Source organism: Dama dama, chromosome 9, assembly GCF_033118175.1.
Source record: "Dama dama isolate Ldn47 chromosome 9, ASM3311817v1, whole genome shotgun sequence".
Classification (NCBI taxonomy): domain Eukaryota; kingdom Metazoa; phylum Chordata; class Mammalia; order Artiodactyla; family Cervidae; genus Dama; species Dama dama.
In genome coordinates, this window is record NC_083689.1 from 101557802 (window position 1) to 101701980 (window position 144179).

Here is a 144179-nt window from a genome sequence, read left to right on the forward strand (position 1 = left end):
ACATTCCATGATTATGACTTTAAAAAAGCAGAAAAAGTCTCTCATTTACACATACTATTAAGAAATATTCCTTTTCCAATTAGATTTTTCTGAACTTTTTAATAATACTTTTCCCCTTCTTACTGAGAACTGACCTCACAGTCATAGTCATTGATACTTTGGCAGACAAACAGTCACAAATTGATTAAAACTGCGTTTCCTCTCATTCTAGGGCACTTTCTCTCTTCATCACTGCTCTTTGTCTAAGATTTTTTCTGTAAAGATAACATTTTCACGTCTCATCTGCCAAACTAGTTAACTGAGCTCTAAAGGCAAATTTGTTTTGCTATTTATTGTGTTTTATTTAAAATTAAAAATTTTATATAAACCTGCATTAAAAATCTTCAATGCACTTTAGTTTTTAAGATTAATAGTGACAGAGTGGTGCCTTCACACTAGTATCAAAAATATGTTTTAATTCATGCTCCCATCTGGGATGATCTTAGAAAATACTGACATAAAGAACAGTATTCCTTTAATCAGCTCCATCCTCTTTCCCCATGTGTTTACTAGAGGTTAATTTTTTGGGTTTATATTTTACTTCAATATTTTTAATCATTTATTAAACTTTTCTTTTTGGCCTAGTACATATGTGGCATTTAGGAAAAATATCCCATGAATACATGAAAACTATATTGATTACACCACATAAAATATACATATGGTAGTTCTGCTTATTTACTAAATTACTTATGCCAAATTAATTACATAAAGATTATCTTGGTGCTTATTATATGGCAGGTTCTTATTTAAATTTTATCTACATGACCAGTAACAGATTCAATATTTTTTAGTCTCCAAATATAATTATCTCTATAAATTCTTTGTCTTGCTTATAGAAATTTTTGTCTTCTATATTTTTATTTTATATTATTCAACATTAAGATTTCTATTTGTTATTACATAATTATTGTTATTGCATTGCATTATTTGTTATCCATACTTTCCTTTAATTTTATTCTAGATGAATTCAGTTTACTGTCCTTTTCATTGTAATCTATTTTTTTTTTCAAGAAAGCTCTCTAGCTTGCAAATGCCAAGTTGTTGAATTACATTGGTCTTAAACTGTCAAATATGAAACTCTTTTACGATCAAGCAAAAAGGTCTGGACCACTTAGACTCTTTTAATTATACTGTAATTATATTGGGATCGATTTCCGTTTTCCTGTTTGATACTTTTCACTTCCCATATTGACACTTTGAGAATTTTTTTCTCATTGTATGCACTAGAATATACTTTTTGTCATTATTCACAAAGCAAACATTCTAGATTTCTTTAGGGACAATTTTAAAACACATAATAGACAAATATCTTAATAAGTTTTATATCTGTGATAATCTAATAGGGAAATGGCAACCCACTCTAGTGTTCTTGCCCGGGAAATCCCCTGACAGAGGAGCCTGGTGGGCTACAGTCCATAGGGTCACAAGAGTCAGACAGGACTTCGTGACTGAAGAACAACAATGAGAAAAATGACTTTAAATATAGTTTTTATTAAGGGTTACTATAAAGAAATGCCATGTCACATATTATTACAAAAATGTCAGGAGAAATATGGTGTTGAATTCAGGTTAACTAAATTTAAGACTGTGGTCTACATTATTGTTGATCTTTACCCTTAGAAAACAATTCCATTCAATAGCAAAAGACAAGAGCATTAGCACTGCAAAGAACCCGACCACCCCCTTGTGTTTACCATGGTTTTTGATGTGTAAGTTTATTTACCTCCTCATGAGGCTGGACAAAGATCTATTGCTTCATCTTGATTCTCTGTGTATGTCCTATTTCTCTCTCACAATGACTGCCGTATCCTTGTTACTGTTCTATCTTGATTAGGCAGCTGTGGCTAAATCACCTTAATTCTCACTTTCATCTTACACAAAGGAAATCAAAAGTGCTTTGAACTTTATTTCCAGCAGTTTATATCATTTACAGTCTCATGATGTAGATGGCTACCTTTTCCACAAGCCCAAACACTCTTTCCACTGTTAAAATTGAAAACAAACGAGACCAGCCTTGAAAATTCCCTGAGCAGACAAAACCAGTTTAGTCACATCAACGGAGCTCAACTTAGCTTATTTTGGCAAGGCTATCTTGAACTAGATCATTACTTGTTTGTGCCTCTGGATAATCGTAAGCAAAATTTAAACAGTTTCCTAAGATTGATAGGAGGTAGCCTCTAACCAATCCGCTATCATTTAAGATTCTAATATCACCACCAATCACTGTGAACAATCAAAGTCACAGCCTTCTCACTATAACAATACATCAGTTCGGTTCAGTTCAGTTCAGTTCAGTCGCTCAGTCGCGTCCGACTCTTTGCGACCTCACGAATCGCAGCACGCCAGGCCTCCCTGTCCATCACCAACCCCGGGAGTTCATTCAAACTCATGTCTATCGAGTCGGTAAATATATAGCTACTTTACAACAATATACCCTTGAGCCTCATTCCATTTTTTGGTTTGACTGTTCCTGGTTCACCAACTTACTTTCTGTGTGTGCAAAATAAGCTCTGATTAGTTACTACTTCATTGATTGGCTGGTTTTACTGCTGTTTTTCTCTGAACTTTGGACACCAGTCAGTCAGTTCAGTCACTCAGTCGTATCCGACTCTTTTCGACCCCATGAATCGCAGCACACCAGGCCTCCCTGTCCATCACCAACTCCCGGAATTTATTCAAACTCATGCCCATCGAGTCAGTGATGCCATCCAGCCATCTCATCCTCTGTGGTCCCCTTCTCCTCCTGCCCCCAATCACCTCCTCCCAAATTCATGCTTAAAAATGGAGCCCTAGGACTCCCACCTCTAACTACAGAGAATTACATTGTATCAGATCAACCTTCCTATGAGTAAAACATTCAACAACACCAAGGCCCTACTAGTGGCAGGCAAGCCTTTGCTGCTTAAGATATTTGTGGCTATGAAACTGAAAGTCACTCAACCGTATTGACTCTTTGTGACCCCGTGGACTATACAGTCCATGAACTTCTCCAGGCCAGAGGACAGGAGTGGGTAGCCTTTCTCTTCTCCAGGGGATCTTTCCAACCCAGGGATAGAACCCAGGTCTCCTGAATTGCAGTCAATTTCTTTAACAGCTGAGCCACCAGGCAAGCCCATTTGTAGCAGATTCATGTCCAAAATGCCCCCAGTTTTCCACTCTTCCCATTGGCACCCACCCCAGTTTGCATTTTGACTTTGTAGACCCTCCCAGTAAAATGTAGAATCAAGCCCCACACCCGTGGGTATACAGGTGGATTGGGAACTTGCTTTCAGCCAACAGAACACAACAGAAGGCCTGCGGCGCCAGGTCCCAGCCTGTTCCATAAGAACCTTCTGGACTTTCCTTCCGCGGGTGCCCACCGCTGCCCCCCGAACGTCTTCGGTGGAAAAGATGAGACGCAGGGACAACAGCTAAGGTATCCAGGCTCCCAGGCAACCAACCTCCGGAAGTACAACAGTCCGGTTACTCCTGACCGAGTTAAGATGAACCAGGAAACCCGGTTCAAACAAAAGAAGCCCTCCGCAGGGCCCAGCCTTAAATGGCGAGCCTCCAGAGGCCGTGCTAGCTGCAGGCTTTGTTACTCTCCGTTGCTAATTTGCAGCGTGGTTTACTGCGCAGCCGCCGTCGGTCTGCAGTGTGGCCTGTCTCTCCCCTGGCCTGGCCTGCCCCTGGGTGCCGCCCGCCGACTCGGAGCCTGCCGCCAGCCGGGAGAAGACCAGGAGCTCCGACAAGGAGCCGCCGCGAGGCCTTCGCCTCCCTTCCCCCCGCAGAAGCTGCACCACCCGGAGATGCTTTAATGCTGGAAATGGCCTCTGAGACAGCCACCCAGAAAGGGGAACGTTCTCAAGACGCCTTAGAGGAAACGGGAATATGCAGAAGGAAAACCGACAGATCAAAGAGAGAGGAAAGCATCATTGCAAGTCAAAAAAATAGAATTCTGTTCCTTAAAAGTCACCGCTTAAGATGGCATGATGTGCATTTGACTTGTTAAACAGCCTGTTACGGAACCAAAACACCTGTCACCACTATAAATGTCTTCCCAGTGTCGGTCTCATATTTAGCATTGCCTACTTACTTTCTCTAATAGGAAAACCATACCTTAGGTTGCAGTGAACAGCAGTCCTGGAGCAATCACAGGGATTTATCTCTAAGGATACAGGTTCCTCCCCTAAAGCTCACTTTCACAGCAGTAGATGATTCTGGTCCAGGGGAAGTGGCAAACTGAGGTGTTTAATCTGTTATCATCATCATTTGCTGTGAATTGAAATGAAAACCTATATTCACTCACTAAACCCAGCCTTCACTCACCTGTATAATCTCCCTGTCAAGGATAAGCCAATGGTCCACACCTGACACTGTTACCAACCAGGGTTCTTGGCCTCCTTAATCAATAAAAATTGATCAGAGGCCAGAAAAGAAATTCAGGCGAGGCTTTACTGGGGCGCCTGCTGCCTCAGGGGGAGCAAGAACAAGTGACAGGTTCCCTTGCTCACCGGCCCCCTGGGCAGGGGGAGGGGGTTTGGTTAGCTCGTTCTTCACTTGGGGTGAAGGTAGGAGTGAGCCCAGGGATCAGCAGGCAGGGTGGCTTAAGTGGTCTGTCCACCCCTTAGGTGGTGTTGCATGCAGGGTGCACGGGCAGCACCTTGCTTTTGTTCTCAACCCCTTGTTTTTGTTCCCAGGTCTTAAAAAGTGGCAGTTGGGCTCTTTTGATCTTTCAGTATCTTTTGTCCAGAATTCGCCCCAGCTGCACACGCATGCAGTTGTTTTTGTTGAGTCGCTTGAAGCGTCTGACGCTTTGGTGACCCCATGGGCTGTAGCCCCTCCAGGTTCCTCTGGCCCACGGGCTTCTCAGACAGGAGCACTGGAGTGGGTTGCCATTTCCTTCTCCGGGGGATCTTCTTGGAGGGAAGGCTCAAGCCTGCGTCTTCTGCATTGGCAGCCGGGTTCTTTACCACTGAGTCACCAGAAATTATAGTCCCTTATAATTTCTTTGTATCTTGTAGCTCCAGGACAGATCTTGTCCTGCAGCCAAGGGCTCCAGGTCCCAGCCTGTCTTAACACCACTCTGCTAGAACTGTTTCCATGGGTGTTTATCTAATAGACCCAGCTCCCTTCCACCCACCTCACTTCTACATGTCTCTTTCTTCCAACCAGGAAAAAAAAAAAAAAAAAAAGACTTGCATAATACCCTTACCTTCTAAACACATTTGGGTTTCTCTCAAAAGACACTTCCCAGCTTTAGCTTTCATTTCATGTCTTTCCAGTTCTGTAGGTTATTAAACAATGGCAGTGATGAGATTTTAGGGTTGTCCCCATCAAATAAAATAATGAAAAGAATCCCTAGATTTTAGGGTTTTGGCTTAAGCAAATCTATTTAATTAGGAAAGAAAACTGCTTTATTAAGAATGTAGTTTTCACCTTAACTTTAAAAGCACAATAATAGTTATCATCCCAGGCTGTGATTAAGCTGACCTTAGATTTGGTGGTATAGCTAGAAGAGGTTAGTATTTGAATGAATAGAAAAAGCCAATGTTTCATTTATCTGTGTCAGCTCATCAGAATTAGCTTTTTCATGCCCTTACTCTTAGAATCTACATAGTCGCCTTCCACCAGACTAGATACTAAACAGGCATGTCTTCCCTATCTTATGCCCTTTAGAAGCACTCAGGAGGTAGATTATTTTATCACCAGGACAAAATGTTACTGTCTAAAAGTTTAAAAAAGTCACTTCTGGTTAGTCAGCATAACCAAAAAATATGAAAAAGAAATCTTTCTTTTTAATATCCTGCAATAAACCTTGATGGAAAAGAATATAATAAAGAATATATATATATATATATATATGTATAACTGATTCTCTGTCATAAACCAGAAACTAACTCAACATTGTAAATCAACTATACTTCAATACAGGCTTCCCAGGTGGCATTAGTGGTAAAGAACCCATCTGCCAATGCTGCAGATATAGACGCAGGTTCGATTCCTGGATCAGGAAGATGCCCTGGAGGAGGGCATGGTGACCCACTCCAGTATCCTTGCCTGGAGAATCCCATGGACAGAGGAGCCTGGCAGGCTATGTCCATAGGGTCTCAAAGAGTCAGACATGACTGAAGTGACTTAGCACACACAGATGCATGCTTCAATATGAAATAACTAAGAACTCTTTCTTTTCTAAGAGCCTTGCCCAACAGTATGCTCATTGCTATGAAGCTGGCGGGGTGCCACTTTTCCGCTGGAGAGGAAGAGAAGAGACACACATGCTCGTGTTCGCATGCCACGAGGCAGGTCCCGGACAGGACCTTTCACCTGCCCAACTGTGGCGCGTTGCATCGGCCAGTGTTCCAAGTGCAGAGTTAACTGCCAGAGTCACTCCCGCCTGAGCTGAGGGCTGCCCTGTCTCCGTCACACAGATCTACTAAGAGCTCTGTGGTGATAAGGATGTGATGCTTTTTCTGGACTTTCTTTCCCTAGCACCTGCTTCAGTGGCTTCAGAAACTTGAAACTTTCAAGGACTAGTTCAAGATACTTTTCACTTCTTCCTTCCCTTAGCGCCATCCCATCTCTACTCCCCAACTTAGGTAAAACATTAGTAAAATAAGAATTAAACATCACCGGACTCCCATATACACATAAAAAAGAATGGCTTTAGAAGGGGTTCCTCAAACAGAGAGCAAATGATGAAAGAAAGAACCTTGGAGCTTCAGGAAAGGAAGGAAAGGAGAAAGACCGGAAAAATGGGTAACTGCAATAGACTTTCTTCTCAGGGGTTTTCTAGATCATACGTGACAACTAAGATAAAAATTTGAACACTGAGATACTCAAGACAGTGATGATGATACTTTAACGTGGGGAGGGGAGAGGTGTTTGATGGAAGTAAGTTTCCCATGGGTCTCTTGAAATGGTAGAGTGCTGATACCAGCGGACTCTGATAAGCTGTCCATGCAGACTGCAATGCTTGGAGTAACCACTAAGAAAGCAGTACAAACTATACACTCAAAAACACTACAAATAAGTCAAGGTAGAATTCTAAAACAGGTCCAGTTCACTCACAAGAAGACATGAGAAGAGTAGCCGAAGAAGAGGAAACGACACTCTGCAGGGCCCTCTGGTGTCCCCTGTTTCTTTGCTTACAGGGGACAGCCTTCTTTCAGCCTCCCTGAGCTCCACTGGGCAGATTCAAGCAGTCATTCATTAGTGAAGGGAGGGGATGTGAAACCAGGGAGAAACAGTCAAAGAGCAGCCATGGGGCAAGTTCCTGTTTCTCCATCAACAGATACAGGCAACAATATCTTTGAGCTATTTTGCTGATCCTGAAACCCCCTCCAGTTGGGAGAAGTTAACAAGAATGATGGTAAGCTGCCCTCAAGCATGTAGACCTCAGACCAGTTGGACCTAAAGGCTGATGATGCTGACTCCTCACCACCAACCCATCAGAAGAATGTCCACGAGCGCATCACGCCCCCTGTGAACAATTACTGTAAAACTTCTCACTACCTTCCCCAAGTTGGGACGCACACTTCTGAGGGCATTAACCTGCTCTGCTCCCTTTTGCCTGGCGAAATAATAAGCCTATCCTTTTCTACTTCGCCAGACTTCCCTGGTAGTTCAGACGGTAAAGCGTCTGCCTACAATGCAGGAGACCCAGGTTCAATCCCTGGGTCAGGAAGATCCTCTGGAGCAGGAAATGGCAACCCACTCCAGTACTCTTGCCTGGAAAATCCCATGGACAGAGGAGCCTGGTGGGCTACAGTCCATGGGGTTGCAAAGAGTCAGACACAGCTGAGCAACTTCAATTTCACTTTCTTTTTCTACTTCACCCAAAACTCTGTCTTAATTCAGCACTAGTGTACAAAGAAGCTGAGCTTTTGGCATCAGAAATAGAAGAAGAAAAAAACAAACAAATAAATGGCAAACTTAAACCCTAATATATCAAAAAATGTAAATGACTTAAATATACCAATTAAAATACAGAGATTGGCAGAGGACATTTAAAAAATAAAATAGACCCGTGACAAATACCATTAAGGTAACATCAACAGTAATGCTATCTTGATATGATGTTATGTAAATGCCAAATTACCTTGGTGGTATTTCTCCCCCCAGACCCATAACCAAGGTCTTATTTTGATTTTTTAAAAAATAAGCACATCCCAGTTGAGAAACATTCTACAAAATATTTGGCCAGTAATTCTCAAAACTTGAACTTTGTTAAAGTCATCAAAATAAGGAAATTCTGAGAAGATATCACAATCAAGAGGATCCCAAGGACACATGACTACTGGATGCTCTTGGCAAGAAAACATTACGAGAAAACTGAGGAAGTCTGAGTAAAACATAAATTTCAGTAAATAATAATGTTTCAATATTAGTTCATTAATCATGACAAATGCACCCTAATAGTTTAAAATAATAATAAGAAAGAGTGAGTGGAGGATCTATGGAAATTCTCTGGTTTGCTCAGATTTTTGTGCAAAACACAGTAAATCTAAAACTGTCCTAAAATTTAAAAATCATTTTTAAAAACTGAATAATCAAATGATGATCTCTTTAAATGACTGTCTTATACCCTTACTCCTTAATATTCTAGATCTGTTTTACCGCAGTCCTAAACTAAGCCTTGCTCCTGTTTCACTGCAGAGTGAAAGTCGCTCAGTCGTGTCCGACTCTTTGCGACCCCATGGACTATACAGACCATGGGATTCTCCAGGCCACAATACTGTATGGATAGCCTTTCCCTTCTCCAGGGGATCTTCCCAACCCAGGCATTGAACCCAGGTCTCCCACATTGTAGGCTGATTTTTTACCAGCTGAGCCACCAGGGAAGTCCTCACTGCAGCATGGTGTAATGCAAACCTCGTTGTAAACTTAAGCTTGATGTTGGGAAGGAACACTCTGCCAAAAATCTTCATGTAATATGTTTCACAGTACATTTGTACATAGTATCTCATTGTCAATATGTCCGTAAAGCCAAAATCAAGCCACGTGACATTCAGCCTCCCTTCTACGAGGCAACACGTTTATGGTTATTGAAGCTGAGTTCATATTAACAACCAAGCAAGTATGTGTCTCCTAGCTTCTCAAGGAACCCACTTTAAGGTGGAATGAAATCCATTAAGTGATAACTGATGTTAACCTCTTTGAATGGCTTTGTTGAATTTGTAACTGGGATAAATTTGAGAGGGATAATTGTCTTATGCATTGTCATGTCATTTGTGTCAGATCAGCAGACCATTTCTTCCTCTTCTTTGTAGTTTTAAAACCAACTGTACAAAGTGTGCTGGAGCTTAACTTTTCATTGCTAACAGGGATATAGACTGAGTTGAAGGTGTGGAGTTCATGACACATTTCACTACTCATTATGAAATACTTAATAGGATAATACCATTTTCAGTAACACACACTCAAGCAGCAATTCTCAAAAATGATTTTAGCAAAATCTCCTTCCTATTCTTTGAAATAAGCAATGGTTTTCATCTAAAATCATGTTTTTCAAGGCAGAATCAAAACCTCCAGGGACATCCAAGTTTTTGGCAAGGCACAGACCTCTGAGGCAGGCCTGTGTCTTGCATCTATTTTTTTCTCTTTCCATCATTTCTTTCTTTGGGAGAGGAATATAGGCCATGTTAAATGGAGTTGCTCCCTGATGGGTTTGCTGTTGCTGGAAAAGACCTTCTTCCTCTCAGGACGTGCAGTGTAAGAAAAGACAACCCCAGGAATATGTGAGACCAGGCCTCTCATCGAAGGAAAGCTGGCAGTCAGGGAAAAGAAGTGATGAGATGCAGAGAGAAGAACTCTGTTCGTCTACATTTTCTAATGCACACAATTCTGGGCAGGAATAACCTAAGACCATGAAAAACTGCAAAAAGAAACGTGAGAGGCTCTATGGGAGCCCAAGGATTGAAAACACAAATCATGAGGATCCACCAAAAAAACAAAGAAAAATATCATCAAATGAAAATGAACACTACTCTTCCATTTTGCATGCTGGCACGCGAAGTTGCTGCAGTCATGTCTGACTCTGTGGGACCCTATTTACTGCAGCCCGCCAGGCTCCTCTGTCCATGGGATTTTTCAGGCAAGAATGGAATGGCTTTCCATGTCCCCTTCCAGGGGATCTTCCCGACCCAGGGATTGAAACCGCATCTCTTATGTCTACCTGCATTGGCAGGAGGGTTCTTTACCACTAGTAACACCTGAGAAGCCCACTCTTCCATTTTATGGATGAGTTACTGATTGAAAACCTTTCATGGTCTTTACCACTATGTTACACTCTAAACAATAAAATCTGAATTCACCAGATAGGATTCTGGTTTTCTAAAGACATCTTCACTTTCCATAATAAATTAAGACTGAATTACTTTAACAGTGGAATATTCTTATACGTTGAATGATATAAAGCAAAATATAAATGGAAATAAAAAAGCAGAGACATTACTTTTCCAACAAGGTCCATCTGGTCAAGGCTATGGTTTTTCCAATGGTCATGTATGGATGTGAGAGTTGGACTGTGAAGAAAGCTGAGAGCCAAAAAAATTGATGCTTTTGAGCTGTGGTGTTGGAGGAGACTCTTGAGAGTCCCTTGGACTGCAAGGAGATCCAACCAGTCCATCCTGAAGGAGATAAGTCCTGGGTGTTCTTTGGAAGGGCTGATGCTGAAGCTGAAACTCCAATACTTTGGCCACCTCATGCAAAGAGTTGACTCATTGGAAAAGACCCTGATGGTGGGAGGGATTGGGGGCAGGAAGAGAAGGGGATGGCAGAGGATGAGACGGCTGGATGGCATCACTGACTCGATGGGCATGAGTTTGAGTAAACTCCGGGAGTTGGTGATGGACAGGGAGGCCTGGCGTGCTGGGGTCGCAAAGAGTCAGACACGACTGAGCGGCTGAACTGAACTGAACTGAAAGTACTTACTGGAAAAACGGCACCATACAGTGTTTTGCTACATGGAGGAGGATTTTAAGCAACTCCTTAAACAGAAATAACCTCAAGACGTGAGGTTAAGGTAGTTATAGTACTGAGAAATGGAAATATAGTCCTGAGAAATTTCCTGCCGTATCAAGTAAAGAATGTCCCAGTCATCAGAGATTGCAGCAACCCAATGTGAACTCCTGATCCTTAAGGGCACTCAGGAAGGAGAAGAACACCTGTGATCTAACAGCCTTCAAACTGTAGCCACTCTTATGCTGAGCCCAAAGGGAACTTAGGATGTGAACAAACAGGGAATACCAGCCCAGAAGAGCAGAGATACATACAAAACGAATAATGTTACTGAGTCCAGACTCTTGCATCTTCCCATATGTAGAACAGTGCTAAATTCCCTAACTTGGGATTTCTGGTTTACTTTAATTCAACCTAACATTTTGATGTTCAGAGTACTTGCCCTTTGTTGCAAAACTCCTGTATAACCTGGTTCCTCCCCTCATCTCCTCCAAGCAGTTCTCTCAGGATTACTTGAGATGCTGTCTCCTGGGCTTGAAATCCTAAAAATTCCCACTGAATAAAATATACCTCTCAACTATTAGGCTGTGAATATTTTTTAATTCACCAGTACACAGGGTAATAGCCACAGGGATGAGCTATTACAATAAGGAAATTCCCTCTCTTTAGTTTTTCGAGCAAAATATATACGAATTTTTCACAATGCTGGAGATACTGTTTTGTTATCTGCAATTCAGTTCTTCCCACATACTTTGGTTTTCAGTTTTATTTCTTTCATGCTGCTTGCCTCCCATTTTCTAGTCTATGGAAGTCAAGGAGAAATATATGAGAATTTAAATAATTTTAAATTAGTCATATCATTTAAGATTATCAGCTCAGTTCAGCCACTCAGTCGTGTCCAACTCTTTGCGACCGCATGGACTGCAGCATGCCAGGCTTCCCTTTAATTATAATTTAACTTCTAATTTAAGATTATAGGAGGAAATAAAGTCAAGAAAGAAAGTCAGAGTTGTTAGCTCATTGTCCTCAGGCCACATGTCTGGTAGGGACTGAGAGCAATCAGGATGTTCTCAAAAATTTTCCATTGATTTCCCCACCTCTGCCTGGGGCCAGGCATCAAGATGATTCACCTCAACAATCCAAAACCTCGAAGAGAGCTTTGAGCTTCTCAACTTGACTGTTTCCAGTGGAGAGACAGATCATTCAGGATAAACTGAAATGTGTAAAAGCATGAGAATGTAAGTAGATTAGATCAGAATCACTGGACTGAAGCAGTGACCTCACATATCAGAACTTTTCGTAAAATGAAGTTATTACATACTGGATATAATTGTGTGAAGCTATTCTTTATAGTGGGAAAGTTATCCAAAAAAAGTAGAAATTTATTTGTGAAATGTATAGATTGATGGCCACAATTCATACAAGCCTTGAAGTGACAGCCCACCATTGCATACATGTTATATTTAGGTCCAGAGGTCTTGTCTTCCAGAATGTAATTGGGTGAAGTATTATTTCTTCCATTCAACTCAACAACTTTAATCACTTATAACACAGAAAATTATTGTTGCATAGAATTTTGGTCTTAAATCCTACTCTGGTTGGTGGTAATACCCCCAAGTTTTTAATCTACAGTCACTGGGAAAGACTGCAAGACTATAGGGCATGAGTCAGCAAATGTTTTCTGTAAAAGTCCAGAGATTGAATATTTTAGGTTGGGGCCCTTTATCTTCTCTGCCACAGCCACTCAGCTCCGCCATTGAAGCATGCAGACAGACATAGACAACACATAAATGAACAAGAGCCATGGGCCAAAAAAACTTTCTTTACAAGACCAGGTAGCAGATGGACTTGGTCTAGGGCCATGGTTTGGATTTCTCTGCTCTAGGGAAGATTTGCATGGGGCCACGCTCAACCTGGCATGTCCGGAATCCTATGTCAGTATTGGCAGAGGGAAGCAGTCAGAGAGGCTAAGGTAGCCCCTTGTCTGGGAAGGGGCATCAGTTCAGTTCAGTCGCTCAGTCATGTCTGACTCTTTGCGACCCCATGGACTGCAGCACGCCAGGCCTCCCTGTCCATCACCAACTCCCGGAGTTTACTCAAACTCTCGCCCATCGAGTCAGTGATGCCATCCAACCATCTCATCCTTTGTCATCCCCTTCTCCTCCTGCCCCCAATCCCTTCCAGCATCCGGGTCTTTTCCAATGAGTCAACTCTTCACATGAGGTGACCAAAGTATTCATCAGGTTTGTTCCATCCTGATGCAGAGACTCGGGGGACCATCAGAAGCATGTGGGATTGGGATCAGAGAAAGCTAAGCATAGAAACTTCATGACTGGTGGCAAAATGTGGCAACCGTGAACCCCAATAGTAAGTTTCAGCACAACACCCTGCTAAATTAATTAAACAAGAAGCTGTTAGACTGAAGGGGCTCTAATGCCCTGACTGCAAACCAAATTCTAAGCCTAGACAGACAGGGAAGCCTGGCGTGCAGCAATCCATGTGGTCGAAAAGAGTCGGAGGCAACTGAGCAACTGAACGGAACTGATAAGTGCCTCAAGATTACAAAATTGAAACTTAAGGGCCACCAATCACAAACAGAAAATAGGCTTTAAGCTATAGATAATCAGTAATTTCCTTTCTTTGTGTTCACCTTTACAAAAACCTCTCCCCGAAATCCTATCAGTGGAACACTCCTAGCCACTTCTGGTTTGGAGCTGCCCAATTAAAATTGATTGTTACTCAAATAAAGTCCTGAAAATTTTCATTATGCCTCTGTTTATCTTTTAACAGCCGAAACATCCATGGATCAACCATGGATGCAAGGAATATATAGGACTAGTCACCCCACAAGAGACTAGAGAAAGTCAAAAGAAAAATGACTTAATTCCACAGAACTCGTCTCCTGAAATCACCATGAGGTCACATAAGCCCAACGTTGTGTGTATCAGAAGGCATCTTGGCAAACAACTGAAAATGATTAAAAAAAAAAATTTGAAATATCAATTCATCCCATAGAAAATGTTACCAGATTATATAAAGAAACTGTGGGAGAAGGCGAGGGTGGGATGATTTGAGAGAATAGCATTGAAACATGTATATTACCATATGTGAAATAAATCGCCAGTCCAGGTTGGATGCATGAGACAGGGTGATCAGGGCTGATGCACTGGGATGACCCTGAGGTATGGGATGGGGAGGGAGGTGGGAGGGGTGTTCAGGATGGCGGACACATATACACCCATGGCTGACTCATGTCAATGTATGGCAAAAACCACCACAATGTTGTAAAATAATTAGCCTCCAATTAAAATAAATAAATTAATTTTTTTTAAAAAGAAACTTTAAATTGCTGAATTTGAATGAATTTACTATAAGAGCTTCCCAGGTGGCGCTAGTGGTAAAGAATCTGGCTGCCAATGCAGGAAACAAAAGAGATGTGTGTTCGATCCCTGGGTCGGGAAGATCCCCTGGAGGAGGAAACAGCAACTCCCTCCAGTGTTCTTGCCTGGGAAATCCCATGGACAGAGGAGCCTGGTGAGCTACAGTCCATGGGGCCATAAGTGAAAGTGAAAATGTTAGTCACTCAGTCATGTCCGACTCGTTGTGACCCCATTGACTGTAGCCCTCCAGGCTCCTCTGTCCATGGAATTCTCCAGACAAGAATGCTGGAGTGGGTTATTATTTCCTCCTCCAGAGGATGTTCCTGGCCCAGGGATTGAACCTAGGTCTCCCACATTATGGGCAAGAGTCTTTACCAGCTTAGCCCCCAGGGAAGACCTATGGAGCCGTTAACAGCCAGATACAACTGAGCGACTGAGCCCACGGTACACACACACACACACACACACACACTGTTATTGTAAACTAGTGTAGTCAGGGAGGAGAGGGAGGACCCGAGACCTCTGTTCTACCCTGCCGTCTGAGAGGGTAACACCAGGAAGGCCAGAGGTCTCCAAACAGGGAAAGAGGCTGCAAGTGCCAGACAGTTTTATCTCTCTTAAGCGGCAGGAGGAAACAAACCAGCGATATTTTTTCTTCTCTTTACAAATTTAAAAGGAGGTTTCTCTTAAAATGCTGTGTTGCCTTGACACCTGGTTTCACCTGAAGCTAACTACTCTGAAACCTTGAGTTAACCAATACATTTCTTTTTCTCATGGAAATGTTGTCTTAAGCTATGACTCTATCTTCAAGTTGGTTCCGCCAAATGGCCCAACCTACTCACTCAGGTATTGTTCCCCTAATCTATGTAAAGGAAACTATCTGTTGGTAATCTGCCCTTCTACAAGATTCAAGTCAATCGTTTTATGGCCAGGGATGAATTATCTGGTGCCATTCTAAGTTTTATGACCTTCCTTTCTTTTCATTAACAGATTGTGAGTGACTATATAACAATAATGTATCCTGCCTGAGGACAGTCTTTGGATTAAACCCTCTGGCTAATTCTGTTATCTTAAAACATAAATTATGGGAGTAGGTCTGGTCTTTACAAGGGTGTATCCTGCCTGAGGACAATCTTTGGATTAAACCTTCTGGCCAACTCTGTTATCTTAAAATGTAAATTATGGGAGTAGGTCTGGTGAGGTCTTTACAACCTCCAGACATTCTTTGGATTCATTGGAGAGTATATAACTCCATTGCTAACACTAGCAAAGGGGATACTCTTTTGCCCCCTTCTGATGCCTATGTCAGAAGCTTTCTCTATCTCCTTTATACTTTAATAAAACTTTATTACACAAAAGCTCTGAGTGGTCCAGCCTCGTCTCTGGCCCCGGATTGAATTCGTCTCCTCCGGAGGCCAAGAATCCCACGTCTTATCGTCCAGCAACAACCTTTCACGTCAAGGCATTGAAAGGAAAGCCAGACAAATTATAGCAAGTAAAGAAACATTTTCAGTTGAGAGGATCAGTATCAAAAATAAATATTCAACCCTATTACACAATTTCACACAGGTATTTCTTATTCCTTGAAAATTTATTTTGTGAAAAAAGGACATTCATTCAATGCGTATCCTCAAAATTCTGCATCCTTCCTGTGTGTGTGTTTGTGTGTGTGTGTGTGTGCTCAGCCATGTCCGACTCTTTGCAACCCCATGGATTATAGTCCACCAGGCTCATCCATCCATGTGATTCTCCAGGCAAGAACACTGGAGTGGGTCGCCATTTCCTTCTCCAGAGGGTCTTCCTGACCCAGGGACTGAACCTGTGTCTCTTGCGTCTCCTGCATTGGCAAGCGGACACTTTACCACTGAGCCACCTGGGAAGCTCCCAAAATAGAAAAGTAATCCCTATGCAACTTTTCATAATTAGGTCAAAGACTGATCAAGGCTTAGACTCTGACAGAAGGAGAAAAATTGAACAAATAATGTGGCCCCACAGAAGAAGAAGAAAAAAAATATTCAAATAGCTTGATTTACTTTCAAGATTAGGGATCTGCTTCACTTTTAATCCTAGCTTCTCCATTCTAACTTTCCAATGATAAAATGCAAATTCAGGAATATTGGGAAGGTCAAAAGGATTTTTTAAGAACATGATTCTAATCAAAGCTAGACAATACATTAAACTGAAAGAGCAAGTTTGATTTGGCAAAGTAGCTTTTCCATTTGCAGGAGGCTGGTCCTTGCTTTAAGGACACTAGTGCGCTTCCTGCTGCACTAAGAAGGTGCTTGGTTTCTGCTTCAGATGAAGCAAGTCTGGTCCTTGTTCCTGACGGCTCTCCATGGCGTCTCTGTACCCCAGTGATGTTATGAAAGAAAGCACCAAGTCATATGATTCTAAGGCAATCTTTCTCTGGGCCCATCTGGTTATAGCTGATGTACTTCATATTGCTGTTTCTTTCAGGTTATGGGGGGAGGGGGAAGCCAAATGTTGCAAAATAGTCTAAATGATTTCCTATGTTCTTCTACTTATCCAGGGCTTCTGTTGGTATGCAGTAAGTTTTATAATGTATGCTATTATGTCTAAGTGTTGAAACTTGTTTCCTGAAACATGCATAGTTACAGAGCTGACCAGAACTATTATTTACTAGGTTTAAGACTGCCCCATAAAAGATACATTTTATGTGTGTTGTATGCAAGAAAGAGACAGCGAGGTCTTCATGTTACTATGCCAACATAGCTCTAGTGTGTTCATTCATTTCTTTTATAGTGGTGAGTTTGAATAACCGTTATTTAACCTTCTCAAATCTCCATTTCTTTATTTATTAAACCCATCCCAAAAGGTTGTCTGGACTAAGAAGTTAATGTACGTGAAGAACACTTGGTTTCAGGAACATAAGTGTTCTGAATTTTTCTAAACTTCACTGATTCATGAAGCAGCAGCTATGATATAAGTGACTTGAATCAATGCAGATATATATGATGCGTTCTCTACTCTAAATTTCTGAGGTACATTCATGACTAGGTCAGTAACAGAACTTGAAGCATGCAACCCCATGGACTGTAGCCCATCAGGCTCCTCCGTCCATGGGATTTTCCAGACAAGAGTACTGGAGTGGGGTGCCATTGCCTTCTCCAAATAAACTTAGCCCACAGTAGCACTCTGTATCTGACAATGATTTGTAAGGGGTCTCTTATGTACTTCCTGCCGGTGTTATGGGGACACTTTTTGCCCCGAGCTCGGAACTCTTTCAGCACTGACTGGCCAGCAATAGCATTGCTCTCTCCACACAGGAAGACCCCAGATCCCCTGGGCTGGGAGTCTGTGCAAGGCGCCGTCACTGATTTCCCCATGCTTCCCTTCTTTCCACTCGTGGTACTCCATCAACATTCCAGTCACCACCTGGCTTTCTTGCTTAGGAAAAGATTACTACCCGGCCATAGATGAGCTCTACAGAAAACAGCAAGCTCGTAATAAATATGTCCTGGAACAAAATGACCAGCAGACAACACCCTGATATGGGAAACCGAAGGATAGGGGGCCCACACACTGGATCTATGTGACAAGAAGTGCAATTTTTATGACCGAAGGCAGGAATTTTCACATCTTCTTTAGCAAGAATGGATCGTATGATCCAAGACATACATATGTTATGCTAGGACTATGAGGACACTTCCACATTTCACTTTCTGACAAACGTTTTGCAAATTTCTAATATTTCCATAAATCAGTAGCTGGGTATTTAAAATTGTGATTATGTAGTCTCTGCAAAATCAGATGAAAACTTCTTTAGGTGACTAACTTCAGGAGTTTCAAAGTATGCATATTTCATGCATTTTAGCTTCAGTTATAAGCGTTCAATCCCTGGGCACTTCCGGCCTGCTCCATACCTGAGTCAAACTTCCTCCATAACCAGCAAGGAAGACAGTAAACGGTGGGTAAGCTCCCCGAGCGGGTTGAAGGAAGGGGCTGGGTGCTGACTGTATCCTGGCACAGTAAGGTGGAATCTGTGACTTAAGATGGTTTGAATTTGTGTGATTTGAAGCAAATGATGGAATAAGTATGGTCAGAAAGAAGAGTATGTGTGGACTCTTAGCCCAGTTTTGATAGCAGCGGGTATGTGATGCTAATGGAACATTTGAAAATGTGTGGATGGGACTTGAGAATGATGTGGCTGAGTCTGATACAGCATAAACCAGAAGACACACTGGGGGCGGGGGGGGAATTCCCCGGCAGTCCACTGGTTAGGACTCCGTGCTGTCACTGCCCAGGGCCCAGGTTCGATCCCTGGTTGAAGAACTAAATATGCCAAATGCCGGGTGGCACAGCCAAAAAAAAAAATGTCTGGAACAAGAGAAAAGTTGGCATCTAGGAGGCAAGAAGAGCCACCCCCAGAAAAAAGAGCAAGATTCCAGATTGAGAAAGAATGAGATATTAATGAATTGGTATTAAACTTACAGTACTATGCCAGTTTTATGATTTTAGAATTTTTTATCTAAGATACTTTGCATCTGACATTAATTTGGAGATGTACTGAAAGTTTTGGTTCTGCAGTATTAAATTTCATTCAGCTCTGATGCAAGATGATCTGTAAGAGGAAGTGTACAGACTAATTTTTACAAAAGTAGACACTGCTTCCTGAGACTTCAGTTTTCAAACGCTGCTGAATAAATACTTCAACTTTCAGAAACCATACCCTCAGGAAAGCCTGAGAACAAATGTGAAAAACTGAAGTCAAAACTATGTTTTATTTTAGTTCATTCCAAGTGATTGCAAATTTGGTATTTTGTTGAAAGCTAGTTTGTAAATTTAGTTATTATATTCATTATCATATACTCCATAATAACAGAGTCATGTCGTCCAAATGACTTTCCCTTGTTTTGGTTTAATAAAAATGCTGTTCCAGTTGTTCCTACTGCAAAAACCGCCTGTATAACACTGCCTCTGCCAGGTCAACCACTATTGGAATTGCAAAGTTTGCTCTCCTGGCCAGGATCAAACTTCAAGTCCAAATGCATCGCATATCTGTGACTAGAAAACAGATGATGCAATCAAAGCATGTCAGAAAAGTACCAACAGAAGGAAAGAGAAACAAGACTAGGAGGTTCTTTCAGGGGGATTCTTTAGGCTTATTATCTCTCATGATAGTATCTTAACAGCATAATGAGCTGTTCTCTTCGTATTAGTTTAATGGAAAAGCTTCTGATATCTGGATATTACATGAACTCAGTGAAGATTTTACTAGATTCTAATTTTCTCACTCTTAGATAGCTTAAGGGTGCTTATCAGTAACAAAGAAAAATGATTACTTTGATTTTCAGAGTATGTTAAAGTCATACGCATTTCTTTTATTAACAAAGCTGCGGAACACATAACTCTAAGGCACACATTGGCTAAAATTTACCCCATGTGAATGAATCATGAAACTTGCCTTCCGCACAACTCCCTGATTATTTTCATGCCATAAGCTGCCAGTATTAGGTTTTCAATCAAATAAACTTAAAGTTGTGCCTGTAAGCATAAAAATGAAGTATTGTATTTCTGTGGACTTCTATTATTGTGGTCAAGAAGCTTTTTCAAAAGTCAGAATTTGACTATGAGAAAAAATGTGTGTGTGCGTGCACACGTGTGTGTGTGTGTGCGCGCGCGAGTGTGTGTGCAGTGCAAAAAAAAGCTTGGAGGTCTATTTAACCATTCCATAGCAAATGTATTTAAAACACATTAGTATAAATGCTAGAAAGCACTAAATTGGTATCTATACAAGATGGAAAAAACTTGGCAATGAACCAAGACTTTTTGCATCCCCTTGACTAAATTCTTTCCTTTTTAGCTGATTATTCTGGCATCCTGGGCAGACGTAGTGTATCTATTACAAATTTTTAGACAAATAACAAATTTCAGAAAAGCTTCCCTCCGTGTGTTTTCCTTTGAGATCCATCAGCCTCTGTGCATCTTTTTCATAATAACATGAGCGAGCAGAATGAAAAAGGATACACTGTAAAAGCTCTATCAAAGTTTAGGTAATTGTACTGAAGGAAAATTTTAGACCTTCCACTGAAAAACCCACAAAACTCTTTGTAAGTCCATGTTTTTGCAAAAATAATCCATTTTCTTGTATGAATCAAAAGGTTTTAAACTTTAATCTTTGTATAAATAATATACACAGAGAATTTGAAATGTCAAATAGCACTGTAAACTTAATAAAAACAAGTTTTGTGAAATGTCAGACAATGACAGAAGCTGTGTGATTTCAGTTACATGAGGAAAATAAAAAACAAAGGAACAGACATAACAAAATGGAGTCATAGATACAGAGAACAAATAGGAGTTTTGCCAGAGGGGAGGGAGCTGAGTGGAGGAGAGAAACAGATGAGGGAGATTAACTGCAATCTTCTAGTTACAAAATAAACAAATAATTGGCAGGAAAAAAATGCACAGTTAGGGAAGATAGTCAATAAGTTTCTAATATCTTTGTATGGTGACAGGTGATAGCTAGCCTTATCATGGTGATCATTTTAAAATATATAGAAATATCAAATCACTGTGTATAATAGGAATGAACACAGTGTTGTAGGTCAATTATACTCCAAAAACAAACAAGCAAACACACTCACAGAAAAAGAGATCAGATTTGTAGTTACCAAAGGCGTGGAGTGGTGGGAGGGGGAACTGGAGAAAGGTGGTCAAAAGGTACAAGTTGTAAGATATATCAGTTATAATTGGAATAAATACTAGGGATGTGATGTACAACAAGGTATATATAATCAACATACAGCTGCATGTTATATTTAAATATTAAGACAGAATTCTGAGTTCTCGACACAAAAATTTCTTTTCACATTTCTTTATTTCTGTTTCTATAAGAGATGATGCTTATTCACTAGAGTTAGTGTGATAATCATTTTATGATGTATGTAAGTCAAATCATTATGGAGACCCATCTATATTATGTTTATAAAAATGCTCTGAATTTGGCAAACACTGTCCTGCAAGAAAGTATCTCTCATGCTTTTTAAAAATTAGTATGTTCCTCCATGATTACTACTGGATGATTTTCAAATGCCATTGCTGCTGCTGCTGCTAAGTCGCTTCAGTCGTGTCTGACTCTGTGCGACCCCATAGACGGCAGCCCACCAGGCTCCCCTGTCCCTGGGATTCTCCAGGCAAGAACTAGTTCATCTTTAATCCATTGTAATCTCGTCCCCTGAATATTCTGCTTAAAATTTGTCATTCCTTAGAAATGTTTCTAAGATATCAATCTCAGGTCTATTAAGTTGGATGACGTGGTTTCAAAACTACTGAAAATAAAACGTTTTCTCTTCTTTTGATTTCCTTCATTTTCATGTTCTGAAATCACTTTATGTTCTGAAGTATCACATCTACCAGTTTAGGCTGTATTGTTTATCTCCAGGTACAAGTGTTTATCTCACAGTTACTGATAGACTCATCAAATTCATCTCTGATGTCTGATGCATCTTGTATTGCACTCAAACCCATTTAAAGATATTGACCTGTCATATTATTAATATTTTTATACTATGGAAAGAAAGTAAATTAATCATGATAGTCACATGTTAAAAGTCTGTAAGAGTGTTTTAAAAATCTAATGGGTTAGATCAAGAGAGACATTGACTTTGCCCATGACAAAGTAAAAAAATGGGGGGAAGTAGTGTAAGATTTGCTTTAGAGTTTTATAAAATAAAATAGACAAATGAATAAGTAAGAAAACTCTCTGTGAATGTGTGTGTGTGTGTGACTACACGTAGGAAAAAATTAGAAAGCCTAATGCACTCTCACAGCAGTTAATTAAGGGAGTTGAATCATGAGACGTGGGAAGATTGAGCAAAGAATGGTGAAGGGATGAAAAAATTATTTGATTTGTGTCAACAGTCACATAAAAATGTTATAATTTAAACTAATACAGAAAATACAAAGTATAGTCTCCTGAAAAGAAAATTCCAGGACCTTACTTGAACCTGGCATCACTGACACGATGGATATGAGTTTGAGTAAACTCTTGGAGTTGATGATGGACAGGGAGGCCTGGCGTGCTGTGGTCCATGGGGTCAGAAAGAGTCGGACACGACTGAGCGACTGAACTGAACTGAACTTGAACCTGGGTTCTGATGTCTTACATATTTTAATGCACAGGAAGATTTTTTTGTCATAATTTAACCATATTTCTTCTTTGCTAGTCATTAAAAAAAAATGACCCTTCTTCAATGAAGCTGTGGAAAGTATAATGAGATACTGAAATTTAGATACTGAATTGGACTGTTGGGCAAGCCACATACTCTGAGTTTGTTAAAACTATGTAATAATGTGAAACAATGGTCATCATACTCATCCTAGGTACAAACCTTGTACCTTTTCTGACAACTAATGTCATCCTTGTTAGACTCCCCTTTGTCTATAAAATGACTTTTTTTTAAAGAGTGTGATATCTCCCTTCTAACTTATAGAAGGTTGTGGTAATGTTATCTAACATATTAAAAAGTGAAAATGTCTGTGAGTATAAATCCATAATAATAACTTGCAATATTTGAATCAGGTCAAAAATGGCAGATTACACACTTTGCATCTAACTAAGCAAAGAGGAAAAATCTTAGTGAATATAATTAAAAACAAAATCTCCTCCCTACAAGAGGAGACGGAAGGAAGTTACCAGTTTGAGTTTTCCAAAGTAAGTGTTCTTAGAAAAGTGAGAGAAAAAATAAGTTTCCTTCCTTGTCCTTACAGAGAGTTGAGCAGCTGGTTTTCAATCTGTACTTGCTCATACACATCGTGATATCCCACAGCAAACTCACAAAGGCCCCATGGGATATGTCAAGTTGTTAGGAAAACACAGCGTACCTCAGTATCTGTTGTACTCTGTACAAACTGCTAGCTTGAGAAATTTAAAAAGTCTTAATATTTGATTGTACTCTATTCCTTTACATGATGACATATCTTTGCAAAGCTGGATTTTCAGCAGTCACTATTAAAAAGCAGAGACATCACTTTGCCCACAAAGGTCTGTACAGTCAAAGCTATGGTTTTTCCAGTAGTACAGATGTGAGAGCTGGACCATAAAGAAGGCTGAGCACCTAGAAATTGATGCTTTCAAACTGTGGTGCTGGAGAAGTCTCCTGAGAGTCCTTTGGATGGCAAGGAGATGAAACCAACCAATCCTAAAGGAAATCAACTATGAATATTCATTGGAAGGGCTGAAACTGAAGCTGAAGCCCAATACTTTGGCCACCTGATGCAAAGAGCTGACTCATCAGAAAAGACCCTGATGATGGGAAAGATTGAGGGCAGGAGAAGAAGGGGACGACAGAGGACGAGATGGTTGGATGGCATCACCCACTCAATGGACAAGAGTTTGAGCAAGCTCCAGGAGATGTGAAAGACAGGGAAGCCTGGCGTGCTGCAGTCTATGGGGTCCCAACGAGTCTGAAATGACTGAGCGACCTGACAACAACAACAATGATAATAAAACAAGCACCTGTGAAAATCAAAGTAGGAAAGGAAACAAGAATAGCAGTTTCCAATCCAATCCTAAGCTTTAAGATGTGCCCAATGGGTGCATACATTAGTAATTCTGGTTACTGAAGAATGAAATAAAAATATAATTTTTCTTTCAATTTACCTATGCTTTTTTTTTCAAATAACTATTTTTAAATATTTATTTATTTGACTGTGCCAGGTCTTAGTTGCAGCACATGGATCTTCAAGCTTCGCTGCAGCATGAGGGATCTTTAGTTGAAGCACATGAACTCTTAGTTGCAGCGTGTGGGATCTAGTTCCTTGACCAGGGACTGAACCCTTACATTTTGAGCATAGTGTCTTAGCTACTGGAACACCAAGGGTGTCTCCAAATAACTATTAAATTTATAGGAAATAAATATTTATTAAATTTTGGATCTGTCTAGTTAATCAACACAACTGTTAGCTGTTTCTCTGGATCTAGATGTGCCACGAAAAAATTACTGGGATGCTAAGTTTGTTGTGAGCCATGAAAGCTTGGGACCGTCTGGATCAGCACCCAATCTCTGCAAAACTACTGTGCTATATATATATATACATATAGGAGTACAGTGAAGCCACCTCAGTCTGTGCCTCTTCTCCTGAGACTCAAGTGTGTATTCGTTAAAATGGGAATAATTCTAAGACTATCTTTTTGCTTTTTTTTCAGTATCTTTTCCAGTAGTCATATATGGATGTGAAAGTTGAACTATAAAGAAAGCTGAGTGTGAAAGAACTGATGCTTTTGGACTGTGGTGTTGGAGAAGACTCTTGAGAGTCCCTTGGACTGCAAGGAGATCCAACCAGTCCATCCTAAAGGAGATCAGTCCTGGGTGTTCATTGGAGAGAATAATGTTGAAGCTGAAACTCTAATACTTTGGCCATCTGATGGGAAGAGTTGACTCATTTGAAAAGACCCTGATGCTAGGAAAGATTGAGGGCAGGAAGAGAAGGGGTTGACAGAGGATGAGATGGCCGGATGGCATCACTGACATGATGGACATGAGTTTGAGTAAACTCCAGGAGTTGGTGATGGACAGGGAAGCCTCGCGTGCTGCAGTCCATGGGGTCACAAAGAGTCGGACATGACTGAGCGACTGAACTGAACTGAACTGAACTGATCATTTTGTTTAGGACAGATAAGAAATGGCACCACATTTAAGTTTTGTTTCCCCTCCCTAATGACTAGGTTCACTGCTATCCTTTTATCTTCTTGTGTGTGTGAATTCTTTATATATATATATATATATATATATATATCCTCTTCTGTGGGGGAGGGGAGGACACTCTGCACCCACAGCATACAGGATCTTAGTTCCCCAAACAGGGATCAAACCCGTGCTTCATGCCATGGAAGATAGAGTCCTAACCACTGAACCACCAGGGAAGTGCCATTGTATCTTTTCCTAAGAATAATAAAGCATATTATTTACATTTATATGTGCATGAGAATGAATTAATTAAAAAATATATATATTTTCCACCAAAACACAGACATCTACCCAATAGAGTGTCTGACTTCCAAGGCCTAACAATTTGTTGAAAATTGAGAAAACAACCCTGCTTTGACAACCCATCATTTCATTACTTAAGTCATTATTAATGTGCACATCCAGCAGTGTTTTGATTGATAAAGAGGACATGACATTGGGAAAGTCCTGTCTTCAGCTCAATAAGCATAGCCCGTTGCATCTCTATTCCTCAAGGCTTCACGTGTACAGAATTGTATATCTGCAATGTAATTAATTATCTAAGTATTAAAGAAAACAGAAAAAGCAAAGAAACAAAGGCAAAAATAAAAAGCTAACAGTATACCACCAATGTGTCTCATGTTCTCTTATAAATACTGGATTCACGAACCATTGCCAAAGAAGGTCATTCATTTCAACTGGAATGAAACACAATAGCAATGTAATTTTCTTAATCTCCTGTATGGCTTTCCTTCCATGCGTTACATTTCCATCCCTCATTTCTTTTGTCTCATTTCATGTCTTCTATTATAGTGGCTTTAATATGCTTACTCCCCAATCTCTTATTGGCCCACATTCAAACCATTTTCTGTAAGTAATTAGCCATAGTGTGTCTGAGCCTGTGTTATCTCTGCCTGCTCTGCTCACAGCAGTCTTTTATGTGTAGTCTTCTCATATCAGAATTTTAAAGAGTCAGAATAGGATCAATGTCTGCTGAGGACATTATTCAGTTTCTAGCAACTAATTGCTCCATTCAACTCTGTGAGTAAAAACACAAATCCATTGACAGATGTATCATTTAATTAAAAAAAAACAAAAGGTTAAATTAGACTAGAATTTATGAAAGGTTATTACTATATTACAGAGTCCCTAAGTTCAAATACCAAGTGTTGAATTTAAAAAAGAGAAATACAATGTGAGAGCTGGGAGTAAAGTTTTATTTGGGGCAAAATAAAAAGACCTTGATGCTGGGAAAGATTGAAGGCAGAAGGAGAAGGGGACGATGGAGGATGAGATGGTTGAATGGCATCACCGACTCAAGGGACATGAATTTGGGTAAATTCCGAGAGTTGGTGATGGACAGGGAGGCCTGGCGTGCTGCAGTTCATGGGGTCACAAAGAGTCGGACACGGCTGAGTGTCTGAAGACTGAAGTGACTCCAGACTGAAGACTGCAGCCTGGAAGACAGCAGCTCAAGTAACTGAGGAACTGCTCTGAAGAGGTAGCAGGGGAAGGCCAGTTCATACGTGACTTTGGTGAAGGTGGGAGAACATGCAATCAAGCACGTTTAGTTTTTAGAAAGTTTCTGCTGGTCTCGTGAGGCCTCTGCTAGTCACGAGAAACAGTTTTCACCATGAAGGACTTTAGTGCTTTTCTAGATCTGAGGAGATACAAGAATTGGGCCCCAAAAACCAGCTCCTGAGAATACCTAACTACTTGGAAAACCCGTCCTGCCGGGTTTTCCCCCCAACCCTGAACAGAAGGCCACATTTCTGCTCTCCAATCTCAACTCCATTCAGGAGGCGTTGAAGGTCACCAACTGCAGGAGCAGACGATATAATCCTTGTAGAGGTAGACGGCAAGTGCCCATGGATGGCAAGTACCAATTTGTAGTTGGCACAAGCAACTGTAAAACACACTATATAAAATTGTGCTCAGACAGGGTTAAGGAAAATTGAAATAAGGTAAAAAAAAAAAAAAAAAAAAAGAATTTGCCTCCTTTTGACAAAGACAGCCTCAACATTTCCCTCAGCTTGACTGATCTTAAAAATTAAGCTTCTTCCTAATTCTAGGCCCTACCTTAGAACATTTGCTTTTAGAAAACCAGTTACTGTAAGTTCATTCTCTGCTCATTTAAGATGTAAACAATTTTCTTTCCTTGTTTAGTTTTTTGCCTATTATACAAACCAGGGTTGTCTTTCACAATGACTTGAGAGATTTGCCCTTAAAATATGTATTATCAAGGGAGATTCTATTCATAATGAGTTGAAGAGATGAGGTTGGTAGATAACTGTTAGAAAAGATCCCTTTCCCACTGAAATGGAAAAAAATGGATAAAAATATGGTACTATTCATCCCTCCTTCACCTATTTCTATGTAAGGATTGGAGCCTAACTTCAGTGGGTTCCTTGCTCTGAGTAGTAAAACTATCACACTCACGAAAAGACTAGAAAGTTTACTTTTCCTTTGGTAAAAGCCAGTTGGCAAACACAGATGGCCTACAGTCTCCGCCTCACCCCACCTCTTACAAACTACACCACCGTTTCCTTATGCAGAGCTGAGTTCATACTGAGTTTGGTGTCTCTCCTCTACTGCAGCAACCTTGAATAAAGTCTTCCTTCCTGGTTTAACTTTGCTAGAGAAATTTTTGCTTTGATACCCTAATACTGCTCCTGAATGCTCAGCTGGTAAAAAATCTGCCTGCAAATACGGGAGACCTGGTTTGACCCCTGGTTTGGGAAGATCTCCTGGAGAAGGGAACAGCTATCGACTCCAGTATTCTGGCCTGGAGAATTCCACCTGTTAAAATTATTTAAAAATATATTCAAAATTTTCAATTTTGCTTCATATTTTTTCCCCATCCCTGGCCAATCAGCTGAGTATTGTGGAGTTGGAAGAAAAGAATTCAAGAGAATAAGCATTTCCATTGATAATCTATATCAGCAAGGTAATTCACATTTCAGATTATGAAATTATCATATATTCATAAAAGAAATGCTTGAAAATAAAATTAGGAAGTTAAATTTACAATTTTACCATTCTTGATGGTTTAAAATTCTATTGTCTCTTCACAATAACATATATTATATGAAAAAAATAAAATTTATTCTAGATGTAGACATGGCATTTTATTTATTCTGCTTTCATATAGTATGACCCAATACATACTTATTGAAGAAACTTAAAACTGTTTCTAAACTTATCATATATTTATATGTTTCAATTCAGTTCAGTGGCTCAGTCGTGTCTGACTCTTTGCAACTCCATGGACTGCAGCACGTCAGGCCTCCCTGTCCATCACCAACTCCCAGAGTTTACTCAAACTCATGTCCATTGAGTCAGTGATGCCATCCAGCCATCTCATCCTCTGTCATTCCCTTCTCTTCCGACCTTCAATCTTTCCCAGCATAAGGGTCTTTTCAAATGAGTCAGCTCTTCGCATCAGGTGGCCAAAGTATTGGAGTTTCAGCTTCAGCATCAGTCCTTCCAATGAACACACAGGACTGATCTCCTTTAGGATGGACTGGTTGGATCTCCTTGCAGTCCAAGGGACTCTCAAGAGTCTTCTCCAACACCACAGTTCAAAAGCATCAATTCTTCGACGCTCAACTTTCTTCATGGTCCAACTCTCACATCCATATGTGACTACTGGAAAAACAAAAGCTTTGACTAGACGGACCTTTGTCAGCAATGTCTCTGCTTTTTAACATGCTGTCTAGGTTGGTCATAACTTTCCTGTCAAAGAGCAAGCGTCTTTTAATTTCATGGTTGCAGTCACCATCTGCAGTGATTTTAGAGCCCAAAAATGTCTCTGTTTCCACTGTTTCCCCATCTATTTGCCATGAAGGGATGGGACCAGATGCCATGATCTTAGTTTTCTGAATGTTGAGGTTTAAGCCAACTTTTTCATTCTCTTCTTTCACTTTCATCAAGAGGCCCTTTAGTTCTTCTTCAGTTTCTGCTGTAAGGGTGTTGTTACCTGCATTATCTGAGGTTATTGATATTTATATGTGTATTTCCTTGAAATTATAGTCATTGTATGCAATAGTGGTGAGTTTATAATCAATGGTAGAGATAGGGATTGTTTATGGATTTAGAATAGATGCTGAAGGGGTTAGAATGCAAAGGCAGAAGTTGTTTGGGGCTCAGCTGGATCCAGTCATTAATCAAAACAGAGAAAACCAGACAGGTAAGAAAAGTGGGCGGGGCAGGGAAGATGGTGAGGTGAGCTGCTGACCAAATGAGTTACCAATGCCTGTGACTTAGCCCAAGGGAGGTGTCCACTAAAATCCTAAATATTTAAAGAGTCATCAGGGCTGGACTTGGGCATTGGAAAGCATGAGGGAGAAAGATAATGTCCTGTAGAAGGAGAAACATGGAACTCTTTAAATGAAAAAAATGAAATGAAACAGAGAAAGATTAATATATTCCACAGAAGAGAGAGAAATTGAGCAATGCTTGAGAAAGAAGATCAGGGGGTTCAGAATGGGATGAAGTGATAGGTTAGTAGATAGGTAACTGCTAAAAAGAACCTCTTTTCCATTGAAATGGAATGAAAGACAGATAAACCATTAATTTATAAACACAGTATCAGTTCAGTTCAGTTCAGTCACTCAGTCATGCCTGACTCTTTGCGACCCCATGGACCACAGCACTCCAGGCCTCCCTGTCCATCACCAACTCCTGGAGTCTACCCAAACTCATGTCCATCGAGTCGGTGATGCCATCCAACCATCTCATCCTCTGTCATCCCCTTCTCCTCCTGCCCTCAATCTTTCCCAGCATCAGGGTCTTTTCAAATGAGTCAGCTCTTCACATCAGGTGGCCAAAGTGTTGGAGTTTCAGCTTCAGCATCAGTCCTTCCAATGAACACCCAGGACTGATCTCCTTTAGGATGGACTGGTTGGATCTCCTTGCAGTCCAAGGCATAAAGAGATGTAAACAGAAGCTGAGAACACTCCTGTTGAACAGCCTCTGTGGTCTCAGATAAAGAGTAAAGTACTGCCACCTGTGGAAAATGAGGTCGGGCTGGATAATCAGGGCTTCCAAGCGTCTGCTCGCTATGGAGACAGTGCTCACCGGACCAGCTGGGGCACAGGGCGCTGCGGCCCATTTGTGGCGGGCATCGCTCTGTGACATGACATCAGTCCGTCACCTTCCAAATCGCTGATAACAGCGGTCACTCCCCTGCGTGAGCTGCTGTGTCATCCCCATCGCGTGTTCTGGTAACAGTCTGAACACTGTCAGTCCGTCACCTTCCAAATCACTGATACAGCGGTCACTCCCCTGCGTGAGCTGCTGTGTCATCCCCATCGCGTGTTCTGGTAACAGTCTGAACACTGTATGCACCTACAGAGATTTATTGATCGTAAGCTCCAGCTGGGGACTAGGGGATGTGAGGGGAGGGGCTATTTTCCCATGTTACCAATGCTATGCTTGACTCCGAACTGCCCCCCACAAAACTCCTGGTAGTAAAATTGGATTGTATTTTAATATTATTGATTAAATACAGTTCAATTCACAAAAGTCCACAAGCCCCTAAAGATTAAATACAGACAGAAGGGCCTGTCTCTGGAGTTCCAAGCATTAAGTGTCAATAAATATTTCTGGAAGGTGAATATTTTGACTTTGTGTTTAAACCTTTAATTGCTTTACTTGCTAACCCTTAACACACTTATTTTATTTTGCCAATTAGATTCCAACCTTTTGAGGAGAGTAACTTTAGTCACAAAACTGCATAATAAAACCTCTATTGGCTTGAAAAGAAAACCTTGAGAGAGGCAGTTTTGTAAGAAAATGACATATAACATAAAGCATTTCTCAGCTAGCCAAAAAGGATTTGAGAATCATAAAAACAACTGAAATCTCCTTTTAATAGGAAGTATAAAGTAAGAGAGCATTTTATGTTCTCCTATCAGATTTGCTCTCATTTTCATTTAATTTTGAGGAGGTCTTATCAACACCGATGGGATGAAATGTCATCATAAAAGTAAAAAAAAAAAATGTTAATTTTAGCATGTACATAATGCATGCTGACCAATGCAAAGACAACTTAAACAAAATTCTGAAATTTTTTTTTATTTTGGGGTATTTTTTTCTGTTTTTAAAGGATAAAATTCTTTTTATGAAAGATAATTCAGATAGCTAGTTGGCATTTTAAAATAAAATATAGAGTAATAAGAAAAATTCACCCTTGGTCAGTACTTGGATAGAAAACTCATGAAATTAGAAATATGTGATATCCTATTTCTAACCAAGTAAAATCAACACAATGAAAACCATTCTGCTGCATTCACCAAATAATTCTTGTTAGTTATTAAATAGTTTCCTTTCTAATTGGAAACCTTTCCAATGATATGCAATGAGAAAATAATTATATAAAAATTATTAAAAGATAGGAAATGAAAAATTGCAAATGTAATTTTTACCAAAGAGCCAGAAATACTCTTCCATTAAGAAAAGATTTGAACTGTGGTATTGGAAAAGATTCGAGAGTCTGTTGGACTGCAAGGAGATCCAACCAGTCCATCCTAAAGGAGATCAGTCCTGGGAGTTCATTGGAAGGACTGATGTTGAAGCTGAAACTCCAATACTTTGGCCACCTGATGCGAAGAGCTGACTCATTGGAAAAGACCCTGATGCTAGGAAAGATTGAAGGCAGGAGGAGAATGGGATGACAGAGGATGAGATGGTTGGACAGCATCACCGACTCAATGGACATGAGTTTGAGCAAACTCCGGGAGATGGTGAAGGACAGGGAAGCCTGGCGTGCTGCAGTCCATGGGTTCACAGAGTTAAACAAAACTAAGCGACTGAACAGAACTGAAGAAAAGGTTCGGGGCTTCCCTGCTAGGCCAATAGTTAAGAATCTTCCTGCCAACACAGGGGACACAGGTTCAGTCACTCAGGAAGATCCCACAAGCCGCAGAGCAACTAAGCAACTGTTCAGTTGCTACTGCAGCCCCAGCACCCCAGAATCCATGCTCTGCAACTAAAGAAAGTCCCCTGGGCAGCAAGGAAGACACCACAGTCAAATTTTTTTAAAAATTCAAAATCAAAGCACTTTTACTGCAGTAGTCAGGTCAACACTACCACCTGCTGGTAAAAATACAAATTGCAAGCCTGGAAAGGATATGAAAGGGTTTAAATTAAACACTTTTTCTGGAAAGTGAAGTGAAAGTCACTCAGTCCAGTCTACTCTTCCCAACCCGATGGACTATACAGTCCATGGAATTTTCCCGGCCAGAATACTGGAGTTGGTAACAGTTCCCTTCTCCAGGGGATCTTCCCAAAGGATCTTCACAAGCCAGGGATTAAACCCGTCTCCCACATTCTTAACCCGCTGAGCCACCAGTGAAGCCCAAGAATACTGGAATGGGCAGTCTATCTCTTCTCCAGGGGATCTTCCCAACCCAAGAACAGAACCAGGGTCTCCTGCATTGCAGGTGAATTCTTTACCAGCTGAGCCACCAGGGAGACCAAATTATTTTCATGTCTGTGTGCCTGAAATTTGCTTATCAACAGTAACTTCATAAAAATTTTGGAGCCAAAACTTGATTCAAGTTCTAGCTCTGACCATTTATTAGCTTTTCGGCCTTGAAAACTTAATTTCCCTGGGTGTTAGCTGTCTCACATGTGAAACAGCAGAACTGTAGGGAGTATAAACCATATATATGTTCAGCTCATATTTTCAAGCAAGAGCAGCCTCATTTTCACTAGAATTACCTGATCTCTGCTATTTTTTTTAAAAAGTGTTTTCATGGCTAGTGTTATCCAGCAGGTTTTGCTGCTGATAATTTTCAGACCTTGAAATTCCTTCTCAAAGACCCATGATAATCATCATTACACCACTTACAGAAACAGAAAGCTAACAATAGACTGATTTAACCTAACCAAGGCAAAAGAGGGCTATACATTAAACAAGGAGAAGAGAGAGGAGAAGGGGAAAACATTCAGACACGTGTGAATCAGTGATTCAGTTTTTCCTTATCTTGGACAAGCTTCTGCTTATTTAACTTATATGCAGAGTACATCATGAGAAACGCTGGGCTGGAGGAAGCACAAGCTGGAATAAAGATTGCCAGGAGAAATATCAATAACCTCAGATATGCAGATGACACCACCCTTATGGCAGAAAGTGAAGAAGAACTAAAGAGCCTCTTGATGAAAGTGAAAGAGGAGTGAAAAAGTTGGCTTAAAGCTCAACATTCAGAAAAGTAAGATCATGGCATACAGTCCCGTCACTTCATGGAAAATTGATGGGGAAACAGTGGAAACAGTGGCAGACTTTATTTTGGGGGGCTCCAAAATCACTGCAGATGGTGACTGTAGTCATGAAGTTAAAAGATGCTTACTCCTTGGAAGGAAAGTTATGACCAACCTGGACAGCATATTAAAAAGCAGAGACATTACTTTGTCAACAAAGGTCCATCTGGTCAAGGCTATGGTTTTTCCAGTGGTCATGTATGGATGTGAGAGTTGGACTGTGAAGAAAACTGAGCATCAAAAAACTGATGCTTTTGAACTGTGGTGTTGGAGAAGACTCTTGAGAGTCCCTTGGACTGCAAGGAGATCCAGCCAGTCCATCCTAAAGGAGATCAGTCCTGGGTGTTCATTGGAAGGACTGATGCTGAAGCTGAAACTCCAGTACTTTGGCCACCTCATGTGAAGAGCTGACTCATTGGAAAAGACCCTGATGCTGGGAAAGACTGAGGGCAGGAGGAGAAGGGGACAACAGAGGATGAGATGGTTGGATGGCATCACCGACTCAATAGACATGAGTTTGGGTACACTCCAGGAGTTGGTGATGGACAGGGAGGTCTGGCGTGCTGGGGTTCATCGGGCTGCAAAGAGTCGGATACAACTGAGCAACTGAACTGAACTGAACTACTTTGTTGACAAGTAGCAGAGACCAGCCAGAGAGTACCCTGTCATTAAAAGCTATGTGTCCGTTTTTCCCAGATCCTTTGAAAGATCTCAGGAATAATGCTGAGAAGCACGCACCAGGGTGTCCTTGTTTTCTGACTGTCAGTGTCTCTAGAATTGCCACTTAGTTACGTCACATCTGCTCCATTTCACTCTGCCTATCAGAACATCTCATGTCTCCATCACCACACGATGCCATGCACTCAAGCCCATGACTCATGGGTCCCTCCACGAAACAGGCTGCAGGAGATGTGACACCTTATTTCTGAAGTACCTCGCTAATACAACAGAAGAAGGAACTCAGCAAGTGCCATCTCTAAGGTTTCATTTCTGAAAGGAGGCACCTTGGGAAAAATTGCAACACTGCTTTCCAACTTCCTAGCACCCTTTCTTCCTCAACTCACTGTCCTGCATCCCAGAGAACATGTGCTTCTGTATTTTCAGAAGCAAGCCCTGGCAATATCTCAACCCTCGAAATTACTCAATTATTCGTTCTCTCTCATTTGCTTTGAAACCAAACTTGAATTTTCTTGGAGATCAAAATTAGCAATAAGAAAACGCACTTAAGTCACTGATTACGAAATAAGATTCACACTCTTCCCCGATCTTCTTCAATGTGTTACTTTGTGATTATGAGTTCCCAGCCCTGATGTCACTTTAACAATCCCCTAGGCAATTTTTAACCAATTGAACTGGTCTGGGATGGGGCTTGAACGTTGTTAAATTTTAAAGTCCCACAGGTGACTTTAATTACAGTCATCTTGGTCAACAACTCAATCCAAACACTTGTTAATGAATTTTTAAAAGTTAAATATTTTCACAGGTTAAAATGAGGACACAAAAATAGTAAAATAATTTAAAAAGATGACACTCATGAAAATCAACCTTTTTATCCCACTGTTACCTTCAAATAACATTCTGCTCTAATCCCTTGAAAACATTCTTGGATAGATTCCATCATTATGTGGCCATTTTTGGTATCAGAAAGGTTCCACTTCCCTCTGGCCTTGAATTAGAACTGATTTTGGAAAAGAGTCCTACTAAGCAGAGTAGCTTCAGCATCAGTCCTTCCAGTGAACACCCAGGACTGATCTCCTTCAGGATGGACTGGTTGGATCTCCTTTAGTCCAAGGGACTCTCAAGAGTCAAAAACACCAATTCTTCAGCACGCCACTTTCTTCATAGTCCAACTCTCACATCCATACATGACCACTGGAAAAACCATAGCCTTAACTAGACAGACCTTGAAGGATTGACGCTGAAGCTGAAATCCCAATACTTTGGCCACCTCATGCGAAGAGCTGACTCATCTGAAAAGACCCTGATGCTGGGAAAGATTGAGGGCAGGAGGAGAAGGGGAGACAGAGGATGAGATGGTTGGATGGCATCACCGACTCAGTGGACATGGGTTTGGGTAAACTCCGGGAGTTGGTGATGGACAGGGAGGCCTGGAATGCTGCGGTTCATGGGGTCGCAAAGAGTTGGACACGACTGAGCGACTGAACTGAACTGAACCAAACTGATCTTTTTGTTTAGGACAGATAAGAAATGGCACCACATTTAAGTTTTGTTTCCCCTCCCTAATGACTAGGTTAAATTCCTCACTACAGACAGTCTCAAACTTAGGACGGTTCAACATAGTTTTTTCAAAACTTCGGATGGTGTGAAAGTGACGCTCGTTCAGTGGAAATTGTGCTGTACATTTTGTCTGTGGATCTTTTCCTGGGTCAGTGATGTGGGGCAGACATGCTCTCCACATGAACAGCAACTGGCAACTGCTCCCAGTCAGTCAGCTGGTCATGGAGGTAGACCACTGATACACTTACAATCATGCTAAAATACTAAAATGTTTTGACCCACTTCACCAGATCTGGTTCTGATTGCTTAGTTATTTTAGATCACTTACATGAAGTCCCAGTACTTTGGCCACCTGATGCAAACAGCTACCATGTTCATTGCAAAAGACCCTGATGCTGGGAAAGACTGAAGGCAAAAGGAGAAGGGGGTGACAGAGGATAAGGTGGTTGGATGGCATCACCGACTCAGTGGACATGGGTTTGGGTGGACTCCGGGAGATGACATGACTGAGCCAGACATGACTGAGCAACTGAAAAACAACAAATGTAACATATGTTAATGTTATTGTCTGGGGTACAAAAAGGCTAAGGGAACCTGAATGTGTTAAAGTGAAGGGAAAACATCATTACATCTCAAATTAATGACCAATGTGATTTCTTTAAAAGATATTGTACTGAGTATTTTGATAATCCATGATGAATTAAATATATAACCTTTTGCAGACACATTACTTTTGGTGTCAGATACTTCAAAACAAACCATCTGTAACACATATCCTTATTAAATCAATCCTATATATTCATCTGCTTTACATGGAAACTGTTGTGTGAAAGAATCTTAGTATGTATTTCATAATGAATGGCTTATACTGAATTAAATACATCCACTGAGACAGCAGAAATCACTGCATTAAATTACATTCTCAAGTTCAAAAGGACAGATTTTCCCTCTCCCAACCAACAAATGTGTGTGTGTATATATAAACAGAAATAAATCATATTTTAAAATCTGTGACTTTAATAAGATTAAACACTTAAATAAGTACAAACATATTGATATTTTAAAATATATAAATTTTACATAATTATTTATAATAAAGATTGAAAAAATAGAGCTAAAATTTTATTTGCATTTTCTTCCAATTTACACAGGTAAACAATTATACAGTTCTTCCATATGTAAAGGTTTTACATTTGTATTTCCTATAATTAAGAAAATTCAAATGTTAAATTTTAAGACATATATTCAATTATGTACAAAAAAAATCACCAAATTACAAACTTAAAAATCATTATAAATTGTGAAAAATACATATTATAAAAAATTATGTTCTAAAAGTAGCATAATACCAATTCATATAATCTAGGTAACTCCAAAAGAATAAACAATGTTTAAAAATTATAGTAGTGTCTATATTGCCCTAGCATAAGAGGAGGTATTCTTTGTAAATATGTATGTTATAAATGAGTCTGACTTCTTTTAAGTGCCAAAATTATTTTTAATCACTTTCATTAAAATTTTGTAAAAATGTTTATCATCTACTAAAATTGAGTATGCTGAACACAATGAAACCCTTGATAACTAAAAATCATTGTGAATGCCAATCATTTAGTGACTTATTCAACTGTTCCTGAGTGGCGTGATTTTTTTTCTCTTCTCTCAAGTGGCTTTAGACTAATATGTTTTATAGTTTTTGTTTCCACTCTATAAATGAGTTCTTGAGGATTTGCCGTTATTTTACGTCTAGAAAATGTTTCCACTCAACTCCCATCTTCCACATATAGGATTGCTGTTGTTTAGTCACTAAGTCGTGCCAGACTCTTTTGCGACGCCCTAGACTGAAGCCCACCAGGCTCCTCTGTCCATGGAATTTTCCAGGCAAGCATATTGGAGTGGGCTGCCATTTCCTTCTCCAGGGGATCTGCTCAACCCAGGGATCGAATCCATGTCTCCTGCATTGGCAGGCAGATTCGTTACCACTCAGCCACTGTGGAAGCCCCACACACAGGATATAGAAAGCCTAAACTCTCCCGTCAGCCTTGGCTCTAAGAAGCATTTAAAAAGTGTCTGAGTGGGGCTTCCCTGGTGACCCATAAAGAACCCGCCTCCCAATGCAGGCGACATGGGTTCCATCCCTGGTCCGGGAAGACCCTGCATGCTACGGAGCAACGAAGCCCGTCCACCACAACTGTTGAGCCTCTGCTCTAGAGCCTGGGTCTGCAGTATTTAAGTGCATGCAGGAGGCCATGCTCTACAAGAGAAGCTACCCCAGAGAAGCCTGAGTACTGCCACTGGAGAGGGGGCCCTGCCCCCAGCAACTAGGGAAGAGCCTCAGCAGCAGCGAAGACCCACACAGCCAAAATAAAAATAAGAATCTAAAATGTGTCTAGCTGGGTAGGAGGGAGACCGCTTCTGAACTAGGAGTATCACATGTTTGTTCCCCTGGCTACCTTGAACTGTCTCTTTGGTTGTTATGCATTTCCTGTTTCTCAAGCACCTGGGTTTTTGACCACCCATTCTGGCTTCAGCCTTTAGTGCTTACGTGTTCCTAGTTTAAGTAGATCTGTCTCTCTGATGGGTGACCCACAGCTCCTCCAATTCCCTAATATTCATGTGTGCTTGCTTGCCTCACTTCAAATTCATTCCTCCCTGCATCTCAATCTATAAAGCTACTCAATTCTTGAATCGCCTCTGGCCACCAATTACCACAAAATATAATTCTTCAAAACTCTGTGAATTACTAGTGCTTCTGATCCTGCTCTCCTATCAGGCCTTTACCCATTTCGTTACTCAATAAAACACTGATTGTAAACAGCTAACCTAGGAAAAAGCTGATAATGAGTCTTATTAAACCAGTAACCTTATTTTATGAAATTTCAAATGGGTATGAACTTCAACAATTTTCTTAATCAGTACAGCTCTTGACCAGGTAGAAGTTATTTTTATTGATGTATGTCCTCCACAATTCTGAGTACACAAAGTTGGCCAAAGTCTGAGCTGAAAAAAATGGAATTATAATGCTATATATGTGAAATACTTAATCTTTAAATAAACAGATCAGTTAAAAGTAGAGTTTAATGTTTTAACCAAACAATAATACATGCCTACGATAAGCAAAGCGCTACTTATGTGCTATAAGTAATGTACTAGGTGATCCGTTTTTCAAACAACAAAAGTTGAGCTACTGAGTATATAAACACTGATCATAGTTCATGAAGAAAGCTTTTCAAAGAAAATCAATAAAATGGACATAAGCCATTTTTTTTAAAAAAAGAAATCTTTTCCTATCTAATTGGCACTTTACTGAAGCTGGCACCTTCCTCTGGAAGACATGGAACTGAATAATACTATCACAGAATAATAAAAATGTTAAAAATCAGCAATATCAACAAATCACTTCCTGGAATTCTTGAGTTAAAGTGGAGATATGTGTATAGAGTGCCAATATTTCTGAATGCACTATGTACTGGGACACAAAAAAGATAATTAACCAACATTCTAAGAGTTCACTAACTGTCTATAATAAATCAAGGACAGACTAGTACATATAAATTTAAAAACAAATAATATTATTTAGATGGTTTTAAATTCATGTTCTTTCAATAACAGTTCTTGAAACTTAGAACTTAAACTAGATATATTTGAATTTTTACACCATGAATTTTCTAAAAAAGGCCAAACTACTGACAATGATAATTAAAATAAAACAAGTTGTAAGAGGGATAGAAATATCACTTTGGTTTTAAAATATAAACTGTTAACTAAACACTGGCTTTTTCTTTCTAGTAGTTTATTAGCTGGGGATTTCATCTATATATGTGTGTGTGTGTGTTTTGAGGCTTTTGATGAGCTTTGAAGGCACAGGTCTGTTTCTTATATTAAAACAAAAACAAATTAAGAGTCCATACATACACAGGAAACACATTTAATTATTAAAAAAACCAATTTCTAAAATATGATTGTCCATATTGGATAGTTAATGCTGCAGTGATACGCACTCTTACAAATGCAGGCCAATTTTCAATCTTTTCTTTTGCGGTTTCATCCGTCATTCCCTGCTCTGCTGAGATCACTTTCTAATGAAACCGTAGTCACAACTGCATTCTGATTTTGAAATGCCACATCTGTGACTGATGGTGGAGGTTTATACAAAAAGACTGCAAGTCCATTGAAGAAAACAGTGATAATTTTACAAATAACACCTAAATAGAAAAACAAAAATTAATCATGGATTTTCGGCTTTAATTATTACAAAAATTGATCCTCATCGAAAATTCTTCATGAATAGAATCTCACTACATAAAGAAACTTTCACTTTTGTGTAAAGAAAAGGAGTATACAGGCAATTAGTTTTATGTTTTTAATTTTTAAAACTTTAGTAAGAAAGGTGATAGTTTTCAACAGAACATTGTCTACAAGTCAAAGAATGAGTCTTATTTTTTCTAAACAATGAAAATATATAATAACTATTCTATTTTTGGCTATGATTGTACATTCTTCTGGAGAAGGGCATGGCACCCCATTCCACTATTCTTGTCTGGAGAATCCCATGGACAGAGGAACCTGGTGGGCTACAGTCCATGGGGTTGCAAAGAGTCAGACACAACTGAAGCGACTCAGCATAACATAACATACAGAGCATGTACATTCTTAACCAAGGAAAGACACTGACAGCTTACAATATCACTGAACGTGAATAATCAGTTGCAAAATTTTCATGTCCATGATGAAAAGTAATTCTAAAATTAAAAAAAGCGTCAGAGTTCTTAGGAGAAAGTCTCTTTGGGAATATATAATATTCAATACTTTAAAATTGTAATTAGCCTCCAACTAATAAAAATAAATAAAAAAAAATTTACCTTTAAGCATCAACTAAAAATACGAAACATTTAGATTCACGTCACAGGCTTCAATTTATTTTCAAAGAACTCTGAGAGTTCTTTGAAAGAATATCATCTTTCTTACCAAAGTTTTAAAATTTAAAAAGAGACTCTTTCTCTTTAAAGAAACTAGTTCTGGTCATAGTACATCTAAGTGCTAACTAAATATATTAAATGACCTCACATTGTAGTTTTTGCAGTAGCTAATTTGTAATAATCATTAATATCTGACTCAAACTGGGTATCTGAGAAACAGAAATACTCATTGAGCTAAGCATTTCTAGATTTAGATTAATTATAGGTACTATTATTATAATATTTTTGGAATATTTAAAGGTACATATGTTTCTGGTGAAGGAATTCTCATATTTATCACTGAGTAGGTAAAAGAAAAATTATCTACATTTTTGGTCCAAAAGTATAAACATAACCAATTAAATAAATTTTTAGACATAAAAATACACTGAATAAAAAAATGTTTCTTAACAGGTAAAAGTTATGGGAAGATTAATTTTGCCTATTTTAGTCAGTATTTACCATCTCATTGTTTTCCTAGATTTATGTATTTATTTCTTCAGTGGATAATTTATTATTCTGTCATTATAAATTCAGACAGCATACTCTGAATTTAAACACATGTAGGAGAAATAAGGGGCTGCCCTGGTAGCTCAGTTGGTAAAGAATCCACCTGCAATGCAGGAGACCCTGGTTCAATTCCTGGGCCGGGAAGTTCCCCTGGAGAATGGACAGGCTACCCATTCCAGTATTCATGGATTTCCCCGGTGGCTCAGACAGTAAACAATCTGCCTACAATGCAGGAGACCTGGGTTCAATCCCAGGGTTGGGAAAATCCCCTTGAGGAGGTCATGGCAACCCACTCCAGTATTCTTGCCTTGAGAATCCCCATGGACAGAAGAGCCTGGTGGGCTACAGTCCATGGGGTTGCAAAGAGTCGAACACAACTGAGCAACTAAGCACAACTTCTTAGGTTGTTTTTTAAATTTTCTAATTTTATCATACTCTTTCAAATTAGATGCATTGCTCTAGTTCCTTAATCTTAATTTCCATTGATTGCTTAACCAAGACTACAGAAGACAGACTACTGAAGGCAAAACGGGTTAAACGTCACGGCTAACCTGTTATATCATAAAAAGGTCTCTTACAGAGTACCTAGGAGCCAAGAATACATCCTGACCTAGGCTCTATGTGCTCTCCAAAGCGCAGGTGCTTAGATGACAGTCATTCCAGTTTCTCAGAACTCTCTTTTAGTCTTTTGTTATACTTTCCAAAAAAATTTGAGAAAAATTGTTCAAAGAAAATTATATAATATGTGATGCAATGACAGCTAAAATGTTACTCCCTTCTATCTTGGACTATGCCTCACACACTCTGGGTATGGCCTTTTAAAACATGCTTTGATAACTGATTTCTGCTTCCGGACGAAAGGACAGTCCAACTGCATGGACCAAACATGTCAAAACCTAAGTAAGTAACAATAAGATATTTTTTTCTCTTGTCATAATCCATTTACTGTAAAGTTATCAAGAAGTCACCACTTACTTATGGCCACTAGCATATAGGCCATCTTGACGTTATTGTAAACCCAGCAAGCTCCTTTATTCCCACATTCGTTAATATCCCAGAGAATACATGTACTGTCTATTGCACTGCCAAATATAATAGGCCCAGGAATGGTGCCTGAAAGAAATCACACGTGAAATACATGAGTGAAGATTAAAGTTTACAGTAACAGGGCTTTTTACATATATTTTTTACATAAATGGGAAATAGGTATTGATCTGTCTACAAATCAATCAGTTCATGTACAAGTGATAGGAATATAAACAAACAGATAAAACATTCTAAAATAATTATACATAATTATTATATATTTCTAGTCAATTCAAAAATTTATTTTAATAAACATCTTATAAATGTATTGGATTAATACATTAATAAGTATTAATGTATTGGATTAATATTTAGTTAAGGAAATATTTTTGTTCACTGCTTTTCTAATTTAATAAATGTCTTTGAAATTACCTATTATATTTTTTAAAAATCAAAATAAATATCTGATACATGGAATAAGTCTCCTAAACTTCAGCATATGTATTATGTGTGCATGTGCATGTAAACTAATATGGGTGTGAGTATACGTATATATACTGTATATACATGCATACACTGACAGGTATGTGCATGGGAGTGTACATGCACACACACATTCACACTAACATGTTGAGTTCACCATTAACTGTGTAACTATGGGCAAATCCCTGAATCTCTCAGGTCCGTAATTTATTCATCTAAAAAATGGGAAAATCAGTCTAGGGGATCTCTACCATTCCCTGCTTTTGGTTTTCATTTTTATAAACAATTGTAATATTATGTGTATAATATTATATGTAAAATTATACACACAAATAATTACGTGTAAGACATGTTTCTGTCTTATTATTCTTTCTATATCTGGAATCTTAAATTTTGGGGGGCTTAAGTTATTTCTTCCATCAATTTTTAACTAGACACAATATTTACAGTATAGTTTTTATTGAAACATACAAACTCATTATTTTTCACTGCTAATCCAAGAAGATTATGTCCCAAATGGAGTTGAATGCAGGGAGAAAAAAGGAATTACAATGGTTATAAATAAGATTTTATCATAATTTATGTTGGTAGTAGGTTTTATATGAATAAACAAAAAATTTATCTTTTACTGCGCTCTATTAGAAATGTGCTGGTGATCATATGTCATATCCTAAATAAATATAATATACTCTTTAGGGTTATACTTGCAACAGAATTGGAAACAACAGATAATCAATAAGATAGGTAAAAAGTAAAGTCCATATCTTTCTTTGTGATCTATAAATACTACATCTTGAATAATGGAAGATAGTTTTCTTCAATGACAGTTATGTAGTTGTCCACTGCAAATAAACTACTTGTTTTCTTGGCACATATTGTAAGTAAATAAATCAATAACAGTAAGGAATAAAAATAGTCAGTAGTTACCAATGCACTTAGAAAAACGACATACCTAATAATCGAAGCAACGTACACTGTATTCCCAATGCTAGAGATCGCTGCCTTTGATTAACACACCTGGAGATATTTAATGCATAGGAGACAAAAATTAGTTGTAGAGTATATTTACTCTTTGAGAAAATTCATTTTTATATGAGCTCAGCATTTCTAGATTAAAATAAACACTATATGCAGGAAGTAAACAATTATTTATAACAGCTTATATACAGTTCAACCTTTCTGGAACTGTAAGAGAAGAAAAATTTTATCCAAACTAAAACAGTACAAATAATACCAAAGAGAGTTAAATGAATTTTAACAAATATACAGAATATGTAGGAATAACACCAAACAAAAAGGAGAAAGGACATTCATTAACCAGACTATTTATTCTTGACTGTTTGACTATTCTGTGAGTTGCAAGTCACACGACTTAAGTTGCAAGCAAATAATTCTTCCTCTCTTACTAACTTTGAGACAGAAATTACACCTGTGAGTTACAGTTACAAATTAGAGTCAGTGTAAAACAGTTTCTGATTTGATTCCACAATAAATCTTTTCAGTAATAACTCCCAAATATGGATGAGACATGATGTTTTCACACAAGAGAGTTAGATAGGAGATAAAGGAGATCAAGCAGTCTTTAAAAAAGTAAATATGTAGATAAAAAGTGATGTAGATAAAATAGGTGTAATATTAAAACACTACTTAATGCTTTTAGACAAATCTCTAAAGTTTCCATTTGTCAAAAACTATGTGAAAAGGTAGTGACTGAGTATCAAGAAACAAAGACTGAAGAGGGAAAAAATATAGTTTGTTAGGAAATATAAAAGAAAGGCTGATGAGCTTATAAAACGGCGAACAGGAAACAAAAATAATAGGAAATATTTTTTATAGCTCAGATGATAAAGAATCCATGTCCCAATGCAGGAGACCTGGGTTTGATCCCTGGGTTGGGAAGATCCCCTGAAGAAGGGAAAGGCAACCCACTCCAGTATTCTTGCCTGGAAAATCCCATGGACAGAGGAGCCTGGGGGGCTACAGTCCGTGGGGTCGCAAAGAGAAGGTTCAAGACGGCGGGGATATATGTACACCTATGGCTGATTCATGTTGATGTTCGACAGAAAACAACAAAACTCTGTAAAGCAATTATCCTTCAATTAAAAAAGTAAATTAATTTAAAAAAAAAGAGTCGAACAAAACTGAATGACTCACACACACACGAAGAATGAAGAGGCAATGAAACCATGAAATACTGTGAAGAGCCGGGTGACAGGCAGCGTTTTTACTGTTTATAGGAAGGTTTACTATAACAGCACCTACTGTATAAGGCAGAATGCCCGTCATTCTGATTCTGACATGTGGAATGTATTCCCATTTCCATCATACTCAAATACAACCGATCATAACCCCAGCTTACAACTGAAGCCTCATTACAGGAGCAGAGAAAATAGCATTGAACAGATGTCAAGTAGGTAATGTTAAGGCACTTTCACAACCATAATCTCATTAAAGCCTCAAACATTTCGGGTTCAATGAGGTAGCGCTTCCAATGCCATAGAACTAATGATCTAGTAAGGGCTGAATTAGTACTGGAACCAACAGTCAATATAAACCCCAAATGCATCCCTGAGTCCATTTTCTTTTTCATTCAACATGTTGCCTTAGGGATGGCAAATTTCACAATGTAACACATACCTGAGGATGGACACAGTTATAGGAGTACCAGCCATGAAGGTAAAAACAATTGCAGCAAAGAAAATGCCAAGGAATGGGGGCAAGTTTTTACAATGACTTGAACACTTTCCAGCTTGAGCTTCAAGACTAACACTTGATGGAGTAGGTGTTACATCAATTTCCCCTTCAATACATGAACAGTTATAATATACCTAGAAATATCAGACATAAACATATAGAAAGTGCTTATCTTGAAAACATTTTATCATCTCAAATTAAGTGATTTCTAGACATGGCAAACACTCTTACACAATCTTAATTCATACACAACAAATAGTGATGAGAAACAGTAATAACCCGTAAGAAATTAAGCAAGTGAAAACAAGGGGCCATATTTACAAAGTAGAATGCTCTGTATTTGACTTTAGTGTCTATGATTTTAACTTGTAACCTGTTACTGATTCATATCTTATAAGACAAACTGACAAGAATATAACTATTAGATGATCTAGGGGGCTTCCCTGGTGGCTCAGATGGTAGAGAATCTGCCTGCAATGCTGGAGACCCAAATTCAATCCCTGCGTCAGGAAGATCCTCTGGAGAGGGAATGGCAACCCACTCCAGTATCCCTCCCTGGACAAGCCCACGGACAGAGGAGCCTGGTAGGCTACAGTCCATGGGGTCACAAAGAGTCAGACACGATGGAGTGCTCACTCACACACACACACACACACACACACACACACATTCTAGACTGCTTTCAATAGACCTATTCAATTGCTCAGTTTTCCTGCTAATTTTCTTCTTTTCCATTATTATGAAACAAAGAAAAGCATGCATTGTGACAATCTCACTATCTATGCTAGCTTGAAAGAACGAACACTTAATATAATTTTAACCATTGCCACAGTAAAATTAAATAATACATTACAAGAGCTTGGGAAAAAAATTACTGCTTTCAACTTAACTTTTTACTGTAATTTTCTGAATTATCTTACCAAAAACAAACTGTATCCCTCTAAAAATGACATATTTACCACAAACAAAAACCAGAAGTTATTACATTATCCTAAATGCTATTTTATATATAACAAATTAACTATTTAATATATGTATATATACATATAATAGCATGATATGTTGGAAAGTAACATGTTTTAAAAATCAAAAGTATTACCTTTGTAGGAAAATAATTCAGGTATATGAAAAGTGAGGCATAATCATTTTGCAAAGGCTTTTTACATCTCAACTGTATCCTCACTACAAATCTTCGTATATGTTTAAGGCCACAATAAAGTCAGCAGAGCTAGAGAAGTCAAAGTCAGTCAGTTCTTTTATTGCCCCAAAGGCCAGAAACCACTGGTACTGACTCAGGAAATCCAGACATGGAAGTGACATTCCTAAAATGACTTTATGGACTCAGCAACCAGATACACCAAATAATGAAATAATGGAGCCTTTAGAAATATTAAGAAGAAAAACTGAAAACAGTATTTTCTATCTTAATGAAATCTTACAACTCTCTTACATAAAAAAATATACAGTTCCTATAATATAGCTAACTGCTAGTCAACATCTGTTTCTGTCATTTAGACCACTGGTATGAAATATATTCTATTTCTGTGAACAAACGTGTACAATTCTTTATTACATTATTATCAATGCCTTTTGCCTATCTAAAATATTTCATTTAAAAAATCCAGTGAAAAAATGAGTTGTTACATGGATTAGCTGGGCATAAAAAAGCCAGGACAAATAGAAAATTTGGAAGTCAAACTAACTTGCTTTTCTAAAACAATCCCTAGAAGACAATTTACTGTTTAAAATGGTAATGATAATATTTGGTGACAAATACAAATATTGAATTAACCACATCAAAATGACCAATACCATTTCAGGTGTGCTCTAGGTACTAGAATTTTTTACTTATTTATTTATTCGTTTATTTTGGTTTCCTTGTGCAGGATATGATTTCTGTCTATACATTTTGATATGTGGATAAAACCCTTCCAACAATTTAATTCCTTGTCATAATCTTCTAACTGAAGTTAATCAGTAGCACTTACTGATATTCTTTTGATGATATTTAATATACAGGAAAAAGCTACCTACTTATCTGCTTCTCAAAGAAACAGTTTACCTTCTAGATAGTTCTGAATCTACGATATGTACCATGCTCACTTGTGGAATTTGATTCCTTATAACTGACACAAATACCTAATTTTTTCAACCTGTTTTGAAACTAAAGCCTCCCCAGATGTCCACAGATTTGAAGATATGATAACCCTCAGTTTTGGGGCTTTAAAAATCTTCCTGATGTCTTTCCTAAGTCTTTATAGTAACTTTATGGTAGTGATCTAATTAATTAGTTTTATTCCAAGGATTAAAACTGCACATGTCAATCAAGTCTATTAAATCTGCTATGATTTATCACATTTTTTTCTGCCACATTTTCAATATTCTTACACAACTATTTTTAAATCTAGTAAGCAAAATTTAAACTACTTTTAAATCTAGTAAGCTCCAGGAGTTGGTGATGGACAGGGAAGCCTGGCATGCTGCAGTTCATGGGGCTGCAAAGAGTCGGACACGACTGAGTGACTGAACTGAACTGAACTGAAGCTAGATAATACGAAAAAAAAAATGTTCACTCTTTCCCACATTCTGGTTGACCCCCAGCAGAAAAATGAAATCCTACATCTCTGCTGAGATAAATGTTCAATGTATTTATCACACACAAAATCCTTAGATATGTATACATATGCAAGACATATTTATGTGTGTGTATACATGAACATATAAATATGTATAACCACACACTCACACAGATATCCATGTTAGTTCTAAGAGAAATATGAAGTAATTTTGTGATCTTAAACTTATCTTTATGTAGGAAAAAAAAAGAATGCCATATCACCAATCCATATTTCAAATAACCAAGACTGTGCTGTTTTGTCATATAATTCTTATGTATCTTATTCATTGTAGTCTTTTATATATTTCCCTCAGACCTTTTCAAAGTTATCACATTATCTGTTAATATATAACATAACCTATTATGTACTACTAGTAATATGAATATTATTTTTCCCAAGGCTTTCAAATTTAATGAAGATAAAATTTTTAGATTGTAGATATAGTACAACAAAATTCTATGGGGTTTTTTAAAAACTATTTAATTGAATTTAAAATAAATCATATTTAGGTAAGTTAATATGCACTCTAATCCAGTACTAAAAGTAACTGTGCACTAGAGAATGGGTTAGTGATTGGTATTTTTTAATGCGTCCATTGTTTAGCAGTTAAAAGCAACCAATATTTATTCAGTTTTTATTATATACAATGTACTTAGTAAGAGTAAGAGAAGTTTCCTGACTTCAAGGGACATACAGTATAGTTGAAAAAAATAAAACAATGTAAAAAGCTAAATAATATTAGAGAAGTGATGTTTAAAGATATATGCCAGGAACTGCCACGATGGTAATTGAATCTGCGGCATAAAGAGTGGGAACGTTTGGGGCCTTGTTTGAAACTTAAGGCAAGAACAAGAAGGAATTTTAAGTGTATAAGGCATTACTGCTGACTGAAGGTGCAACGCCGTACAGCAGAGCTCTAGAACTGACTCATATTACTTGACTGAAGCTTTACGCCTGGCTTCTGAATGGAGGAGGCAGGCCAGGGAGAAGAGACGAGTCGCAGCGTAACTCTCCTAGAGGAATACAGAAGGGCATCCAGAAATACATAAACACACTGCCTCGTATGGTAGTAAAGGAGCAAACACAAGTTACCTTTGCATGTCTTTTGGAGATGGATTGTGTACAACCTGCATAGCAGGGAGAAAAATACTGGACTCCATTTCCTCCACAGACAGGATAGTAATACGATCGCAGGCAGTTACAATCAGCATTACAAGGAGCGGTCAAGTTTCCCAGTTCCCCTGTCCTGTCAACAAGAAATAAAAGATGAATAAATTATCTACGTCATAACTTTTAATGAACAGATCAGAAGCATTGCTATATCTTGCCATTCAGTCATTTATTCACTCACTTAATGCTTGTTTAATTAGTGAACAAATAAACAGAATGTCTGCCTTTTCACATAGAGCTTAACTTCATGTGGAAGAGACAGGCAGTAGAAACAACAGCTATATAATAGAATGTCAATGTTTTAAAAAACATAGGCAGAGTAAGCAAATAAAGCGGTTTTCTAATTTCTCATAGATAATTTTTTTTTTGGTGGGGGTTGGGGAGGGCTGGTTCTGGGGATTGTCAGACGTTCAGCAGCATCCCTGACCTCTACCCACTGGATGTCAGTAGCATCCCCGTAGCTATGACAACCAAACTGTCTCCAGACACTACTGTATTTCCCTAAAGTGAAAGACAATGAAGTCGCTCGGTCATGTTCAACTCTCCATGACCCCAGAGACTGTAGCCTGCCACACTCCTCTGTCCATGGGATTTTCCAGGCAAGAATATTGGAATGGGTTGCCATTTCCTTCTCCAGGATATTTCCCTAGGGTGTGGTTAAAATGTTAAACCTGGAAGGATGAATACAATTATAATGTTCACCACACTCACTTTATCAATGGGAAAACTGAGGCCTAGAGAAATTAATTTACTTAACTTTCTTTCTTACTTAACCATCTAATACTCCTGGTTCCCAGACTCACTGTTATTCCATCCTGCCTCTTGAGAGGAGGCAACCTCTTTTAAAATATAAAGGGTTACCCTTAGCAAAGATGGGCTTCCATGTGGCACAGTGATAAAGAATCCATCTGCAATGCAGGAGACACAAGAGACTACAGGTTTGATCCCTGGGTCGGGAAGATCCCCTGGAGTAGGAAATGGCAACCCACTCCAGTATTCTTGCCTGGGAAATTCCATGGACAGAGGAGCCTGGTGGGCTACAATCTGCGGGGTGGCTAAGAGTTGGACATGACTGAGCACACATGCATAGACAAAAGATATTTCTCCAATCCCTTATCTATTTATTCATTCAACGAACATATATTGAGCAAGTGCAAGCTGCTATCCCAGGAACTGGGACTACAGAGCCGATAAGGTGGTTGTCATCCTCAAAGATTCCCTAGCTCAGGAGAAGAGATGGACCAAATTCATACAATAATATGGTTATAGACTGTGGTTATAGATATCAACAAGATGCATTTTAGATACCTGCACCAAGGAATGATGCTTAAAACAAGCCACAGTTTACGTAACAGGGCTGAAGGGCTACTACTCGAGTCTTAAACAATGAGTCAGTTAGCTGGGTAAATGGGGAAGGAGAAAGGTACTTCAGAGAAGCTGATAAAAGGCATAAGGATGGAAAATAGCATTCTACATTCTATACGGAGAAATATGAATGACGTCTGAGGCAGAGAGTAATAGGAAATCTAGTTGGAAAATAGTCATGGATCAGATTACCGAGTGCCTCATGAGGCTTATTGAAAACAAAGGGCTTTAACTTATTTTGAAAAGGTAATCAAGTATATTTTAGATGGAAAAATATTGTTAAAAGTACATTTTAAAGAAATAACCCTAGAAGTTATACAAAGTTTCTAATTACAATATCCCAGGCAATAAGTTATGACAATGTGTAGTAGAACTGAAATAGAATACTGATGAAAGAAAACAGATTTGAGAAATACTTTGGATGTAGAATCAGTAATATTCAGTGTTTAGCTGACTGGAGACAGGAACCGAACAGAAGAGTCAAGAATGACTCCTAGTATCTAACCTGGCATTTTGGCAGAAAAGAACTAGTTTTGGGGAAAAGACAATGGGTGTGGTTTTATAAATGCATATTGAGATTAAGAGTCTCAAATTCGGTGAAGAAATTTGGTCTGGAGCCAGGTATCTTAATATCCATTTGCATATGGATGTAACTGAAGCTACGAGAATGATAAGATCAACCGTGTAAAGGTGGGAAGAATACAGAGGTCCTGGGAGTTCACGTATTTCATGAATACATAATGAGCTCCAATTATGTGCGAGACTTGAAGTGGTGGATATAGATCCAAAATAAATAAAGAGACAGAAATAAAGATAGAGAAAGAAAGGAAGGAAGGAAAAAGAATGGAAGTCAGGGTGGAATAAAATTCCCTGCAAACGTGAAGCAAAGTTTCTTGTGCTGGGGATGAAAGACATAAATGAGTGATCTGTCTATGAGAAGGTAGTGACTGCCGTACTGCAAAAGGAGACACTCACAGAGCAGGTGGGAACACGAAGCTCTCACGGGAGACAGGTTACAGAGGGGCTATAAAGCAGCAGGGAGGTGATCAGCGGGGATTCGAGGGAGAGGGTGAGCAGAGAGCCAGTTTTAAGTGACTCGTCCCCTGCTTGGAGCCTCTCCTCCAAATCCACTCCACCAGCTGCTGCGAGGTCTTCTCATCAAGCACGCTTCCACTCATGAGGTCGAGCGTTACAGTCTCTGCTCTCATCTAGTTCATACTATGTATGTAGAAATGAGGTGGCGGAAAAACCACTCCTGCAACTCTAGAAATGGTCTCTGCACAGTAACTTTGAAACTAAAATATTTTTATAATTCCCATATTATTGATAAATGATTACTAAGAACGTCAGAGTTTAAGACAGTCATGTAAACTACCATAGAAACAAAGAAATATAGAATGCATTCCTTATTATCAAGAATTAGTCACTGTAGCCTATATATTTGTAAAGGTTTATTTCATGAAGTAAAGGGAGAGCTATTATCAGGAAAATAGTCAAAGTTTGTTAAGTTTATTGATTTTTTTAAATTTTGAAATATATAAAATATTTTATTTTAAAAAATTGAATAAAATGTTTTTTAATATATTGAATGTACACAAAATATATTTTAAGTATTTTAAAAATACACGTGTGTGTTTATACATACATATATGTAGATATAAGAAACATGTTTAATCACAAATAGCTGAATTTAACCATTAATGCTTTATTTGAATCCAAGCTATTATTTTATAAATATGCTTCTACAAAAAGCAAAGATTTCCCTAAATTTATTGCAACTCCTTGATAGATATGCCTCTTAAAGGTGCTGTTTCAGATAAGCAATGAAGTTACAGCTTTAGGTCATAGAGGGAAAAAATATTGTGTGTACTTACTAAGTATAAAGTAAAATGCAAATCATCATAACCAATACTGATTACCAGAACAGACCCAAAGATCTTACAGATAGATTACCAAGGTGATTTAGGACAGTGGCAAATTTTAATAACTACTAGAGTTCTGGAAATATTCTCTGACAACTGAATTTAGTGTTGTACTCGTGTGTACTCAGTCGTGTCTGACTCTTTGAGATCCCAAGAACTGCAGCCCACCAGACTCCTCTGTCCATGGAATTTTCCAGGCAAGAAAATTACAGTGAGTTGCCCTTTCCTCCTCCAGGGGATCTTCCTGACCCAGGGATCAAAGCTGCATCTCTTGTGTCTCCTGCACTGGCAGGAGTATTCTTTATCACTGCACCACCTTGAAAGCCCAGTGTTGTGCTCATATCAAACATTTAATAACACATTTATCTGAAATATTATATTAAAAATATCCCCTGAAATAATCAGTATTACTGATCTTAAGCTTTGGATATACTGTTATATAGGACTTTGCATGAACCTAACAGTAAGCCTAATTCATTAATTCAGAGTTACAAAAGCTTTTTAATCACCTATGGTTCCACAGCAAAGGGCGAAGATTCTTGGCATCACTCTACTAGAAATCCTGCATCTTGACAACCTCTCTTTCTCCCACTCACGAAGGAGGTATTTCTTGAGCTTCCAAGTCTGTTCTATCCATATACTTTTTCTTATGAGTGAGTTTCTTGCATAAGTTCATTATGACTAAGTTGTCCATGACATGGACATTTTAATATGCAGAGAACAGAGGTAAGTTAAGAATGTAGGGCCACAGAGAAAAATGACCTGATGATGTCACACCTCTGTTGTGGCCTGGCTTTATTTCTATATTAGTACAATCTATACACACATTCACACACATCCCGTGTGTGTTAATGTATGTGTGGATGTGTGTACGGGTTTCCCCAGGTGGCTCAGTGGTAAAGAACCCACCTGCCAATGCAGGAGATGCAAGAGACATGGGTTCTATCCCTGGGTTGCGAAGATCTCCTGGAGTAGGAAATGGCAACCCACTCCAGTACTCTTGCCTGGAAAATTCCATGGACAGAGGAGCCTGGTGGGCTACCATCCCTGGGGTCACAAAGAGTCAGACATGACTGAGCACACATACACACACACACGTGTGTGTGTGTATGTATACGCACTTTTAGTCTTTTCATCACTAAGAATGTGTATGTAATTAAGCACGATCTCTATGTCCCAGATCTTGATATCTCTCCATGACCAGTCCCCAGAGACACCTCAAACTGACACCACTTCATTTGCCCTCCCTTCTAAGTATGCTAAGGACAACTCATTGGGTAGTGACTCTTGTCTAAGATAGAAAACATCAGATGGACTCACATCCACATCATTTGTTTGCCAAGGTGATAGAGTAGTAAGTTTCTGTACTTCTAAAAGGAACTTACAAAAAACTGTGGTTTCTTGGAGCACATCTGGGTGAAGTTTATGGGTGTCAATCAGGTCTGTACAACTTAACCTCTATCTACCTTTCAAGCTTTCTGGGTATTTTCCTCCTATTTCCTAAGTCCCATTCTAACTGGTGCCTGAACCTAGCCTTCACTTTCTAGCATTTATGCTTTGGCTTAACATATTCCTCTGCATTCCCTCTCTCGAAATCTTTCTCTCTCAAATTTTTTGTATACTTAAGAGCATATATTAGCCCTATTTCTCTATTGTGCCATGAAGCCTTTCCTAAATCTAATTAAAGAAACTGAAAAGCTCTCTTTTGAATTCCACAGCACTTTATAGCTCTCAAACCTAAAACACTTTTCATTCACTGTTCTGTCTCCCAATCTATGCAGCTACCCAGGAAACTCCTTTAGAGTAGGAATTTTGCTGTAAAAGTCTACCAGAGGAAACAGTCAATAAATGCTGAATAATGGTAATAAAGGTGAACCAAACACTGCTTTAGAAGATTCACCATTTTTCATTCATAGAATGAGACATGAACAGTAGCTACAAATCATGATAAATGTTACTGACAAACTTTTCTCTATATTTATGTTATCTGAATCCATATTAATACAGAATTATAGAGTCCCTGACCTGGTGCACCATCCCCTTCAACAGTCTCAAACACATATATTCAAACAATTAAAGCAGTACTGTAGGCTATAAAGCACTCTGCTGAGCAACGCCCTGACCCTCTACTTGTGGCTTAGGATTTCAAAGCAGAATAAACCAGGCAAAGAAAGATAAAATAGTCACACCAGTTATAGGCAGAAACATGTTTATAGGTCAGAAAAACGAGAACTTATTTCTTTAAAACAAACAAACTTCTAAAGTAAATACAACAATGATTACCATCACCTAGTTTCAGCTTCATTTTAATTTCTCTCCTACTCTATTTTCAATCTACCTAATAAAAGACTTTTATCATAAAGAGTTTCAAAATTTAAATCAACAGGAACATACAACATGAAATTCTCCTTAGGATGCTGAATCCATTATGGACAAAGATTCTGTAATACTAATCTTTATATCCCTGAGCATAGTACTCAGTACAGAACAGCTGTTCCTTAAATTCTTCCTGAAAATATCCAACTTTTGATATGATATCAATTACTGAAACTAAATAGAAAAACTACATATTCTTACATAGGAAAAGCAGCCTTCCAATTTTTTTTTAAAAAGCCAATTACTCATTATTTTCTTTAAGAAAGCATACACTTGGAAATACACACACAGTTTATTACTCTGATATTAATATCAAAAAGCAATGAAATATATTTACCCATTATATAATTTAGACACACCCGCAAACGGCTCATTTTCACAGTTGGCATAAGCAAACACAAAAGTCAGTACAAGTGAGATTACAGATGTGAGCAAAGCGAACTTCATGATGTTTTTACACGTCATTTTGAATTTCGAAACAAGAATACCACCTAAAATCTGACCAAGAGCAGCTCCAGGAATTAAAACAGTCCCTAATGAGAAAAAAGATAGACAGTGAGAAAACATACAAGCATACTCAGTAATATATACCAAAATTTATACCATTTTAAAACTATAATTTTATATGTGTGTTAGTCACTCAGTTGATTTTTATATAATTTTTAATAAAATGTATACCCTTCTAACCCAGTGGAAAATGGCACCTTCTATTTCCCTCATACCAAAAACTGGAAAACATCAGAAACAAGTACAATTCTGGTTCTAACATATGAAGCATTCATGTGATTTATAAATAATATGCATAAATGAGCTAATAGTTATATTAAAATGAGAAGTTAATAAAATTAATGCTTTGAATATTAGGATTAATATGTATTCTCTTTAGCTCTGTATATAGCCTCTGTAGCCCTCAAATTCATACAACAAATTGTCTCATATCAGAAAATCGGAAACATATCAAAATCCGTATAAACTTCAACAAGTGGCTATCCAAAATTTTGCACTTCCCTGGTGGCTCAGTGGTAAAGAATCTGCCTGCAATGCAGGAGCCCAGGGTTCAACCCTTGTGCTGGGAAGATCCTCTGGAGAAGACATGGCAACCCACTCCAGTCTTCTTGCCTGGAGAATTCCATGGACAGAGGAGCCTGGAGGCCTGCAGTCCACGGGGTCGCAGAGCCAGACACGACTCAGCAGCTAAGCAGGAGCGGCATCCAAACTTTTACACACATAAAATCTAATAAACATCTAATGTGGTGAAATAAAGTTGCTAGTCAAAGTTACAACAAAAGAAAAGGTTTTACCTGCAAGAGTAGCTGCAGAGCTAGAAGACAATCCAAACTGATTTTCTATAAATTTAGGTAAAAAGGTAGCAAATCCAGTGGTAATTAAGGCTTCCGAACAAGTTGATAGAACTAAACACATAAAGACAGTATTCCTCATCAAATTCTAAAGAAAAAATACAGTTCATGAAATGAATAACTACAATTATACTGTAAAATGTAGCACTAGAATGGCAAGTTCCCTGATGAAATAGCACATTTTAAATAAATACAACACAATTATTTCTAAAATTTCAGCATTTCCTTTAGCACAAAAATACAAATATTGATTATTGATAGCCTTCTACATACAATGTTGAGAAAGTTTATACATAGAGCACCTAGAAAATTGACAAATCATTAATTAGTAGGGTGAACGTGCCCTGATCACAAGCAAGGGGCCAGGGAAAGGAGGTGAAAGCTGGTTTGGAAAGTTCCCTTCCCCAGTCTTACTATACATATCCACATAATAAATCTACCTCTTACTCATTTTTTTTTATTGTGTTCTGAATTCCTATATCCAATAAATGAAGAATTGACTGTAAGCAGAGATGAGAGTGGTTCCTAAGTATCATACTTGTAGTTTTGCTCCACAAGTGAAGGAATCAGTAGCTAAGAACCTTAGTTGGGTATAGAGTTAAGCAATTTTAAACAAGGGTCTATATTGCTGGTGCTCTCAGAATCTATTAATCCACCAGAGGAGAGTAGAGAGATTCACTTATTTCACCATATGTAACCATAAAGTGAAAAACTATATAGTTCTGGAATATTCAATGCAAAAAAATTTCTGAGCTGAACAACACACACACACAGAGGAGGCACAAAAAGGCAAGAAAAGAGATTCAGAAGTCAGAGCCAGATGATGCAACATAATAACAATAATGACAAAAGGAAAGAAGCACCTACATGAAGAAATGCAATAGTTTTTTAGAATAATGACTAGAAAATATTTAAGCTTTCAGATTGAAATAGATAATGGACTCTGAGTGAGCATTAATGAAAAATGATAGACTCATAGGACCTAGTAAAGTTCCTGAAATCAAAGAGAAATTCACAAATTGGTAGATGGAAAGGAAAACTAAGAATCACATTAACTTGAAACTTCTCAACTTCAACATATTTAACTTGAAAAGAGTCAAACACTATCTACAGACAATGAGAATTAAAGAAGTATGATCTGAAAGTATTCATCCAGTTATAAATATCATCCTGACATTCAAGGATACTTAGATGGCATCCTATCTGAGAAGACAGTGACAAAATGCTGTATCTATAGAGATTTGAATCAGAACTGAGATCTTGAAGCATGACAACATAAGGATTAAAAAAAGCATTGGTGAGTAATGAGTCTTGATGGTAATACATGTGAGAATTTACAAAATAAATTTAAATAGACACATTAAATAAAACAAAACTACTGTAAAAGAAAATAACAGTAGTTGGAATTAAAAATTATAAACAACTGCAGCAAAACACAAGAATGCGCCTATATGGGAGAGGAGGAAGGAGAGTTAAAAGGTAGGATGAATGAAGTAAAAACATTTTAAGGCTTTCATTTGAGGAGGAAAAAAAATAATGAAAAGTAAATAAGTTCAAATCTTGAAAAGGTAAAATTATAAACTCCCTTATGTATAAAACTTTAATGATGCTAAACAGAATACTCTGCCAAGTTCAATAAAATAGACCATAACACTATTGTTTCTTTAACCTCAAATTCAAAAGAAGTAACCTGTAACTGCCACTTTTTCCACAAAGGAAAAATACTGGTTTGGCATTATCAAAAATTTTTACAATTCATTGGTAATTGATCCACCCATTACATAAGAGAAATGGAATGGGATGATGGACTACATGCTAAGGAGTAACTATTGAATACTGATATTGTCAATAAGATAACTCATGTTCTTCCAACCATTCCACTCAGGAATACTTTTCATTTACTCAAAGCACAATACAATTAAATCTGGAGAAGTCTGTATAAGAGCCAGAACTACAGTAAATAAGCAAGCAAGAATGCTTTGTGATAATTAATACTTGTGTGTATGGATATACTGTTTATTAATATATATTTGTTTTACATATATATCAATAACCTCAGAGATGCAGATGACATCACCCTTATGGCAGAAAGTGAAGAAGAACTAAAGAGCCTCTTGATGAAAGTGAAAGAGGAGAGTGAAAAAACTGGCGTAAAGCTCAACACTCAGAAAACTAAGATCATGGTATCCAGTCCCATCACTTCATGGCAAATAGATGGGAAAACAGTGGAAACAGTGGCAGACTTTATTTTTGGGGGCTCCAAAATCACTGCAGATGGTGATTGCAGACATGAAATTAAAAGATGCTTACTCCTTGAAAGGACAGTTATGACCAACCTAGACAGCATAGTGAAAAGCAGAGACATTACTTTGCCAACAAAGGTCCGTCTAGTCAAGGCTATGGTTTTTCCAGTGGTCATGTATGGATGTGAGAGTTGGACTATAAAGAAAGCTGAGCACCAAAGAATTGATGCTGTTGAACTGTGGTGTTGGAGAGGACTCTTGAGAGTCCCTTGGACTGCAAGGAGATCCAACCAGTCCATCCTAAAGGAAATCAGTCCTGGGTGTTCATTGGAGGGACTGATGTTGAAGCTGAAACTGCAGTACTTTGGCCACCTGATGTGAAGAACTGACTCATTTGAAAAGACCCTGATGTTGGGAAAGATTGAGGGCAGGCAGAGAAAGGGACAACAGAGGATGAGATGGTTGGATGGCATGACCGACTCGATGGACATGGGTTTGGGTGGACTCCGGGAGTTGGTGATGGAGAGGGAGGCCTGGCGTGCTGCGGTTCATTGGGTTGCAAAGAGTCGGACACGACTGAGCGACTGAACTGCTACTAATATTGATATATATATACATATGTATTTGTGTGTGGAGTACGTGTGTGTGTATAAATGTGTGTGTGTACACTGTACCTTTAGAGCAGCTGGAAAATCTTTAAAACTTTGTCCAAAATTACTATCTGTATGTTGTAAGGAAGCACTCTGATGAGTTTGGGAAATTTTTCCTTCTTGAATTTTTGCTGTACCTAAAAAAGTAGTAAGTATACTCAATCTTCTTGCTTTCAAATGATTCTGTCTCATCCTTTACACATTAAACAAAGTGAGTTAAAAGCTTTTTTCTTTTACTCTAATTCTAACATACTTTTTAGATGAAATAATATTTACTAACTATTATCATGTCCTTTAATTTTTAATAACAGTACTGTGAATAAAGTTGAGAAAAGTCACTATGTGGAATCAGAAGCTGAATGGTCCAGGGTAGAAAAAAATCAATGAGTCCATCTACTGCTACTCTTCCTACTTTTCTTTTGCCCGTTTCCAAAAGTTAATCATCTATTCTTGGAATAGATGAAACAATGAAATGTCTTCAGGCTAGAGAAAAATACTTCTATAGATATGTATATGAACCACACAACTATAAAGAAGCAAAATCTCACAGAGAAAGGAATGGATATTTTTTCCATTAATCTTTTCTTTTTGTACAAAATTTTAGTATTGAAATTTGGTGGAAAATAAGTATACTACAGCATGACTTTGGTGACAACTGAAAAAACAAAGTACTTGTATTATCATGAACCAATAACTAACATCAATAATTTAACACAGATTAGGTCTTGAAGTTGCTAACTGAAAACAAACTAATAGTTTAAAAGATATTATATCTTGCATAAACATAAAACAAGATTCTGATAACACGTAAGTTACAAAGTTAGCAAGTATTTAATAAAAAGGTGAATATGTACAGTTTTATTACATATTAATGAAAAACCAACAAAAGCCATGAAATTAAGATTGTTACCCAATATCTCCTAAAATAGAGGCATATTCAAAAGCTTGCATAAGCAAACAACTAAGATTCTATGTTAAAAAACTGAATTTTCCAGGGTTCTTACTAATTTCCAGGGTTCTCATTAATCATTTAGGAAGCACCACTTGGCCTAGAACTGGAATCAAACTCTCTGGTTTTAAAGAAGACATTTTTACCTGGTAAATGTTTTGGAAAGCAAGAAAAAGGTATTATCAAAGACCAAGCAAGCAGCCAAGACATAAGAAATCCAATCCACCATGCCCCCAGCCATCGAGGGTCATCCTCAGTAATGTCAATGCTGTGTGACAGAAAAACAAGAGGCAGAAGTCAACTCTCTCTTGTTAATTAGAACTCAGGCCCAATAACTACATAATTTATAATTCAAATGCATATACAGAGAAACTATATTATTCAAAATTTCAAGTGGAGCCATTTTGAAGAATCCCAATGGATAGCAGGCATAAATGGTCTCAGAATAATTGCCTACAAGTATTTCATGTGACAAATACAACATAAAAGTTTTAGCTATTTAATAAGAAATATGTTAACTATTTGAAGGCATACATAGAATTTCTGAACATTCTTCAATTTTGGCTAACTTTTTCTTCTTTAAATATTATAATATGTAACATATATATAGAATACTAACTACATCCCACAGCAAATCACCAATTTTTGTTAAAAGCCAATACACTGTGCTTCAATTGTGGCATTCATTTGAATGTAAAAATTCTGCTTAAAGTGATATATATTAACAGTTTCTTAAAATGGTTGTCACATTTTTATACCAACAGACAGCCTTTCTCCTAAAACACAACTATTCCGATAACTCATTTCACCCCACCAAAATGAAAGCCCAGCTCTCTGCTCCAGGACTTCCTCTCCAAACCTTTCAGATAGTCTCTAAAAGGTTAACCTAGGACTGCATACATCAGCATCGTTGCACAGTACAACCTCTGAACATTTTTATTAACCTACCGTCTCTAAAAGATTAACCTTGTTTCTACAAAGATTAACCTAGGACTAATAGCTAAAGAACAGATCACATGCTGTGACTATATTTTCTTATTCATTGTTCACAGTCTTGCAAAGGACTGTGTAATTACAGTAAAATGAGATAACATGCCCTCATCAAAGGTTACTAACTTCTCTATTCAAGAAATGGAGAAGGTAACTCAGTGGGTAAGAAGGGGGTTTCAGAGTCAAAAAGAGCTACTTCATTTCATGCCTTGGCCACTTACCCAGTTCTGTATATCAACTACCTTATAAGATAAGTAAGAGGATTAAATAAAATGGCACATAAAGTAAAGTTTTATATATATATATATATATATATATATATATATTTTATATACACAAAACCTATATTATACATATCTTAAATACACAAAACCTATATTGTCTGAAACACTGTATGGGATAAATAAACATTACCTATTATTATCCTCCAGTGTCAAAATTGTTAAAGCTGAACAACTGTTATCTCTATGGTATTATCAGAGCTACTACAGCACTTTGTTTGAGAATGATAAACTGTTAAGACTCTTTCAGGCTATCTACCCACAGCGATATCTACTGAAAGTACAACTAATTTTAATTAAATTATTATCTTTGAACAATGCATAGCATCTTGGTTGTATATTTTGAAAAATAAGACCAGCTAACTATTAATCATCCTTATTTATGAATAAATGCACTATACTAAGAGATGATGTGGCATTAATTCATGAAGCAACACAGCCAAAATACTACATAAAAATTGTGTGTATTCAGTTTTTTCCCAGAAAAATCCCTCATGATATTCTGAAGAAATACTATAAAAATGCTCTGGCTGTGGTACTAACACGATTAAAATAATATAAATCTAAATAAAAATAGATATCGCCTTACCTGTGTTTCAAATCAATATCAATGTACAGGGTTAGCAATTGTCCTCCCAGCACATAGCCAACAGCAGGGCCTAAAATTGACATGGCATAGCCAATTCCTAGCAAAAAGCAAAGACACTGAACATGATCATCTGTGCAATTTTGCTTTGAATGTCTGACAAGTTAAGAAAGACAAATATTTTACTACAGAAAAACAAAATGATTCAAATTTTATCAAAATTACATATTTTTTAACTAAAAAATGCCATCTGAGTGGTATCACTGCCAAGGGGCTTCAAATACATAAATCTATATAAAATTTTTTAGACTACAATGATGACTGCAACAAATCCAATAATTATAAATATATGGAAAGCTGTATCATGTAAACTCACAGCAGGGCTAGTCTTCATCTACCATTACCGTTTGTGAACAGTGATGGTAATTACTGTCTACACTGCTCATGGAAGAAAGCAATGTGAAAGGAGAAGCCTTTTGTCTTCCGTGCACACGTGCATGCTAAGCTGCCTCAGTCGTGTCTGACTCTTTGCGGCCCTATGGACCGTAGCCTGCTGTACACATTCCAAAAGCATTCTTTATTTTGGACTATGGCAGCTGATTTAAAACCTGGATGCAGTCATTAGTCTGCTTCTTAAAAGCAAACCATTAAACTCTTGCTCTTAGTGAATCTCCCATTTTAACTGGCAGCAGAATTAAACTGACCTTATTTTTCTGATATTTAAAATTTTGCCATACACAACTTTTTACTTTTTATTAAAACATTATTTATACAAAAGATTATATCCTCATGTGGCACCACCTTCTGAGATGATTATTAACCACTGAAATTCTCATCCCCATACATGGAAGGAAAGGAATACACCAAACGCAAAGTGGGGAATACATCAGTGGCAAAAATGATTGATGTACTAGATTAAGGCTCCAAAGTAAAGGTCATGCAAGATGAGCTGAAAACATATACGACTTTTATTTATCTATCCTACCCTAATTTATGAGCTTCCCTGGTGGCTCAGTGGTAAAGAATCCACCTGCCAATGCAGGAGATGTGGGTTCAGTCCCTGGGTAGGAAATGGCAACCCACTCCAGTATTCTTGCCTGGGAAATCCCAGGGACGGAGGAGCCCCATGGCTACAGTCCACGGGGTCACCAAAAGGGTCTGGCATGACTTAGTGACTAATATATAATTATATTTTTAAATGTAAAAAATGTGTTAGTAGAAAATTTTAAGTGTACGTAAGATTCATGCTCACAAAACTTTTATGGATAGAAATACATGATTTAAAATGCTGGAAATCAATGATCCCCAAATTATCTTTAGTGATAGACCTTTTTTATAAATTATATCCAACTGGGTTTAGATTGATACATTTATAAGAATGGTAGATGGACTAGGTAGACTAGTGTTTCCAACCAAATTGTCCACTAAGAAAAACTTTTAAAAACTGTAAAAATTATTTTTAAATATATGCTTGAAGGCAAACAGATAAAAATAGTGAAGGATCACTGTGTTACGATTCTGAAGAAGAGAGACGTTTAACAAAAATCGAGACTGACTTTTTTTTATTTTTCCTAAGTACACTGGCTGATTCGACAAGAGGCACTGGGAGGGGAAACTGTCCCTTGCTAGGCTTTAGGAAGTAAGGATACAAATGATGCAGCTCAGAGTATGTCTTGTAAACTTTCCCTACCTTACATTTTAAGTTGCCCCGAGGAGGTTATACTCTAAAAGCAAGGATGAGTTAGAGGTAGCCTGGTTCACAACGTAAGTGCAGTTTAGCTTCAAATAAACTCAATCCCTGAAATTAGATAAAGGGCATCCCGTTGCAGTGTTCCTACGTATGAGAGAGACTGGCAAGTTATTAAAAGATACATGGAGTGATTCTCAAAAAAATTCTAGAACTATAGAATACATCTCTCAAAACAAACATGAAATGGATCCACAGTAGATTACTTAGAACTAAACTGGGTATTATGAAACTGGAAAATATATTAGTAAATCAGTAAATATTTATCAAGAAGCAAGAAAAAAATAAAGATAGAAAAATACAGAAAAGACATTAAAGGACAAAGAATACATTAAAAAAAAAAAAAAAAAAAAGGCTTAGCATACATGTAACTGGAATAGGAGAGGAGATAATAAAGCCGAAGTTAATATATTGGAACAGCCTGCTTGTGCTGAATTCTCTCATTTTTTCCATCTAAAAATGATTTTTTCTTTTTACTCTTTTCCCTGATGAGTATTCTCACTGGAAACAGAAGATTAGCTGCCCATTAATGTTCCTTCAGTACTTTAAAAGCACTATTCTACTGTGTTCACTTCTACTCCTTTCCTATGATTATTAATATAATTTCTAACTTATTGACTTAAGATTGTTCTTAAGGAAAATGATTTTTAAATAAAGCACTGCTGATGCTGCTGTTGCTAAGTCACTTCAGTTCGTGTCTGACTCTTTGCAACCCTATGGACCATGACCCGCCAGGCTCCTCTGTCCATGGGATGCTCCAGGCAAGAACACTGGAGTGGGGCGCCATGTCCTCCTCCAGCCGGCCTCCCCAGCACAGGGGTCGAGCCCACACCCCTTACGTCTCCTGCACTGGCAGGCAGGTTCTTCACCACCGGTGCCACCAAGGAATCCCAAATAAATCATTAATGATACTTATTTCAGGAACTTAAATATAGAAGGGATCACAGGACACAGAAAGAATTGCCTAAACGTTGGGACAGGAATAAAATTCAAAGGTTTTAAGATTATGTGATGATCAGGAATGTGATAAAAGTATCAATTAACATTAGAATTTCATAAAATCAAGTTTTCATGTAAGGTAATTAGTAGATGAACTGTAAAAGAGCATATACTTAGGAAGTTAATAGAGGAGAGAAATAAAATAATAAATATTAAATTATCAAAAAGAAAGGAAAAAAGGGCAATAAATAAGAATGTAGAGCAAACATGAAGTACATATCAAGATCAAAGATTTTAACACAAAATAAGATTAAATGAACTTAAAAGTTTAATTAAAGGACAAAAATTGTAAAGCCCAAAAAGCATTTAAAGACAAAGACATGATGAGTGAATGGCATGGAGATGGCTATGAGGTGAGACATGCTATGTGACTACAATTTACCCATCATTCTAATAGGTACCAATTTGACTGTTTTCATTTCGCCCATTTTTGCCTTGCTGCATAAAACTGTTTCACATAGAGAAAGGCATCGTACCAGTAACAGATACTATTGCAAAACAAAGAAAGAATGGGGGAAGATTTTGGAAATGGGGAAATGTATAGACGTAAAAAGCTTAAGGAAGGATTTCACCGAACAAAACCTAATTATCCAATGAAAAGAACCAGTTATCTGACACTGAAAAAAATTAAAATGAGTTTCCCAGTTTTATTACTTTGGTTTTTTTTCCTTTACTCTCAAAAATTACCATTCAGTGAGTTCCTATGGTACTGCAAAGAGTTTAGCAGCCTCTGTGGCTGCAATCTTTAGAAAGACCGTGCTTGTTAGGCTGACCCTGAGCTCGCATCTGGGATCTTAAATGTCCAGAGGGATGCCACCATTCCCTAATAAAGGTGGGTCATTGTGCTGAAACTGTTTGTATAAACAATGTGGTTTTTCCAAACACCTGTATTCCTTCTGAGAGTCTAGAACTTTCCTATGTGCAAGGCAGAGGGTTCCTATATGGTCGATTACCAGTAAAATCCTTGGGCATTGAATCTCTAATGAACTTAGCTGGTAGAAAACATTTCATATGTGCTGTTACAACTCCTGGCTGGAGGAATTAATTCTGACTGATGTGGCCCCACTAGGAGCGAGTGGATGCTTGAAGCTTGCGCATGGTTGTGTATGTACTTTACCTCAGGTACCTTTTCCCTGTGCTGATTCTCCTTTGTATCCTTCTGCTGGAATAAATTACAGCCCTGAAAACTTTAGTCCCAGGGAATATAAAATCTGGGATGGTCTCTTGGGCCTTCACCCCAGCCTCTCATTCTTAAACAATCTTTGAAAAACTTCGTATTTTGTGTGTTACTAAAATATGAAGACGGAAATTGCTTTATGAGAAGCGCTGATTAGAAGAGGACCTCAGGGAGAAAATCTGTGAGCTGGAAGACTGAAAAGCAGCACTAGGAGCTAACTGAAATAAAAGCACCGTTAAATTAGTACGTGGAGTTGTACAGATCCGCCAGAATGTGTGAGAGGGCATCAGATCTCGTACAAAGACCAAAGCAAAACGAGCAGATAGGTAGGAGTGCAGAGGCTTCTGTATTAGAGATTCAGGGCTACAATGAACACAGGTGACTTCCAGCGACTATAGCAACAGGTCTCTTTATACACTGAAAGTTGATGTCGCCCCCAAATTCATATGTTGGAATCCAATTCCCAATGCAGTTGCATTTGGAGGTGGGGCCTCTGGGAAGGGATTAGGTCATATAAGAGTGAAGCCCTCAGAACGGGATTAGTGCCCTTAAAAGAAGGCCCCAGAGAGCTCACTTGTCCCCTCTGCCACAGCTAAAAGGCAGATGTCCACGAACCAAGAAATGGGCCCTCATCAGATACTAGATCTCCTCTGGGCACATGATCTTGTACTTGCCAACTTCCAGGACTGTGAGAAATAAAGTTCTCTTGTTTGTAAGCCAACTAGTCTATAGTATTCTCTTTGAGCAGTCCAAGTGGACAAAGTCCCCTACATCCGATACTGATTAAGTGAAACTGAAAAGTCAAAGTGTCAGTCGCTCAGTGGTGTCTGACTCTGTGCGACCCCAAGGACTACAGCCCGCCAGGCTCCTCTGTCCCTGGGATTCTCCAGGCAAGAACACTGGAGCACGTAGTCATTCCTTTCTCCAGGGCTCTTCCTGACCCAGGAACTGAACCCAGGTCTCCTGCACTGCAGGCAGACTCTTTACCACCTGAGCCACCAGGGAAGTCTCGATAAAGTGAAAACTCACATGCACATATATTACACATCAATTTGGATGTAGACCACGCACGGTTTAGTTAGCTCTACCTTCCAGCAGCTCCAGGGATGGAATTTAAGAGAAACTTGGGCTGCCAAGAATTAGACCACAAAGGGAAAATATTGAGTCATATGTAAAAAGCATTAATCTGAAATGAACAACTCCACAGAGTTTCTGAGTACCACTGTGTGGTTTCTTTTGTTGACTCTAGTCAATTCCATGTAGGATGAAGTAAGTCACACAGAACAGCAGAACTCTATCCCTACACTTGTGTAAAGTAGCCTGGGAAACATTCCAGCAATCAAGATGACCTATTTCTTGGATAGCACTTCCAGGAAGGCTTGACATGCCCAGCACAGGAGATAAAGGAAGATGTCAATAAAAATCAACCACATTCAACTGAAGGACATGGTACTTCGGCAAATAGTTAAACAAACAAACAAAAAAAAAGCAATATTGCATTTACCTAATGTAAATATTTATGAAATCACAACTAATTTCTTAAAAAGTGTATGCTGTGCATTACTTATAAACTAAATAAGCAATAACATGAAATGACACTGAGACATTTGTATTAGCAGCAAACTTACCTATATACAGAGAAGATTTGTGGATGGGCACAGAGTCATCAATAAAGGCTGTTCCCAGGGTATACAGAGGAGTTCCTCCTGTTCCCAGCAACAGTTGTCCCAAAACGAAGACATACAAGTAGTAGAAAAGTGGAGAACTTGAAGTGTTACAACCATGTTGATTCTTTGTTGTTGAGCAAGTATCTTTAGGGAAAAAATAAAATAAGATTGTGAATTTATCAAAATGTTAGCTAACAATTTAAATATCATAAATTCTACTTGCCTAACATAACCTTCCTTCTTCACTTTATTATACTTAAAAATACTTAGAATATAATTAAGATATTTAAAAGACAATTATCAAAGAAAATACATGAACCACTGGATGCATGCTCAATCACTCAGTTGTGTCTGGCTCCTTCGCATCCCCATGGACTAGACTAGCCTGCCAGGCTCCTCTGTCTGTGGGAGTTTTCAGGAAACAATACTAGAGTGGGTTGCCATCTCTTCCTCCAGGAGGTCTTCCCAACCCAGGGACAGATCCTGGGTCTCCTGCGTCTCCTGCACTGGCAGGAGAATCCTTTACCACTGAGCCACCTAGGATGCCCATATGAAACACTACAGCCTTAAAACGTATCAGAATATGTGGTACATATATGTAACGACATATTCCTCAGCCACTAAAAAGAAGGACACAATGTCATCTGCAGCAACATGGATGGCCCTAGAAACTATGGGACTGAGTGATGTCAGACAGAGAAGGAGAAGTATCTTATGACATCCCACACATGTGGGACCTAAAAAGAAACAATACAAATGAACTTACTTACACAACAGAGAGGCAATCACAGACTTAGAAAATGAACTTATGGTTGCTGGAGGGAAGGATTGAGGGAAGGTACAGTTAGGGCATTTGCGATGGACATGTACAATATTGCTATATTTAAAATGGATAACCAAAAAGGGCCTACCATATAACACAGGGAGCTCTGCTCAATGTTACATAGCAGCCTGGATGGGACAGGAGTTTGGGGGAGAATGGTTACATGTGTATGCATGGCTGAATCCCTTCTCTGTTCACCTGAAACTTATCACAGCATTGTATCGGCTATACTCCAACATAAAATAAAGTTTAAATATATATATATATATACAGTTTTTTTTTAACCACAATATTGATTTTATCAATAAACATATGGTCATATGGCATTTGTCTTTCTCTTTCTGAGTTACTTCACTTAATGAGATAATCTCTAGGTTGATCCATGTTACTACTACAGATGACCATTATTTCTTTCTTTTAATGGTTGGCTATTATTCCACTGTATGTGTGTGTATATATATATTCACACACACATACACACACACCCTGCATCCTATCTTATTCACCTATTGATAGACATTTAAGTTGCTTCCCTGTGTATATATATATTCACACACACATACACACACACCCTGCATCCTATCTTATTCACCTATTGATAGATATTTAAGTTGCTTCCCTGTCTTGGCTATTGTAAATAATGCAGGTATCAACACTGGGGGGCAAGTATCTTTTCAAGTTAGAGTCTTCTCTGAATAAATGCCCAGGAGTAGACTCTGGATCGTTTTAGTTTTTTAAAGAACCTCCAAACTGTCTCCACAGTGGCTGCACCGATTTACATTCCTGCCAGCAGTGTAGGAAGGTATCCTTTTCCCCACACTCTCTCCAGCATTTGATACTTGTAGTTTTTTTTTTTTTTCAGTGATGGCCATTTTGACCAGTATGAGGGCATACTTCATTGTAGTTTTGACTTGTATTTCTCTAATAATCAGTGATGTTGACCATATTTCATGTGCCTATTGAACATTTGTATATTTTCTTTGCAGAAATGTCTATTTAGGCCTTCTGCCCATTTTTTGATTGGGTTTTTTTTGTTATTGAGTTGTATGAGCTATTGGTATATTTTGTAAATCAAGCCCTTGTTGTTCACATTATTTGCAACTATTTTCTCTCAGTCTGTAGGTTGTCTTTTCGTCTTCTTTATGGTTTTCTTTGCTATATAAAATTTTATATGCTTGATTAGGCACCATTTGTTTATTTTCACCTTTATTTCAATTGACTTGGAGACTGACCTAAGGAAACACTGCTACACCTTATGTTAAAGAACGTCTTGCCTATGCTGTCTTCTAGAAGTTTTATAAAAGTGTCATGTCTTATATTTAAGTCCCTAAGCCATTAAGTTTATTTTTGTGTCAGGTGTGAGGAATGTTCTAATTTCACTGATTTACATGCAACTGTTCAGCTTTCCCAAGATCCCTACTGAAAAGATTGTCTTTTTTCCATAATATACTCTTGCCTCCTTTGTCAAAGATTAATTGACCCTATATGTGTATGTTTTTTTTCCTGAGTTCTCCATTCTGTTCCATTAATCCACATCTGCTTTTCTGCCAATACCACACTGTTTTGAACACTATAGCTTTGCAATATTGTCTGAAATATGAGGCTATACCTCCAGCTTTGTTCTTTTTCATCAGGATTGCTTTGGCAACTCTGGATCTTTTATGGCTCCATATAAATTTTAGAATTATTTGTTCTAGTTCTGTGAAAAATGTAATAGGGAATTTGATAGGTATGTGCATTAGATCTATAGATTGCTTTGGGTAGTATGGCCATTTTAACAATATTAATTCTTCCAATCCAAGACCATAAGATATCTTTCCATTTCTTTAAAGTATCTTCTGTTTTCTTTATCAATGTTTTATAGTTCTCAAAATACAAGTCTTTTACCTCCTTGGTCAGGTTTATTTTACCTTCATAATGAAATTTTAAAAGGGATTGTCTTTTTACTTTTCCTTTCTGATATTTCATTGTTGGTGCAAAGAAATACAACAGATTTCTGTGTGGTTAAACTTGTATCCTGCTACCTTGCTGAATTCATTTATCAATTTTAGTTGTTTTTGTGTGAACTCTTTTAGGGTTTTCTACATATTATATCATCTACATAAAATGATAATTTTACCTCTATCTTTCCAATTTGGATACCTGAAAATGGTTATCTTTAAGTTTGATTAAATAAAACCTTTTATAAAAATATCACATTTAATGGCTGGGCATAATAAATCCATATTTTCTAACTTCATCATAGGCTTCCCCGGTGGTTCAAACAGTAAGGAACCCAGCTACAATGCAGGAGACCTGGGTTCAATTCCTGAGTCAGAAAGATCCCCTGGAGGAGAGGGAATGGCTATCCATTCCAGTATTTTTGCCTGGGAAGTCCCATGGACAGAGGAACCTGAGAGGCTACAGTGCCTGGGGTCACAAAGAGTCAACTATGACTGAGTCACTAACACACACACAAACAAACTCATCACATTATATTAATGAACTAAGAGACTTGTTAAAAATATATTCCCAACCCTCTCACTTTAGTGTAGCATCCAGGAATTTGTATTTTAACAATGACATCAGCTAATTCTATTTTCATTTTCTTGATATCAGGTCAAGACTTATTATTTCCACACTGATGAAATGTAAGGCCCCTGAAGCATCGATTCTGAATGTTCCTTAACTGGCTGACAGGCATCAAAGTTTCAGATGCAAATTCAATGCATAAAAATAATTCTTAAAATTTTGTATCTAAAATGTTCTCTATAATATTGTATATATTCATATTATAAGAGGTTGGCAGATATTTTGGCAGGTAATCTATACTTATAACTGGACTAAGTCTGCATTATTTGTGATATTTCCCTAGCCATGTCAAACCTTTGAATTATAATTCCTGATTTCAATATTCATTGTCCTGGAGGTAGTAGGTTAGACTATCAATCTCTTATTACTTGATACACTGCTAAATTGAACATATGTATATGCATGCAGGTCAGGAAGCAACAGTTAGAACTGGACATGGAACAACAGACTGGTTCCAAATAGGAAAAGGAGTACGTCCAGGCTGTATATTGTCACCCTGCTTATTTAACTTATATGCAGAGTACATCATGAGAAACGCTGGGCTAGATGAAGCACAAGCTGGAATCAAGATTGCTGGGAGAAATATCAATAATATCAGATATGCAGATGACACCACCCTTATGGCAGAAAGTGAAGAACTAAAAAGCCTCTTGATGAAAGTGAAAGAGGAGAGTGAAAAAATTGGCATAAAGCTCAACATTCAGAAAACTAAGATCATGGCATCTGATCCCATCACCTCATGGCAAATAGATGGGGAAACAGTGGAAACAATGTCAGACTTTATTTTTCGGGGCTCCAAAATCACTGCAGATGATGACTGCAGCCATGAAATTAAAAGATGCTTACTCCTTGGAAGGAAACTTATGACCAACCTAGATAGCATATTAAAAAGCAGAAACGTTACTTTGCTAACAAAGGTCCGTCTAGTCAAGGCTATGGCTTTTCCAGTGGTCATGTATGGATGTGAGAGTTGGACTGTGAAGAAAGCTGAGCGCCGAAGAATTGATGCTTTTGAACTGTGGTGCTGAAGACTTTTGAGAGTCCCTTGGACTGCAAGGAGATCCAATCAGTCCATCGTAAAGCAGATCAGTCCTGGGTGTTCACTGGAAGGACTGATGCTGAAACTAAAACTCCAATACTTTGGCCACCTCATGCAAAGAGTTGAATCATTGGAGAAGACCCTGATGCTGGGAGGGATTGGGGGCAGGACGAGAAGGGGACGACAGAGGATGAGATGGCTGGGTGGCATCACCAACTCGATGGACATGTGTTTGAGTAAACTCCGGGAGTTGGTGATGGACAGGAAGGCCTGGCGTGCTGCGATTCATGGGGTCGCAAAGAGTCGGACACGACTGAGTGACTGAACTGAACTGATATGCATTATTGCTTTACTGTTTTCTCCTAGTTCCTTTTTTATAATAGATAAATTGCCTTTAGGAAAATATTTTGTTGTAATAATCTTGTAGACATTTTGATTATATGAGTATTCTATGGGGTTTGGTGTTTTTTTGTTTTTCCCGGAGGAAGTAATTGATGAGCTTCAACTTGCTTGTTTAAATAAATTTTCAACATGCTTGAAGAACATCAAGAAAAATATCCAGGGTTAGGAGAGAAGATGGCTGAGGAATAAAAAGGCAAGATCAGCTTCCTCCCCACAAATACATCAAAAATTCATCTGCATATGGAATAACTCCTACAGAACAAGTTCTGAATGCTGGCAGAACCACCCAAACTCTCAAAAAGGCAAGCCAGTCTCCTTAGAACAAGGCAGGGCAAAAGATAAAGATAATAAAAGAAACAAAGGATTCCAGGACAGAGACCTGAAGGAGGCAAAGTTTCCTCACAGTAAGAAACTCTCACAGGGGGGGTCAGGGGAGCTTCAGAACCACAGAGGGGAGCACAGTGGCAGCTGCTCAGAAGGCACAATGGAGGGAATCCACCACAGAGATCACGGCCAACAACACGCCACGGCCAAGAAGCAGCTTGGATGCCTCTGCCTGCAGCAGAGGTGAGGGCAGGGTGTCGTGGTTCGGGTGCGGCTGTTGGACCTCAGGAAGAGGACCTGGGCTGACTTCGATGCGGGTTCTCTGGGGGAGCTGGGGTGACACAGCGCAGGGAGTCAGGAGAAAATGGCATCCCAGGGGGGCAAGAGGTCCTTGTCACCGGGACACCCCAACTCTGCACTCACAGACAGCAGCTGAGGGAGCGCCCGCCAGCGGGCACCAAAACCAACAAAACCAGTCAGAGCCCCAGGCAGAATTAGACTTGACTGCAATTTACAATTCCACAGCAGGAAATGCAAGCCACCAGACTATGGCATCTGGTGTCATCACTTCACTTCAGGGCAAACACAGTTGGGGAAAAAATGAAAACACTGACAAACTTTATTTTCTTGTGCTCCAAAATTACTGTGGACAGTGACTGCACCCATGAAATTAAAAGATGCTTGCTCCTTGGAAAAAAAGTAATGACAAACCTAGACAGTCTATTAAAAAGCAGACACATCACTTTGCTGAGACATCCTTATAGTCAAAGCTATGGTTTTTCCAGTAGTTATGTACAGATGTTAGAGTTGAACCATAAAGAAGGCTGAGCACTGAAGAATTGATGGTTTTAAATTGTAGTGCTGGAGAAGACTCTTGAGAGTACCTTGGACTGCAAGGAGATCAAACCAGTCAATCCTAAAGGCAATCAACCCTGAATATTCATTGGAAGGATGGATGCTGACGCCAAAGCCCCAATACTTCGGCCACCTGATATGAAGAGCTGACTCATCGGAAAAGACCCTGATGCTGAGAAAGACTGAAGGCAAGAGGAAAAAGGGACGACAGAGGATGAGATGGTTGGATGGCATCACTGACTCAACGGACATGAGTTTGAGCAAACTTTGGGAGATGGTGAAGGACAGGGAAGCCTGGCGTGCTGCAGTCCATGGGTCTCAAAGAGTTGGACATGACTGAGTGACTGAACAACAAGCCACCACCAAACCCTGGGAAAGTGCCTGAAACAGCAGACAAAACGCCATTGATGCAATTTAGACCCCAGAGGTGGCAATTACCACCAGGTTGTGAGCGGACACAGGTTACTGCCTGTACCCTGTGGAGAGGATAAGCAGCTTGGTTCCTCTTAGGGACCCATGATCTGGGGCCAATTGCTCTGAGAGTGTGCATGACCCATATCAGGCTGTAAGGACATCCAGAAGGTCTCTATTGCCATAGGCATCCCCTAGTACATCCCAAATGTGGCTGCCATACCCCCTCCCTCTCCCCAGCCAGAGTGAGCAAGTGAGTCCTAAAAAGTCTCTTGCCTTCTCATGTCTAGGCAGGGAACAGATATGAGAGGGCAATCTACAAGCAGTGAATGTGTGCCTCCTAAGTCACTTCAGTCATGTCTGACTCTTTGCAACCCAGTGATCTGCAGTCCAACCAGGTTCCTCTGTCTATGGGATTTCCCAGACAAGAATACTGGAGTGCACTGCCATGCCTTCCTCCAGGGGATCTTCCCGACCCAGGGATCAAACCAGTGTCTCCTGCATTGCAGGAGGATTCTTCACCCACTGAGCCACCTGGGAAGCCCACCTCCAAGCAGAACCAGACCCAAAACCAAAGCAGAACACCAGGGGCTGTGTGACCAAAGGAGAAAAAGAGAATTAGCTGCCACAGGATTAAATCCCCACAATCAGCCTGAGACTGTGGACTCCAGGGGCTACTGTGGACGTTGGGACAAAGTACAAGCCGGAGTAAGGCCAGATCTGAGACTAGGCAGACCCCACACTGCCCACAACAGGTCTAGAGATCTTTCTAGAAATATTGGAGGACTTTGGTGTGAGTTTCTCTGGGTGTTCTGGGATGCTAAGTGTTGCTTTTACCAACAGTCTTGGGGTTTTGTCTTCTATGCTGTGTGGCTTGTGAGGTTTTAGTGCTACAGTAAAGGGTTGGACTTGAACCCCTGAGGTAGGAGACCTGAGTCCAGGACTTTGAACGACCAGAGAACTCCCAACCCCATGGAATATTAATTGATGAGAGCTCTCCCAAAGGTCTCCATCTCAACACTAAGATCAAACCCTACCCTAAGGTAAGCAAGCTCCAGTGACAGATGGTCCATGCCAATCCTTCAGCAAGACAGGAGCACAACCCTGCACATTAGCAGAGAGGCCACTCAGAGCATACTAAACCCACAGACACATCAAAAAGCACTACTGCACATGGCACTGCCCTTCAGAGAGACAAGATCCAACTCCATCCACCAGCCAGAAAACCTTCACAAGGCACTGGTCCAACCCCACCCACGGTGGGCAGACTCCACAATGAAAGGAACTATGACCTTCCAACCTGCAGAAAGGAGACCCTAAACACAGTAAATTAAACAAAATGAAAAGCCAGAGAAACATGCAGCAGATAAAGGAGCATGGTGAAAACCCAAAAGACAAAACAAATGAAGAGGAAATGGGCAGTCTGCCTGGAAAAGAATTCAGAGTAATAACACTAAAGATGATCCAAAATCTTGAAAATAAAATGGAGGCACGGATAAATAGACTGGAGGCACAGATAGAGAAGATGAAAGAAATGATCAACAAGGACCTAGAAGGATTAAAGAATAGACAATTAGCAATGAACAACACAATAACTGAAATGAAAAATACACTAGAGTGAACCAATAGCAGAGTAACTGAGGCAGAGGAATGGATAAATGAGCTGGAAGATATAATGGTGGAAGTGGCTGAGGCAGAGCATACTAGAGAATAAGGACTAAAAAGAAATGAGGACAGTCTCAGAGACCTCTGGGGGCAATATTAATCATAAAGACATTTGAATCACAGGGGTCCCAGAAGACAAAAGGAAAGGGCATGAGAAAATATGTGAGGAGATTATAGTAAAAAAATTCCATAAAATGCAAAAAGAAATAGCCACCCAGGGCCAGAAAGTACAGAGATTTTCATACAGGATAAACCCAAGGAAAAACATGCCAAGGCACATATTAATCAATCTAACAAAAATTAAACACAAAGAACAAATATTAAAGGCAGCAAGGCAAAAGCAACAAGTAACATAAAAGGGGATCCCCATAAGGCTAACAGCTGATCTTTCAACAGAAACTCTGCAGATCAGAAGGGAATGGTGGAATATACTTAAATGTAATGAAAGGAAAAAATCTACAACCAAGATCACTCTATCCAGCAAGGATCTTATTCACATTCAAAGACGCAATGAAAAGCTTTACAGACAAGCAAAAGTTAAGAGAAATCAGTACCACCATCCAGCTTTACAACAAATGTTACAGGGACTTCTCCAAACAGAAAACACAAGAGAAGGAAAAGGCCTACAAAAACAAACCAAAAACAATAAATGATAATAGTGTCATACATATCAATAATTACCTTAAATGTAAATGGATGAAATGCTCTAACCAAAACACACAGATTGGCTGAATATATACAAAAACAAGGCTTCTATATATGCTGCCTACAAGAGATATGCCTGAGACCTAGGGACACATACAACTGAAAGTGAGGGAACTAGAGAAAGATATTCCATGCAAACAGAAATCAAAGAAAGCAGGAGTAGCAATACTCATATCAGATAAAGTAGACTTTTTAAAAAAGACCATGACAAAAGACAAAGAAGGACACTGCATAATGATCAAGGGATCAATCCAAAAAGAAGATATAATGATTATAAATGCACCTAGTATAGGAGCACTTCAATACATAAGGCAAATGCTAACAACTATTTAAGGGGAAATCAACAATAACAATAATTGTGGGATATTTTAACACCCTACTCACACTAATAGACAGGTCATTCAGACAGAAAATTAATAATAAAACACAAGCTTTAAAACATACATTGGACCAGTTGGACCTAATTCATATCTACAAGGCAATTAATCCCAAAACATATTTCACTTTTTTTCTCAAGTGCACATGGAACATTCTCCAGGACAGATCACACCTTGGGTCACAAATCAAGCCTTGGCAAATTGTATAAGGCTGAAATCATTACAAGCATCTTTTCTAACCACAACACATTAAGATTAGATATCAACTACAGGGGGAAAAAAACAACTGTAAAGTAACACGAACACATGGAGGCTAAACAATATGCTTCTGAATAGCCAAGAGATCACTGAAGAAATAAAAAAGGAATTAAAAGTATACCTAGAAACAAATTACAATAAAAAAACAACAACTCAAGGCCTATGGGGTGTGCCAAAAGCAACGCTAAGAGGGAGGTTATAGCAATACAGTTCACTTCAGTGCAGTCGCTCAGTCGTATCCTACTCTTTACGACCCCAAGAACCACAGCACGCCAGGCCTCCCTGTCCATCACCAACTCCCAGAGTTCACCCAAACCCATGTCCATTGAGTCGGTGATGCCATCCAGCCATCTTATCCTCTGTCGTCCCCTTCTCCTCCTGCCCCCAATCCCTCCCAGCATCAGGGTCTTTTCCAGTGAGTCAGCTCTTCGCATCAGGTGGCCAAAGTATTGGAGTTTCAGCTTCAGCATCAGTCCTTCCAATGAACACCCAGGACTGATTTCCTTTAGGATGGACTGGTTGGATCTCCTTGCAGTCCAAGGGACTCTCAAGAGTCCTCTCCAACACCACAGTTCAAAAGTATCAATTCTTCAGCACTCAGCTTTTTTTATAGTCCAACTCTCACATCCACACATGACCACTGGAAAAACCATAGCCTTGACTAGACGGACCTTTGTTGGCAAAGTAATGTCTCTGCTTTTTACTATGCCATCTAGATTGGTCATAACTTTCCTTCCAAGGAGTCAGCATCTTTTAATTTCATGTCTGCAATCACCATCTGCAGTGATTTTGAAGCCCAGAAAAATAAAGTCAGCCACTGTTTCCACTGTTTCCCCATCTATCTGCCATCATATGAGACCACGTGATCTGCCTCTTGAGAAACCTGTATGCAGGTCAGGAAGCAACAGTTAGAACTGGACATGGAACAACAGACTGGTTCCAAATAGGAAAAGGAGTACATCAAGGCTATATATTGTCACCCTGCTTAGTTAACTTATATGCAGAGTACATCATGAGAAACGCTGGGCTGGAAGAAGCACAAGCTGGAATCAAGATTGCTGGGAGAAATGTCAATAACCTCAGATATAGCAATACAAACCTACCTCAAAAAGCAAGAAAAACATCAAATAAACAACCTAACCTCACACCTGAAGCAACTAGAAAAAGAAGAAGAACAACAACAACAACAACAAAAACCCAAAGTTAGTAGAAGAAAAGAAATCATAAAGACCAAAGAAAAAATAAATTAGAAAGAAATGAAGGGGGCTATAGCAAAGATCAATAAAACCAAAATCTGGTTCTTTGAGAAGATAAACAAAGTTGACAAACCATTAGCCAGACTCATCAAGAAGAAAAGGGAGAAGACTCAAATCAATAAAATGAGAAATGAAAAAGAAGTTACAACAGACAATGCAGAAATACAAAGGATCATGAGACTACTATGAGCAACTATACTATATGCCAATAAAATGGACAACCTCACAGAAATGGACAAATTCTTAGAAAGGTATAACCTTAGAAAGAAAATATGAACAGACCAATCACAAGCACAGAAATCTAAACTGTAATAAAAAAATCTTCCAACAAACAAAAGCCCAGGGCCAGATGGCTTCACAGGTGAATTCTACCAAAAGTTTAGAGGAGAGCTAACACCTATACTACTCAAACTCTTCCATAAAATTGCAGAGGAAGGACAACTCCCAAATGCAATTTACAAGGACACCATCACCCCAATACCAAAACCAAACAAAGATGCCACAAAAAGAAAATTACAGCCCAATAACATTGATGAACATAGATACAAAAATCCTCAACAAAATTCTAGCAAACAGAATCCAACAACACATTAAAAAGACCACACATCATGATCAAGTGGGCCTTTTTCCAGAGATGCAAGGATTCTTCAGTATATGCAAAATAATCAATGTAACACACCATATTAAAAAATCAAAAGACAAAAGCCATATGATCATCTAAACAGATTCAGAGAAAGATTTGAACAAAATTCAACACTCATTTATAATAAAAACTCTCCAAAGAGTAGACATAGAAGGATCATGTGTGCACAGTTGCTCAGTTGTGTCTGACTCTTTGTGACCCCATGGACTACAGCCTGCCAGGCTCCTCTGTCCATGGAATCCATCAGGCAAGAATACTGGAGTGGATATCCATTACCTTCTCCAAGGGATCTTTCGGACCCAGGGATCAAACTCAGGTCTCCTGCATTGCAGGCAGATTCTTTACAGACTGAGCCACCAGGGAAGCCTCTCATAGGGATCATACCTCAACATTATAAAAGCCATATACAACAAACTCACAGCAAACATTATTCTCAGTGCAGAAAAACTGAAAGCATTTCCTCTAAGATCAAGGAAATACAAGGAATAAGACAAGGGTGCCCTCTCTCACCACTATTATTAAACATAGTTTTGGAAGTCCTAGCCACAGCAATCAGAGAAGAAAAAGAAAAAGAATCCAGATTGGAAAAGAAGTAAAACTTTCACTGTTTGCAGATGACATGATACTATATTGAAAACCCTAAAACATGCCACCAGAAAATTACTAGAGCTGCCCAATGAATATAGTAAAGTTGCAGGTATAAAATTAATACACAGAAATCCCTTGCATTCCTACACAGTAACAATGAAAAATCAAAGCACAATTAAGGAAACAGTCCCATTAAATACCTAGGAATAAACCTACCTAAAGAGACAAAAGATTTGTATGCAGAAAAGTACAAGACACTGATGAAAAAAATCAAAGATACACAAACAGATGGACACACATACCATGTTCTTGGATTGGAAGAAGCATTTTTGTGAAAACCACTATACCACCCAAAGCAACTGACTGATTCAGTGCAATTCCTATCAAACTACCAATGGTATTTTTCACAGAAATACAGCAAAAAATTTCATATTTTTCATGGAAACACAAAGACCTCAAATAGCCAAAGTAATCTTGACAAAGGAAAATGGAACTGGAAGAATCAACATTCTTGACTTCAGACTAAACTACAAAACTATAGTCATCAAGATACTATGGTACTGGCACATAAACAGAAATGCAGCCAATGGAACGAGATAGAAAGCTCAGAGGTAAACCCATTGACCTATGTGCACCTTATTTGACTAAGGAGGCAAGATTACACAATGGAGGAAAGACAGCCTCTTCAATAAGGGAAAACTGGACAGCTATACATAAAAGGGTGAAACTAGAATACCTCCTAAAACCATACACAAAAATAAACTCAAAGTGGATTGAAGACTTAAATGTAAAGTCAGAAACTATCAAGCTCCTATAGGATAACATAGGCAGCATACTCCTTGACATAAATCACAGCAAGATCGTCCATAACCCACCTCCTAGAATAATGGAAATAAAAACAAAAACAAACAAGTGGGACCTAATTAAACTTAAAAGCTTTTGCACAGCATAGAAAACTATAAACCAGGTGAAAAGACAACATTCAGAATGGGAGAAAATAACAGCAAAGGAAACAACTGACAAAGTATTAATCTCCAAAACATACAAGCAGCTCATGCAGCTCAATATCAGAAAAACAAACACTCCAATCAAAAAACTGGCAGAAGATCTAAACAGACATTTCTCCAAAGAAGACATACAGATGGCTGATAAACATGAAAAGATGCTCGACATCTCTCATTATTAGGGAAATGCAAATTAAAACTACCCCTGACCCCTACCCTCTAGGGTCAGAATGGCCATCATCAAAAAAATCTACAAACAATAAATGCTGGAAAGGGTATGGAGAAAAGAGAACCCTCTGGCATTGTTGGTAGGAATGTAAATTGATATAGCCTCTATGGAGCACAGTATGGAGATTCCTTAAAAATCCAGGAACAGAACTACCATACGACCCAACAGTCCAACTAGTGGGCATACACTCTAGAAAACCATAACTGAAAGAGGTAGATGTATCCCAATGATAGTCGTAGCACTATTTACAATAGCTAGGACATGGAAGCAACCCAGATATCCATCTACAGATGAATGGATAAAGAAGATGTGGTACATACATAAAATGGAATACTACTCAGCCATAGAAAGAACCCATTTGAGTCAGTCCCAATGAGGTGCGTGAACCTAAAGCCTATTATACAGAGTGAAGTAAGTCAGAGAGAGAAAACAAATATCATATATTAGTGCATATATATGGAATCTAAAACGAGAGTAGTGATGAGTCTATTTGCAGGGCAGCACTGGAGACACAGACATAGAGAACAGACCTGTGGACACAGTGAGGGAAGGAGAGGGAGGGATGAATTGAAAGAGTAACACTGAAACACATACATTACCATGTGTAAGACAGATAGCCAGTGGGAATTTGCTGTGCGATGCAGGGAGCTAAAACCTGATGGTCTGTCACAACCTAGAGGGTTGGGAAGGGTAGGAGGCGAGAAGGAGGTTCAAAAGGAGGGGACATATTTATACCTATGGCTGACTCATGTTGATGTACAGCAGACATCAACACAATAGTATAAAGCAATTATCCTGCAATTAAATTTCTTTTTTAAAAAGGCAATGGAGAAAATGTTAATGAAACAAAAAAAAAAAAAGGAAAGCAAAATATCCAAACTCTCCCTTACCTCTACCTTCCTCCACTTTATGCTATTCCATGTCACTTAGATGGAGGCAATAACCCCTGTCAACAATCTGTTTGATCATTTTTCAGACATTTTCTCACACATTCACATGCCATATCCATTAAAATTTTTATACGTAATCATATTAAACATATTATTCTTATATTCAACAACTTCCAGTTTCCACTTCTTATGTCCTAGACATCCTTGATATTGATATTAAAACTTAAAGCTATATTTAAATTTCTTTATTGGCAGTGTTATAATATTCCACAAAATAAATGTCTTGTGATTTATTTATCAAGTTCACAACTACTATTTATTAATTAATAATATAACATATAGGGCTTCATAGGTTGTTCAGTGGTAAAGAATCCACCCGCAAAGCAGGAGACATGGGTTCAACTCCTGGGTTGAGAAGATCCCCTGAAAAAGGAAACGGCAACACATTCCAGTATTCTTGCCTGGGAAATCCCACGGACAATGTAGTCTGGCAGGGTAGTCCATGGGGGTGCAAAAGAGTCAGACACAATTTAGTGACTAAACAACAATATAACATAAAGTATTAAGGTTATCATATTATGCATACATTTAGGTCAAAATAATGCCATGATGAATATTTTTGAAATTTATTTTGGCATAGCTGTGCAAGCCTATCTATACGACAAGTTCCAAAAGTGGAATTTCTAGGTCAGCATGTGTAAATCTTTATATTTGATTTGCCAAACTGCCTTATCAAAAAGTTATAAAATTATGCAATCCCATTAGCAATGAAGCAACACTTTACATAAAAAAAAAACTTGAATCACTACCAACCTCACTGGTTAAATAAATAAAATATATATGGACACACACAATTTTTAAATTTCATTTTAAAGAATCAGCAAAGAAAGTAAGCACTTTTCCATGTGCTTATTGGCCACCTGCATGTTGTTTGGTGAACTAACTTTTCAAATTTACTTCACAGCTTCTAATTTTGATATCTAATTTATAAAAGTCTTTTCTTCTCCATGATTACATATAAATTCATTTATGCTAGGTTTTATCTTATCATTTTTACTACTTTAATTTTTAATTCATACATGTAATATATTTTAGTGAGAAAATACAAGGGTACGGCATTCTGTTAAATCAATCAAAGAGTACATCTCATTAAATTTCTTATGCATGGATTTACTTTTTGATAATCAGTTTTGTCACTGATCTTTGCAGCCCCTCTCTCCAGATTTACTGTAAGCACTTCATCTGTCCAAGGTTTGTGGGTATTAGAATCTCAGCCCAGCTACAACCCATTTTATATTACTATATTTAAGGCTCTGTAACAGTTACCGGATACTATTTTATCATTTTTCCCAAATAAATAAGGCCTAAGATTTATTTATAAAACTACTATATCCAATATATTGGATTACTTTCTGCATTACTTCTGAATATTTCCTTCTACTACTTTTCCTAAAATTGATAAAAATTGATAGTGACATGTCAAGCCACAGAAAGGCAAAGAATCTTAAGTGCATATTTCTAAGTGAAAGAATCCAGTCCACAAAGGATACACACATTATAATTTTAAACATATGACAATGTGGAAAAGCAAAAGCATGACAATAGCTGCCAAGGGAAGAGGGGAGGGACGGTTAAATATATGAAGCACCATAGGATTTTTTTAGGGTAGTGAAACTATTCTGTGTGATGGTTTGATTGTGGATACATGGCACTATGCATTTGAACATCACAGTACAAACAGTAAACTTTAAAATATACAAATTTAAAAAAAATCATTTAAGAGGCCAAAAAGTTTCAGGAGGAAATGTAGAATGTGACAACAGGATCTAACTAATGCAAATGTGTGAAACAACCTCACTAAAGAGGATGGGTCCTGAGTAACTCTGGAAATGAGTGGGGTCTTCAAGACTAAAGGCAAAAGGATCTATATATAATCTCTATACTCTAGATGATAAAGTAATAAAGAAACCAGGGCCCTTGAGAGAAACAGTTAATCCTAGAACTGGGGCAGGAAATATACTGGATGATCCTGAAGCATCTCAGAGTGTAAGGAAATAGGAAGTTCTCAAAACAAACAAAAATATCTGCAATAGTGGAGGTAAGTCAAAGGTACACAGGAGCCAACTGGAAAAATTCCAGGTAGACAAAACTATAATAATTTGAACAACAAAATAAAGCAGCATTGGATTATAATTGAAAGTATAAGATATATATCCATGCATCCACACTGAAAAGAAGTGGATTTTTAAAACTTTATATATTAATATTTATATTAATAAGTCTAATGCTACTTAAACTACTCCAATACATAAAAACAGGATTAAAAATTACCAAAATATTTTTATTGACTACAAATTGATAATGTGAAAAATATTAACACCACCAAAGAAAACCATAGACCAATCTCATACCTGAGTATCAATGCAAAAAAGTCATAAACAAAATATTAGCAACAAAATAAGCCCACTTAGAAATAAATGTAAACATCTTACAGGAAGAACACCTGTCTACCTAGCATCACTGAGAAGTCAGAAAGGTGGAGCAAAACAAGGAAGAATGTGTCATAAAGGTGAGGGGCCGAACAAAAGTTCTAAATCTGAATAGCAATCTTTCCATGTGGGAAAGAAACACTCCATGACTTATTCAGGAGGGACCTCCATCTCAGCCAAAACAATCCCCGTTTGTCCAGAACAGAGCTCCAGGCCCTCTCCTGAGTGCACATGAAGTTAGGCAGGGCCCTGAAACAGTGCCCAGGGCTCCCAATCCTAACTCCTGGGCCTGACTATAACAACATCACGCCTCTGATTATGTCACAGCGGCAAAGGGAACACTCAGAGTGAGTCCATCCTACTAATTAACTAACAAGTTACTAATCAGTTGATTTTGAATTAGTCTGAGATTTGACTGTGTTCAACAATCTAATCACAGGAGCCCTTTAAAAGCAGAAGCTTTCTCTGGAGGGAAGAAGCGGTGACAGAGACTTAAATTAGCAAAAAGATTCTGTAAACTTTCACTGGTTTTGAAGATGGAGAGGACCACGTGCCAAGAAATGTGAGCAGGTTCTAGAAGCTGAGAGAAACTCCCATTGACAATCATCAAGGAAATGGGAGATCTTAGTTCAACAATTCCAAGAAACGGATACTTCACGACAGCTTAATAGGTTTGCAAAAGAATTCTCTAGAGCCTCAAACGAGAATACAGTCAGCTGACACCCTGAGACAGAGACTCTGAGCAGAGAACTCAGAGCTGTGCCAGGCTCCTGAACTATGAAGATGGTAAGATAATATATTCGTGTTTTTTCAAGTTGGTAAATTCGCGTAATATGCTATACAGCAATAAAGTTAATACAAACTTCATACAAAAAGCTCTCCAAGGTAAATAATTTACCTCATTCAAAATAATTTCCTCATAACCCAAAAGGAAAAGCAAATACATAACAGAACAATTGCCATATTGCTATCCTTTAAAGTAATGAAAACAATTGGTTCTTAAAATCAAAAGCTGAAAACAGGGATTTAATAAACTCATAAATGTGGTGAGATAAGGGATTTAAAAAAGAAAAAGCAGGCTGAAAGCCCTGGAAACACATGAACTACAAATGAAAACTACCACAGAAATAAAAGTCATGCTGCAATGGACAAAAGAGAGAATAGAGATTGTGAGAATTACAAGGACAGACAGAAAACACTTGAGAAATACAAAAAAAAAAAAATTAAATGAACAAAAACCAAGACTTAAAAGATTAGAGAAAAAATTATAGAAATTATATCCAGACAAAGAAAATCAAACATATGCAGAATCAATCAGAATTGAAAAAGTACATATACTCAAGTAGGAAGCTTTCCTGAAATAAAGACTAATTATAATTTTAAGAGACATAGAACAATCCTGGTAATTTTGATGCAGAACTTTCAACAAGACATTCCCTTATAAAGCTACTAGATTTTAATGATGAAGAAAGACTTCTTTGAACAGTCAGGAAAAAAGATAGTCACTTAGGCAGAGGGAAATTTTAAAAAAAAAAAAAAAAAAAAGCACTTAGCTAGACTCAGACTACTTTAAAACAAAATTTAATCCCATACAGGCAGTAAAGGAATGGCATAACAAATTAGTGAAAGATAATGTGACTCAGAAAATTTACGCTCAGCCAAACTGTTATCCAAACATAGATAAAAGGCAAATATTTAACATATTTAAAATCTCAAGAAATTAATCTTTCCTTAAAACAAACTAACAGAAACCTAGAGGATACATTTCAGCCTACCGTGAAACATCAGTATTTCATTCAGAGATACACTATAGGGCCCTAAAGAAGACCATTCATGTTAAGTAATATCAATATATTAAATTGCATCTGTTATAATACAGCTTTACAAGATAGTTAGATTTACCTACTACATGACTTCTGTGGTATTAATAATTGAGGGAACTATCTGAACCTTGAAATTAACTGCTGATGTGAAATCAAAAAGTTTCTGACAAAGTATTTACAACACTAAATTAAAGGTATGTGATCTAACAAGACACCACAAGAGGGAGCTTCCATGTCATTTAAGAACTGAACAAACTGGTGCCTAGTTCTGCCCAGCAACATGTGCAGGAACTAAAGGCCAAAGGGTAAAAGGAAATCCATAATCCAGAATATTTAGTATTGAAATATGAAGGTCAAAGCAATCCTCAGCCTCAGACAGAGGTCCCCAGCCTGCTCCACCCCAGCGGGCCTTCACCTTCAACACCTGTTAAGTGTAAAGAGACCAGGTTTTCCTCTGGCCCACCCTTCTGTCGAGCATTGGGAAGGATGTTGCAACCTGAGACAGGATTCCACTCCCCTAACCACACTTTCCTGACAGTATTTTCAGGAAGTGCCTGAACCTCCTGAGAAGCAGTTTTATGGGGACACCCCATATGCTTTAATTACCTGTACTCTGAGGGGGCTGACTTTGATGAAAAGCAACCTCTCTCTCCCCCCCAGGGAGTGACTTTAATTTTCTTCCCGAGGCTCCACATCCCATCTCCTTAGCCACTGCCCTGAAGAAGGAGAACGAGCTGCTGCTTTTGTTTAAACTTGACCATCCCCAAGTCAAATTCCCAACATTCACTGGATCACAGAGAAAGCAAGAAAATTAAAAAACAAAAAAACCTACTTCTGCTTCATTGACTATGCTAAAGTCTTTTACTGTGTAGATCATAACAAACTGTGGAAAATTCTTAAAGAGACGGGAATACCAGACCACCTTACCTGTCTCCTGAGAAACCTGTATGCAGGTCAAGAAGCAACAGTTAGAACCAGACATGAAACAACTGACTGGTTCCAAACTGGGAAAGGAGTATCACAAAGCTATATACCATCACTCTGCTTATTTAACTTACATGCAGAGTACATCGTGCGAAATGCTGGGCTGGATGAATCACAAGCTGGAATCAAGACTGCCTGGAGAAAGGTCAACAACCTCGGATATGCAGATGACACCACCCTTATGGCAGAAATTGAAGAGAAACTAAAGAGCTTCTTGATGAAAGTGAAAGAGGGAAGTGAAACAGCTGGCTTGAAACTCAACATTTCAAAAAACTAAGATCATGGCATTTGGTCCCATTACTTCATCGCAAATAGAAAGTGAAAAAGTTGAAGCAGTGACAGATTTTATTTTCTTGGGCTCCAAAATCATTGCAGATGGTGACTAAAGCAACAAAGTTAAAAGACATGTGCTCCCTGAAAGGAAAGCTATGACTAACCTAAGACAGTGTATTAAAAAGCAGAGACATCATGTTGCCAACAAAGGTCTGTATAAGTCTAAGCTATAGTTTTTCCAGTAGCCATTTACAGATGTGAGAGTTGGACCATAAAGAGGGCTGAGTGCTGAAGAACTGATGCTTTTGAATTGTGGTGCAGAAGACTTCAGAGTCCCTTGGACAGCAAGGTGTTCAAACCAGTTAATCCCAAAGGAAATCAACCCTGAATATTCATTAGAAGAACTGATGCTGAAGCAGAAGCTCCAATACTGTGGCCACCTGATGTAAAGAACTGACTCCTTGGAAAACACCCTGATGCTGGGAAAGATTGAAGGCAGGAGGAGAAGGGAACGACAGAGGACGAGATGGTTCGATGGCATCACCGACTCAATGGACATGGGTTTGGGTAAACTCCGGGAGTTGGTGATGGACAGGGAGGCCTGGAGTGCTGCAGTCCATGGGGTCGCAGAGAGTCGGACATGACTGAGCAACTGAACTGAGTGCAAAGACTCAGGATTTTGCTTCCCACCTTTTTTCTTACAACCCATCTCCTTTGAAATGAACATACAGATGTAGAAACTATGAGGATGACTCCAAATCTCAATTTGAACTTCCAGTGTTTTATGCTCTAGAATTACACTTTTCTAAAAAAAGACATCTATATTTTATTTATTTATATTAGTTATACTTCTAATGCCAAGCTTGTACCTCTAAATCTAAAACAAAATTCACAATCTTCACCACAAACCAAACTTCTCCATCTGATTTTCCAATATCTGTTCATAACATCCATTTTCTAGGCATCAAGTCTGAAACATGAAAAGCATTCATGGTACAGTCCTTGGCTATAATGACCATGTCAAGTGCTTTTTCTCCTGATACCACACCCATTGTTCAAGTCCAGTCACCTGAGTTGCCCTAAGGAGATTTCCATTTACTAGTGTTTTTCTTTATTCAGTGACTAGGCCTGCATGACTCACTGGGCTCTTAATTACCATGCATTACTTTTATCTTATCCTCATTTATGTTAACAGTAATAAAAATAATACACACTGGGTGCTTATCTTAAGCAAGGTCCTTCAATGGCAAACATTTTCTTATCTAATCCCCAGAAAAATCCTATGAAACTGACACTATTGCTTTCCTCATTTACAGATAAGTCTGGATTAGATTAACCTCAAAATTTCTAAGATTTAATAGCCTATGTATTTAAGAGATTCGTCTCATGGTTAATGGTGACATAAAGTAAAATTAATCAGTTTCTTGGATAGTTTGGGATGTGAATTCAAAACATTTCTATAAGAGCTCCTGACTTTAAGATAGAGACAAAAACTTTTTAATATGAGATTTAAAAGTTGATCTCCTTATCATCTCTAAAGTACAATAGAAACTCTGGACCTAACAGGCCATTAACCCATTAAAAGATAAGAAAACTGGAATTGCATATCATGAATATAACAGGAATGACCATAAATGCATAAAAGATTTTTTTAATATTAGAAAATTATATGTATAAGCATATACCAATAAACCTAAAATCTCTTAAAATAAAAATATTGACTACAAATGATATAAAATTTGAATGAACCTATTGCGGCCCAGCTGATAAAGAATCCACCTGCAATGTGGGAGACCTGGGTTTGATCCCTGGGTTGGGAACTCACTCCAATATTCTGGCCTAGAGAATTCCATGGTCTGTATAGTCCATGGGGTCACAAAGAGTTGAACACGACTCAGTGACTTTCACTTTCACATGACTCAGGAATAAATTGAAATAGGAATCAAAAGTGTACTTCTAAAATCAACCTATCCAAAATGGTTTCTCTAGAGAATGTACATCAAAGCTCCATCAAGAACAATCAATCCATGTATGCTATTTAAACTGTTCCAATATAGGGAAGAAAATGAAAAGTTTCTCACTTTGTCATGAAGTATTAGCACAACTGGGCTTCCTAAGTGGCTCAGCAGTAAAGAATCCACCTGTCAGTATAGGAGACAGGGGTTCAGTCCCTGGGTGGGGAAGATCCCCTGGAGAAGGAAACGGCAATCCACCCCAGTATGGCCTGGGAAATCCCATGGACAGAGGAGCTTGGCAGGCTACAGTCCATGGGGTTGCAAAATATTCAAATGTGACTTAGCGACCAAACAGCTGCAACATTAGCACAATCTCACTTCAAAACAACAGTCATTTGTAAGGAAGAGTGTAAATCAAACTATTTTTTAAAAGTTAGAAAATGTGTATACTTTCACATATGAGTTAAGGTTGCAGTAGGGTACAGATAAAAGAGATGACAAGCAAATTTAAGATTTTTATATGGATGTGAAGAGCTTTATGAGTGATTTTTTTTTTACAAAGGCAGAGTTAAAAGGAAGAAACAGTGGGTGAAACTGGGCAGTTAATGAAATTGCAGCAATGTGGCCTTAGGCAGAGACACATAGCAACTTTCACATCAGGGAAATAAGCAGGAGAACCCATTCTTCCCCATATGCAAACTCCCACTGGCTGAATACAACTAGAAGCCACAGGGCAATGTAGTCCATGGAGCTTATTCTAATAAATCAGACAGCTGACAAGCTTGGTAATTCTCCTTTCTGTAATCACTTCTTCTACCATCCAGGCTGTTTCCTTACCACCTGCCTGTCAGCTGATGAGGGATTTTACAGCCTTTATGAGTCTTCAGCTGTTCTGTCTCGATTAGGTTGCCACAGGGCTCCTGTTTTTTTTTTAAATGGAAAGTATCAGTATCTTTTTATTTATTAGTTTTTTATAATTAATGTAAGCATCTGATGCCAAAGAAATGAAGGTAATTTTTACAAACTCAGAATTTTGGCACGTCCATGAAATTTCCATTTTATTTATAGCTTTAAATCACATTAGTTCAAATGCATTTCTCTACAACTATTCCAACATAGCTTCTTCAGAACTATTTCAGTCATCCTTACCATGTGATTTTACCAAAGACTTTGAATCTAAAATAAACATAAAATTTCCAACCAGTAACATTTCATTATGAATGAGATAAGTCACAAGTTGATGGCTGGCGCTGTTAATTTCCAACAAGACATTCTTTAGACATGTTTCTTCTGATACCACTAGTATAAATGAGAACCTTCAGAAAACCAAAGGGCAGAACCAAGGTACGTTAAAGAAGCCTCTGAAGCTTAAGTGTCCCATAGTCCTAGACCTCTGAGAGACACTAGGCAAAGCATCTTTCCAGTACATTAAGTGGGTTTCCAGTATTTCCATGTGGTCAGGCTTTCAGAGACAGACACTTAGGCATATCATGAGGATATACCATCTTGGCTCTGGTTCCCTTATCTATGCCAGAAGAGGGTAATACCTGTCCAAGTCCAAAGGTGGAAGAACACATAAACAGACACGGCAATCAGCAACAGCTGACTGTAAAAGCACAGGCTGCTGGTCCTGGCGCAGCCCTGGGGGAGTCTTCCTCCACACAGGCCGCGTACAGCTGTCCTGCTGAAGATACCAGTGGAACAAGGACAGTCAGCGCACGAAGAGACAGAACCCTTCTTTCCCACCACGCTGACCTTGTAAAAGGTAGATGGTACTTAGAATGCTGACTTGTGTGTGCTGCTTTTAAATATGATCTAATGCTGCTCCACTTCCTGCTTCTATTCTGACGTGTCATCCAAGCTGCCTGTGGTACCATATTAGGAACCCCACCAGGAATTGGATAGGCTCTTCCTAACTCTTCATTCATCAATTCATTTGTCCATGCTTCACTGAGCGGCTTACTGGAGAGAGGACACACCAGGAACTGCAGCAATGCCTGGTCCAAGACGCAGGGCTGTTTCTCTATCCTCTCGCTCCTGTCTGTGGAGGGCTGGACCCCTACGGGAACAGACACCTTGGGGAGACCACCACAGACAGCGGCACATGTCCTCCAGCAGGGCTGCGGCAGCCAGCCAGCCGCACGTTCTGCTCGGCAAGGTCTAGCAGCCCACCAGTGGGCTCTGTGCACAGTCAGCCACGCTCCACAGGTTTCCTTTTAACAAGTACTATTAGGTATGGATGGATGTGAGAGCTGGACCATAAAGAAAGCTGAGCCTCGAAGAACTGATGCTTTCAAACTGTGGTGTTGGAGAAGACTCTTGAGAGTCCCTTGGACTGCAAGGAGATCCAACCAGTCCATCCTAAAGGAAATCAGTCCTGGGTGTTCACTGGAGGGACTGATGCTGAAGCTGAAACTCCAATACTTTGGCCACCTGATGTGAAGAGTTGACTCTTTCCCTGATGCTGGGAAAGACTGAGGGCAGGAGGAGAAGGGGACAACAGAGGATGAGATGGTTGGATGGCATCACCGACTCAATGCACATGAGTTTGGGTGGACTCCAGGAGCTGGTGATGGACAGGGAGGCCTGGCGTGCTGCAGTCCACGAGGTTGCAAAGAGTCGGACATGACTGAGTGACTGAACTGACTGGGTATGGGGATATTAACAGGAATCCTCAGTCCAAAATACACTCTGCCTTGCCACTGATTAAAAACAACCCAATTTCCCCTTCTTATCAAGGATCCATCACTTCTGCAAGTTCAATGGTCATCTTCTCTACCTGTTGATTATTTAGTATGAAGACTAAGGCTGGAAACAAATTCTGTAAGTGGATTTTTAGGTACAGTATAAAAGGCTCCAACCCACTGCCACTCCCTATTTCAGTATCCTATTTATGCTGGCTATGGAGGTCCCAGCAATACAGAATGCATTCTGCCTCACTTAATGCATATACCATGTTCTGTAGAGAAGGAAATCTTATTCTGCAAGTTATACCAAAACAGACACTATTCTACTAAGTCAGAAACTTCTGGGTGTTGGGGTACATGGTAAGACACACAAGTGAATTTCATGAGCAGAAGTTGTTACCATAATTCTGCTGCAAATGAATTTCTTCATCAGAAGTGATGCAACTTCAGAAGTTAGCTATAGTAATGAATAAGGCATTTTGTAAGTCAAACAACATTGAGTGTTTGTAGAAGCATCACAGGTGGTAAAAATAAATTCATATCTAGAATATGTATTTGTCTTAGGAGGACAAACTGCAACCAGGATCAACATATTCTGGCTGTCCTGGGGCATATTGGTTGCCCTAGGGAATGTTACCAAATCATTGCTCTCAGGACTGGACCCTGAAGTTGGTAAATTGGGTAATGCATCTGCAATACAGGAGTTAAGACCAGTCTATGAGGAGGAAAAAATCATTCTGAACCCATGATTAGCTTCCTTTTATATTACGTGGTCATTTTTAATATGGGTAAATTCCACAAAAAGTACAGTGGCTGGGGAAAAACACTGATTAACACTCACTGCTGCTGCTGCTGCTGCTAAGTCACTTCAGCCGTGTCCGACTCTGTGCGACCCCACAGACGGCAGCCCACCAGGCTCTCCCATCCCTGGGATTCTTCAGGCAAGAACACCAGACTGGTCAGACCATATTTTCTTCCTGATTGAGAGGATCCTCTACAAAGGATGCCCTCAAGTTAACAAGTGGCAAAAACGCCTTTACATTCTAGGCTTCAGATTCAGCATCAGTCCTTCCAATGAATATTCAGGATTGATTTCCTTCAGGACTGACTGGTTTGAACTCCCTGCTGTCCAAGGGACTCTCAAGAGTCTTCTCCAGCACCACAGTTCAAAAGCATCAATTCTTGGGCTCTCAGCCTTCTATTTGATCCAACTCTCACATCTGTACATGACTACTGGAAAAACAATAGCTTTGACTAAATGTACCTTTGCCATCAAAGTAATGTCTCTGATCTTTATTAATATGCTGACTAGGCTTATCATAGCTTTCCTTCCAAGGAGCAAGCATCTTTTAACTTCATGGCTGCAGTCCACTACACATACATATTAACTCATAGCATACTATTAAAATTACCTTGTTAACAACTTTCATTTTTGTTTTTGTTTTTCAAGCTTCTGACTAGCCAGCTTATCTATTAGAGTGTTGTGCACGGAAGAGTTAGTCGCTCAGTCGTGTCCAACTCTTTTGTGACCCCATGGACTGTAGCCCACCAGACTCCTCTGTCCATGGGATTTTCCAGGCAAGAATACTGGAGTGGGTTGCCATTTCCTTCTCCAGGGTATCCTCCTGACCCAGGTATTAAACCTGGGTCTCCCACACTGCAGGAAGATTCTTTACTGTCTGAGCCATAAGGGAAGCCCAGACTGTTGTGTGTGAATCAATGAAAATCTGTACCTCAGGCCTTCTCTTCCATCAAAACAGAATTTCCACAGACGATTGTCTTTTAGGGTCAATGCCTGACTGGGGTTTCTCTACAAAATGTTCACCTTTGGTAGGTGCCAGCAAAAACCCTCTGTAAACCAGGCTTACCTTTTCCTGCTCTGTTAGCCAGTCACAAGGAACTCTGTGAGATTCTTGTAATGAGGACATCCAGGGTTTTGTAGTAAAACCAAGCTAATTCCTGCCTATAATAACCTTTCTCCATTGGAAAAGAGGGAAGTGCAAGTCAATAAAAAACAAGTAGGCTAGTAGTATGAGATATATGCCTATAGTTATTTGCACCTTTCAAATTTATTTTCATCTACCCTTTCATTTAACAACAAAATGTCCAACTTTCACATGTCTAATTTTATTATTTCTTCCCTTGTAGCTCAGCTAGTAAACAATCTGCCTGCAATGTTGGAGACCTGAGGTGGATCCTGGGTCTGCAAGATCCCCTAGAGAAGGAAATGGCAACCCACTCCAGTATTCGTGCCTGGAGAATCCCATGGACAGAGGGGCCTGGCAAGGCTACAGTCCATAAGGTCACAGAGTCAGACAGGACTGAGCAACTAAACCACCACCACCATGGTAGTAACACATACTTCATGATGAGAAGTTCAAGTTGAACAGTGATCATAATCCTGTTTATGTCTAACTTACCAGCACTGAGGAGCAAACCAATGGTTGCTTTTCAAAAGAATAATATAGGCAAAAAAGCTTGGACTGTTTTTTTAGCCTTACTAAAAAAAACCCAGGGGTCCTCCCAGTGAAGACTTGCCAGAGGCTTCCTATATCTTCCCAGTCTGCCATCAGTTCAGTTCAGTCACTCTATCATGTCTGATTCTTTGCCACCCCATGGACTGCAGCACACCAGGCTTCCCTGTCCATCACCAACTCCTGGAGCTTGCTCAAATTCATGTCCATCGAGTTGGTGATACCATCCAACCACTTCATTCTCTGTCGTCCCCTTCTCCTCCTGCCTTCAATCCTTCCCAGCATCAGGGTCTTTTCTAAGGAATCAGTTCTTCCCATAATGTGGCCAAAGTATTTGGAGCTTTAGCTTCAGGTATGGTCAACGGGTATGGACAATATTTATGACAGTGTTCTTTGGACAGTCTGCCATGAACAGTCATAAACATTGTCCATACCTGCTGCAAGAACTTTATCATGTTCCAGAACTCAGAAGGCCTTTGAGCAACACAGGTCAATTAAAATAGACTGTGGAGTAGATAAAACCAAGGCTATGGCCCCACTCCCTGTTAATGGCACTAAGTGGATTAAGGGGACCCCAAGAAAAATACATTCCATGCCATTAACAGGGAGTGGCCATAGCCTTGGTTTTATCTACTCCACAGTCTATTTTAATTGACCTGTGTTGCTCAGAGGCCTCCTGAGTTCTGAGTTCTAGAACATGACAAAGTTCTTGCAGCAGGTTTGGATAGCGTTTATGGCAGACTGGGAAGATGTAGGAAGCCTCTGGCAAGTCTCCACAGGGAAATCACAGGGAAGACCCCTGGGTTTTTGTAGTAAACACTAAGCTTTTTGGTGTACATTATTCTTTTGAAAAGCAACTGTTGGTTTGCTCTCAGATGCTGGTATGTTAGACATAAACAGGATTATGGACACTGCAACCTGAACTCTCCATCATGAAGTATGTGTTACCTACTGTACATGGATGGAAATAGATTTGGAAGGCACAAGTAACCATAGGCATATATCTCATACTACTAACCCACTTGTTTTTATTGACCTGCACTTCAAGCAAATACTTTTAATTGGAAAATAAGCACTGGGGAAAAGTGTCTAAGGGTTTGACTCTTCCTTACTCTGATAAGCTTAACTTTTAAGTCCAAAGAGACAAGACACAATGCAAAACTGAGAGTGTGATTATTGGCACATAAACCTGAATCATGTGAAATGATTTTCTTGGGCTCCAAAATCACTGCAGATGGTGACTGCAGCCATTAAATTAAAAGACGTTTGCTCCTTGGAAGAAAAGCCATGACAAACCTAGGAACCATATTAAAAAGCGAAGACATTATTTTGCAGACAAAGGTCTGAATAGTCAAAGCTATGGTTTTTCCAGTAGTCATGTATGGATGTGAGCTGGACCATAAAGAAGGCTGAGTGCCAAAGAATTGATGCTTTTGAACTGTGGTGCTGGAGAAGACTCTTGAGAGTCACCTGGAGTGCAAAGAGATCAAACCAGTCAATCCTGAAGGAAATCAATCCTGAATAATCATTGAAGGGCCTGATGCTGAAGCTGAAACTCCAATACGTTGGCCACCTGATCCAAGAGCTGACTCACTGGAAAAGATCCTGATGCTGAGAAAGATTGAAGGTGGGAGGTGAAGGGGACAACAGAGGATGAGATGGTTGGATGGCATCACTGACTCAATGGACATGAGTATGAGCAAACTCTGGGAGATGGTGAAGGACAGGGAAGCCTGGAGTGCTACAGTCCATGGGGTCACAGAGAGTTGGACACGACTGAGGGACTAAACAACAACAACAATACCTGAATCAATCAGTTTCTGAAGCATCTACACTGTTAAATGAACCATTAGCCTCGTCTAGGAGAGACTGTGACTGAGTAAGTATTAAAATGATCCTCAGTTCCCTAATTTTTATAGGCAAGAAACAGGCTAATACAACTTCTAAGCATCCAAATATAGCCAGGGATAATTATAAAACAGGACCAACAGAGAAAAATGAATTATGAAGGCCCTCCCAAGAAGCTGGAGAAGAGTTTACTCAAGGAACAAGCTTGACAGCTTCCCAGTGGGATTTCAGGATTTCTCTGAACCAGTGACTCCTGGCGTACAGTCTATGGGGTCAGAAAGAATCAGACAAGTCTGAGTGACTGAACAATGAACAACAAACTGGTAATGATTATTGTGGCAAGTACATTAGTTACACATTTCTGTTTTTAAAATGCAAACAGAATGTTAATTGGAAATATAAAGAAGAGTCAAACAAATAATATAAATATAAAGAGTCATATCAACTCAGGATGTATCACAGATTTAAATGGAAAATGGAAAACTATAAACAGACTGGTTCCAAATTGAGAAACAAGTATGTCAAGGTTGTATATTGCCATCCTGTTTATTTAACTTATATGCAGAGTACATCATGTGAAATGCTGGGCTGGATGAAGCTCAAGCTGGAATCAAGACTGCCATGAGAAGTATCAATAACCTCAGATATGCAGATGACACCACCCTTATGGCAGAAAGCGAAGAGGAACTAAAGAGTCTTTTGATGAAAGTGAAAGAGGAGAGTGAAAAAGCTGGAATAAAACTCAACATTCAAAAAAATAAGATCATGACATCCGGTCCCATTACTTCATGGCAAATAGAAGGGGAAACAATGGAAACAGAGAAAGACTATTTTCTTGGGCTCCAAAATCTGCAGCCATGAAATTAAAAGACGCTTGCTCCTTGGAAGAAAAATTATGACCAACCTAGACAGCATATTAAAAACCACAGACATTACTTTGCTGACAAAGGTCCGTCTAGTCAAAGCTATGGTTTTTCCAGTAGTCACATATGGATGTGAGAGTTGGACTATAAAGAAAGCTGAGCACCGAAGAATTGATGCCTCTGAACCGTGGTGTTGGAGAAGACTCCTGAGAGTCCCTATACTATAAGGAGATCCAACCAGTCCACCCTAAAGGAAATCAGTCCTGAATATTCATTGGAAGGACTGATGAAGCTTCAGCACTTTGGTCACCTGATGCGAAGAACTGACTCCTTAGAAAAGACCCTGATGCTGGGAAAGATTGAAGGCAGGAGGAGAAGGGGAGGCAGAGGATGAGATGGTTGGATGGCATCACCGACTCAGTGACATGAATTTGAGTAAACTCCAGGAGTTTATGATGGACAGGGAGGCCTGGCGTGCTGCAGTCCATGGGGTCGCAGAGTCGGACACAACTGAGCAACTGAACTGAACTAAACTGCTAAACTTTTTGAAGAAAAGAAATAGAAAACCTTTGAGATTAAGGACTAGGAAAAGAGTTCTTAGACTTGACAACAAAAGGAAAAAATATAAATTTAATTTCACTCAAATTAAAATCTTTTTCTCTGTGAAAAACTCTGTTAACGAGGTTGAAATGGATAAGCTACAGACAAAATGAGAACATCTGCAAACCACCTATGTGACAAAGATCTAGTACTTGGAATGCATAAGTAACTTTCAAAATTCTACAGTAAAAAATAAACAATCTAGTTAGAGCATGGGCAAAAAATAAGAAAAGATATTACATGAAGGACAAACAGATGGCAAAAGAGCACAAGCAAAGATGCTCAACATCATTAGCCATTAGGGAAATGCAGATTACAAGCATAACAAGATTTCACTACAACCTATCAAAATGGGTAAAATAAAAAATACTGAGGGGGAATTCCCTAGTGGTCCAGTGGCTAAGACTCCATGCTCCCAATTCAGGGGGCCTGGTTTCCATCTTTTTTTTTGGGAACTAGATCCCACATGCCCCAATTAAAGAGCTCACATGCTGCAACTAAAAATTACCACATGTCACAACAAAGATCGAATATCTCGTGTGTGGCAACTAAGACCCAGCACAGCCAAATAAATAAAATAAATAAAAATAAATACTAGAAAAGACTTTTAAAGTAATGACAGCAACAAATGTTGGCAAGGACGTAGATAAACTGGATCATTCATACATTCCTAATGGTACTGTCAGTCTGGAAAACAGTAATAAACTAAGCAGAGAACTGTCACACGACCCATCAGATTTACTCCTAGGCATCCATCCCAGAGAACTGAAAAGTATGCTCACACAAAAATCCATATACAAATGCTTATAACTTAACTTGGGATAGCCAAAAAACTAAGATCAACTCAAATGTCCTTTAGCAGGTGAATGGTTGAACAAAACTTTGTAACTCCATACCATGAAAAACTTACTAATTAGCAATAAAAAGGAAAGAGTAATTAATAAACTCAACTCTGATGAGTCTTTACAGAATTATTCTGAATGAAAAAAGTCAATTTCAAAATGTTAAGAACTGTATAACTACCAAAGTATAGTGCAATTTTTAAACATAAAAAAGTTATCATGAGGTGATTTATTATGGAAAACTTTTAAAATGTAAATATTTAGCTCTGTGAGAATGGTTAATATATATAATTGAATATGGTACAAGAATAAGAATGTTCCTGTGTTGTAAACAATGAAAAATATTATACTAAGTCTATAAGAGACATACACAATAAAAATATTAAGACAATCCCAAAGTTGCTCTCTTGAGGAAAGAATAATAATGAAATTTTTTCCCCTCTTTCTACTGTTTAGTATTACTCAAATTGTCTGCCATGGCCAACAGAACTTTTCTAACCAGAAAAATAAAATGCATTAATAAAAATCACAGCAAAGGAGGGTCGATTAACTAGATTATCTATAAAATGAAATAATATAAAAGCATAAATATTCTTCAGTTTTGTCTTTTTTAATATTTACAACATCCCACATATATTCTAAGTTAAAAAATAGATACCCATAAGTTCAAAATATTGTTTCCTTAAAATGTGCATTGGTATATATATGTGAAAATGTGATATAAAGATATATGAATATGTATAAAGGTTAGTAAGAGGGTAGGAGAATGTATGTATTAATGACTCAGTTCAGTTCAGTCTCACAGTTGTGTCCAACTCTTTGCCACCCCATGGACTGCAGCACGCCAGGCTTCTTTGTCCATCACCAACTCCTGGAGCTTGCTCAAACTCATGTCCATAGAGTCAGTGATGCCATCCAGCCATCCAATGACTATGGATGGATCCAATGACTATAGTATTAATGACTATGTAATGTAAAAGTACAATCGTGCATAACTACTTGTGAATACACATATGAATATGTATATACATTAAAAGGCTGAACTACTGATAGTGTGCTATCTAGGATGTGTTATCATGCAGAGTTACTTCCTTTTATTCTGTATATTCTAGTTTTTCCCCTTTTATATCATTTTTTACAAATTTTCTATCTTCTAATTGGCTGCCAAAGGGGCATATCATATTCAAAATTAGGAAAAAATTAAAACTATTTAGAAAAAGACAACTTGACTATTTAAAAGAAAATATTTTAGTATGTTATATTGAGTAGCCCCAATTAATTTAGCTACAGCAAATCAAGTTTAGCCAGACTTTGGGGATATGCTGATATCAAATGGCACTTACAAAAACATGTGTCAGACTGAAAGATTTTTAGTTGTCCATATTGTAGCCACCATTGACAATAACTAAACAAACCAAGAAAGGCAATTTTTTACATTAAAATAGCCGTTAATTAGCATGAACATAATTTTTATTCATTACTATTATTTGATGAGAACTTACCCACACCAGGCACTGCCTTAGCACTGCGTGTAGTTTCCTATGAAGGAGCAGTTACTACTACCATCATGATTGATAGTTGAAAAAAACCTGTGCAGGATCACACAGCTCCATCATACAGTGCTTGAGCAAAAATTTAAACTGTGTTGTCTGGCCTTGATATCCCTGTTATACTACTGATACTTTCACTCAATGTAATGTGCTGATACCACTAAAATAAAAGAAAAAATACAGTAAAACACACTGGCTAATTTGTGCATTTTTAAGAACTAGTGACCAAGAAAATTGAATTTCCTCATTTTTTTCTTACCACAATTTTTACCAACCATTCTGAGGAAGCTACAAAAAGCATTGCTTAATCATTGCCTCCCATATATTACATCTGGTTAGACACAGCTATGGCTATGGTCCGCTTGAATGCCCTTTCAGAGCATTTCCTTTTATTTCACACATGAAGATAAATAAGGGTAATCACTACTAAAGTCTAGCCAAAAACATCTGACATTTTAGTATCACTTTAGAAGTACAGTAGATAGTGAAATCAATATTTTGGCAAGCAATTAAGATGAAAGCCAAAAATAGAATACCAATGCATTTTGCTTCTATTTCTGAATATGCTTCTCATTTTAGCTTCCTTTTTCATGTTGCAAATTTTTCAGATCCTACATCTTACCCATAGAGGTCATTTATGGCAAATAATCTTTGACTCTGATAACTTACAATTCTTTCCAAGTCAGTGGCAAAAGGAAGGGGAAATTATTCTTTATAGAGTAATTTTGGGTTCCATAAGGCCAAGCTAATAGAAAATGTGAACAGAGAATCCCAGACTGCCTTTATCTGCCATTACCTACTTACTGCCTTCTGTGCAAGGACAAGTCATCAGACTCCTAACATGCCTCTACTGAAGGCGTCCAGTCATTCATTCATATGTCTGATAATCCAACAAACATTTCTCAGGTACCTACTATCCATCATATGCTGTTATAGGTGCTGGCCATAATGAAGTTTCTAAATTCAACAAGGGATTTAAAATCACATACTTAGACATTAGTGGGAAGCAGACCTTCCCACTAATCTGGAGGAGAAAATGTAAAGTGAAGAGTGGAAGCAGGGTAAAAGGGACAAGCGTATCTATGGAGGTCTTTGGTTAGTAAGTTCAGAACTATACATTCCATATCCCCCAGCCAAAGAGTCACACAATGCATTCACTTTTACAGTGATACAATAAGGCACGTCTTTAGTGTTCATCTTTTCCCAAACTCACTGAACTAGGGGAACCCATGTTTAACATATCCCTAATACTATCAGAAACTTGGCTTGGCAGATCATATTTTGGTAAATGTAGCAACATTACTTTCTCTTGTTCAAGACCATGAATTTTAAAATGTGTATCTGTCTGCAAACTATAACTGGGCAGAATTGAGTTTGTGCTAACATCTCATTGACACATGCCTCCTTACTTATTTTTCTCTGTGAGTTTCCTCTATTTCTGAAGCTAGGTCATGTGAATTTCAACAAAACTGGCTACATTAAGGTAGGTAGTATTTCATGATGCTTGTGAAACTCCTGTTTTAAAGGAAAATATAAAGCAATAATCCTGAAATGAAACATTTATTTCTATGTCCACAGTTGACGCTACAAAATAAGGAAATTCTAAACTGGACACATATTTCCCAAATGGACTTCTAAAGTAACCTGGGTAATTTTAAAAAACATACATTCCCAAGTTCCACTTCTCGAATTAAAATTAGGATCTCCATAGGGCATTAAATAAGGGTACCAATCATCTAGGATAATTCATATTATCTAGGAAGTCCGGGAAACAGTAAAAACAGTGATATTAAAAACAGTGATAGTTTCTTCTACAGCACTGAATATCCCTAAAAGTTAGCTCTAGCTCTTTTACTGTTGTATATTAAATTTAAAGATCATTTTAAATAATCCACTTTATTACACTACTACATATTTTAACCTAAGAAACCACCTCTCCTCTTTATTTCATTATAGTAAAATTTAAATCTAAGAAAAATAAAAGTGATTTTTCATACAAAAGAAGCAATATAAAGAAGAAGGAACACTCAGAGGCCAAGCAAAATTAAAGCATCCTGTATTGCACTGAAAAACTCTTGGACCTCTGTCTTCTCCACTCTAGGCAAGCGTTCCATATTAAAAAAATAAAAAAAAAAATAAAAAACCTTTAAGAACACAAAACAAAGACAAAACAGTAATTAAAAATTAAGTCCAATTTTGAGTCCTGCTTTAATCATTTTCCTAGTTCAATGTTTTTAGTTAGCCTGCGTAACTAAAGTCCTTTGATGCAAAATGCTCCCTGAAATACCATTTCTAAAACATTAGAAATTTAGTGATTGAGCAAATGGGAAGTGTTGAGCCCTATATATATATATATTTTTTTTTTGAAAGAAAAGGATACGAAAGAGAAACAAGAAAATAATACAACTTAAGAAAATTTATCCAACTATTGGTCAACAGAGAAAAAACAGCTTTACTGGATTTAGTAATTAGTTCTCTATAATTCCTAAGTATTTACTAATGACTTCTGTCACAAAGTCTCAAAGAGAAGAAGAGATCATTTTATTTACCAACATCAAATTAACACTCATCCAAAGGAAATTAAAAAGTGCTTGGATGAAAACAAAATGTTATGTGGCAAAGATTTGATTATTTATTGCATTTTAACAATATTTAAAAGCTATATTAAAATATGTTCTGTTATTGGTCTGTTAAAATACAGCAAAAGTGAGTGGCAAATATGATTTACTTGAAAATGGTTTATGACATTTTTCTATTCTAAGGTTAACATATAAAAAAATTAACCCTTAGAAGCATTTATTTCTCTGAAATTAATTTTTCCTTTTTTTGTGTTTGTCCTTCCTTTTTTGAAATTAGTTCTTCCTTTTTTCTTGTGTTTGTCCAATGACAGCAAGCAAAACTTCTCTTTGATAAATGTTATTTTCTCCATTCAAAGTTAGATCGTTGCCTCTAACCCTTATGTCTCCACTAAAATTTCCTTTAAGAAAATAATTTCCCAAGCCTACTTATATTTATTTTTTATAAAATAGGAAATTCAAGCTGTTTCCAAACACACCTTTCTTCCTTTTTGCTAATTCTTAACCTCCTTTTGTATTATTCTCACACCTGTGGAAATTATACATGCTTATCATATTTCATATTTTGTGTTCTTCTACTTACCAATTATACTACATTACTTTAATCTCCTCTTAACAGAGAGTATTTCATCCAAACTGATGTTTGGTTTCCCTCAAGTTCAAAACAACAGCAACAAAAAAAGCATACAAAGGAATATATTAATTTTCTCAATATCGGTTTCAAATTAACTTAAAATGGCATGTATGATTCAAATAATATGATTTCTTAATGTTATGCTCTTTAGGTTATTTATATAAAATTACCTAAGAATATTATACATTTTCTTCTAATTTATTTCCAAAAGCTTTCAAACTCATTTGTTTTCCTTTTCTCACTTAAATCTCCAGTTTTTTTCAACATTCTCCTTACAGTTGGATAAATAACTCAGATTTGTGGTTACGTGATCCTGTATTTACAAAAGTAGATTAATTCACTTGCGCAGACAAGTTATACAGACCGTTAAAACTGGCTATCTGTTACAGATGACCCAAAAGCACACAAAAGGATGGTCAACATCACTAATTAGTATAGAGATGCAAATTAAATCTACAGTGAGGTATTACCTCACACAGTTCAGAATAGGCATCAACAAAAAATTTACAAACAATAAATACTGGAGAGGGTGTGGAGAAAAGAGAACCCTCCTACACTGTTCATGGCAATGTAAATTGGTAAAGCCACTATAGAGAACATGGAGGTTCCTTAAGAAACTAAAAACAGAGATACCATATAATCCAGCAATCCTACTCCTGGACATATGTATGGAGAAAACTATAATTCAAAAATATACATATACTCCAATGTTCATAGCAACACTGTTTACAATAGTGAGGACATGAAAGCAACCTAAATGTCCATTGACAGAGGAATGGATGAAGAAGATGTGGTACATGTATACAATGGAATATTACTCAGCCACAAAAAAGAGCAAAATAACGCCATCTGCAGCAACATGGATGGACCTAGATATTCTCACACTGAGTGAAGTAAGTCAGAGAAAGAAATATCATTTGATATTACTTACTTGTGGACTCAAAAAATGGTACAGATGAGCTTATTTACAAATCAGAAATAGTCACAGATATAGAAAACAAATGTATGGTTACCAAGGGACCTCTCTGACAAATCAGCTGGTAAAGAGCCCGCCTGCAGTGCGGGAGACCTGGGTTCCACCCCTGGGTGGGAAGATCCCCTGGAGAAGGGAGAGGCTACCCACTCCAGTATTCTGGCCTGGAGAATCCCATGGACTGTATAGTTCATGGGGTTGCAAAGAGTCAGACACAATGGAGCGACTTTCACAAAGGAAGGGAAAAGCTTGGAGACTGGAACTGCCATATGCACACGACTATATATAAAATAGGTGACTAATAAGGACCTACTGTATAGCACAGGGAACTCTACTCAATGTTCTGTAATGAGCTATGTGGTAAAAGAATCTAAAAAAGAGTGGATATATGTAAATGTGGGATTCCCTGGAGGCTCAGACAGTGAAGAATCTGCAGGCAACACAGGAGACCTGGGTTCAATCCCTGGGTGAGAATGACCCCTGGAGAAGGGAATGGCAACCCACTCCAGTATTCTTGCCGGGAGAATTCCATGGACAGAGGAGCCTGGCTGACTATAGTCCATGGGGTCTCGAAGAGTCAGACACACTGCAAACTCACACACATACATGATCCACTTTGCTACACAGCAGAAACTAACACAACATTGCAAATCAACTACACTTCAATAGAAATTAAAATAAAACTGGCTATGTGAATTTAGGGAAGAAAGGGTTTCATTTCATAAAAATATAGAAATTATTTGATATACTTAATCAACCAACTACCAGTAATAAATAAAAAATTTTAAAACCCTAAACAAAGCATAAAAACTAGTCTTAATTTCAGCTGTTACTGACCACCTATGAAATCACTATAAAGTCACTTCACCTCTTTTCCTAGGGGGTGTGTGCATGTGTGTGTGTGTGCGTGTTAGTCACTCAGTCGTATCTGACTTTTTGCTACCCCGTGGACTGTAGCCCACAAGGCTCCTCTGTCCATGGAATTCTTCAGGCAAGAATACTGGAGTGGGTTGCCATTTCCTTCTCCAGAGGATCTTCCCAACCCAGGGATAGAATCCGGATCTTCCGCATTGCAGGTAGATTCTTTACCACCTGAGACACATGGGAAGCCCTGTCCTAAGGTTCTACATGGTAAAAGAAGGGATTCACAACTTCTAACATTCCACTTGCAAGTGCCCAGGTTCCTTTACACATATAATGTAATTTCAACCCTAAGTTTTGTATCTGTTACATTGTAAACACCTCCACTTACACACAAACACACCCCAGTGACATTTCTATTAAGGAAAAGTTTCAGGAAAAAAAGAATGTAAAAATTTCAAAATAACAACCAGGCGTTTTTCATATATTGACTGTGGAAGAGTAACTGGTACAGTCTTCCCTAAAAGTCAGTGTGACATTACCTATCAAATATCAGAATAAGGAAGCCCTTCTAACCAGTGTTTTCATTTCTAGGAATGAAGACTAAAGAGTGACTTGCATATTTACATAAACATTCATGTCCAGAGATATGTATTGCAACACTAGATATATAGTATGCAGTTCATACTTCAGCCCAAACCTGAATTCTTGATTTCCACTCCCAATTCTGTTCTACCCAATCTTCCACACGAGAGTAAATGGCCCCAAGTGGCCAAACCAAATATGAAGGAGTTGTTATCCATTCCTTCTTCACAATCAATCCACTATAAAGACCCATCTCTTTTTCCTCCAAAATACATTGAAAATCAGTCTCTCCTCTAAATCTCTACTGTTAGCAACCCCACCCCAGCCACCTTTATTGCTCACCTGAACTATAGTGAAAATCTCCTGGGTGACTTCCTCACAAATACTCTTGTCCCTCAGAACAACAGAAGCCAAATGATCATTTAAAAACATAAATAAGATCATGTACTCCCCTGTGTAAAACTCTCTCATGAATTCCCATTGCATTTAAAGACAAATCCAAATGACTCACGCTGGGGTCTGCCTGCCTCTCAAGTTCATCTCATGCCACATTCTCCCTACCTTTGATGAAGAGAAGTAAACTGAAGGGAAGTCGCTCAGTCGTGTCCGACTCTTTGTGACCCCGTGGACTGTAGCCCACCAGGCTCCTCCGTCCATGGGATTCTCCAGGCAAGAATACTGGAGTGGGTTGCCATAATGCTGGCCAAAATTGACACTTCCTAACATCTACCAAGCTGTTTCCTGCTCCAAAGCCTGCGACCATTTTTTCTCCTGCCTAGAAATCATCTTTCAGGACTGGCTCCTCATTATCCAGTTTTTATCACAATAGCCTTCCCTTGCCGGTGTATTTTTCCTTGTGTGCACTATTACTTAATACTATTTCTTCCCTTATACATTCACCTCAATCTTTAGTTATCATGTTTGTTGCTTTACTTTGTATTTCCTCCCACTGGTATATACAATCCAGAGGGCATGAAACTGTTTCACTGCTATTATTTCGGCATCAGGTAGAGTTCATATCAATAAATATTCATCATACCAATGGCAGAATAAGGGCAAACTGAATTTTTACTTTTATTTGCCATAGAGAAATTATTATTTAAATTATGAGTCAATTTAGAGTAAAAATTTTACAGCTCATCCAATTCCTCTACCTAATCTACTTCAACTAAAATCATGAAAAACATCAACATGAACGTGGTGAAAACTTGCATGATGTACAATAACGTACTAAAAGTTTACAACCTGGTTTCAAGAACCTTCATCTCTGGCCACACAAACCTTAATCTGTGGCAATTTCCCTTTGGGAAACAGAAATTATTCAAACTGGCTGCAACACAACGGGTATAAGAAAGACAGGAAGCTAAGAAGATGGCTGAGGACAAATCAGGCTTTTGCACTCGAGCAGGTGTTTATGTTTTAGTTCAAAGAGTTAAAGTTGTTGTTTTTTTTTTTTTTAAACAAAGTCTGTACACTTTAAGAACAAGTAGGGCATCTGAACAACTGGAAAAATGAAGGATTAAATTCAGGACAAAGATCACCACTTAAAGGCTATCGATACAATGATGTTTTTGCTATCACAGAATCAGTTCTGTATTTCTTGTGACACAAAATTAAGCTTTTCCTTTACCATGAAGATATCAAAGATACTGTACTAAATCCTCCATGTCCTATTCCTAAAACTACTCCCAGAGAACGTATGTGCAGTTGACCTAATAAAATTTCATGGAATCTTTGATAATATACTAGAATCCAGTAACTGTTCTTTCTATAGGTAACACATTTACCTTATCTCATTCATTTCAAACTGAACTACCTTTTTAAAACATCTTCTCTTGATCCATATACTTGCATATGCTATTTTGTTTCTAAAATGAAGTCTGCTTACTTAGTAAGTACACCCCTAAAACCACGCTGCATGATATATATACTTTGTTATTGAAAATACAGTCCTATTTGTTGTCAGTCTACAACTGGGAAATAGATCTTGGGAAATGTTAACACTTTAATATGAATCTTCAATACTAATACAAATATAAAAATCTTAACTTTTTAAAAATAATGGCTCTCATGCAGCAGGCCACAGTTCCCCTTTCTTCCTACTATAAGCCTTTTTTTCATTTACCTAACTTCTGAAAGCTTCTGATTTTATAGCTCTCTGATTTTATTTCAATATCTGCTATTAAAAGTCTCAGGAAGGACAAAAAGTGTTTAAAAAGTCTTACTTTCATTTGCACATTTCTTGGGCTCTACCATAATTGATTTTCCATTAAAAAAGATACTTTGGGGGAGAAAAGGAGAAGGACTACAATCAAACTTCCTTTCTGAGTCTTTAAATAACGTACTGAGCGGAGGAACACTTTAGGTAACTCATGAAGTTCTGTGTCTCTAAATCAGAGTCCAAAGTGAAGCTAGTTTCAGTACCAGGAAAAGCCCTACTCCTATAAGTTTCACCTCTCATTCTCAAATCAGGAGTCAACAGGTCCAGGGTGCAGTGCTGTAAGCACAGCGAACAGAACTACCAAGGGGAAAAATTAGATCTTAAAGCCCCAGTGAAGCCACACCACCGGCAAAGCAAAACAGGTCATGTTTTTAAGAAAGACTGTGTATAATATGGGGAATGAGTATTAAGATTAAAAACTTGGAGATCCACTGAAGCAATGAACAATGCACGATCTGTCTCTATAATCTCCTACTCCACACAAATCACATCATAACAAACCAGCAAACAGTGGAAAACTGTTAAGCCCTTACCTACATACCCATACAAGTGAGTTGCAATACAGAGCCAACACAACTTCTTAAAACAAGCAGAAAGGGAACAGAAACTTACCTTTGAAAAGGGACCCAAATTGGTATTTTCCACTAAAAAATTTGGGCAGTGAAAACACAAGCGCTCCCAGCCCTATCATAAAGGATGAAAACGCAAGCCATCTTGGTTTGTGTCCTCTTTCACCAAAGAATGATACAAATAAAGACAGCAAACAGAAGGCAATGTCATAGCTTGATGATATCAAGCCCGTCAGGGAACTCTGCAATTCATAGCGCTTCTCGATAGTGGAAATACTAATATTTACTAGGCCATTCACCACAATACCTAAAAGAGAAAAGAGGAAATTTATGTGCATTATTACAACCTTATCATATAGAGTATGATCACTAAAATGACATACTAAAGTTTGTTCATTTCTTTTGATATTTTTAAATGTCCAATTTTAAAAATCTCAAAGTTTCAAAACTAAGCAAGCCAAACATATTTCCTTTACAAATCAGTTCTCTTTTAAATTATACATTTGTGAATTTTCAGTTGTTAAATATTCAGTATGTTTATCACATACTGAATCACAGCTAACCATGTTTCTTTAAATGACAAAAGAGACTGGTAAAGTCTCATGAAGCTGATTCGTTAGAGAGTTTACAGGTATAGTATATTCCCATGGGCCTCACTTGGAAGAATACAAAACATATAGGTGATTGAGAGGTCAAATGCTAAAACTGTTCAAATTACTCAATCCTTGACTTAGTCTTATGAAAGGTGCAACTGAGTTCTCAAACCTCTATTTTCTTCTTAGAGTCATTAAAGTCATCATTTAAAAGTTCCTGGGGCAAAAACAAACTAAAAGTCTATTTCAATTACTAGCATTCTAAATCATAGGCAATGTGACAGAAAATAAAAAACAAACAACTTACACTTCATCTGCTCATTATAACTGTGATGAAAGAATATAAAATAAACAAGAAAAAGCTGAAAATTTAAATCTGACTAACAACAAAAATGTCCGATTAGGATACTGATTATACAAAAGTTTAGATATTACTATGCTGCTGCTACTAATTCACTTCAGTAGTCTCCGACTCTGTGCAACCCCATAGATGGCAGCCCACCAGGCTCCCCCACCCCTGGGATTCTCCAGGCAAGAACACTGGAGTAGGTTGCCATTTCCTTCTCTCCAATGCATGAAAGTGAAAAGTGAAAGTGAAGTTGCTCAGTCGTGTCCTACTCTTAACGACCCCATAGACTGTAGCCCATCAGGCTCCTCCGTCCATGGGATTTTCCAGGCAAGAGTACTGGAGTGGGGTGTCATTGCCTTCTCCGAGATATTACTAAAAAGTAAAAATAAAAACCATCTGATCAAATTACAAAGTTTCAAACTGATTATTCTTTTTACTTAAGAGGCTACCATGAATTGTTTTCAATCATTAATTAATAGAAAAGAGTATATCCAAGACATTATAATCTCTTCATATTTTGCTTTATCAAGACTGTAACTGGGAATATATTGCAAGAAACTTTACCCAAATTTTAAAATTCCTAACATGATTTTTACTTTCATATCAGTTTAATAAATCTATACACCAATTTATAGCTCTTGAAGTTTTAAGATAAAATTTCTAAATAGCTAGGAATGACAGACTTATAAGGAGGTATAGCTTAGTCGGTAAAGAATCTGCCTGCATGGCAGGAGACCAGGGTTCGATTCCTGGGTCAGGAAGATCCCCTGGAGAAGAAAATGACAATCCACTCCAGTATTCTTGCCTGAAAAATCCCATGGATAGAGGAGCCTGCAGGCTATGGTCCATGGGGTCGAAAGAGACGACACGACTTGGTGACTAAACCACCACCACCAAGGTTGTCTGAGAATCTGAAAAGTTCCCATCTAAAATCAACTTCCCAACACCCTTGCTATACTGATTAAAAATCAGTCATTAGAATTCATTGTTTTTACAGTAAAAAAAATTTCTGATAAAGTAAATTTGTAGACTGTTATGCAAAGACAGCATTTTAAGCCTAGGATCCCAAAGTAAATTCTACACTACATAAACTCCAAGAAATTTGCTTTTTTAAAAAAAGAAATTTCATGAAAGGCTGCATACTATATCCACTGTAAATGCAAGAAGCTAGGAGGTACATTAGGAAATTAAATGCTAAGGGAAATACTGTTTATTTTTGATAAGTGGCTGGGTTAAGTAAACTCATTTGACAAGTTTTGGGTCTTTTTTCACAAATTAATCACCTATTATAATGCTGTACTTGGAAACGGTCTTCCCAAGAATCAAGGTTGAGCAACATGATAATGTTTTCAGTCATTCAAACTTAAGCCGAAATAAGAATTTATGGAATCATTTTCAGCTCAGATTACACTTCTGAAGGTGGAGATTTCTAGGTAGGGTAACTCCAGGCTAAACTTGACACATTTCTTTAAGAATTTCAATTACATTTGATAATAATTTTAAATAATATTTTATATTAAACATAAAATGATATATTCTGGAATACTGCAGTTTCAGAATGTGTCTTAAAACACAAGATAAATTTTTTACTTGTGAAAGAGTCGGACACGACTGAGCAACTGAACTGAATTTCTTTGAACTTTACATTTGACTTTAAGATGCTTGGTAATCACTGATTTTGGACAATTAAGGTTAAGATGCTGAGAGAGGGCCACCTTTGGTGGGGACAAGAAAGGTGGAAAGGGAAGTAACTCAAGAACAAAACTGTCACTAGGAGAAGAGCTGCAGCTGCTTCGCAATCAACAAATATTTACTCAGCACCTAACCTGTGCAAGCCCCACGGAGTTGCTTTAAGGCAGTGGGGCAGGAATAGAAACAGCTAGAATATATTTCGATTCACTATTCTGTTAATCTTAAAAAAGAGCAATTTCAAACCCATTTTTTTCCGATTACATTTCTTTCCATCAGTACTTGACTGCCTCTTTACAAGTTTTAAGCTGTGACCAAAAAAAAAAAAAAAAAAAATCTACATACTGTCAAATCCCAGCTAATTTATAGCATGTCCTTGAAGATGCTCCATTTTAATGCTCCCTGTCCTTAATTTGTCGCCCTAGCCTAAGTTCCATTTCTTTCATTCTCTGCATGCTTTCCTTCATGAGAACCACTCTCCCAATGCCTACCCCTCCAATCGAGACTTAGATTGCAACCTTCTGAGGGTATAAAACTGGGCTTTTATCAGTAACTCCCAAGAGAATCTAAAAGAGATCCGTGAACAAACAGATATGGGGTTTGAAGTGCCTTACCAGTTAATAACGCCTGAAGCCTCTGTAGATTTATATTCCCTGGGCTCACGAGAGCATCCAGTGCGCTCCAATTACACTCACAAAATCCTGAATGCGTAGATCTGATCAATCCTATGTATGTCCAACAAGTTTCTCCTTGGCGAACCCCCTACCTTCAGCTGCACATTTATCAACTCTCTTCCAGAGCGATGTAAAGACAAACCCCTTTAATAAGCGTGTTTGTTTGTTTTTGTTTTGTTTTAGCAAAATGCATGCTTTTGTAATGTAGAGAGGCGCCCCCCACCCCACCCCGAGCACCCGGTTCCCGAAGGAGGGCTCCCCTCATTTCCACCTTCTCTGCAGGAAATTGCTAGGCTGGAGGTAGAACACTTAAAAGAGAAAAGAGCTTGCCTGGCAAGTTTTCAATGTTTCGCTAAAAAGAGAAGCTAAAAATGCAGAAGCGTGAACCTGGTTGGTTGGCGTCGGTGCGAGGGCTCGCGAGTCCCGAGCCCCGGGACCACCCCTCTCGGGCGCGCAGACCCCCTCACCCCCGGGGCTGGCGGCGCACCTGCCCCCCCAACTCTCCTCCCCGGCGCCCCTCGACGCCCCCCGCTCGCCCCCAGCCCCCCGGAGCCGGCGCCGGTCCTCACCTTGCGTGAGGGCCAGGAGGCAGTAGTGAAACAGAAAGCCCCGGGGCGTGTTGCAGCGCTGGAGAGCCCGGGGTTGGAAGCTGCCCAAGCCATAGGGCCCCTCCTCATATTCGGACAGCGACCCGAGCCGGGAGGCGTCGGGAGCCCCCGAGGGCTGAGGCGACTCGGGGCGCTCCGGGGGCTCCTGAGGCGCCGGCGGCGGCGGCGAGCCCGCGTCCGGGGTGGACACTACGGAGATCTCGATGCAAGGCGACGACGCACAGAGGCGGCGCGGGTTTTCTGGGCTGGAAGCGACGAAAGCCGGGTTCTCGATGCCTTTGCAGCTTTTCATGATCCGGGCGCGTCCTCCCGACTCCCTGGGGCTGCCGCAGCCGCAATATAATAATAATAATAATAATAATAAATAAATAAATAAACCCAGGTTCCGCTGGGGCTCCTCCTCCGGGCAGGTGGCAGCGCCCCCGCGCGGGGCAAGTCCACGCCTCCCCGGCGTCCCTCTCAGGGGCTCTGTCGCCGCCGCCGCCGCCGCCGTCGTCGTCGTCGTAGCTGGGAGCCTCCTCAGCTAGCTGGCGGCCGTCGGCCTCGCCAACCTGTTGCCGCCCCCGCGGAGGGAGTCCCCGCCTCTGGGGCGTCCCTCTCAGGGGCTCCCCGGCGTCGTCACCGGGAGCCTCCTCAGCGAGCTGGCGGCCGCCGAGCGCGGGCGTGCGGCCCCGCGGCGGTGCGGTCGGCCCTCGGCCTTGCCCACCTGAGGCCGCCCGCGCGGGGCGAGTCCCCGCCTCCCGGGCGTCCCCCTCAGGGGCTCTCTCGTCGTCACCGTCGCCGGAAGCCTCCTCAGCGAGCTGGCGGCCGCCGGGCCTCGCCCACCAGGGGCGAGTCCCCGCCTCCCCGGCGTCCCCCTCAAGGGTTCTCTCGTCGCGGTTGTCGCGCGGCCCGTCCGGAAGCCTGAGAGGGGGCCCCCGGGTCCCCCCGCGCCCCTTCCCAGGGGCTGGGAACCAACAAGACGTTGTGGGAGTCGTCTGGCCGCTGACTGGGAGGCTGTGAACACACCTGTTCCAGGAGATAATTCCAGAAACTCTCCAGCAGCCTTCTTCCCTTGAACTAGTTGCTCAGTCGTGTGGCCCCCTCTTTGCGACCCCATAGACTGTATAGCCCGGGTTCCTCCGTCCGTGGAATTTTCCAGGCAAGACTATGGGGATTCGCCATTCTCCAGGGGATCTTCCCGACCCAGGGATCGAACCCAGGTCTCCCGCATTGCCTGTAAAGCGTCGAAGCCACCCGAGAAGCCTTCCCTTGCCGCTTAGCGAATCAGGCTTAGGTCTGGACTCCCAAGAATCTGAGCCTCCACAAGGTACAGTATTTTGGATTCCATGAGCATCGTGCTAAAAGACTTTATACCTGTCATCCTCCCTAGAAACGGAAATCCCCACCAGCCCTCACCGCTACAGCCATTGGCATGATAACCACCTTTCACTTTGGGGGAAGCTTTCACTTCCCCCAAAGTGAAAGAATACAAATTAAGAAAATTTAAAGCCATGTATATATATAATATTCTTTTAGCTGTACATTGCATCCCTTCAGATGAACAATGCTGATAGTAGTGTAAATAATTTCTGTCTGTGGAATAAATAACAATAACTCCTTGAAGAACTGAACATCACTATGATACTTGTAGTTACAATTCATTCATTCGTCCTTTCATTCATTCAACAAAGCATATTTATTTTCCGGGTGCCAAACACTGTTAGAAGTTGTGAAAAAGTGCACAAAAATGGACAAACACCCCTAGGCTTACTATGCTTACATTCTGATGGAAGACAGACAATAAGTAATAAATACACAGTGCGTGTGTTCTCAGTCATGCGTGACTGTGATCCTGTGGACTGTGGGATTGACCCTATGGACTGTAAGATTTTCCTCGACAAGAATATTAGAGTGGGTTGCCATTTCCTCGGCCAGGGGATCTTCCTGATTCAAGGATGGAACCTGCAGTCTCTGTCTCCTGCACTGCAGGTGGGTTCTTTACTACTGAGCCCACCTGGGAAACCCCTAAATATGTAGTGCCTGCAGGCGAGCTCAGTCCGGTTTAACTCTGAGATCCTGAGCACTTTAGCCCACCAGTCTCTGTCCATGGACTTTTCCAGGCAGGAATAATGGAGTACGTCTCTACAAATGCTATGGAGAAAAGTAAAGCAAGGATAGGCTGGGAAGTGTGTTTGGGGGAAGGGGGAGAATTTGATGCAATTTTAAATAGGGTGGTCAGGAAAGGCCTCAGGTTTTTAAGCAAAAACCTAAAGTAAGGGAGGGAGTCTGGTATGTTGGGGAAGTAGAGTGGGCTAGAATGAGGTGGTTGGAGAGCACTGGAAGTTCACGGCAAGTAAAGGGGTACAGGTGGGGTGGGAGAGGAGTGGGGGGGGCCAGACCCTGTAGGCCTTTATAAGGACTTTGGCTTTATTGTGATTAAAACAAGAAGGTTTGGAGCTGAGGTGTGACTCGATCATGGTACGATTAGATTTTCAAAGAACCCATTCTCTCTCCCCTTCCGAAGGTAAACTAATGCATCTGAAAGTAATGTATTTTAAACAAAGACATTATGATCTTGGAATGTTTATCGTTCCCTAAATGAAATGTTTATTCCAAAAAGGAACATAAGAAAAATCACAAATACTGTCTTTTTGCTACGTAATCAGGGCTACGTACACAAAGCTGTGAGACGTCGTAAGACTGCAGAGTGTTAAGGAACCTCCTTCTTCAGATCTGATTATTGGTTATGCTGTGCTGTGCTGAGTCACTCAGTTGTGTCCGACTCTTCCAGACCTCGTGGACTGTAGCCCGCCAGGCTTCTCTGTCCATGGGGGTTCTCCAGGCAAGAATGCTGCAGTGGGTTGTCATGCCCTCCTCCAGGGGATCTTTAAAACCCAGGGATCGAACCCAGGTGTTCCGCGTGGCAGGCAGTTTCTTTACCGTCTGAGCCACCAGGGAAACCCAAGAATACTGGAGTGGGTAGCCTATTCCTTCTCCAGGGGATCTTCCCAACCCAGGTTTCGAATTGGGGTCTCCTGCATTGCAGGTGGATTCTTTACCAGCTGAGCTAGCAGGGAAGCTCCAATTATTGGTTATAAAAATTCTCAAACAATATGTCTGAACTACATTTAGCAAAGTTAATAGAGGTCTCAGATATTACTGAATACTATTACTGTTGTTATTGTTGTTTTTCAGTCTCTCAATCATGTCAGACTCTCTGTGATCCCATGGACTGCAGCACGCCAGGCTCCCCTGTCCTTCACTATCTCCCTGAATTGGCTCAGATTCATGTCGATTGAGTCGGTGATTCTATCTAACCATCTTATCCTCTGCCACCTGCTTCTCCTTACTCTGCCACCACCTCCGTTCAACCTTTCCCAGCATCAGGGTCTTTTCCAATGAGTCTTTTCCAATGAGTCTTTTCCACTACACTGCTATATGATATCATTTTCAGTAGTACTATTATTCATTTGTTAGGGCCCTTTTATCGAAAGTTCTATAGGAGTACTTCACTAAAAATTAATCATGCTATCAAGTTCTGGGCTTCCCCTGTGGCTCAGCTGGTAAAGAATTTGCCTGTAATGTGGGAGATCTGGGTTCGATCCCTGGGTTGGTAAGATCCCCTGGAGAAGGGAAAGGCTACCTACTCCAGTATTCTGACCTGGAGAATTCCCCGGACTGTGTAGTCCATGGGGTCACAAAGAGCTGGACATGATTGAGAGACTGAGCGACAACATTAACGGCAGTATAGTATTCAGTAATATCTGAGACCTCTATTAACTTTGCTAAATGTACTTCAGACATATTGTTTGAGAATTTTTATAACCAATTCTAGAGACAGTTTTCAAGTCTTCCTATCCTCATTTAACACCTGGCTAATTGCCTGCCCAAGAAGCTACTTCTAGATTAAGTGCTAATGCCTCTCAAACAGCAGTAATTCGGTAGCACATGCTGGTCCTATCCAAGTGTAGCCTTACATCCACAGATGAGAGTATGGTGATGGAAAAGTTATCATTCATCCTGAAACAAGATGTTTTATTTATTATAACCATAGACAGTAAGCTCACTTAATGTAGCATGGAGAAATGTTTGTCAAACACTATTAATGAAATAAACTAGAATTTAGAAGAAAATTCACAGTGGATGACATAATATAAGTACTATTTTGTAAAACTTTTCTCACTTATATACTAAGCCTATTTTACTGATGAGGGATTGAGATATAACATATTTATCTTATTTTGAACAGACATACATTTGTGGCTCAGTGGGTAAAGAACCCACCTGCCAATGCAGGAGACCCAAGAGATGAATGTTCAACCCGTGGGTTGGGAAGATGCCCTTGAGGAGGACATGAAAACCCACTCCAGGATTCATGCCTGGAGAATCCCATCGACAGAGGAGCCTGGCAGGCTACAGTCCAAGGGGTCACAGAGAGTTCAACACGACTGAAGTGACTGAGCACACACACATGTACATTCTGTTTTTTATCCCCACACAGTCAAAAAAAGTCTACCATGGCCTAAAACCTAAGGAAAGAGTGCAAGTGGAAACTAGCATTTTTTAAATGTCCCGTCATTTAAACCTTATAAGAGCAGTATCTACTATCATCTTCATTTTATATATTAAAGAAACTACACTCCAGAAAGAATTAGTAACTCTTCCAAAGTCATATAACTAATAAATAGTCAACCACTTATTAAGGATTTCAACATACTTCTCTCAGTTAGATCTCTTCCCTGGCCTCTGCATTTTCTCTCTTGTAATGGCTATAGCCTGTATTTGTGGTTAGAATTATTGCATAGCAATTCTGAGAGATCAAAACTCATATTTACTTCATATTGATGAGGTCTGGAAGACTAATGCTGCTCTGAATTCCCCAGATTTTGCAAATATTCAAATTAGAATTGGTATGTAATCATCCTAGACTCATTGAAAAAGAGTTTCGACAAAAATAAGTGTTGTTTAAATGTATAAATAAATATGGTCACCATTTTATCTCTGAAATACAAATTAACTTAACCAATCAGCAAAGTTTGCTTGATGAAATGTAAGTACATTCATAGTTTAAGACTATTTTGCAGCTTTGAATGAAGAAATTCAGACTATCAAAATCAAAGAAGCATAATCTTCATGCACTTAAATCCATGCTGGCTAAGGAGAAATCACCACTCTTGCTGTGAGGAAGAGTAGAATTTTGCTGAAAGATTAGCAAAAGTACCATTGCTTCATCTTAGGTTCTTCTTGCTCTTCGAGAAAGTGCAAGAAGTACTTTCCTGTTCCGTCACATCCTTTATGCTGCAATTTTAAAAACAAGGGGGTTGAAGTTTGCAAAAACCAAACAACTTCATAGATTTTTATCTCTGATAATTGTGTGGAAAATTGTCATTTGAAAATTCTTTGTTCAACCTAGGGTAAATCTAGTGAGCATATTCAAAATGCCATCTTAATTGTCAGGAAGTAATTAATAAATTGCTGTTCTTTTAGCAGATTTTATTTGCTAAATTTTTAAACTGTGGAGAACGAGAGAAAGAACAGCATCTAGGTTTAAAGTAGAACCCGCCCCCCAGTGTACACAGGAGCAGAAGTCCCTGCCTGCGAGTTCCATTTTCTGGCTTGTGAAGTAGTGGATCGTCCTTATCAGGAGCTGGGTGAACCCAGGGGAACTGGACTAGTGACAGAAGCTTTCAAGATGATCCCACCAACTCCGCTTGCTCTGATCCCATGCTTAAAAGCATTCTAGTGATTATATTTTTGCATTCTATGTAGATACACTTATAGGGTGAAAATGCACTTATCTGCCTATCTAGAGTATTTTATATTCCTTTGTTTGCTTTTAACACTCCATCAGTTCCCTTCCACTTTCAGACAGGATGTGAAATCTTTGGCAGTATAACATGATGAGGTTCATAGAATATTAAAATTGGAGAGATCCTGAGGAAGCCTGAAGAGAAAGATGGTCAAATGCAGATATTTTTGAGATAACTTAAAATCCCAGTGTTCACAAACATACTACTATATAAAATGGGTAGCTAATAAGGACCTACTGTGTAGCACAGAAAATGCTTCTCAATATTCTGTAATGACCTTTATGTGAAAAGAGTGGATATATGTATATGTAAAACTGACTCACTTTGCTCTACAGCAGAAACTAACACAACATTGAAAATCAACTATACGCCAATAAAACTTTTTAAAAGGACAAAAGAAAACAAAGAAGAGTGAAGCAACACCAGAAAAAATTAAGAACAAAAATTCCCAGCATTAAAGATTTATAACACCACCAGATCTTATATTAACTAAACAAAGGTAGAAAAGACTATTTCATTGCCTCATCCAAAGAGGAGTAATGATACTCCTAGTATTCTTCACTTTAAATGCTCTCCAAAATGTATAATTAAAAATTGCAAATTATATCCAAGAAAAAATTTAATGCTGACTAGATTTGTAAAATACTGCTTTGAATTGCAGTTTCACAGGAAAATACATTTATATTAAGAAGGAAGACAGCTATACTTTTCTTTTGGTAATACAAACCATAAATCACAATGAGATATATCTATAAACAGTACTGATCATACTTTTTAAAATAAAAAAGGTAAACATTTAATACAATAATTCTCAAAAGAAAGAAAACTCAGTAGGAAGTGAAAAATGAACTATTAGTATAAAATTTACTATATAGTATCAAGTTAAGCCTTTCATTGATAAGTGATTGTTATTGTAATTCATTCAAAACACTGAATTCTTTAAAAGTATACTTATGGTCAAGTATCACAACATTCAGTTCAGTTCAGTTGCTCCCATCATGGAGAAAGCAAGGGAATTCCAGAAAACATCTACTTCTGCTTCACTGACTATGCTAAAGCCTTTGACTGTGTGGATCACAACAAACTGGAAAATTATTAAAGAGATGGGACTATTAGACTACCTTAACTCCCTCCTGAGAAAGCTGTATGCTGGTCAAAAAGCAACAGTTAGAACCAGACACAGAGCAATGGGCTAGTTCCAAATTAGGAAAGGAGTACAACAAGGCTGTATATTGTCACCCTATTTAACTTCTATGCAGAGTGCATCATGTGAAATGCTGGGCAGGATGAATCACAAGCTGGAATCAAGCTTGCCTGGAGAAATATCAACAACCTCAGACTGTACAACAATACCAAATTAGCAATTATGATATTGTTACTAAAACACATTGCTTTTATACTCAAGGTTTGAGTTTGATCCCTGGAAGCAGTCTTCAACATGCTGTGATTCTATCAGTCAATTCAGTTGCTCAGTCATGTCTGACTCTTTGTGACCCCATGGACTGCAGCCCACCAGGCCTCCCTGTCCATCACCAACACCTGGAGCTTGCTCAAACTCATGTCCATTGAGTCAGTGATGCCATCCAGCCATCTCATCCTCTGTCGTCCCCTTCTCCTCCTGCCTTCAATCTTTCCCAGCATCAGGGTCTTTTCAAATGAGTCAATTCTTTGCATCAGGCAGCCAAAGTACTGGAGTTTCAGCTTCAGCATCAACCTTCCAATGAATGTTCAGGACTGATTTCCTTTAGGATTGACTGGTTTGATCTCCTTGCAGATCCAAGGCACCCTCAAGAATCTTCTCCAAGACCACAGTTCAAAAGCATCAAATTCCTTAGCGCTTAGCTTTCTTTATAGTCCAAATTTCACATCCATACATGACCACTGGAAAAACAATAGCTTTGACTAGACATGCCTTCGTCAGCAAGGTAATGTCTCTACTTTTTAATATGCTCTCTGGGTTTGCCATAGCTTTGCTTCCCAGGAGCAAGCGTCTTTTAATTTCATGGCTGCAATCACCATCTGCGGGGATTTTGGAACCCAGAAAAATAAAGTCTGTCACTGTTTCCATTGTTTCCCCATCTATTTGCCATGAAGTGTTGGGACTGGATGCCATGATCTTAGTTTTTTGAATGTTGAGTTTTAAACCAACTTTTTCACTATCGTCTCTCCCTTTCATCAAGAGGTTCTTTAGTTCCTCTTTGCTTTCAGCCATAAGTGTGGTGTCATCTGCATATCTGAGGTTATTGATATTTCTCTCAGCACTCTTGATTCAAGCTTATGCTTCATCCAGCCCTGCATTTCTCATGACATACCCTGCGTATAATTTAAATAAGCAGGGTGACAATATACAGACTTGACTGCTTTTCCAATTTTAAACCAGTCTGTTGTCCCATGTCCAGTTCTGTAGGCTTTACATAATCACAGTGTCATAATCATAACAAAATGCCTTCTTTACTGAATAGAGAAACAGCCATCCTGCCATTCTTGATAGTCCATGACACCCACAATTTAACCACTCTCCACTTCTTAACAAAAGAAGGGAGATAATGAAAGTTACTAGAATTTAGACTTATAAAACTATATGAGACATGAAGATTTTACTTGTTTAGCAGCCTTCCATCAAGATTAATGTCCAATACACCCAAAATCTCAGTGCATTCAGAAGCAGAAATAGGCCAATAACAGATAAAGTGATAGTGGTGAGTGAGGAATTTTCATATATTCTTTCACAATAATCTTTTTACAATTCACTGGGAGTTAGAAGTCTAGTGTGAGATGAAGGGAGCTAGCAAGATGCTATTAATTAGCATAATAATTTACTTGTAAATAAAGTAAGAACTTTAATAAACAAAGCTCAAGGCAGTAGACACAGGTAAAATAAATCCCTTACATTTTCACTCCACAACTTGTGAAAACTCTTAGAGTATGGTCCTATAGGACAAGGACAAAATGTACACTCTGCAAAAGAGATATGAAAATAGAGAATTGCTTGAGTGAGTATCCAAAGAAATACACAGACTCAACTGTCAACTGATTGACAGTTCAACTGTCAGTTTAACATAATTTAAGAGACAGTTTAACACAATTTAAGTGTCTCTTCAGTTCAAGAGAAGGTACAAGGCCCTCCATATTCCAGCTTATCAGGGGAGATGAAAATTTGCTAGACTAGAAGAAGAAAAAAAATACTGAAGGACTATAAGAAGTAAAAACTTCTGAGGCAGTCGTGAAACAAAAACTTTTTTTTTAAATATGAAAAATGGAACACAAAAACTGGCATTAAAAGAACACTCAGTGAAGGGACTTCCACCTCTAGGCAGGATGGGGTAACAGAGACTAGATTTAATCTCTTCTTGAGACACCCAAAGGAAGAAGAAAAAAAAGACTCTGTGAAGGGAAAAAATGTTTTCAAGACACCCAATATCAGATTATGAAGGGCAGTAATCTCAAAGAGATGGGAAACAAACTAGATGAGCAATTTGCTGCCTTGAGAGAGTTTTCAAGTGATGGTGTGTGTGGGTAGGGTGGGCACAGGACGTGAGGGCCACAAAAAACCCAGCAGACTCTCTTGAGTTGAGGTGACAAAGCTGAAGATTCAAGACAGCTAGAATGTGCAAGACGAAACACTGGAATGGGAAAGCTGGACTGGGTTGATGGGCAGAGGATTCCCTAGAGTATTTAGCAGAGCCCAGAGAGATGTGTAAAGAAATGGTCCTATTCCAGGAAAAGAACCATCTGAACAGATTAGAAGGACAGTGGACAGTAAGGCAACATGAATGTGAAACAAGTTTTCAGACATTTAAAAAAATGGAAATATTAATAATTTATCTTCTTGAGCACCTGCAGCTATGTTATAGAAGTCCTTCAGGCTGAAGGAAAATGATAACAAGTGAAAATAATGATTTGTGCAAAGCAATAAAGAGCACCAGAAATGAGGAGATGGAGCTTAAGGTCCATGGAGAAATATGTGTGATTTTATTATGTCAGTCTCTTTAAAAGACAATTCATTATTTAAACAAAAATAAAGAAGTATTGTGGGATTCACAGTTGTGTAGAGGCAAAACATATGCCAACAATAATGCAAAGATCAGATAAAAAGAAATGGAAGTATGCTATTGTAAACGTCATATATGTGAAGTGATAACATGTCGAAGGTTTAATATGATGACTTACACCATGAGGCATAGAGCAGCCTCTAAAATAGCAACAATAATAAAAAAAGCCAAGGGAAAAAAATAAAGTGGAAATACATTAAATTAATCTAAAAGACGGCAGAATAAGAGATGAAAGGGGACAGAATGGATAAGACAAAAAGAGAACAAGTAGCAAGGTGATGATTTACACCTAACTATATTAATAATCACACTAAATGTTAATAAAGATTACAATTTAAAGGAAAAGATGATCAGGTCTGATACAAAAAGCAAGCACCAATTAAATACTGCCCACAAGAAACATACTTTAAATATAAATGCTAAAAGTAGAAGATTGAAAATGGTATATTACACTTATACTAATCAAAAGAACCTGGAATTGGATACATGAATAACAGTCCAAATAGACTTCACAAAGAAGAATATTATCTGAGATAAATAAGGTTATTTCTTAGTGATAAAGGGGTAAATTCATCAATAGCACTTAATCTCAAATAATTATGCATAAAATAGTGTCAAAATGCATGAAAATTAAGACTGATAGAACTGAAAAGAAAAAGACACAAATCTACAATCATGCTCAGAATAATTAATATGCTCTCAATGATTAATACAACAAATAGAAAACTCAAGAATATATCAGACTCAAACAACACTATAAGCAATCTTGATGTAATTAACATTTATAGAACTTCTCACCAATAACAGTAGGCCACACATTCTTTCAAAGTGCACACAGAATGTTTATCAAGATAGACTTTGAGCCATAAAAAAAGTCTCAGTTGGATGAAGCTGGAGCCCCTTATACAGAGTGAAGTAAGCCAGAAAGATAAAGAACATTACAGCATACTAACACATATATATGGAATTTAGAAAGATGGTAACAATAACCCTATATGCAAAACAGGAAAAGAGACACAGAAATACAGAACAGACTTTTGAACTCTGGGAGAATGTGAGGGTGGGATATTTCAAAAGAACAGCATGTATACTATCTATGGTGAAACAGATCACCAGCCCAGGTGGGATGCATGAGACAAGTGCTCGGGCCTGGTGCACTGGGAAGACCCAGAGGAATCGGGTGGAGAGGGAGGTGGAAGCAGGGATCGGGATGGGGAATACGTGTAAATCCATGGCTGATTCATATCAATGTATGAAAAAACCCACTGAAATGTTGTGAAGTAATTAGCCTCCAACTAATAAAAAAAAAAAAAGTCTCAGTAATTTTTAAAAGACTCAAGCCACACAAAATATGTTCTCTTGTCACTATGGAATCAAATCAGAAATCTGTAACAAAGATATGTAGAAAATCCCCAAATATGTGAAAACCAAATAACACAGCTCAAATAACCCATAGGTCAAAAACAAAATCAAAATGAAAATAACTGAATGGGAAAAAAAAAAAAGCATCAGAATTTGTAGAATGCTAGTAAAGCAATGCTTATAACATGCCTATAAGAAGAAAGGGCTTGAATCAGTGACTTCAAGTTCTACCATAAGAAACTGAAAAATAAAGAACAAATTAAATGTAAAGTATCAAATAATAAACAATGGGAATAATAAAGGCCAGAGAGGAAATTAATGAAATAGATAACAGGAAAACAATAGAGAACTTAATAAGACTAAAACCGATTTTTTTTAGAAGATAAAATTGAAAAATTTCTAGTCCAACTGACCAGAAGAAGGGCACAAATCACCAATATCTGGAACAAGAGAGATTATATCATTACAGACTCTACATATATAAAAGGATACAGTTATAAATAACCTATGCCTACAAATTTGACAGTTTGGGTGAAATAAATAAAAATCCTATAAGACAAACTACAAAAGAACTCTTAAGAGGTAGCAGATCATCTGAACAAGTCTAGGTCTGTTAAAGAAATTGAATTTGTAATTAGAAATCTTCCCACAAAGAAAACTTCAGTCCCATTGACTTTTTTTTTAATTGAAAGATAATTGCTTTACAGTATTACATTGGTTTCCACCAAACAGCAACATGAACGTCCCCTCCCACTTGCACACCCCTCCCACCGTCCTCCTGATCCCACCCCTCTAGGTTGTTATCATGCCCTGGTTTGAGTTCACTGAGAGTAACATGGAAACATACATTACCATATGTAAAACAGATAACCAATGGGAATTGGGAATGTAAAACGGGATAACCATAAATGGGGATAAAATGGGAATGTAAAACAGACAACCAATGGGAATTTGCTATATGACCCATCGACTTCTGTAAGAAATTCCACTGAGCATTAAGGAAGAACTTGTATCAATTCTAGACTTCCCTGGTGGCTCAGCAGTAAAGAATGCTCCTGCAGTGTAGGGGACACAGGTTCAATCCCTGGGTCAGGAAGACCCCCTGGAGGAGGAAATGGCAACCCACTCCAGTACTCTTGCCTGAGAAATCCCATGGACAGAGGAGCCTAGCGGGCTACAGTCCGTGGAGTTGCAAGAGTCAGACATGACTTAGCAACTAAACAGCAAAGCAATTCTACATAAACCCTTTCAGAAAATCAAAGATAAGGGAACACAACCCAACTTATTCAGAGGCCAGCGTCACTTATTTATCTAAATTTCACTGTAGCATCTACCAACAATTATCTTATATTCATGTAGATATGATAAATAAATGTGAGGTAAATGACAGTACTGTTAGTCTTCTTAGTATTATTGAGGTATTATGGCCTTTTTTGGTTTAATGACTGGCAAAACAGTGATTGAATAACAGACTAATATCAACCATAGGGAATTTTAATAGAAGCTGAGAACATATATTAGGATAGGCTGCCAAATAATTCCATGAACTTAAAGCAGACTCTTTCTGGTTCATAAATAACAGATTCTTTCTGGTTCATGAAAGGTTCAATGTGACTTTTCCTCTTTAGGAGGCTCTCCTGAATGTTCTCCTTCCAATGAAGAACTCAGGGATCCAAGTTCCTTCCACTCTTTCATTCTCTATGAAGTCTTTTCTTGCAGTCAGTCAACTGGACAGAGTACACCTCTGTACTGCATGTTTCTGGCTAGCACTGAAACAGATTATAGGGAACTTCTGTCCATATGTCACTGATCAAACTCAGACCTATGCTTCAATGCAAAGGGAGCTCAGTATATAAAACAATTTGGTGAACATATTGCATTATATCTGCCATTAATATTATGAAAATTTTGTATAACAGCATCAAAATTCACAAACTAAAACCATGATCCATATCCAACAGGATGACATAGGTTTAAAAAATTCTATAAATCAACTTAAAACTGGAAAATAAACATTTGACTAAATGTCAGCTAGTTAAAATATGAATCAAATGTGTGTTTTAAGAAACATTAATTGAAGTATGAAATCCAGGTTAAGATTTTCTCTCTGCATCATTCAGACTGTCCTGAAATACTGTTTTCTATGCTGATTCATGCACCAAGGAAACAACTGACTAATGGGAGCAGGCCCAATGATGTTATAAGTAAGATGGAATGAAAAACTGTAATTTTTCACATGATAATTAGTTGAAAAAAGTATGAGATTTTATCCTGAAGGAAAGATACAGGGATAACTAGCTGTTATACAATATTTGAGTGATGGGACCATTTGAAACAGAGATCACATTTATTCTTTATGGTTCTTAAGATTAGTAAAAGGACCTTTCATGTAGAAGGAAAACTTGAGTTCAAAATAAAGAAAATCCTTTGTAAGTAATTGGAACAGTGATTCTCAAAATGTTATCCAGGAACCCCAGGAAATCAGACCTTTTCAAGTGGTCTACAAGTTCACAGCTATATTTAAATAATTATAGGATGTTTTTTTGCCTTTTAGATTCCCATTGTCTTACAAAGGAACAGTGAAGTTTTCCAGAGGCTATTTGACATATCATATCACAAAAAAGAAGACATAAGAACCCCTTGTTAAGCCAGACATTAAAGAGATTTGAAAAGAGATAAAACCATTTCTTTCTCCTCACTATAATTGTTTTAAATATATTTTTTAAACTTTATTGAGATATTAGTAACAAATAAAAGTGGTACATATTTAAGGTGTGGTGGTGGTAGTTTAGTCACTAAGTTATGTCCGACTCTTGCAACCCCATGGACTGTAGCCTGCTAGGCTCCTCTATCCACGATAATTCCTAAGGAATCATTCTGGAGTGGGTTGCCATTTCCTTCCTCAGGGGGTCTTCTCAACCCAGGGATCAAACCCAGGTCTCCTGCATTGCAGGTGGATTCTTTACCATCTGCTCCACCAAGGAAGCCCCAAGCTAACATACCCATCATCTTATATAGTTACTTTAGCGTGTGTGTGTGTGTGTGTGTGTGTGTGTGTGTGTTGTGTATGAGAACACTTTAGATCTATTCTGTTAGCAAATTTCAAGCATGCAATGCATTAACTATAGTCACTATGCTGTACATTAGGTCACCATAATTTATTCATCTTGTAACTGAAAGCTTGTACTTGACCAACACCTCTTCTATTCCTCCACGTCTTCCAGTCCCTGGTCCCATTCTACTCTCTGTCTCCATGAATTCAATTTTTTTTTAAAAATGCCACATGTAAGTGAGATCATGCAGTAGTTGCCTTCCTGTGTCTAGCTCATAATTATTAAAATTTTAAAACTAATATTTTTATGCTAATATTTAATGGGCCTATTGTCACTACTTTATATGAACTAATTCTTTAAAACCCTCATTTTAATTTCTAATTTAACTATCAATAGATGTATCCCATATCTCACAAACAAAAAGTTGTTTGTGATATTCTATTCAGTAAGTTCTAACAGTATAAATGGACTGGAGACAAAAAAAATTTGACCCATTGGATTAAAGGTATACAAAAAGGGACAGATTGCCTCAGTAGGTAAAAAATTCTCTTTCACTGAAGGGGCTAGCTGGTTAGTTGATAGGGATATTGTGGGAATGTCATAGCATTCATACTACAGAGATGTGGGTTGGATAACCACTGAGCCCCTTTCTAGCCATCCATTAATTTCATAAAATACTGATAAAAATATAAACTTAATTAAAATTTGTTTCATCTAACATCTATTTCATGTCAGAGCCATACTTAGAACTTTGTCTTTCTACTAGGCCGCTTTTTTCCCGTGATCCTATTCCCATAGCTAGCAACTTTATGTTTACTTCCAGACCTTGGCCAGGCAAATAAACGTTCTCTTCTAACTAGAACCATTCATGAGCTCACCAGCTAAGATGTTTGTTTATTGTGACCACTTTCCTTTCTTAGCACTCCTTGACTGAATAGACAATAGACTTCTTGATTTCTGGTGTACTGTTTACCGTTTGTTCTATTTGTGTCTAAGGCATTCAAGGTACATGTTAGCCAAGAAAGAAAGATTCAGTTCTGAGACATGGGTGGGAAGAAAACAAGAAAGAAGCCAGATGAAATACTACCTAGTTTCGAGGTCATCCATGCAGTGCGATGAGACATGAAACGGTAAAGCACATTCAATTGTACGCCCACAAATACTTGCCCAAACAATGAACCTGAATATAAAAGATGCATTCAATGAATGCCATGTAATACTTTCTAAAGTAAGCGTGAAAAATCAGTAGGGATGGTATGGTTTAAGCATGGAGATACTGTAGGCACATTTGTCAATTAGGTACCATCATGCATCTGTCAAAATATTCAAGTATTGTTGGTATCAAAGTTTTGGATCAATTACACACTCCTTTAAAACGGCCATGGTTCAGAAACTTGCACCTATTATTTCTTTGCCAAAAAAAAAAAAAAATGTTAAGGCAAAAATCCAAAGGTGAAATTCAAGCAGTAAAATAAAATTGTCCATAAGATACCTGCAATGACACCAGATTGATCTGAAATATAATTTCCTACCAGTCATTAGGTGTCATTTTAGGACTCTCACAAATTTAAACACTTGAGATAATTTCAACAGTCCCCAAATATTTTTGCATTTACTATCTGAATATTTGAAAAGTGACCTAATTATGATGATGCCTGGTATTTATACAGAAGGAATGGACATCTTGTCTTCTTTGAATCCTAGAAAAGGAAAGGTCAGTATATCGTTTTAGATGTATTGAAGACAACAGATTTGATCAGAGAGAACTGACACTGTTGTATTTTTCACTTCTCATATATGAACTTCTAATTCTTGCAAGTTTTCTATAATTTGTAGAAATAGAAATTTGGAATAAAAATTTTAAAAATAAGATCTTTCATAAAACACTCCAATCCTTTCCATCACACTTAGAATAAAATAACATCCTTCCCACAGCCTACGAGGTCCTATATATTTTAGTCCCTGACTACCTCACCAACATTATGACACAATCTCTTGCTCAGTATACTTTGGGCTTCCCAGGCAGTGCTAGTGGTAAGAACCCACCTGCCAATGCAGGAGACATAAGAGATGCTGGTTTGATCCCTAGGTCAGGAAAATCCCCTGGAGGAGGACATGGCAACCCACTCCAGTATTCTTGCCTGGATCCGCACGATCCAGGAAACCCACTCCAGTATTCTTGCCTTTGATCCACACGATCAAAGGAGCCTGGTGGGCTACAGTCCATTGGGTCACAAAGAGTCAGACACGACTGAAGCGACTTAGCACGCATACACGCAGTGTACTTTATTCTTAAGGTTCTCCTATATCCTTAATGTGCCAAACTCTTCTCTGCCTCATTGTCCTGGAACTTGCTAATCTCTCTGCCTACAACATTACTTTCCAGAATCTTATAAAGCTAATATTTTCTCAATGTTCAATCTCCGCATAAGTATTATATCAAGTAGGCTTTCCCTTTCTGAATTGAAATAGTCCACACACACACACAAAATCACCTGCTCTGATTGCTTTTTTATATCATTCAACAAAATTCACAAATATTTTCTTTACCTTTTTATTATCATTGCTGCCCTAAACCAAAATAATTTTGTATTTCCCGTTCTAGCATGATAAGAGTTGAATAAACTTTTGTCAAATGAATCAATTTGAAAGAAAGCCACAAAATAATTATTATAATGATCTTTATGATAACTACCATTTAATTTGACAGTGTCATGCTAAGTCCTTTATGGACATTATTCTATCCTTACCTTACCTACCACTGTATCCTTATGTTTCCTTTTTATTATTTAACAAAATGTTTATCTTATATTGAATTATAGTTAATTAACAATGATGCATTAGTTATAGGTGTACAGCAAAGTAATTCAATTATACCCATACAAGTATGTATTCTTCTTCAAATTCTTTCCCCACTTAATTTATTACAGGATAGAGCTGAGTTCTTTGTGCTATACAATAGGGTCTTGTTGGTTATCTATCTTGAATATACTAGAGTGTTCATGTCAATCCCTAATTCCCAATTTTTCTCTCCTCACCCCTTTCCCCCTGGTAGTCATAAGTTTGTTCTCCAAGTCTGTGAGTGTTTCTGTTTTGTAAATAAGTTCATTTGTATCTTTTTTTTTTTTTTTAGATTCTGCATATAAGCGATATTATGTGATATTTGTCTTTCTCCAACTTCATTTAGTATGATAATCTCCCAGTCCATCTATATTGCTGCAAATGGCATTATTTCATTCTTTTAAATGGCTGGGTAATATTCCATTGTGTGTTTACATACATACACACATATGCCACATCTTCTTTATCCATGCATCTGTTGATGGACATTTACTTACATTTCATAGTATCATGGGCAATTTCTGAAATGACTCCCAATGACTCCTACCTCCTGATACTTATGCCATTATGTCATCTCCTTCCCTTATGTGTCCTGGCTAGACTTACTGACTTATCTCTAACAAACAGAATATGTCAAAATTGGTGGTAGTGGCAGGTTGATATTAAAAAAAAAAAAATAGTAACTTCATTAAAGTGAAGCCTGATGCATACAACCTTGACCAAACCATTAGACTTATAGATACTGGCAATGTATATTGACACCTTGTACCCATGTTATGATAAAATGGAAAGGGATATCACTTCTGCGTTATCCTTCTAATAATACAAAATCTCAACAAAATCATGAGAAAATATCAACAAATCAAAATTGAGGGGCAATCCTACAAAATAACCAGCTCTTCTGAAAAAGCCAAGCTTATGAAACACAAGGAAAGACTGAGGAATGGTTACTAAGAGATGAAAGGTTACAAAAAGACTAAGGAGACATAACAACTCTGATATGGACCCTAGGTGGAGAAACTGTTGAAATCTGAATAAAGTTGTAGTTTAGTTTGGTTTTTGTTTTTCTTTGTTTTTTAAGGGATGAGCTGTCAATTCTGAGACTATGCTACAGAAGACTGACCTCCGTCTAGCTTGTACTTACTCTTGGGCTCTTCCTGCCCACATTTCATGAAGCACATTTCATGGTATAAACCACCTGGAGAGGTCCACATTGCAAAGGACTTCTGGTCAAAAGCCGGTGGAGTCACTGAGCCCATTGGTCCAACATACCTTGAGAAGCTGAATCCTACAAACAAAAACAGCATGATTATCATGATTGAGTTTGGAAGAAGGTTCTTCTCTATGTGAGACATGAGCTGACTGCACCCACAACTGACACATTGATTCCAGCCCTGTGATACCCTGAGCCCCAGAACTCAGGATTGTGAGCCGTGCACTTGGTCACTCAGTCATGTCCAGCTCTCTGTGACCTCATGGTCTGTAGGCCACCAGCCTCTTCTGTCCATGGAGATTCTCCAGGCAAGAATACTGGAGTGGGTTGCCATCCAGGGCATCTTCCCAAACCAGGGATTGAACCCAGGTCTCCCGCATAGCAGGTGAATTCTTTACCATCTGAGCCACCAGGGAAACCCACCCAGGTGAACTGCTCTCAGATTCCTGACCCCCAGCAACTGGCTGATAAACGGTTTAAATCACTAACTTTTAGATTAATGTATTACACAATAATAGATAAGTAAGATACATGGTTCTATACAATTATTATTCCTGCTTTTTGCAGGAATGAGAAAAGTTGCTTAAAGAAATTAGGTAACTTACCCAAATTTACATAATTAAGTGACAAAGCTGGAATTCAAACACTGGTCTATCAGAGACAAGGACTATGGTCTTAGTCACTGCATTAAAATGTGCTCACAAGGTTCCTTACAGTTACAAATAAATATAACAGCAGTTATATTTCTGTTAATGAAATTGATCTAAAACAAAGTAGTTTTAGAAGCATCTGAACCTATTACCAAATAAATTTCAGGAAAAAAAAAATAGACTTTAACATCTAAACAATGTCAAAGCGAAACCACGAGTTTTTGAGAATGATCGACTGAACTGAACTGAACTGAAGCCCAGCAATGATAGACAAAATCAGACATTCTATAAGATTCCGTAGTGAGTTCGAGGGATTTCAGGACTGAAAATGGGAACAGATATGACCGTGAGGTGGCAGTAGTACTATGAACCTTATCTCAGCAAGACAGGTTTGCGTGTGGGGGAAGTCCTCACAGCGCGATGGTTCAGTTCAGTCACTCAGTCGTGTCTGACTCTTCGCAATGCTACGGACTGCAGGACGCCCGGCCTCCCTGTCCATCACCAACTCCCGGAATTTACTCAAATTCACATCCATCAATTCGGTGATGGCATCCAACCATCTCATCCTCTGTCATTCCCTTCTCCCGCCTTCAATCCCTCCCAGCATGAGAGTCTTTTCCAATGAGTCAGCTCTCCACATCAAGTGGCCAGAGTATTGGAGTTTCAGCTTCAGCATCTGTCCTTCCAATGAACACCCAGGTCTGATCTCCTTTAGGATGGACTGGTTGGATCTCCTTGCAGTCCAAGGGACTCTCAAGAGTCTTCTCCAACACCACAGTTCAAAAGCATCAATTCTTCGGCACTCAACTTTCTTCACAGTCCAACTCTCACATACATACATGACCACTGGAAAAACCATAGCCTTGACTAGACAGACCTTTGTTGGCAAAGTAATGTCTCTCGTTTTTACTATGCTATCTAGGTTGGTCATGACTTTTCTTCCAAGGAGCAAGCATCTTTAGATTTCATGGCTGCAGTTACCATCTGCAGTGATTTTGGAGCTCAGGAAAATAAAGTAATGGTGATAGTATTGGAGCCTAAAGCCCTGGGGTACGGGGTGAGAAGACCATCTAGATGAAGGGAGGCAAGTGAACTCCCAAGAGAGAGGGGACTCAGGGACGAGACCTACATGTCTCAGGGATGTCCGGCAAGAGCCCAGCAGGGTGTCGGGCCAGAGAGCTCCAGAGGGCAGCTGCAGCTCTGCTTTTGTAGCTCTGTGTGTGTGTGTGTGTGTGTGTGTGTGTGTGTGTGTGCGCGCTCAGCCGTTTCAGCCTTTGCAACTCCATGGACTGTGGCCTGCCAGGCCTCTCTGTCCATGGGATCATCCTGGCAAGAATTCTGAAGTGGGTTTCCATTTCTTCCTCCAGGCTTTTGAAGCTATCAGGTTTATTTTATCCACGGCTAGCAGATGTTGGGCATAGTTTCCCAAGATACAGAAAGCAGTCCAACTCAAACTGACTAAAAATCTATTATGTTGAAAACTATTAATGTGCAACAATTTTAGTTTGACACCAGTGACCTTTAGGCTAACAGGACCCGGTCTCCTGTGAATAAATAAACAACCTAGGGAAGATCTTTGATTACTTTACAGATTCACACTAAAGTTCTTCTGTTATTAACTGGGTCAAATGGGAACAACTTGCCTTTAAAGATCTCTAGGCTAAGGTAAAATTATAACTTTTAGTTCACAGGACACTCAACTACCACAGAAGTATTATTCAGGAGTAAAGTGATGTCACTCAGTCGTGTCCGACTCTTTGCAACCCCACGGACTATAGCCCACCAGGCTCCTCCATCCTTGGAATTTTCCAGGCAAGAGTACTGGAATGGGTTGTCATTTCCTTCTCCAGGGGGTCTTCCTGACCCAGGGATCGAACCCAGGTCTCCCACATTGCAGGCAGACACTTTACTGTCTAAGCCATCAGGGAAGCCCATTCAGGCATATGAGAGGCTCAAAATTCTTTGAGAAAAATACTGGCTCCTCTCCCAGCATTACTGTAGACTCTGTCCCAGGCACCTCCATGAAAGGTGGGATTACCTCTAAGCAAAAATAAAACCACCTCTTTAATTTGTGTAACTGCATCTTATTCTGCCTATTGACCATCATCCATAAATAACATATGAATCTTTTCAATAAGATACACAGTCTTCATTCCAGTCACTAGCCAGAGAGGACAAGTTAGATCTGGAAATTTTATGCGCTAAAAGTGTAGATGAGCTGTTACAGTCTAAGGGCTGTGTTAGCCACAAAGTCTTTGGAAATTTTGTAATTTCTATCTTTAAGCCAGAATGCTAGAAATTAAAGAAACTTAGTTCCTGACAGAACTATTTTCACTCGGTTATATTTAGTATGTGCTTTTTTTTCTTTTTTTTTTTTTAGAATAAACTATGTCAAATGGCAGTAACAAATGACCACTCCAACTGCGGTGGCTAAGCATAATTTTTAAAAAATTATTTCTAGCTCCACGATCTGTTCAAAGAGGATTTGAGAGTGTTTCCTCTGTTACACGTAGGCCCTTGGGGGCCCACATTGACTGAGAAGCCGCTATCTTACAGCCGTACCACCTAAACCATACAGCGAGCCATGGTGTTAGAAAATAATCTGACCCCAACGTGACTCATTCCACTTCTGCTTCCATCTCATTGGCCAGAATGGCTAACATCTAACTTCGAGGGGACTGGAAAATGTAAGTGAGGGGAGGGGATATTTGATGAATATCATCTCTATTGACAGTATCATTCCTGTAAACTTTTGAGAGCTAAATATGATAGATACACTTGTTTGCTATTGCTGTTTTAACAACTTACCACAAACTAGTGACTTAAAACAACAAGCAATGTAATACCTTACAGTCTTTGACCATCAGAAATCCGGAATGGTCTCACTGGATTAAAATCAAAGTGCTGGCATTCCTTGGCCCATGGTCGCCTTCCGTCTCCCATCTTTGAAGCAAGATGTGGGCATTTGGGATTTTCTCACATCTCTTCATTCTGACACTGAGTCTTCTGCTTCCCTCTTCCACAATCCAGGGTTCTCATGATGACGCTTAACGTGGAAAAGCCAGGATACTCTCTCTATTTTTAAGGTCAGCTGCTTAGAACCTTAATTCCATCTGCAACCTTAGTTCTCCTTTGCCACATTCTGAAACATACTGACAGCCCCCAGAGTTAAGAATATGGACATTTTTGAGGGGCTATCATTCTGCCTATCAAAGTAAGATATGAAAAAATATGTGCAACTTTGTCATATTTGCTATTAAAAAAATGCTACCTACTCCAGTGTTCTTGCCTGGGAAACCCCATGGACATAGGAGCCTGGTGGGCTACAGTCCATGGTGCTCCAAGAATCAGACACGACTTAGCAACTACACTACCACCACCAGCACTAAGGTAAGTACCGTTCTTTTTGGGCTTCCCTGGTGGCACAGTGGTAAAGAATCCACCTGCAATGCAGGAGACACAGGAGACACTGGTTCAATCCATGGGTCACAAAGGTCCCCTGGAGAAGCAACCCACTCCAGTATTCTTGCCTGGAGAATCCCATGGACAGAGGAGCCTGGAGAGCTACATTTCATAGGGTTACCAAGAGTTGGACACCACTGAAGTGACTGGGCATGCACAATGTTTATTATGTTAAGCAGTGAATTTTATATAAAATTTTCATTTAAAAAACTATGAAAACTTCCTTTTTATCAATTCATAGGAACAAAGTAACACAACATCTTTTCTTTGTAGTCTTAGAGACAAGGAAGAAAACTAAATTCAGTAATGCATTGCCATATGAATTTGTGTCACTTTTTTTAAGTAAGCAAATCTTGCATTCATAGTAGTCTTATAATTTATTTCTCCTTAAAAATAAATGCTTCCTGTTGCTTCCAATGTTTTTAAATAAAAAATATTGTGTATTAATAAAAAATAGAACAATAATGTCAGCATAGTTGAATAAAAAAATTATAGAATACTGGATGGAAAGTGAAAGGAAAAATACATTTTGAATATTTTCTACAGAATAAAGTTGTCCTTATATTTTATTTTCAGTCATATAGAGATCAAGGCATGTGTATTCTCAGGAAAGAGAATACGCAGAGGAATGAAGAAATGCTCCTCCTCAAGGAGCATAACATTTATTTGGAGTGATAAAATCATAAAGGTATAACTAGCTACACCAAGCATGAAATAAGCAGAAAAGTGTCTTGTAGTTAAATGCTATCAGAAGGCAAAATGAGAAATTATGTGGTAAAGAAATGTCTGACTGAAGAAGAGTAAGTATTTTTTAGAGCTGTGTTTTCAGCATAGAGCAAAAATAAGAGGAGGTACAGAGATTACCCTGTCCTCTGTCCTATACATGCAGAGCCTCCTCTGTTATCAACTTTCCCCACTAGAGTGGTAGATGGGTTACAATGGTGAAACAATCTTGGCAAATCATTGCCACTTAAAGTTCATCATTTCCTTTAGGTCTCTCTTTTGATGTACATTCTATGGATTTGGACAAATTCATAATGACATATATCCACCATTATAGTATCATAAAGAGTAGGTTCATTGTCCTAAGAATTAATCTGTGTTCTGCCTAGGGATCCTCCTCTCCCCTGGTAGCTACTGATCTTTTCACTGTCTCCAAATTTTACCTTTTTCAAAATGTTATGCAAACTGGAATCATATAATATGTAGCTTCTTCAGATTGACTTCGTTCACTTAGTAATATGAATTTAAGTTTCCTCCAGTCATTTCACACAGCTTGAAGGCTCATTTCTTTTTAGTGCTGTATAATATAACTGTCTGGATATGCCACACTTTATTTATCCACTCACCTACTGAGGGCATCTTGCTTGCTTCCAGGTTTAAGCAATTTTAAATAAATCTGCTATAAATATCCATTTTTATGTGGATGTAAGTTTTCAACTCATTTGGGTAAATACTAAGAAGCGAATTGCAGAATCTCATGGTAAGAGTATGATTAGTTTTGTAAGAAATTGCCAACCTGTCTTCCAAAGTGGCTGCACCATTCAGAATTCCCTCAGCAATGAATGAGCATTCCTGCTGTTCCACATTCTCTCCAGGACTTCCTGCTGTTGGTATTCCAGATTTCGGCCATTCTAACAGGCTGTAGTAGCATCTTGTTCTTTTAAATGTGTTTTATGGAATCATGGTTGATTTACAATGTTATGTTAATTTCTGTTGAACAGCAAAGTAATTTAGTTATACATATCTATATATATTATTTTTCATATTCTTTTCCATTAATGGTTTATTATAGGATAGTGATTGGAGTTCCCTGTGCTATACAGTAGGACTTTGTTTATCCATTTTCTATATAATAGATTGCATCTGCTAATCCCAAACTCCCAACCCACCCTTCCTCAAACATCACCCCCTTCCCCTGGAAACCACAAGCTTGTTCTCTGTCTCCATGATTCTGTTTCATTGTTGTCTTCACTTGCATTTTCTTGATGACATATGATATTGAGCATCTTTTCACATGCTTATTTGTTGATCGTATATCTTTTTTGGTTATATATCGTTTAAGGTCTTTGACTCATTTTTAAATCAGTTTGTTTTCTACTGTATAGCATATGGAACTCTGCTCCATGTTAAAATGTGCCAGTCTGGATGGGAGGGAGGTTTGGGGGAGAATGGATACAGGTACATGGATGGCTGAGTCCCTTAGCTGTACGCCTAAAACCAACACAACATTGTTAATCAGGTATACCCTAATACAAAATAAAAAGTTTAAAAGGTTTGGGAAAAAAATCAGGTTGCTTTCTCATTGAGTTTTAAGAATTCTCTTATATTTTGGAGAACAGCCATTTATCAGATGTGTCTGTTTCAAATATTTTCCTCCAGCTTGTGGTTTGTCTTTTCCTGTTCTTTTGCAGAGCAGAAGTTCTTTAACATTTTTGATTTTACTAAATTTAAATAGATAAAGCCCCAGAAAAAGGGCTCCTGCCACTTTTATGGACCGGAGGTTTGCAGGGGAGGATGGGGCTTCCCTTGTAGCTCAGCTGGTCTTCCAAAGAATCCACCTGCAATGCAGGAGACCTGGGTTGGATCCCTGGGTTGGGAAGGTCCCTTGGAGAAGGGAGCGGCTACCCACTCCAGTATTCTGGCCTGGAGAATTCCATGGACTGTGTATCCATGGGGTCACTAAGAGTTGGAATGACTGACTTTCACTTTCAAGGGATGACTGGGAGTGGATAAGTACTAAATATTGAGTTAGGATGAAGAAAAATATCTTCAAGACCTTCCAATAATGTGATGTGCGCAGAGGCATCTGAGAGTGACATTGGCCAAAATCTCCTGATAAAGACATCTCCAAACTGAAGTGTTTGGGCTGGGAATACCGGTGCCCACAAAGTACAAATAAGAGCATGCTGGCCAACAGAGAGGCTGAGTCCTTGAAAGTAACTCCCTCCAGACTTGGTACCAGGTCTGCTGTGGAGAGGGCAGATTGGACCCCTGAGACCTTCCAGGTAAAGCCTTCTAACTATGAATGGGTGGACCTGAGAGATTGCAAGTAGGATTTTGGTGTGGTGCTGGACTCCTCAATTACATATTATCAACATTTCCTTTGCCTTTTTTGACGTCTTCTTCATCCCTTAACACAAATAAGAAACAATGAACTTGAGCAATACAATAATTATTAAAGATCGTGTGTGTGTGTGTGAGTGTGTGTGTATGCATGTTAGTTGCTCAGTTGTGTCTGACTCTTTGCAACCCCACGGACTGTAGCCCACCAGGTTCTCTGTTCATGGGTGTTGGTCCTTTAATGGACCGGAACCTGGTGGTCCGGAGTCAACAGTAAGAAAGTAAGAGAGACAAAGAGGCTGATAGCGCTTGTTGGTCCTTTAAAGGACCAGAACCTGGTGGTTCCGAGAGTAAGAGAGAGAAAGAGGCTGACATCCCCTGGTTCACGTGGAAAGCCAATAGAGCCCTGTTCTTAGGGCTCGTGCTGCTGCACGCGGGCACCAGGCGCCCTCTCCAGTGGGTGAAGTCACAGTGCGCCTTCTCGAGAGGGTCTTAGAATCCCGGGCAAGAAAGTGAGCTCAGCAGGCCTCCGAGCTCCAAGGAATTAGCCAGAAATAGAGAGAGAGACACAGAGAGAGAGAGAGAAGAAAGAAAGAAAGAGAGAGAGAGACAGAGAAAGAAAGAACGAAGGAAAGAGAGAGAGGGAAAGAAACAGAGACCAAAGCTCTGATGGAGCAAAGGTGTTTTAATCAACATGGCGTGGGCATATATACTGTCTTACAAGCTGGTTATTCTCAGCAAAGATAAAGATTAAAATTCCAGACTTACAAAACATAAGACGATCCCTATCAAAGAGAGAGTTGCAAACAATCACCTTTTATTGTATGGCTCATAAAAAGGAAGAGGGTACTTATCACTGTAATGAGAAATACCTGGATTCCTCAGCCCCGGGAAAGGCGTGCCTCTCCTCTTAATTCCTGAATATTCAGAAATCAGTAAGGGCCAGAGGGTTCCTGACAGATCCAAAACAGCACACAGGAAGCCTCTTGTTAAATGCTTCCTGACAATTCCCCCTATTTTATTATATTTGTAAGAAAAAGGTCCTGACCAAATGAGTTTGGTTAGTGTTAACCAACCTTATAGAAAGGTGATGATAAACAACAAATACAATTATCAAGACAATTACCAATGTTACAGTTTTAGACCTGATGTTGTGGGTAATACTTTGAAACCATCCTTGTGGGTCTAGCCCGGATAATTTGTTCAGCTAAAGTTTTCAAATTAGTGGAAGAGGGCAGACGTTTAGAAAAAGTTTTAAAGATTTCCTTTTTGCAGTAATTGTACATTCAGAGAGGCATTAACAAGTAAATGAAATTTGATTTGTTCCCAGTTGTAGGTACTATGATTGAAATGAACAGGAGTAACACAAAATTGGCAATTAATACAAGTTACAGATCAGTTTGTAAATTTCTTATGGCTATAACAAAAGGAAGTGGGACACAGGTCTGTATAAAATATGACTGATTATAGCAAAAGAAATAGTTACTATGACCATGACTGGTCCCTGTGAAATGTCCGGTCCAAGTCCCAAGTTCTTTGGTGCTGGCAGCAAGTTTCCATATGTTTTATATGTCTCTAGTTCAGGCTCAATTTGTTTATTGAGGATGATTCGAGGAGGAGGAGGGTGTCAGCCAAGAAGTCCTTTGTCATGGTAATGTTTCAACGTAGTGTTAGTAACCTTTTACATAATGTTTTTTGTTCTTTCCCTAACTCTTCCCCTAAAGTTTCAGTAGTAAACATGGTTCACAGACAGAAAAAGGGCAGCAATGTCCGAAAGTCTTCTTTTGGAGGCAGGATGAAAGCCCAAGTTTGTTGGCTGACGTTTATGCATAATTTTCCTGGGCCCAGGCGATGGAAGGACTTCATATCCTAAAGAAATGTTAATTAGTTTTCCCTCCTCCCCAGGATGTGAGGGTTCCAGGGAGGGGGCATGTGGGTGGAGTCATTGGTTGATACTCTGGGTCTTTTCTCCGTCTATTTTATGACCTGAAATAAAGGGAGGTTGGGTAAGTAAGTTAGTTAATCCTGCTTGAGTGGTGGAGGGGGGGGGGGGGGGGGCAGGTCACAGGCCAACAGAACATAGTGATAAGGTTTCAGGACTCTGAGGCATTCCCTGTTGAGAAATCAGATTCTTAACTTGATTAGTGAGGGTTTTTATTTGTCCCCAAGTGGGGATATCATAGGGTTGATGTCGCTGAGGGCGGTGCTTTCTGGAGATCTTTAGAGCAGCCATGGCCTGTATTGGAATTTCTTCCTCCTGGGGTTCTTGTTGTTTCCATTTTGAATGTTGGGGGCCCCCTTGGGTCAAATTTTCTGAGGAAAAATTTGTTGGATCCACCTGGGGAAATACAAGCCTATCCCTTTCCCCATAAGATTAACTTCTCAAATTTCTATTGTTTATTGAACCCGTCTTGGTCCCAAATGGGCAAAGGAAGAGAAGTGTCCTTCAATTCCTCGAAATCTTTTTCTCTTGTTAAAATATTTCCCTGTGGTAGGTTTAAAAAATTTAAAACAAATAGAGCTGTATTGACAATAATTATGAGTTTAGAAAATATCTTATGTTGGAATCTAGTAAAGTCTGCTTTAGATAAGGAAGACAGTAGTGTACCTGTGTATTCCCCCTTCTTTAATTTTTTTTATTTGTAACTTTAGTGTGTGATGTGTTTGTTCGACTATGTCTCATGTCTGTGGATTATAAGGAATACCTGTAATATGTTTAATAGAAAAAGACTGTAAAAACTGTTTAAAGTATCTAGAAATATAGGCAGGGCCAAGGTCTGTTTTAATGGAACTAGGAGTTTATGGTGGAGGTTTTTGTATTTTTCAATATGAAAACTGAATATTTAGAATCAGAGACTATATTAATGGGGTAAGGATATAGGCAATAACTTGAATAGGAGCATATACTTTATTTTGTTGAGCAGAATGGAATTTAGTGTAAAAGACTTTGTATTCTTTAAGAGACCAGAAAGAAGCTTTGGCATTTTTAGTCTCATCTATATAAAAAAAACCTCAGCTTGTGGTATAGGCTGTGAGCTGATAATGTGAGAAATAATAAATTCAGTATTTTTGAAGAAATTCCACAGCTTACCAGAAGGATAATGAAATGAAATTTCTCCAAAATATTCCAGAAAAGCTATTTGGAAATCAGTATATGTTTGTAATGTGTTCTCAAATTGAGACTTATTTATAATAAAGTTTTATTAAAGTATAAAGGAGATAAAGAAAGCCTCTGACATAGGCATCAGAAGGGGGCGGAAGAGTGCCCCCCTGCTAGTCTTTAACCAGGTGTCATATGACTACCAGCAGTCTGTTAATTAGAGAAAGGAAATGTCTCAAAACTGAAGAGAATAGCACCAGGCCCCTCACCTACAACATGCATTTTGAGATAGCACCAGGTGAGTTGTCTTGGGCCACAAAATGATTGACATGAATCTTGAAGAAAGGCAGATTTTTAAGCAAATACAGTTTCATTAACATATCTTAAGAGAATATTTGCATGAGTAAAACATACAGGTTTCTCAAGTCTGTTCTGAGTCTTAGGCAGAACGAACTTGAAGACAGAGTCTGGGGTAAATCTATAGCACATTAACATAGCTTAAGGCAAACATTTCTATAGGAAAAATGCATTGGTTAACTCGGGGTTTGAGAATAGTTAACTTCAAATGAAACCAGGTATCATTATGGTAACACTGTATTTTAAGAGGAACCTCTTTTTAAATTTGTACAGAGAAGAAGAAAAAAAAAAAAACATACATATATATATATATATATATATATATATATATATATATATATATATCACTAGTTGTTTTTTTGGTTTTTTTTCTGCTGCTTAAGAGAGATAAAAATGTCTGACACTTGCAGCCTATTTTTTCCATTTGGAGAACCCTGTCCTTCTTGTACTGAAGGTTTGGGGGCAGGGGCCCAAAAAGTCTAGTAGGTGTTTTAGAGGGGACTTCTTGAGGGTAAAGGAGTTTAGGGCTGGTATATCAAGGGCAACGCTGCCGGTTGTTGAGGGTTTGAGGGAAAAATGGAATTTGCCCCTGATTTTTGTTGAAGGGAACCTGGGAGGTCTCTTGCTTGGAGTTTCCCAGAACAGGTTTTTCTTTAATACCAAATTTAGACTCTTTGGCCCAATGCTTTTCTCTACAGCAGCGAGGGCAGATTTTTGGAGGTTTTGTTTGTTTGTTTGTTTTTTACTTTCTTTTTTTAATTTTTCATTTATTTTTATTAGTTGGAGGCTAATTACTTTACAATATTGTAGTGGTTTTTGTCATACATTGACATGAATCAGCCATGGATTTACATGTATTCCCCATCCCGATCCCCCCTCCCACTTCCCTCTCTACCCGATCCCTCTGGGTCTTCCCAGTGCACCAGGCCTGAGCACTTGTCTCATGCACCCAACCTGGGCTGGTGATCTGTTTCACCCTAGATAATATACATGTTTTGATGCTGTTCTCTCGAAACATCCCACCCTCGCCTTCTCCCACAGAGTCCAAAAGTCTGTTCTGTACATCTGTGTCTCTTTTTCTGTTTTGCATATAGGGTTATCGTTACCATCTTTCTAAATTCCATATATATGTGTTAGTATGCTGTAATGTTCTTTATCTTTCTGGCTTACTTCACTCTGTATAATGGGCTCCAGTTTCATCCATCTCATTAGAACTGATTCAAATGAATTCTTTTTAATGGCTGAGTAATATTCCATGGTGTATATGTACCATAGCTTCCTTATCCATTCGTCTGCTGATGGGCATCTAGGTTGCTTCCATGTCCTGGCTATTATAAACAGTGCTGCGATGAACATTGGGGTGCACGTGTCTCTTTCAGATCTGGTTTCCTCAGTGTGTATGCCCAGAAGTGGGATTGCTGGGTCATATGGCAGTTCTATTTCCAGTTTTTTAAGAAATCTCCATACTGTTCTCCATAGTGGCTGTACTAGTTTGCATTTCCACCAACAGTGTAAGAGGGTTCCCTTTTCTCCACACTCTCTCCAGCTTGTAGACTTTTGGATAGCAGCCATCCTGACTGGCGTGTAATGGTACCTCATTGTGGTTTTGATTTGCATTTCTCTGATAATGAGTGATGTGAAGCATCTTTTCATGTGTTTGTTAGCCATCTGTATGTCTTCTTTGGAGAAATGTCTGTGTAGTTCTTTGGCCCATTTTTTGATTGGGTCATTTATTTTTCTGGAATTGAGCTTCAGGAGTTGCTTGTATATTTTTGAGATTAATCCTTTGTCTGTTGCTTCGTTTGCTATTATTTTCTCCCAATCTGAGGGCTGTCTTTTCACCTTGCTTATAGTTTCCTTTGTAGTGCAAAAGCTTTTAAGTTTCATTAGGTCCCATTTGTTTAGTTTTGCTTTTATTTCCAATATTCTGGGAGGTGGGTCATAGAGGATCCTGCTGTGATTTATGTTGGAGAGTGTTTTGCCTATGTTCTCCTCTAGGAGTTTTATAGTTTCTGGTCTTACATTTAGATCTTTAATCCATTTTGAGTTTATTTTTGTGTATGGTGTTAGAAAGTGTTCTAGTTTCATTCTTTTACAAGTGGTTGACCAGCTTTCCCAGCACCACTTGTTAAAGAGGTTGTCTTTTTTCCATTGTATATCCTTGCCTCCTTTGTCAAAGATAAGGTGTCCATAGGTTCGTGGATTTATCTCTGGGCTTTCTATTCTGTTCCATTGATCTATATTTCTGTCTTTGTGCCAGTACCATACTGTCTTGATGACTGTGGCTTTGTAGTAGAGCCTGAAGTCAGGCAGGTTGATTCCTCCAGTTCCATTCTTCTTTCTCAAGATTGCTTTGGCTATTCGAGGTTTTTTGTATTTCCATACAAATTGTGAAATTATTTGTTCTAGTTCTGTGAAAAATACCGTTGGTAGCTTGATAGGGATTGCATTGAATCTACAGATTGCTTTGAGTAGTATAGCCATTTTGACAATATTGATTCTTCCAAACCATGAACACGGTATGTTTCTCCATCTGTTTGTGTCCTCTTTGATTTCTTTCATCAGTGTTTTATAGTTTTCTATGTATAGGTCTTTTGTTTCTTTAGGTAGATATACTCCTAAGTATTTTATTCTTTTTGTTGCAATGGTGAATGGTATTGTTTCCTTAATTTCTCTTTCTGTTTTCTCATTGTTAATGTATAGGAATGCAAGGGATTTCTGTGTGTTAATTTTATATCCTGCAACTTTACTATATTCGCTGATTAGCTCTAGTAATTTTCTGGTAGAGTCTTTAGGGTTTTCTATGTAGAGGATCATGTCATCTGCAAACAGCGAGAGTTTCACTTCTTCTTTTCCTATCTGGATTCCTTTTACTTCTTTTTCTGCTCTGATTGCTGTGGCCAAAACTTCCAAAACTATGTTGAATAGTAGTGGTGAGAGTGGGCACCCTTGTCTTGTTCCTGATTTCAGGGGAAATGCTTTCAATTTTTCACCATTGAGGGTGATGCTTGCTGTGGGTTTGTCATATATAGCTTTTATTATGTTGAGGTATGTTCCTTCTATTCCTGCTTTCTGGAGAGTTTTAATCATAAATGGATGTTGAATTTTGTCAAAGGCTTTTTCTGCATCTATTGAGATAATCATAAGGTTT

The 144179-nt window shown here is 38.7% G+C and overlaps 1 protein-coding gene across 2 annotated transcripts; it reads right to left on the reverse strand.

Moving 5' to 3' along the window:
- Positions 1 to 36666: 36666 nt before the first annotated feature.
- SLCO4C1 (solute carrier organic anion transporter family member 4C1) lies at positions 36667 to 112466 on the reverse strand. Of its 2 annotated transcripts, XM_061152081.1 has the most exons (14): positions 112045 to 112466; positions 108214 to 108477; positions 67285 to 67467; positions 61737 to 61833; positions 60023 to 60144; positions 58952 to 59064; positions 55978 to 56122; positions 55014 to 55209; positions 48936 to 49089; positions 45169 to 45359; positions 43484 to 43548; positions 41998 to 42135; positions 39556 to 39759; positions 36667 to 38554 (listed from the first exon to the last, which is right to left on the reverse strand). In XM_061152081.1, exons 1-13 carry the CDS (start codon positions 112373 to 112375, stop codon positions 39599 to 39601), a joined length of 2160 nt encoding a protein of 719 aa, XP_061008064.1. In that variant the 5' UTR covers positions 112376 to 112466; the 3' UTR covers positions 36667 to 38554; positions 39556 to 39598. The 2 variants fall into 2 exon arrangements, with proteins under 2 accessions (XP_061008064.1, XP_061008063.1); XM_061152080.1 differs by having other exon boundaries at positions 36667 to 39759.
- Positions 112467 to 144179: the final 31713 nt, after the last annotated feature.

What these genes read in the sequence shown, in the direction of transcription:
- SLCO4C1 (XM_061152081.1), bottom strand. Translation starts at nt 112,375, where the DNA reads ATGAAAAGCTGCAAAGGCATCGAGAACCCGGCTTTCGTCGCTTCCAGC. An exon ending in CTTTCCAAAACATTTACCAG is followed by an intron (nt 59,065 to 60,022) that starts GTAAAAATGTCT and finishes CTACTTTTTTAG; the next exon opens with GTACAGCAAAAATTCAAGAA. An exon ending in ATTTTCCAGCTGCTCTAAAG is followed by an intron (nt 56,123 to 58,951) that starts GTACAGTGTACA and finishes TTTTTTCTTTAG; the next exon opens with AATTTGATGAGGAATACTGT.